General features: G+C 51.5%; 1 protein-coding gene across 1 annotated transcript; it reads left to right on the forward strand.

Annotated features, from left to right (window-relative positions):
- Positions 1–32,387: 32,387 nt before the first annotated feature.
- On the forward strand, positions 32,388–96,629 carry LOC140396501 (galectin-related protein A). The gene is made up of 4 exons (XM_072485185.1): positions 32,388–32,559; positions 33,691–33,779; positions 72,629–72,803; positions 96,172–96,629. Exons 1-4 carry the CDS (start codon positions 32,533–32,535, stop codon positions 96,313–96,315), a joined length of 435 nt encoding a protein of 144 aa, XP_072341286.1. The 5' UTR covers positions 32,388–32,532; the 3' UTR covers positions 96,316–96,629.
- Positions 96,630–136,036: the final 39,407 nt, after the last annotated feature.

Genomic DNA, 136,036 nt, shown 5'->3' on the forward strand with positions numbered 1-136,036 from the left:
TGAGATCCACCATGGAGATGACCTTATAATGCGCGATCCTATTTACCAGGTCGGATATGCGGGGGAGGGGTACTCATCCAGCTGCGTAAACCTGTTGATGGTCTGACTATAGTCAATGACCATCCTATGCTTCTCCCTGGTCTTTGCCACCACTACTTGAGCTCTCCAGGGGCTGTTACTGGATTCAATGACCCCTTTCCTCAGTAGCCTTTGGACCTCTGATCTAATAAAAATCCGGTCCTGGGCACTGTAGCGTCTGCTCCTGGTGGGGACGGGTTTGCAACCCAGGTTCGCAAACAGGGAAGGCGGGTCGACCTTAAGGGTCGCGAGGTCGCAGGCAGTAAAGGGTGGTATAGGGCCGCCGAATTGGAAGGTCAGACTTTGAAGGTTACACTAGAAGTCTAAACCCAGGAGTGTAGCCGTGCAGAGGTGGGGAAGGACGTAGAGATGGAAATTTTTGAACTCCCTTCCCTGGACTGTGAGGTTTGCTGCACAAAACCCCTTTATCTCCACTGAGTGGGAACCGGAGGCCAGTGAGCTTTCTTGATTAACAGGTTGGATGAGGAGGGAACAGCACCTTACCGTGTCGGGGTGTATGAAGCTCTCCATGCTCCCAGAGTCAATTTGGCAGGACGTCTCGTGCCCGTTGATGAACACGGTTGAGAGTGTTCGGGGTCGAGATTGATCCAGAGCCACCGAGGCCAATCGCAGTAGTTGAGAATTCTGTTCAGGCAGTGTGTGGTCGGCCGAGCTGGGGTCCTGGGCGCCCATCCAAGATGGCGTCTCCCATTGGTCGCACCTGCCACAAAAGCGTCCCGGACTAAGAGTTCCGTGTGCTCGCTCGCCAAAACAGTCAGCCGCAGCTTCTGCCCAGCACCAGGGCTGGGTGGTAGAAGTCCTCCAACGATTACCCAGGGGTTTGCCGTCTTGTTGCAAGCAGCTGCCGGGCGTAGACCTGGTTTACCGGGTGAATATAGTGTCCTTTCAGCAGCTCAATTGCTGCATCGAAGTCTTCCGCTTCCTCAATGAGGGTGTAGATCTCTGGGCTCACCCTTGAGTGCAGGACGTGCAGTTTCTGCTCTCCCGTGGGTGCATTTTCTGCCGTCTCGAGGTACCCTTTAAAACATGGCAGCAGGTGCTTAAAGATTGCCGCTGAGTTCGCCGCGAGGGGGCTAAGTTGCAGACACACCGGCTTGATTCGGAGCTCCACCCTTTCTTCTTAAAATCTAGCTTATTAAATTGATGCACGATCAATGACCACTAAAACGAGGTTGTAGTACAACTGAAGGCTTTAATAAGCCAAATGTTTCCCCCAGCAGCTCAGGTACAGAATGAGGGCTGCTGGGACGGCACAGGTTCTTATACCCTGCCTATCAGGGCGGAGCTATTATGCACTCTAGCCAATGGCAAGCATATAGGTTCTACCAATGGTACTTCAGCCTCTCAGGTACCGTTATACCTATAATACCACACTCCTGTTGTGCATTCCATGTGTCACATTGTAAGTCTTGATCTCGCATACATGAAGGTGTGCATCCTGAACTGTTATCCTTTTGTACTTATATGACTTTACCCTTCTTTCGCCCTTAACCTATTATTAACCTGTTATTGGATTAATCCGGCATCAAAACTGGAGGCACTAGTTCCTTGAGTATACTGTTCTGGAGCACAAGTTTATTCAGTACTATTGCAGGAATATTGTCCGAGCCCTTCGCCTTTGTATCCAGTGCCTTCAGCCGTTTCTTGATATCACGTGGAGCAAATCGTATTGGCTGAAGCTTGACATTTTTGATGCTGGGGACCTCCGGAGATGGATTATCCACTCGGCCCTTCTGGCTGAAGATTGTTGCAAATGCCTCAGCCTTGTCTTTTACACATATGTGCTGGGTTCCTCTATCATTGAGGATGGGGATATTTGTGGAGAATCTTCCTCCAGTGAGTTGTTTAATTGTACACCACCATTCATAGATGGATGTGGCAGGACTGCAGAGCTTAGATCTGATGTGTCTGTTGTGGAATCGCTAAGCTCTGTCTGTTACTTGCTGCTTATGCTGCCTGTAGTCCTGTGTTGTAGCTTCACAAGGTTGACACATCATTTTTCAGTATGCCTGCTGTTGCTCCTGGCATGATCTCCTGCACTCTTCATTGAACCAGGGTTGATCCCCTGGCTTGGTGGTAATGGTAGAGTGGGGGATATGCCGGACCATGAGGTTGCAGATTGTGGTTGAATACAATTCTGCTGCTGCTGATGGCCCACGGTGCCTCATGGATGCCCAGTCTTGAGTTGCTCGATCTGTTCGAAGTCTATTGCCACAACACGAGGGTCTCCAATCACCGGCGGCCACCTAATTTGAGTAACATTCACATCTCCAATAAATGCTGCACACATTCTGTGTTCCATGTTTTTATCCTTACCCTTGTCATTGGACTGTACCTAGCAACACCAGTTCCTTTGGCTTCAATGTTCTCCATCTGATAATAATAATCTTTAAAATAACCTTTATTAGTATCACAAGTAGGTTTACATTAACACGGCAATGAAGTTACTGTGAAAATCCCCTTGCCGCCACACAACGGCACCTGTTCGGGTACACAGAGGGAGAATTCAGAATGTCCAACTCACCTGTTGGGGAGTCCTCAAGGTCCCTGCACCCCACCTCTTATGGGCAAGACACCCTGGCCCAATCACCAGCACAGGCAAAATGCCACCTGGGTACCTTGGCACTGCCAGCATGGCAGAACTGGGAGGAGGGGGCACTAGTTGCCAATCCAAACTCATCCTATAGAGTGGCGATGGTGGCCTCCGGCTCCTCCTGGTTCCACCCCTCTGAAGATGCCGCCACTCACAGTCAGCACCCAGTACAGTGCGGCAGGCTTGGCATGTCAGGAAGTGCGCCGGGGCCCTCCGGCCCCAGAGCTCCCAAAGATCACCCGCCAGTGCATCAAAGGCACAGTACGTGGTAAGCAGCTGGCTGCCTCTGATGAGCATCCTGGGGAAACACCTAGACGCAGCGGTAGAGCACGGTGTGTGTTAGTGTGGAGGGGTGGTGGGGAGAGTGGGGCATCCCCATCGGGGGAGTGGGGCAGTGGTGTGCACTTGTTTGAGATATATTACAAAACCTTCACCACAACCAGTATGATGCCTCTGTACTTTCCTCCGCAATGCAGGCCGACCACTAAACTCATGCCCCAACCCCCTAGATGGGGGTTTGGATCCCCCGCTCCCCCGGCACACCGTGGGCAGGTGATGGGTGTGAGCGAGGACTCAGCAGACAGGCAGGGGTCAGCTATGGCGTAGAGATGGCTGTCGAAGAGCAGTTTAGGTGCTGCTCTACCTTGTTAGTGGGGGGCTGGCGATTGTGGTCCTGGCGAATCAGCTAGTGAGCTATGATTTGTGGATTGAAGCCCGTGAGGCTTCCTTAATTAACGTTGGATTGCAGAACCAGCCTCGCCAGGTCGTGCGGTGGGAAGTTTGCGGCAATTCCTGCTCACTACCACACTTAGAAACTTTTTCATTGAATTTTTATTAAATAGGATTTGGATCCAGGTGATACAACAAGCGATTGGGTTGAGTATGAAAACAAGAAATAAATTTACCCATTGCACAGTTTCAACAGGTAGGAACACATACCAGTGTGGTAAACCACTGCATTGTACTGTTGTATTGTTACATGCCTGGGCTTGTCCCTGCTGGCTCTGAACCACTGTACTATATAATATGTGTATTGTGGTAAACTGCCACTGTATTATATGTACTGTGGTAAACCACTGCCTGCTGGCTCCGCCTCCCCTCAGGCTGGGTATAAAAGTGGCTAGTCTCCGCCGCTGCCTCAGTTCGGGATCCGAGGCCAGGAGGCTTTCTGTTTAGTTTATTAAATTGATATGCCATCAATGAACATTCGATGAGTAGTGAACGTAACGGAGGCTTTAAACTGAATATAATTCGCTTTTAAGAGGGCTAGGTTGCCTTTAAGAGGTGCAGGCTAGCTGTGTACATTGCTCAGTCCTGACCTGGTGGCCAACAGAGAACAGTTTTTCCCCGCTGTTTTCTTTCTCTTTTTAAGGTCTAAATCAGTAGGCCTGCAATAGCAATGGAAGTCCTGTGTGTCCAGGTATAAGGGCTGGCACTTGAATTTCAATAGGAATTGACCTGGGCTCTCAATACCCTTGGCAACCAGGTCATTTAGGCTAGTTGCCAGGCTGAACTAGTAGGAGATCACATGTCCATTTCCATTTTACCTTGAATTAAAACGGTTTAAAACATAACTGTCATAATATACACCAGTATATCATGGTGCAGATACACACACACTGATGGACACACAGCGGGACCAATCAACACACACAACACCGCAGCCAATCACCAGTTAGAGCACACGCACTATAAAGACAGGGGGCAGCAGAGTTCCCGCTCATTCGAGCTGCAGCCTCCTAGTAGGACAGAGCTCACAGCCTGCAGCACAGATCTTCACCATGTGCTGAGTGCATAGACTGGTTAGGACAAGGCATAGGTCTTTAGTTCAATTTAATATTGTGTTAACCCACAGTGAAAGTATGTTCAACAGTTTCTGACTTAATAAAATAGTGTTGCACTATTTTAAGTGTTGGTGGCCTGCATGTGTTCCGCAGATCCAGAGCACCCAACACATCATGATACCAGGAGTTGAGGGATATTAGAACTTCTTAGACCTACCTGCAAGAGATCTGCCTTCCACCAGCATACTGTCATCCTGCAAAATGGACAGCGTCTGCCCGCCGCCGCTGTTCCGCATCACCGGTAACCTAGGGACCAACAGGAAGATATTCAAACAACGCTTCCAACTCTACCTTGAAGCCACAGACCGGGAGGATGCCTCGGACACCAGAAAGATCGCTCACTTCCTATCCACGGCCGGGGACCATGCCATCCACATTTTCAGTTCTCTCACCTTTGCGGATGATGAAGATAAAACAAAGTTCAAGACGGTCCTCCTCAAGTTTGACACTCACTGCAACATAGAGGTGAATGAAAGTTTTGAGCGCTATGTATTCCAACAGCGTTTGCAGGGTAAGGATGAACCTTTCCAGTCCTTTCTCACCCACCTCCGCATCCTTGCGCAGTCCTGTCGCTACGGGCCCACCTCCGACTCCATGATACGCGACCAGATCGTTTTCGGTGTTCAGTCGGACCCCCTACGCCAGCAGCTGCTCAAGGTAAAGGAGCTCACGCTAGCGACCGCCGTCGAGATCTGCACGCTGCACGAAAACGCAATGAGTCGGTATTCCCGCATCCAAGCGGCTGAAACGGCGCGGCAAGGTCCCCACGAGGCGGAACGGGTCCAAGCAATCGAGCAGCTCCAGGGCCTCGGCCTGGATGAGGCCGGCCATTTCGCGTGCTTTTCGCGGACTCCCGCGCTTGTACGCACCAAACGAGGGGAAGGCGACGTCGACGAACGTAATGCGCAGGTACGACCGCACCATGCATGCGCGGTGGCGCAGCGAACGTACTGACGCTCCGACGTATGGCTACTGTGGCTCCGCCCATTTAAAGTGGCAATGCCCCGCCAAATCCCGACAATGCCTGAGATGTGGCAAACCTGACCACTATGCTGCTTTATGCAGATCAGCGCGGCCTGCCAACTCACATCGCTTCAGCCAGCCTCGCAGGAATGTCCGGGCCATTCAACCCATGGTCACCGAGTCCGATGCGGATCTACTACCCAACATTGACACCGAGGACCCGAAGGCGGCTTTTCGAGTCGGTATTGTTACAAAAAACAGGGTGTCCCCGAAGCAAAGAATCCAGCCGCTGTCGGTATACAGCATCGATCCGGACGCTGAATGGTGTGCCACCCTTACGGTCAACCGGTCCCAAATACGATTCCGCGTGGACACTGATGGCTCCGCCAATCTCATTGCACGGTCTGACCTCCAAAGCCTTTGCACCAAACCAGCCATCCTTCCATCAGCCTGCCAGCTATTAGATTACAATGGCAATACCATTGATGCGAGCGGCTCGTGCCAACTTGAAGTGACGCACAGGTCACGCAAAGCCATCCGTCCCTTTGAAATCGTGGGCTCCTCGAAAGCCTCCCTGCTTGGTGCGCAGGCATGCAAGCTGTTGAACCTAGTTCAGAGAGTTCACTCTCTCTCTCCTGATGACACGCCTGCCTTTCAGGACACCGACTTCAGGGTGCAACTCGACGCCACTGTCAACCAGTCTTCGAGGGCATGGGCATGCTCCCATACACCTACAAGATCTTATTAAAACTGAATGCCACGCCTGTGGTGCACGCACCTCTCAGGGTCCCAGCACCCCTTAAGGACCGCCTCAAGCAGCAGCTGCAGGACCTCCAGAACCAAGGAATGATTTCCAAAGTCACGGAACCAACCAACTGGGTCAGTTCCATGGTATGTGTAAAAAAGTCTTCCGCCGAATTGAGAATTTGCATTGATCCCAAGGATTTAAAACGAAATATCATGAGGGAGCATTATCCAATTCCCAAGCGCGAAGAGCTCACATGTGAGATGGCTCGCGCCAAGCTCTTCACCAAATTTGACGCCTCGAAAGGATTCTGGCAAATCCAGCTCGACAAATCCAGCAGGAAACTTTGCACATTTCATACCCACTTTGGCAGATATTGTTACAACAGGATGCCGTTTGGGATCATATCTGCTTCAGAAGTGTTCCATAGGATTATGGAACAAATGTTGGAAGGCATTGAAGTTGTTCGCGTCTATGTCGACGACATAATCATTTGGTTCACCACCCCACAGGAGCATGTTAATTGCCTCCAGCGCGTATTCAAACATATACGTGAGCATAGCCTCCGCCTCAACAGGGCCAAATGCTCTTTTGGTCAGACAGAACTCAAGTTCCTCGGGGACCACATCTCCCAGTTGGGTGTGCAGCCGGATGCGGACAAGGTAGCTGCTATCACAGCTATGAAAACACCAGAGGACAAAATGGCGGTCCTCCGATTTCTGGGCATGGTCAATTTTTTAGGGAAGTTCATCCCTAACCTCGCCTACAGCGTATTCTTCTCAGCTCCGGCGATATGACTTCCAGCTGGTATACACCCCAGGCAAAGACCTCATCATTGCTGATGCTCTCTCCAGGGCAGTCAACACCCCATGTGACCCAGCGGGATTTGTCTGCCAGGTTGATGCCCAAGTGGCATTCGCGGCCTCCAATCTACCTGCCACGGATGAACGCCTCGTCCAAATTAACCGCGAGACGGTGGCTGACCCCTTGCTACAGCGTGTCATGCACCACCTAACAGACGGGTGGCTCAAGGGCCAATGCCCTCAGTTCTATAATGTCAGAGATGATCTGGCGGTAGTAGACGGGGTTCTTCTAAAACTGGACCGCATTGTCATCCCACGTAGCATGCGCCAGCTCGTCCTGGAACAACTACACGAAGGCCATCTTGGCGTGGAAAAGTGCCGCTGACGGGCCCGAGAGGCAGTGTACTGGCCCGGCATCAATGACGACATCGCCAACACAGTGCTCAACTGCCCCACTTGTCCGCGCTTCCAGCCGGCCCAACCACGTGAGACCCTGCAGCCCCATGAGTTGGTCACCTCACCATGGACCAAGGTGGGCATCGACCTGTTCCACGCGCTGGGTAGAGACTATGTCCTGATCGTGGACTACGATTTGAATTACCCAGAGGTGATACGGTTGCACGACATCACCTCGTCTGCAGTCATTCGTGCCTGTAAGGAAACCTTTGCTCGACACGGCATCCCGCTCACGGTGATGTCAGACAATGGCCCCTGACTCGCCAGCCAGGAATGGTACAACTTTGTCAGGCGGTACAATTTTGCCCCTGTGACATCCAGTCCCCTGTACCCCCAATCCAACGGCAAAGCAGAGAAGGGAGTACATATAGTCAAACGGCTCCTCTGCAAGGCTGCCGATGCTGGGTCTGATTTCTACCTCGCCTTGCTGGCCTATCACTCCGCGCCGCTGTCCACTGGCCTGTCGCCAGCCCAGTTGCTCATGGGTCGTACCCTGAGGATGACGGTGCTGTCCATTCATGTCCCAGACCTCGACCATGTTCCGGTCCTTCGCCGGATGCAGCTGTCTCGTGCACAGCACAAGGCGGCTCATGAATCCCGTGCAGCTGATCTCCCTGCTCTGGCTCCAGATGACAACGTCCGCATCTATCTTCCGGATGGTGGCTGGTCTGCGACCGCTGTTGTCCTTCGGCAGGTGACCCCGCGCTCGTTCCTGGTTTGTCTATCGGATGGCTCCATTCTGCGCCGCAATCGACACGTCCTTCGTCGCGTTCCACACCCTTCGTCTCATTCCTCCTCTGTCGCCTCGTCCTCCTGCTGACCCTGCCACGGACTATGCAGAAATCCCTGTCACTCTGCATCCCCCTGATTCTGACGCAGTCCAGCCTGCTCCTGAGCCGGCAGCTCTCGACCCACCCTTGAGGAGGTCAACCAGAATTCGTCGCCCACCTCAGAGTGTTAATTTATGAACATTGCGGACTTATAGACTTTCTGAATTGTTTCGTTGCTTTGTTTGATCGGTTACCTGGTTTGTATATAGTGTTAATCTCGTTATTCTTGTTGCATACTGCTTCTCTGCACCAGGCACCTTCCCATGTAAATAGCTTAGTTCTCATGTACATAGTCCTGTAAATACGTCTTTGCACCCCACACGTAATTAGGAACATTGTCACTGTACACTATTTATTGCCACACATATACATTCTTTTATAAAAGGGGGCATGTCATAATATACACCAATATATCATGGTGCAGATACGCACACACTGATGGACACACAACGGGACCAATCAACACACACACCACAGCCAATCACCAGTTAGAGCACACGCACTATAAAGACAGGGGGCATCAGAGTTCCCGCTCATTCGAGCTGCAGCCTCCTAGTAGGACGTGGCTCACAGCCTGCAGCACAGATCTTCACCATGTGCTGAGTGCATAGACTGGTTCGGACAAGGCATAGGTCTTTAGTTCAATCTAATATCGTGTTAACCCACAGTGAAAGTATGTTCAACAGTTTCACTATTTTAAGTGTTGGTGGCCTGTATGTCTTCCACGGCTCCAGAGCACCCAACACATCAATAACCATTTTGGAACATGTCACACTTGTAACAGAAGCCAGAGCAATCTAGAGTCAATGATGAGAAGAGCAATGATGCTAGGTTTGAAAAAGTAGGCAATGCCTGGGGGTAGGAGAGGTTGCAATGGTCGCAAGCTTGAGACTGGAAAGGAAAAGTTGGGTGGTCAGGAACTGGATTAGTCAGGTCGAAAGAGCCTGGCAGCGGGCTGTGTGGAAAAAATTAATTTCCAAAAAGCTGGGGAAATGATGCATCAGTATGTGCAGGGGAGGGAGGTCAGCAGCTCTGAGGATTGGGGTTGGTAAGAGGTGGGGGCGGAAGAGATATAGAAATGACAGTAGCCACAGAACAAATTGACTTATTTGGAGGAAATGTTTAGTATCAGATTACTAAATATAATCCAAAACATCAGTTTCTAGTTTGGCATTGAATAAAGTGCTTCATAGGTGACCATTATAAAGTAATATTTTGTCTAATGTTTCACTCAATGTGTAGTTCAATGTGAGAGGTTTGCAGTGAGTAATGTTCGTGATTGGAGCTAAAAATATATTTTCACACCACACTACAACAAATAAATCACCCATATTAAAATATATGAAATGATTTTAAAAATCTTAAGTTCTAGAAAGCAGAAAGTTTTATGTACATGAAAAATAAATAGTGTATTTCTCTGGTGACTCTGTACAATCATAAGCAATGTTACATTCATTAAGCCATATAACTCAGGGAGGTCTAGGGATTAATTCATGGGTTGACCAATCCCAGATGAGGTCGAAGTAAGGGCCACAATTAGCCTCGGTCACTTTTTCCACTGATGTCTTTTGTTTTAAATTGTATGAAACTATTAAGCTCTTAACATGCTTAAAGTCATTGTTCCATTTTGCACAATCTTCTGGATCATATTTTTGGGAAAATAGATTAATTTTATTGGTTAGAATTACCAATGGCTGCTCTGGCTACCATGTCTAACCCTATGGGCTGAATGTTACATGCTCCCCAGCGGGCATGTCTCCCATGGAGGGGGCACATAGAACACCAATCCAACACCTTCCTGCCCACCCCCAAGCTCACCCTCATAAAATGAAGGGTGGGCGGGTGCCAAAATCAGCAGCCCATCTGCCATATTTAAATAAGTACTTAAGGGTCAATTAGGCTTGTTATCAAGTCAATTGACTGGAATAATACACTTCCCACACCATAAAACAGTTGGTATGAGCAGTTGGACGAGAGCGAGTCACCCAATTTTGTTCCTTGAGATGGTTAAAGGGCAGGAAGGAAGGGGGCTTAGGTGACTGCGCATTTCCCGGCCATGGGGAAGACCCCCACCCACTCCGAAACTCCCTTCCTTCCTATCTGCTCGCTCTCTTAACCCATCTCCTCTCCCCAACCTACCCAACCCCATCCCCCCTGCTCCCCAAAACTCCGGGCTTACCTGTCCCGGTATCTATTTGTATTTCTGTTGCAGTGGCTGGCCATTCCAGAGGGTGGGACTTTATTGCTGTGGGGTGGAGGGTTGCTTCCGGCGTTGCCAGTGGGGTTGGGGGGGGGGGGGGGGCACGTAAGGGGGATGCTTCTAGAAATGCTAATTTGGGACAATATTAACAGTGACTTGGGCAAATGTGAAGTGATGAAAGAAAGCTAACGTGGATTTATTATTGGTAAATCATGTTTAACTAACTTGCTTGAGCAGTTTGATGAGGTAACAGAGAGGGTTGAGGACTACAATGATGTTAATGTGGTGTCCATGGACTTCCAGAAGGTATCTGATAAAGTGCCCCATAACAGGCTTATCAGCAAATTTAGAGCTCACGGAATAAAAGAGACAGAAGCAGCATGGAAATGAAATTGACTGAGTGACAGGAAACAGACAGCAGTTGTGACCAGTTGCTTCTCGGACAGGAGGAAGGAAAGTATACAGCGGGGTTCCCCAGGAGGCAGTGTTAGGATCCCTGCTTTTCCGGATGCATATGTTAATGACCAAGACTTGGGTGTACCAGGTACAATTTCAAAATTTGTGGATAACATAAAACTTGAATGTATTGGGTACTGTTTGTGCAGGATAGTGATTAACTTCAAGAAGAATTAGTGGCTGATGGAATAGGTGGATAAGTATCAGATGAAATTTAATGCAGAGATTGTGGTGATGTGCATCAATGTAAATGCATGTAGGCTAGCTAGACACTAGAGGGAGCACCAGAAACATCACACACACACGCTCAACCAATAGATCAGTTAGATAGGACACGACCAATGGACATTCACGATACACACAGAGGTGACACCACCACAGGAGGGCATTACACCAACCCATATATAAAGGACACCACACACATGATCTGCCTCTTTCCAGTGGAGACAGTCAGTGAGTACAGACACAGGGTTGATTCAATATTACACCCACCACGTGGATTGCAGCAACTGGCTAGTCAGTCTGGGTAGCTATAGTAGGATTAGCAGTAGTGTCGAACCCGAGTAATAGAAGTGTAAATAGTTTAATAAACGTGTTGAAGTTATCTCCACGTCTGAACCTTCCTTTGTCAAGTGCACCACAAGGAAGCCGCTTATGTTACACCTAAAACATAACAAATCAGAGATATAAATAAATAAAATAAATAAGCGCGTATTGTCTGGGCACAGGTCTCTGGTGGGGGTGCCCCTTGGTCCGAGGATGGCAGATAGGGCTGGGGGGGGCGGGTGGGGAGGGGGGGGGGGGGGCGGTTGCGAGGGACCGATTCATCTGGTGTGGTTTGCTCCGGGGCAGGCTTCCTGTTTTTGAAGTGATCCATTGTGCTTTGCACGGGTAGGTTCAAATGCCAGCCTCGTCACCAGTATAAAAGCTCAGGAGGTCAGAGAAGGTAAATCTAAACGAGGTTTAATTTGGCAACAAAAGGAAAGGATGCAATGAGACTTACAGTTCCAAGATCCCAAATGGGACTACCATTTTAGCCGGTCCCAGTCCAGGCTGGCTTTTATTAGGCGATTTCGATGAGCCCAGGTTGATAGTCTCTGCCCAGTAGTGGGGGAACTCGTATTCCACAAATCCCATGGGGAGATCAATTGGGGTGTCCTGTGGGTCTCATGAGGGTTATTACAGGAGGGAGTTCAAGGATTTTAATCCATAGACAATGAAGGAAAAGTGGTATAGGGCTAAGGATGGTAAGTGGCTTGGAAGGGAATTTGCAGGGGGTAGTGTTCCCAAGCATCTGCTGCTCTTGTTCTTCTAGGTGCTGGAGGTCATGGGTTTGGAAAGGGCTGTCGAAGGAGCCTTATTGACTTCCTGCAGTGCTTCTTGTAGATGGTACACACTGCTGCCACTGTGCATTGGTGGTGGAAGGAGTGAGCAGCAATGGAAGGGTCCTTTTCTGATTGGAGGGCTGTGACTAGTGGTGTTCCTCAGGGATCAGTGCTGGGACCTTTGCTGTTCGTAGTATATATAAATGATTTGGAGGAAAATGTAACTGGTCTGATTAGTAAGTTTGTGGACAACACAAAGGTTGGTGGAAATGCGGATAGCGATGAGGGCTGTCAGAGGATACAGCAGGATTAGATCATTTGGAGACTTGGGCGGCGAGATACCAGATGGAGTTTAATCCGAACACATGTGAGGTAATGCATTTTGGAAGATCCAATACAGGTAGGGATTATACAGTGAATGGTAGCTCCCTCAAGAGTATTGACAGTCAGAGTGATCTTGATGTACAGATCCACAGGTCAGTGAAAGGGGCAAAGGTGGAGAAGGTAGTCAAGAAGGCATATGGCATGCTTGCCTTCATTGGCCGGGGCATTGAGTATAAGAATTGGCAAGTCATGTTGCAGCTGTATAGAACCTTAGTTAGGCCACACTTGGAGTATAGTGTTCAATTCTGGTCGCCACACTAACAGAAGGATGTGGAGGCTTTAGAGAGGGTGCAGAAGAGATTTACCAGAATGTTGCCTGGTATGGAGGGCATTAGCTATGAGGAGCGGTTGAATAAACTCGGTTTGTTCTCACTGGAACGACGGAGGTTGAGGGGCGACCTGATAGAGGTCTACAAAATTATGAGGTGCATAGACAGAGTGGATAGTCAGAGATTTTTTCCCAGAGTAGAGGGGTCAATTACTAGGGGGCATAGGTTTAAGGTGCGAGAGGCAAGGTTTAGAGGAGATGTACGAGGTTAACATTTTTACACAGAGGATAGTGTGTGCCTGGAACTCGCTGCCGTAGGAGGTGGTGGAAGCAGGGACGATAGTGACGTTTAAGGGGTATCTTGACAAATACATGAACAGGATGAGAATAGAGGGATACGGACCCCGGAAGCGTAAAAGATTTTAGTTTAGACGGGCAGCATGGTCGGCGCAGGCTTGGAGGGCCAAAGGGCCTGTTCCTGTGCTGTACTTTTCTTTGTTCTTTGTTCACACACATCTTCTACCCCCTCAAAGAGCCGGCTCATCCTTGCCCTTGTGAGGTGTGCTGTATATACCACCTTCAGCTGTATCAGCCCCAAACGCGCGCACGGCGTGGAGGCGTTCACTCTCCGGAGCACCTCACACCAGAACCCCTCCTCCATACCCTCTCCCAACTCTTCCTCCCACTTGCTTTGATCCCCTCTAGTGGTGCCTTCTCTCCTTCCAAAGTAGCCCTGTAAACCGCCAACACAATCCCCTTCTCCAGTCCCCCTGTCGTCAGCACCTCCTCCAGCAATGTGGAGGCCGGCTCAACTGGGAAGGTCTGTATCTCCTTCCTGGCAAAATCTCAAACCTGCATGTATCTAAACACTTCCCCCAGAGCAATTACAATCTTAATAACATTAACAAGGTTATTCCGCAGACAATATTCCTCAGCAATGAGTTCGAAAGAGGTTACCGGTATTTTGACTCCCAACAACAAAATAATTAGCATTTATATAGCAACTTTAACATAATAAAATAAGCCATAGCACTTCATTGAGAGTCACCGAACAATAATTGACACCATTTATTTGGACAGGTAACCAAAACAAACATTCTTGAGTGACAACTTAACAGATTCAAAATTCCCGAATTTATTAAATTCCTTTGGAATATAGGGATTACACGAGGTGTCATGTAACAACCCAACCATTTATGAACATCCTCAAAATATTAACAAGAGCCTCATATATTTTCTCGCTTGTTTCCTTGTGGAATCTCATGGGTATCTCATCTGCTCCTGGTGACCTATAAACATTTAATACTTACAGGCAACTTCTTGCACATGCTTCACTAACCTCTATATATGTGACAGTCCCCAAGACAGTTTGACTGAACCTAGAGTGTTATCTGTACAATTAATTTAACACACCTACCATTTCTTGATACCTCCCTCCCCCCATATTTCTACCCAACTTCTCCCTTCATGCATTCGATATTCCATAGATATAATTAGCCTTTTAAAACTTTCCTTGTTCTTCTAATATGCCTTCTAACTTTTCCTCAACTATGTTTTGGGCTTTGTTCTTGACTTTCCAGTGTTACTGCCAGAAATTTCATGCCACAAGATTTTTTTCAACACAGGATGCAGAGAAAGTGCACGTCAGCCAGAATTAAGCTTCCGATGTCTACAGCCAAGGTGAACAATGTTGCATAGACACCTAGAGATTGATGGTGTAAAACTCGTCACAGTTCATGATCATTACACCACTGTGGCCAATGGAGATTTTCTTTCCTTTCAAAACAATTAGGCTTCAACCAAAAAATAAAACCCCAATTATTTTATACTTTACTATTTATGTTCAGACATTGCACAATTCGAATACAAGAATGCTGAGTATGTCAGTCTACTTAAGGCAAATCTCATTGCCAGACCCATCCTAACTACCTCATTGTTTGCATTCTAATATAGGACTGAAACAGGGAATTAAAAAACAGTAACAATTCCATTTCTGTGCAGGTGATAAGCGGGAGAAAATTGTCACGATTTTAAAAAAGTTCAATGACATTCATTGCAATGCAAATTCGTGGATGCAATAATGGCACATATGACTTATGCATCACTGCTGCACAAATGCAATCACTGCCAAAAGAATGCAAGATGTCATTGTTATATACACAAATTATTATTTATCAGTGGGACAAGGATCCCTAAAGCTGAAGCTGGACTGCACATGTCAGTTTCAGACAGTCAGTCCTCAGCTTAAAAAAATGGAGATCTACTGCTCACTGTACATCCATCTCGATCATACTGGTCCAGAGGTTCCAATAATGATGATCAAACTTGTGGCCTTTGCTGTGATTACGTTCCTGAAAGTGACAGCTGTTTTCCCGCCACATATCTGTTGTCAAACATGGTATTCTAGAAGTTACTGTCAATGATTCCATGCTTTTCCAAAGGATGTGTTTCAAGTTTCATAGATCATAGAATCATAGAATTTACAGTGCAGAAGGAGGCCATTCAGCCTATCGAATCTGCACTGGCTCTTGGAAGGAGTACCCTACTTAAACCCACACCTCCACCCTATCCCCATAACCCAGTAACCTCAGCTAACCTTTTTTTGGACACTAAGGGTAATTTATCATGGCCAATCCACCTAACCTGCGCATCTTTGGACTGTGGGAGGAAACCGGAGTGATGTGTTGGGTGTTCTGGATCACATACAGGTCACCAACACTTGAAACAGTGCAACACTATTTTATTGAATCATTAACTGTTTAAACATACTTAGACTATGGATTAATACGATACTAGCTTTAACTAAAGACCTCTGCCTTGTCCTAACCAGTCGATGCACTCAGCACATGGTGAATGTCTGTGTTGTAGGCTGTGAGCTCGGTCTTCCTAGCTAGCTGCAACTCGAATGAGCGGGAACTCTGATGCTCCCTGTCTTTATAGTGCGTGTGCTCTCACTGGTGATTGGCTGCGGTGTTGTGTACGTTGATTGGTCCCACTGTGTGTCTATCAGTGTGTGTCTGCACCATGATATACTGGTGTATATTATGACATCCCACCTTTTATAAAAAATGTACCTGCGTGGCAATAAATAGTGTATGGTGAATGTTCCTGACTACGTGTGTGCGAAATATTTGCAGGACTATGTACATAAAAACTAAGCTATTTACATGGGAAGGTGCCTGGTGCAGAAAAAAAACAGTGTGTCACAAGAATAACGAGATGAACACTATATACAAACCACTTGAATGATTAAACGGAAGAACAGAACAAATCAGAAAGTCCATAAGTCCTCAAAGTTCACAAATTAAGTCTCTGAGGTGGGCGACGAATTCTGGTTGACCGCTTCAAGGGTGGGTCGGGAGCCGCCGGCTGAGGAGCGGGCTGGACTGCGTCAGAGTGAGGAGGATGCAGAGTGACCGGAATCTCTGCATAGTCCAGGTCAGGAACAACAGGAGGGCGTGGCAATGGTGGAGGATCACGTAGCGAGCGCGGAATGAGACGAAGGGCACGTCGATTGCTGCGCAGAATGGAGCCATCCGGTAGACAAACCAGGAACGAGCGGGGAGCCACCTGCCGAAGAACCACAGCGGTTGCAGACCAGCCACCATCCGGAAGATAGCAATTCAGTAAGTTTTAAAGTACTGGTGGACAAGGATAAGAGTGGTCCGAGGATGAATGTGCTAAATTGGGGGAAGGCTAATTATAACAATATTAGGCGGGAACTGAAGAGCATAGATTGGGGGCGGATGTTTGAGGGCAAATCAACATCTGACATGTGGGAGGCTTTCAAGTGTCAGTTGATAGGAATACAGGACAGGCATGTTCCTGTGAGGAAGAAAGACAAATACGGCAATTTTCGGGAACCTTGGATGACGAATGATATTGTAGGCCTCGTCAAAAAGAAAAAGGAGGCATTTGTCAGGGCTAAAAGGCTGGGAACAGACGAAGCCTGTGTGGCATATAAGGAAAGTAGGAAGGAACTTAAGCAGGGAGTCAGGAGGGCTAGAAGGGGTCATGAAAAGTCATTGGCAAATAGGGTTAAGGAAAATCCCAAGGCTTTTTACACTTACATAAAAAGCAAGAGGGTAGCCAGGGAAAGGGTTGGCCCACTGAAGGATAGGCAAGGGAATCTATGTGTGGAGCCAGAGGAAATGGGCGAGGTACTAAATGAATACTTTGCATCAGTATTCACCAAAGAGAAGGAATTGGTAGATGTTGAGTCTGGAGAAGGGGGTGTAGATAGCCTGGGTCACATTGTGATCCAAAAAGACGAGGTGTTGGGTGTCTTAAAAAATATTAAGGTAGATAAGTCCCCAGGGCCGGATGGGATCTACCCCAGAATACTGAAGGAGGCTGGAGAGGAAATTGCTGAGGCCTTGACAGAAATCTTTGGATCCTCGCTGTCTTCAGGGGATGTCCCGGAGGACTGGAGAATAGCCAATGTTGTTCCTCTGTTTAAGAAGGGTGGCAGGGATAATCCCGGGAACTACAGGCCGGTGAGCCTTACTTCAGTGGTAGGGAAATTACTGGAGAGAATTCTTCGAGACAGGATCTACTCCCATTTGGAAGCAAATGGACGTATTAGTGAGAGGCAGCACGGTTTTGTGAAGGGGAGGTCGTGTCTCACTAACTTGATAGAGTTTTTCGAGGAGGTCACTAAGATGATTGATGCAGGTAGGGCAGTAGATGTTGTCTATATGGACTTCAGTAAGGCCTTTGACAAGGTCCCTCATGGTAGACTAGTACAAAAGGTGAAGTCACACGGGATCAGGGGTGAACTGGCAAGGTGGATACAGAACTGGCTAGGCCATAGAAGGCAGAGGGTAGCAATGGAGGGATGCTTTTCTAATTGGAGGGCTGTGACCAGTGGTGTTCCACAGGGATCAGTGCTGGGACCTTTGCTCTTTGTAGTATATATAAATGATTTGGAGGAAAATGTAACTGGTCTGATTAGTAAGTTTGCAGACGACACAAAGGTTGGTGGAATTGCGGATAGCGATGAGGACTGTCTGAGGATACAGCAGGATTTAGATTGTCTGGAGACTTGGGCGGAGAGATGGCAGATGGAGTTTAACCTGGACAAATGTGAGGTAATGCATTTTGGAAGGGCTAATGCAGGTAGGGAATATACAGTGAATGGTAGAACCCTCAAGAGTATTGAAAGTCAAAGAGATCTAGGAGTACAGGTCCACAGATCACTGAAAGGGGCTACACAGGTGGAGAAGGTAGTCAAGAAGGCATACGGCATGCTTGCCTTCATTGGCCGGGGCATTGAGTATAAGAATTGGCAAGTCATGTTGCAGCTGTATAGAACCTTAGTTAGGCCACACTTGGAGTATAGTGTTCAATTCTGGTCGCCACACTACCAGAAGGATGTGGAGGCTTTAGAGAGGGTGCAGAAGAGATTTACCAGAATGTTGCCTGGTATGGAGGGCATAAGCTATGAGGAGCGATTGAATAAACTCGGTTTGTTCTCACTGGAACGAAGGAGGTTGAGGGGCGACCTGATAGAGGTATACAAAATTATGAGGGGCATAGACAGAGTGGATAGTCAGAGGCTTTTCCCCAGGGTAGAGGGGTCAATTACTAGGGGGCATAGGTTTAAGGTGAGAGGGGCAAAGTTTAGAGTAGATGTACGAGGCAAGTTTTTTACGCAGAGGGTAGTGGGTGCCTGGAACTCACTACCGGAGGAGGTAGTGGAGGCAGGGACGATAGGGACATTTAAGGGGCATCTTGACAAATATATGAATAGGATGGGAATAGAAGGATACGGACCCAGGAAGTGTAGAAGATTGTAGTTTAGTCGGGCAGTATGGTCGGCACGGGCTTGGAGGGCCGAAGGGCCTGATCCTGTGCTGTACATTTCTTTGTTCTTTGTTCTTTGTTGATAGATGCAGATGTTGTCATCTGGAGCCAGAGCAGGGAGATCAGCTGCACGGGATTCATGAGCCGCCTTGTGCTATGCAGGAGACAGTTACATTTGTTGAAGGACCAGAACGTGGTTGAGGTCTGGGACATGAATGGACAGCACCGTCGTCCTCAGGGTGCGACCCATGAGCAGCTGGGCTGGCAACAGGCCAGTGGACAGTGGGGCGGGAGATAGGCCAGCAAGGCGAGGTAGAAGTCGGATCCCACATCGGCAGCCTTGCAGAGGAGCTGTTTGACTATATGTACTCCCTTCTCCGCTTTGCCGTTGGATTGGGGGTACAGGGGACTGGATGTCACATGGGCAAAATTGTACCACCTGGCAAAGCTGGACCATTCCTGGCTGGCGAAGCAGGGGCCATTGTCCGACATAACCATGAGCGGGATGCCGTGTCGAGCAAAGGTTTCCTTACAGGCACGGATGACTGCAGGCGATGTGATGTCGTGCAACCGTATCACCTTCGGGTAGTTTGAAAAGTAGTCTACAATCAGGACATAGTCCCTGCCCAGCGCGTGGAACAGGTCAATGCCGACCTTGGACCAAGGGGACGTGACCAACTCATGGGGCTGTAGGGTCTCACGTGGTTGGGCCGGCTGGAAGCGCTGACAAGTGGGGCAGTTGAGCACTGTGTTGGCGATGTCGTCATTGGTGCCGGGCCAGTACGCTGCCTCTCGGGCCCGTCGGCAGCACTTCTCTACGCTAAGATGGCCCTCGTGTAGCTGTTCCAAGACGAGCTGGCGCATGCTATGCGGGATGACAGTGCGGTCCAGTTTCAGGAGAACACCATCGACTACCGCCAGATCATCTCTGATGTTGTAGAACTGCGGGCATTGGCCCTTGAGCCACCCGTCTGTTAGGTGGCGCATGACACGCTGTAGCAAAGGGTCAGCCACCGTCTCGAGGCAAATTGGGACGAGGTGTTCATCCGTGGCAGGTAGATTGGAGGCCACGAAGGCCACATGGGCGTCAACCTGGCAGACGAATCCCGTTGGGTCACACGGAGTGTTGACTGCCCTGGAGAGAGCGTCGGCAATGATTAGGTCTTTGCCCGGGGTGTATACCAGCTGGAAGTCGTATCGCCGGAGCTGGAGGCGAGGCGTCATGTCGTTCAAGTCTTTCTGTATTATGTTGACCAGCGGGCGATGGTCGGTCTCGACGGTGAATTGGGGAAGGCCGTACACATAATCATGAAACCTGACGACACCGGTCAACAGGCCCAGACACTCCTTTTCTATCTGCGCGTAGCGCTGTTCCGTGGGGGTCATGGCCCGTGACGCATATGCAATGGGGGCCCATGATGAGGCCTCATCGCGTTGCGGGAGCACCGCCCCAATGCCAGATTGGCTGGCATTGGTCGAAATTTTTGTCTCTTTCGCTGGATCAACAAAGGCCAATACCGGGGCCGTGGTGAGTTTGGTTTTTAGTTCTCTCCATTCGCGCTCGTGGGCAGGAAGCCATTGGAAGTCTGTTGTCTTCCTGACCAGGTTCCTGAGAGCCGTGGTATGAGAGACGAGGTTAGGGATGAACTTCCCTAGGAAGTTGACCATGCCCAGAAATCGGAGGACCGCCTTCTTGTCCTCTGGCGTTTTCATGGCTGTGATAGCAGCCACCTTGACCGCATCCGGCCACACACCCAATTGGGAGATGTAGTCCCCTAGGAACTTGAGTTCCGTCTGACCAAAGGAGCATTTGGCTCTGTTGCGGCGTAGGCCCTGCTCACGTATGCGTTTGAATATGCGCTGGAGGCAACTGACATGCTCCTACGGGGTGGTGGACCAAATGATTATGTCGTCGGACTTTCGGGTGCGGCTATGCAGAGCTAGGTCGCATATTCGGCAGCTCCCGCTTGGAACGGACTTTTGGGCTCTTTTACAGGGCCCCCACGGCATTTGTTTGACATTTCCCGGTGTGGGAAAAAGACTGCAGCATTCCCCTGACGGTGTCCCCCAGGAATGTTGTGTCTTTTGGCTGCCAGACCCGGCAGAAACAGTGAAGGATTTGGCTTGATCTGCAGCGATAGACAGAGGCCTCTTCCAGCATGCAGGCGGAGGAAGGGCAAGCTTAAAGCTGCAATCTGACTTGACTCTATCAAAGATGAATTCTAGCAGCAGAGGGAGCAACTGTGAAAGGATCTACCAAGGCCATTGAAGAGGTGGGGTCGAGGCTTCTGGTGGCGGCCATGGAGGAGTAGGTCGCGCATTCGGCAGCTCCCGTCTGGAACCGACTCTCAGACCTTTTTCAGGAGTTTCCATAGACTTTTTGGGGCAGACTGGTGAAGCAAACACTGCCAACTTCTATGAAACGGACCAGAAGTGTAATGGCCAAAGGAGCGGCACTGGAGCAATGGAAGAAGCGAGGGAAAGAAAACAAAATGGGGGCGGCCAGGGACAAAGGGGAGCTGCAGGAGTTCATCAAGCGCTGCTTCAAGGAGCAGCGCGAGGAGATGCGCAAAGAGATGTTGGCGCCTATGCTTTCGGCAATTGAAGGACTTGGGATCACGCAGAAGGCCCACGAAGCTAAGATCCAGGAGGTACAGAAAAGAGTCAGTCAGAACGAGGACGAGCTCGTGGGCCTGGCGGTGAGAGTGGAGCAGAACGAGGCGCTACACAAGAGGTGGGCGGGAAAACTCGAAGACCTGGAGAACAGGTCGAGGAGAAAGAATCTGCGAATCCTGGGTCTCCCTGAGGGAGTGGAGGGGGCTGATGCCGGGGCATACGCGAGCACGATGCTCGAGGCGATGATGGGAACGAAGGCCCCTTCGAGGCCGCTGGAGTTGGACAGGGCACATTGGGTGCTGGCGAAGAAGCCCCAGGCAAATGAGCCGCCAAGGGCGATGGTGGTGAGGCTCCACCGGTTGACGGACAGAGAGTGGGTCCTGAGATGGGCCAAGAAGGAGCGGAGCAGTAAGTGGGACAATGCAGAGATCCGAATATACCCGGACTGGAGCACGGAGGTTGCAAAGCGGAGAGCGGGTTTCAACCGGGCCAAAGTGGCGTTGTACCGGAAAGAAGTGAAATTCGGAATGCTGCAGGCAGCGCGACTGTGGGTCACATATAAGGGCCAACACTATTACTTTGAAACGCCTGAGGAGGCGAGGACCTTTGTACAAGCCGAAAAGTTGGACTCTAACTGAAGGTTTGTGAGGGTGGGGGGGATGTTTTGGGGTTTGATGTGTGATGGTTGTTGTATATAGGGGGTCAATTATGCGCAGGAAATGTTACATGGGCTGGGGGAGAGAGACAAGGCCGCGACAGGAGCTGCGCCAGAGGGGGCGGAGCGGGCTTTGAAAAGCACGGGTTTTTTTCCCGCGCGCGGGAAGAAAGGCGGGAAGGGGAACAAAGGAATGCATATGGATTGGGAGACTCCCACGCGGGGAGGTCAATGGGACGGCGGGGGAAGCCGGGGTCAGCAGGCGTCAGCTGACTTACGGGAGTGACATGGGGGGAGCAAAAAAGCTAGACAGGGGTCTAGCGGGGGGGGGGTTTGCTGCTGCACTGGCCGAAAGGGAATGGGACACAGAAGAGGTGGTCGGGACGGGGGTCCCCCCTCTGGGGGACTGGAGGGTGAGGGAGGCGTGGACACGGGACTGGCCCAGAAAAGGAGATGGCTAGTCGGCGGGGCGTGGGGGGGGGGGTGAGAGCCCCTCCAATCCGGCTGATAACGTGGAATGTGAGGGGCCTGAATGGGCCGGTGAAGAGGGCTCGAGTGTCCGCGCACTTAAAGGGACTGAAGGCGGACGTGGCCATGCTCCAAGAGATACATCTGAAGGTGGCGGACCAGGTCAGGTTAAGAAAGGGATGGGTAGGACAGGTATTCCACTCGGGACTGGACGCGAAGAATAGAGGGGTGGCAATATTGGTGGGAAAGCGGGTGTCATTTGAGGCCAAGACTATTGTAGCGGACAATGGAGGGTGATATGTAATGGTGAGCGGTAGGCTGCAAGGGACGTGGGTGGTGTTGGTAAACGTATACGCCCCGAACTGGGATGATGCTGGATTCATGAAGCGCATATTGGGGCGCATTCCGGACCTGGAGATAGGAGGCCTGATAATGGGAGGGGACTTCAATACAGTGTTGGATCCAGCACTGGACCGCTCCAAATCAAGGACTGGAAAGAGGCCGGCGGCGGCCAAGGTACTTAGGGGGTTTATGGATCAGATGGGGGGAGTGGACCCATGGCGGTTTGCAAGGCCGCAGGCCAGGGAATTTTCTTTCTTCTCCCATGTACACAAAGCCTACTCCCGGATAAATTTCTTTGTTCTGGGTAGGGCGCTCATCCCGAGGGTGGAGGGAACGGAGTATTCGGCTATAGCCGTTTCGGACCATGCCCCGCACTGGGTGGAACTGGAGCTGGGAGAGGAGAGGGACCAACGCCCGTTGTGGCGGCTGGATGTGGGACTGCTGGTGGACGAGGTGGTGTGTGGGAAGGTGAGGGGGTGTATCGAAAGGTACTTGGAGGCCAACGACAACGGGGAGGTGCGGGTGGGGGTGGTATGGGAGGCGTTGAAGGCGGTGATCAGGGGAGAGCTAATTTCCATTAGGGCTCATAGGGAGAAGACAGAGGGTATGGAAAGGGAGAGGTTAGTGGGGGAGATTTTGAGAGTGGACAGGAGATACGCAGAGGCCCCGGAGGAAAGATTACTTGGGGAAAGGCGATGGCTCCAGACGGAGTTTGACCTGTTGACCACAGGGAAGGCGGAGGCACAGTGGAGGAAAGCGCAGGGGGCGACCTACGAGTATGGGGAAAAGGCTAGTCGGATGCTGGCACACCAGGTCCGTAAGAGGATGGCAGCGAGGGAAATAGGGGGAGTCAAAGATGGAAGGGGAGCCACGGTTCGGAGTGCGACGAAAATAAACAAGGTATTCAAGGCCTTTTATGAAGAGCTGTACAGATCCCAGCCCCCAGCGGGGGAAGAGGGAATGAGACGATTCCTAGATCAGCTGAGATTCCCGAGGGTGGAGGAGCAAGAGGTGGCTGGTTTGGGGGCACCAATTGGGTTTGAGGAGCTGAGCAAGGGTTTGGGGAGCATGCAGGCGGGGAAGGCCCCGGGACCGGACGGATTCCCGGTGGAGTTCTACAGGAAGTACGCAGACCTGTTGGCCCCGCTACTGCTGAGGACCTTTAATGAGGCAAGAGAGGAGGGGACCCTGCCCCCGACAATGTCGGAAGCGACAATTTCTTTGATCCTAAAGCGGGACAAGGACCCACTGCAATGTGGATCGTACAGGCCGATCTCGCTCTTCAATGTGGATGCAAAGTTGCTGGCAAAAGTGCTGGCCACGAGGATCGAGGACTGTGTCCCGGGGGTAATCCACGAGGACCAGACGGGATTTGTAAAGGGCAGGCAACTAAACACCAATGTGCGGCGGCTCTTAAACGTGATAATGATGTCATCGGAGGAGGGAGAGGCGGAGATAGTGGCAGCTATGGACGCGGAGAAGGCCTTTGACCGAGTAGAGTGGGAGTACCTCTGGTAGGTGCTGCGTAGGTTTGGGTTCGGGGGAGGGTTTATCAGTTGGGTTAAGCTCCTTTACAGAGCCCCGATGGCGAGTGCAGTGACGAACCGGCGGAGGTCGGAGTACTTTTGACTGTACCGAGGGACGTGGCAGGGGTGCCCCCTGCCCCCCCCCTGTTGTTCGCATTGGCGATCGAACCATTGGCCATGTCATTGAGGGAGTCTAATAAATGGAGGGGGGTGGTCCGAGGGGGAGAAGAGCATTGGGTGTCGCTATATGCGGATGACCTGTTGCTGTACGTGGCGGATCCAATGGAGGGGATGGTGGAGGTCATGCAGACTCTAAGGGAGTTTGGGGAGTTTTCGGGCTATAAGCTCAATGTAGGGAAGAGTGAGCTCTTTGTATTACAGGCGGGGGACCAAGAAAGAGGGATAGGGGACCTACCGCTGAGGAGGGCGGAAGGGAGCTTTCGGTATCTGGGGATCCAGATAGCCAGGAGTTGGGGGACCCTACATAAACTGAATCTGACGAGGTTGGTGGAGCAAATGGAGGAGGATTTCAAAAGATGGGACATGTTACCTCTCTCGCTGGCGGGTAGAGTGCAGTCGGTCAAAATGGTGGTCCTTCCGAGGTTTCTGTTTGTGTTTCAGTGCCTTCCCATCGTGATCACTAAGGCCTTTTTTAAGAGAGTAGGCAGGAGTATTATGGGGTTTGTGTGGGCGAATAAGACCCCGAGAGTAAGGAGAGGGTTCCAGGAACGCAGTAGGGACCGAGGAGGGTTGGCGCTGCCAAGCCTGGGGAGCTACTACTGGGCAGCAAATGTGGCGATGATCCGCAAGTAGGTTATGGAGGGAGAGGGGGCGGCATGGAAGAGGATGGAGATGGCGTCCTGTAAAGGAACGAGCCTGGGGGCGTTGGTGACGGCACCGCTGCCGCTCTCGCCGACAAAGTATACCACGAGCCCGGTGGTGGCGGCAACGCTAAGGATCTGGGGCCAGTGGAGACGGCACCGGGGTGCAATGGGAGCATCGGTGTGGTCCCCGATCAGGGGTAACCACCGGTTTGTCCCGGGGAAGATGGACGGGGGGTTCCAGAGCTGGCATCGGGCGGGGATTGGAAGAATGGGGGGCCTGTTCATCGACGGGACGTTTGCGAGCCTAGGGGCACTGGAGGAGAAGTTCGAGTTACCCCCGGGAAATGCCTTTAGATATATGCAGGTGAGGGCTTTTGTGAGGCGACAGGTGAGGGAATTCCCGTTGCTCCCGGCACAAGAAGTTCAAGATAGGGTGATCTCGGGTGTATGGGTCGGGGAGGGCAAGGTGTCGGAAATACACCAGGAGTTGAAAGAAGAGGGGGAAGCGCTGGTAGAAGAGTTGAAGGGTAAATGGGAGGAGGAGCTGGGGGAGGAGATCGAGGAAGGTCTGTGGGCTGATGCCCTCGGTAGGGTTAATTCCTCCTCCTCATGTGCCAGGCTCAGCCTGATACAATTTAAGGTGGTCCACAGAGCGCACTTGACGGGGGCGAGGTTGAGTAGGTTCTTCGGGGTAGAGGACAGATGTGGAAGGTGCTCAGGGAGCCCGGCGAACCATGTCCATCTGTTTTGATCATGCCCGGCACTGGAGGGGTTCTGGAGAGGAGTGGAGGGAGCAATATCTCAGGTGGTGAAAGTCCGGGTCAAGCCAAGCTGGGGGCTAGCAATATTTGGAGTAGTGGACGAGCCGGGAGTGCAGGAGGCGAAAGAGGCTGGCATTCTGGCCTTTGTGTCCCCAGTAGCCCGGCGAAGGACCTTGCTAATGTGGAAGGAGGCGAAGCCCCCCAGCCTGGAGGCCTGGATAAATGATATGGCTGGGTTCATAAAGTTGGAGAGGATTAAGTTTGCCTTAAGTGGGTCTGCGCAGGGGTTCTACAGGCGGTGGCAACCGTTCCTAGACTATCTCGCGGAGCGTTAGAGGAAGGTCGGTCAGCAGCAGCAGCAACCTTGGGGGGGTGGGGGGGGGGGGGGGGAGGGGGGGTGGGGGGGGGGGGGAGGGGGGTGGAGTGGACGTCCTGGGACGGGGGGGAGGGGGGGTGAAAGGGGGGACTGCCTGGGAGGGTGGATGAGCAAGAGATAACATGAAGGGTTGGGGAAACTGGCACGTACGGGTGAGGGCCAGTGTACAAAGCTGTGTAAATATATCATTTTGCCATGTATATATCTTGCTCTGCGCGATTTCTCGTTTTTTTTTTTGTTACGAGGGTGGGGGGTTATTGTTTGTGAGGGAGAAAAATTGTGTTAAAAAACTTTAATAAATATATATATTTTTTAAATGATTATGTCGTCGACATAGACGCGAACACCTTCAATGTCTTCCATCATTTGTTCCATGATCCTGTGGAACACTTCTGAAGCTGATATGATCCCAAACGGCATCCTGTTGTAACAATATCTGCCAAAGTGAGTGTTAAAGGTACACAGTTTCCTGCTGGATTTGTCAAGCTGGATTTGCCAGAATCCTTTCGAGGCGTCAAGTTTGGTGAAGAGCTTGGCACGAGCCATCTCGCATGTGATCTCTTCGCGCTTGGGAATTGGATAATGCTCCCTCATGCGATTCAGATCCTTCGAATCAATGCAAATTCTCAGCTCGCCGGAAGGCTTTTTTACACACACCATGGAACTGACCCAGTCGGTTGGTTCCGTAACTCTTGAGATCACTTCTTGGTCTTGGAGGTCCTGCAGTTGCTGCTTGAGACGGTCCTGGAGGGGTGCTGGGACTCTGCGAGGAGCATGCTCCATAGGCGTGGCGTTCTGTTAGAGTAGGATCTTGTAAGTATATGGGAGCGTGCCCATGACTTCGAAGACGTCGCAATGCTGGCGCGAGTTGCGCCCTGAAGTCAGCGTCCTGGAAGGCAGGCGTGTCATCAGGAGAGAGAGAGTGAACTCTTTGAACAAGGTTCAACAGCTTGCACGCCTGTGTGCCAAGCAGGGAGTCCTTCGAGGAGCCCACAATCTCGAAAGGAAGGATGGCTTTCTGTGACTTGTGCGTCACTTCAAGTTGGCACGAGCCGGTAGCAGGAATGATGTTGCCATTGTCGTCCAATAGCTGGCAGGCCGATGGAAGGATGGCTGGTTTGACACAAAGGCTTTGGAAAGCAGACCACGCCATGAGATTGGCGGAGGCACCAGTGTCCAGGCGGAATCGTAGTTGGGACCGGTTGACCGCCAGGGTGGCACACCACTCATCGTCTGGATCGATGCTGTATACCGACAGCGGCTGGTGTCTTTGCTTCGGGGACAGCCTGTTTTTCGTTACGACACCGACTCGAAAAGGCGTCTTCGGGTCCTCGGTGTCAATGATGTGAGGGAGGTCCGCATCGGATTCGGTGACCGTGGGTTGAATTGCCCGAACATTCCTGCGAGGCTGGCTGAAGCGATAGGAGTTGGCAGGCTGAGCTGCTCGACAGAAGGCAGCATAGTGGCCATGTCTTCCACAGCGTAGACATTGTCGAGATTTTGCGGGGCATTGCCGCTTTAAATGGGCGGAGCCACAGTTGCCGCACGTCGTGAAGTCAGCACGTCGATGCGCCAACGCGCATGCGCGGTGCGGTCGTGCGTGGTGCGCGCCTGCGCATTACGTTCCTCAACGTCACCGCCCCCTCATTTGGTGCGTACAAGCGCGGGAGTCCGCGAAAAGCGCGCGAAATGGCCGCCCTCATCCAAGCTGAGGACATGGGGGTGCTCAATCGCTTGGACCCGTTCCACCTCGTGGGGACTTTGCCGCGCTGTTTCAGCCACTTGTATATGGGAATACCGACTCGTGGCGTTTTCATGTTAGACACAGGTGTCGATGGTGGTCGCTAGGGTGAGTTGCTTTATTTTTAGGAGCTGTTGACGTAGGGGCTCCGACTGAACACCGAAAACGATCTGGTCGCGTATCATGGAGTCGGAGGTGGGCCCGTAGCTGTAAGATTGAGCAAGGATGCGGAGGTGCGTTAGAAAGGATTGGAAACGTTCATCCTTACCCTGCAAACGCTGCTGGAACACGTAGCGTTCGAAACTTTCATTCTCCTCTACGCTGCAGTGAGTGTCAAACTTGAGGAGTACTGTCTTGAACTTCGTCTTATCTTCATCATCTGCGAAGGTGAGAGAGTTGAAAATGTGGATGGCATGGGCCCCGGCCGTGGAGAGGAGAAGAGCAATCTTTCTAGTGTTTGAGGCACCCTCCCTGTCCGTGGCTTCGAGGAAGAGCTGGAAGCACCGTTTGAAAATCTTCCAGTTGGCCCCGAGGTTGCTGGCGATGCGGAGCGGCAGCGGCGGCGGATGTTGTCCATGTTTCAGGATGACGGATTGCTGGCGGAAGGCAGATCACTTGCAGGTAGGTCTAAGAAGTGCTAATATCCCACTACTCCTGGTATCATAATGTGTTAGGTATTCTGGATCACATGCAGGTGCCAGGCCACCGCACGGGCCAGGCCACCATGGGGGCCAGATCCCCCCGCGACTCTCCAAGAACCCCGGAGCCCGCCCGCACCGCCGGGTCCCGCTGGTAAGGGACCTACTCTAATTTACGCTGGTGGGACTGGCAAAGAACGGGCAGGACTTCGGCCCATCGCGGGCCGGAGAATTCGGTCAGCCCCAGGGCCCATTGAGTCGTGCCGGACCCCGCCATTCTCCGAGGCGGGAGACGTGACTCACGCCGGGGCAATTTGGGGGGCGGCGGGAGAATTAGGAGGACGGCGGGGGCGGGACTCACGCCGACCCCCGGCGATTCTCCCACCCGGCGGGGGGTCGGAGAATCCCGCCCCTGGAGTCTGCACACTCTCTGCTGATGTCACTACAGATCATGTGATGCTTCACCAGTGGGGATGTATTATCTGATATATAACAAATATTCTTGCCATCTTTATGTTCCATAGGGAAGTAAGTCTTTGTACACAAATTAATGCTTCACAGGTTAATAATTTATAAAGCAAGCACATACTGGAGCATCCACAATCCTTTGTGCATAATTTTAAAAGCAGTAGAATGGGCAATCTGGTATTTTTAAAAAGTGGCTTTGCAGTGGAATACAGTTATACCGCAGCCAGTGTGAATTTAAATTGTCCCAGGTGCACATCCTGGCAGGGGCGCCAAACTGTTGGGGCATCGAATGCGTGTCTGGCACATTTGAAACCATTTTGCATTGATACGTAAGTGGCAGCATAATTGCAGCCTAAAGCACAATAAATCTACAATGCAATGAAATGATGGCCATGAAGTAAAACCACAGAAAATGTCCAGTAAACCAAGACAATGTGACATTGTTAGTTGCACAGAGGGTAAAGTATCATAACGAATGCTGATTTCTAACTTTAAAAAGACGGTGATTTGGGGCTGATACAGCTGAAGGTGGTATACAGAGCACACCTCACGAGGGCGAGGATGAGCCGATTCTTTGAAGGAGTAGAAGATGTGTGTTAGCGTTGCGGGGCGGTGGGGGGGGGGGGGGGGGGGGCTAATCACTTTCATATGTTTTGGTCCTGTCCAAAGCTGGAGGATTACTGGAAGGAGGTTTTTAGGATAATTTCTAAAGTGGTGCACGTGAAACTGGACCCGGGCCCTCGGGAGGCCATATTCGGGGTGTCGGACCAGCCAGGGTTGGAAACGGGTGCGGAGGCAGATTTTGTAGCCTTCGACTCATTGATCGCCCAAAGGCGGATCCTGAAGGGTTGGAGAGCAACCTCCCCACACTGTGCCCTGGCGTGGCGGGGGGACCTGTTGGAATTCTTGACTCTTGAGAAGGTTAAGTTTGAACTGAGGGGAAGGATGGAGGAGGTTCATCAATTCATGGGCATTATTCATTATGCACTTTCAAGAACTGGATAACATCGAACATTAGTTGGGGGGGTGGGGATGGGAGGGTTGGGAGGAGGGGGGTGGTGTGTGTTAATGGTGACTATGGATGATTCCTGATTCCTTTTTGTCATTTGTTTATGTGAACATGCGGGCTAATGTTTGGGGTTTGGTGGGAGGATGGGATCATTGTTACTGATATGGCGATATTTGTTACTGATTATTGTTTATTGTTGGTGGGTGTATATTTGGGCGAAAATGTGAAAAAGGAGAATAAAAAATATATTTTTAAAAAGACGGTGATGTTGAACACTCAGTCCATTCTGGTTGGGACTAAGTTTCACCACATTTGCCGAGGATTCAGGACTGAGTGACTTCTTGAAACTTTGGATCAGCAAATACGTAGTTTATTGTAATAAAGCACATAATTAAACTCAGTAGCAAGTGCATGCCCCAGTTAGCTGGAAAGACAGTGAAGCAAGACACTGCATCAGAGTGGCTATATTTGATCAATATGTGTACCAGAGGACATAACCTAGTTACACATACAGCATTAATTACATGGGGCATAAAACACAGAAACAAGCCATTTGGGTCAACCAGCCCATGCTGGCATTTAAGCTCCACTCAAGCCTCCCCCGACCTTTCCTCATCCAAATCTATAATCATAACCCTCTATTTCCTTCTCCCTCATATGCTTGCCTATATTCCTCTTAAATACAATAGAGGGCAGCACGGTGGCACAGTGGTTAGCACTGCTGCCTCACAGTGCCAGGGGCTCGGGTTCAATTTCACCTTTGGGTCCCAGTCTGTGTGGAGTTTGCATGTTCTCCCCATGTCTGTGTGGGTTGCCTCCAGGTGCTCCGGCTTCCTCCCACAGTCCAAAGATGTACAGGTTAGGTGGATTGGCCATGCCAAATTGCCCTTAGCATCCAAAGGTTAGGTGGGGTTATGAGGTTACAGGGATAGGGTGGAAGAATGGGCCTAGGTAGGGTGCTCTTTCAGATCGTTGAGGTACTCAATGGGCCAAATGGCTTCCTTCTGCACTGTAAGGATTCTATGATCTGGGGAGGTGGAGGGTAACAGCAGGGAGAGTGGACGGTAGATTGTCAGATATTTATTTGCTATGTGAATTCCTGTTTGCTCTCTTTTTGGTTGTGGTTGTGTTTGATGTATATATACAAATGCCTTAATAAAAACATTTTTAAAAAGGTTTCTATTATGATCTGTATTTGATTTCAAAACTCACTATGCGGGTGAATTGGTGGCAAAATATTGCAAATTCAATAGTTTCTCATGTTTCAGGACCATTGATAACTCCCCTCCCCCACCCCAACTTGTCTCTGAATCACAATCATAACATTTACAGTGCAGGAGGCCATTCAGCTCATCGAGTCTGCACTGGCTATTGAAGAGAGCACCGTACTTAAACCCATGCCTCCACCGTATCCCAGTAACCTCACCTAACCTTTTGGACACGGAGGTGCAATTTAGCATGGCCGATCCACCTAACCGGCACATCTTTGGACTGTGGGAGGAAACTGGAGCACCCTGAGAAAACACATGCAGACACTGGGAGAAAGTGCAAACTCCACACATCACCTGAGATCTGAATTGAACCCGAATCCCTGGAGCTGTGAGCCAGCAGTGCTCACCACTGTGCCACCGTTTAGCTCTCACTCCAGGGCATGAGTGAAAAAATTAAGGCTGGCACTCCAGTGCAGTACCAAGGGAGTAAGGCAGTCTTTTGGCTTAAATGTTAGACCAAGACGCCATGGGTCTGCTGGATTGAATGTGAACGATCCCGTGGCCTACTTCGAAGAAGAGCAAGGGGGAATTATTCTTGCCGCTCTAGCCAATATTTATCCCTCAATCAATACCACAACTGAACAGATTGTCCGGACATTATCGCAGTGTGGGAGTTTGCTGAGGGTAAATGGGTTGCCAGGTTTCTAACAGTGCAGCTGCGGCCTCACTTCAGGAAGGGCTGTAAAGTGCTCCAATGGCCCTGAACAGCGCTACATAAGGGCAAGTATTTTCCTTCTTTAAAATTTTTTTTTTTTTTTCTTGCAAATCTGCAGCCAACGTGTGGCAGCCAGATTAGTGTTATCAGGCGGAGAAGTTGGGGGAGCCCGGGGTTTCCATGGCAGTGACGCGGGGTGTTTGGAGGCGTGGCATTGGCACGCGGGGCGGGGTTACCATGAGGCGGGGCGGAGTCAGCCCACCCCCGCTGGGGTTACCATGGCAGCGGCGGCTGGCGGGCCTGTACTGAGGGAGATGGAGGCAGGCGCGTCTTCCAAATGGAGATAACCCACTGAAAAAAAAAAACAGCTCCAGTGCAACTGGTGCACTCACAAAAAATAAAACCACAAACATGGCGGATCAGGACAACACATCATCTGTAAGTCTGAATTTTTTTTCTTAAAATTAAAAATATACCAATTCTGAATTTAGTCCATACCAAAAGTGCTGATTTTGACCCCCCCCCCTCCCCGATTTTATTGTATTCACCTTTCCTTTCCCTCCTCAGCACCTAACCATCGGCATTTTGACTATTACTATTCCAGCCACCGTGTAAAAAATATAATTTTGACAAACTTGTTTGACATGTGTGGAGCCTACAACAGCTTTCGCTCCATCCAGCCGGCCACCGCTTTGTCGCTGGATCTAAATTCTCACTTTGCTCTCTTGGACTACTTTGCCGGTCGAATTTGTTTTTGCATGATTACTGCTTTTAAAAAATGTTTCTTCTAATTTTGACACGGTGTAAACTTTTAATAAGCACGTGCTTGCTTGTTGCCTGCGTCGTTGTTGCTGTCTGGAAAACCTGTATTTTTGTGATTAGGGGATGGATGGTGACTTAACTATACAAAGATCACTCCGAGTTTTGGTTTTGTTTCTCTGCGTCTTTGAATAGGTTGTCGCAATAATTCTTATGGGCTAAAAAAAATCTTAAGTGGGGTATCTAAACCAGCTTTCTGTGCTGAAATTGTGTTGGGGCACCTCCGAGTACAACATGCTGTGTGGAGAAAAGTTGAATTCTATTGCAATTTCTGTAATATTCAATTTGAAATGTACTTGTCCAAATTTTTTGAATAAAGTATATTTTATGGTGAGGGGATGGGATGGGGTGCGAGGGGATGGGATGGGGGTGCGAGGGGATGGGATGGTGGGGCTCGGGGCAGGGGTGGGTGCATTAAGCTGACTTGTAATCAACTTTGCACACATTATATGTCCCTTTACAGAAGAGTACAGGAGTAGGAGATAAGAGCCTGTTCCAGCATTCAAATACGATCAGGGCTGATCTTCTACCTCAACATCATTTTCCCACATTACACCCTTCATATTTTTAATGTCTAGAAATCTATTGGTCTCAGATGTCAAATTGTCCCTTCAAGTTACTGCATACTTTATGCGTTATTCCGTTTAATGATCATGTCCAAAGACTAAAGCACTGTTCAAGTGCACTTTAAGAGTGTTGAAATTTGCGCTGCTTCTCAAGTTTACTCTGTGTTTTGGTTGCATTTTACAGGCTCAGCCGTTTGTTGGGGAGATCAAAAGTGGGCTGAAACCCTCCATGAAGATGAGCATCACTGGGATGGTTCATTCACACCCTAACAGGTAGAGTGAGCTCAAACATGTCTTTCAAATGTGACCTTGGACTTGGGTAATTCTCACTTCTGGTGTCCTGCAATTCAGCATTGCTGTATAAACAGTGCACTGTGTGTATCCCATACATTGATTGTCACTCAATCATTCCAGCCCCCAAAAGAGTCTCTTATCACACAGTTCCATGCAAAGGAGTGGACGTGTAATTGGTTTGGTTCCATACAAAGGAGTGGACGTGTAGTTGGTTTGGGTAACAAATGTAAAACTGGTTAAAAATTAAACTGTTTTATAAGTCGGAGCAGTAAAAGGAGCTGAAAACAAAAGTGTTCTTCATAATGAATGGAGCCTGTCATTGTTAGAGAGCAGAAATAATTGCAATGTTGTCACAAAGCCTAAGTCTAAAAATATACTGTGAAATGATGTAAGCAGCAATACATTAAACACAGCCACACACATATAAACAAATTTTGCTCATTGTCCTGTGAATAATTTTAGTTGGCTCTTTAATGGGCTTGATCATTGTTTCCAAGAGTTAATTTATGAGGCTAGTCACATGGAATGCCAGTTCACTGCAAGTCCCAGAGGACCTGGACAGGAAAGTTTTCAGGGCAACAAACATTTTAGGCATGTTGGAGGTCATTATTTAACAAGCACGAACATTTTATTTTTCACAGTTTCTCATGTTGATGTACCCTGGGATTGGATTTTACCATCCCTCTGGAGACGGGCTGACAAGTGGGAGGGGTGGTATCAGGCAGCAGAAGGCATCTGCAGGGCAGCCCAACATCTTCCTGCCTTCTGCCATAGAACATAGAATATTACTAGTGGTGGGAACAACAGTGTGGCTATTCAGGGCTGCCAATTAGAGGCCACTGCCAATGCCCCTTGTTGGCTTTGGAAGGCACGACTGCCACGTGGGGAGTTCAGGTAAACCTTGGCGGCTTCTTGGCAGGGGAAGGTAGCTTGCTTTGCAAAAGCTTCATGGCCCACAGTGGGCTCACCCAGTTTAATAACCGCCCCACAGCTACAGAGGTGCCCCCCTGCCCCTGCCCTCCCTGATCACCAGGGTCCTGGCACGGTAAGGTGAGAAAGGTTACCTTATCTTGAGGGCACTTCGTTGTGGTGGGCCCCTCACCTTCTTCTTGCAGCTTTAGCACTGGCCACCTCTTAAAGGAGCCGCTGCATCCTCAATAGGATGGTGATCACAGCAGTTGTGTCTTAATTTTCCGCTGCCAGTAAATTGTCACTCAGGGTCTCACCGCCCATTCACATGGCCTTGGGTTCCACTGGCAGGGCTACTTACCTTCTGAGACTAACCAGCCCGTTGTTTTACCCTTTTAACAGTTAATGAATGCTGTTATGCTAATGAAAAGAGATTAATATTTTAAATTCCAATCCAGGAACAAAAATAGTAAGTAAGAGCTACAAAAAGGTATTTTAAAAATAAACTTGAAAGAGTATCAATTACAATTACCTTAGGAAAAATACGGTGTTCAGGAGCTAAATAAGCACCTTAAACTTAATTTTTATATGTGCAAATTTTAATAAAATGTTGGACACTATACGTTAAATTATTTTGAATTGGAGGTTACAGTATGGCAGAACACACAAGGACTTTAATATTGATTCAGAGACAGGAACTCATTCTAATTAACACAAGCAAAATAACAGTAATGAAGAAAATAACAGCACTAAGAGTGCCAATCCCAGGACCAGATGGATTCCATCCTAGGATTTTAAAGGAATTCTCGCAATTCAGGAACTGTGTAAGAAACTACAAAGAGTCGTGAACACTGCCCAGTCCATCACACAAACCCGCCTCCCACCCATTGACTCTGTCTACACCTCGGTGCCTTGGGAAAGCAGGCAGCACAATCAAAGACCTCTCCCACCCGGCTTACTCACTCTTCCAACTTCTTCCATCAGGCAGGAGATACAAAAGCCTGAGAACTAACAGGTTCAAAAACAGCTTCTTCCCCGCTGTTACCAGACTTCTAAACGATCCTCTTGTGGACTGATCTGATCTCTTCACACATCTCCTCTACCGAGTAGTACTACACCCGGTGCCTGTGTCTATGTATTTACAGTGTGTATTTTATGTTTGCCTATTATGTATTTTCTTTTAATGTACAGAATTATTTGACTGAGCTGCACGCAGAACAATACTTTACACTGTACCTCGGTACACGTGACAATAAACAAATCCAAGATCAAATAATGGGCTTTATGGATGTTTAAAGGTTGATCTGTCTTGCAGGGACCTTGTTAGAGGGGGGGGGATGGGCTTTGAATTTAGTTCTGCTTTTTGGGTGACTATTTTTCTAAAGTGATTGTTTCTTCACTTTTTTTTCCTGTTGTTTGTTTACTGGGGAATGTGATGCTTTTAAAATGTTTATTCATGTGGGAGGGAGAGAGGAGAGTACAATAGGGAGACAGACTGCTTGGTGCCACGGACGGGAGCTATCGAGTGAGCATGGGTCAGATGACTCAGAAGCGCAGCCGGGGGTGGACAGGTGTTAAGCTGGAGCTTGACTTGGGGGATTGAGTTTTTAGCATTGTTGCTAGGGGGGGAGGGGGGGAGTTGGGAGCTGCTTTGTTGACAGGGGAGGAACTGTTACTAGGGGACAAATGGGAGGTCGGGACCGGCGACATCCCGAGTGGGGACTTGAGGAAGCAGAGGGCGCGAGCTCAAGGCTGGCCTAATAAGGGTGATGGCTAGTCGGGGGGGGTTGGAAGCCCCCCGTCCAGGCTGATCACATGGAACGTGAGAGGACTGAATGGGCCGGTCAAGAGGGCTCGCGTGTTCGCGCATTTGAGGGAACTGAAGGCGGACATGGCAATGCTACAAGAGACACACCTAAAGGTTACAGACCAGACGAGATTGAGGAAGGGGTGGGTTAGCCAAGTGTTCCACTCAGGACTGGACTCAAAGACCAGGGGGGTAGCGATTTTGATCAGCAAACGGGTGGCATTCGAGGCAGGGAGAATCGTGTCAGACAAGGGAGGTAGGTACATAATGGTGAGTGGGAAGCTGGAGGGGGTGCGAGTGGTACTTGTGAACATATATGCTCTGAATTGGGACGATGTGGAATTTATGAGGCGGGTGTTAGGTAAGACTTAGACTTAGAGTCACATAACCTGATCATGAGAGGGGACTTCAACACAGTCATTGATCTGGAATTGGACTGGTCAAAATCCAGGACAGGAAGGAGGCCGGCTGCAGCAAAGGAATTGAAGGGTTTTATGGAACAGATGGGGGGAGTAGACCCATGGAGGTTTGCACGGCCGACGACAAAGGCGTTTTCCTTTGTTGCACATGTCCACAAGGTATACTCTCGCATTGACCTTTTTGTTCTGTGCAGGGCGCTAATACCGAAGGTGGTGGATATTGAGTACTCGGCAATTGCAGTGTCGGATCATGCCCCTCACTGGGTGGATCTACGGGTTAGTGTGGAGAGAGGGCAACGCCCGCTGTGGAGACTGGATGTGGGGTTGCTAGCGGACGAGGCGGTCTGTGGGTGGGTTAACAATTCCATCCAGAACTACTTGGAAACAAATGACACGGGGGAGGTCTCTGCAGCGACGGTCTGGGAAGCTTTGAAGGCAGTAGTCAGAGGAGAATTAATCTCGATACAGGCCCACAGAGAAAAGGCGGAATGGGCTGAGATGGATAGGTTAGTTGAGGAGATACTCCAGGTGGACAGGAGATACTCGGAGGCTTCGGACGTGGGGCTACTGAGGGAGCGGCGGAGGTTACAGATGGAGTTTGGGCTGTTGACCACCGGGAAAGCAGTGGAACAGTTGAGGAAGGCAAGGGGGGCGATCTATGAGTACGGGGAAAAGGCAAGCAGAATGTTGGCGCACCAGTTCAGGAAAAGAGAGGCGGCCAGGGAGATAAGTAAAGTAAAGAGTAGAGGCGGGAATACTGTCCAGAACCCAGCGGGGTTGAACAAGGTGTTTAAGGACTTTTATAGTAAATTACATGAGTCGGAACCCCTGACTGGGGTTGAGGGGATGAGGCAATTTCTGGATCAGTTGAGGTTTCCGAGGGTTGAGGAGGAGCTGGTGAAGGGGCTGGGAGCCCCAATTGAGATTGAGGAAATAATCAAGGGGCTGGAGGGCATGCAGTCGGGCAAGGCCCCGGGGCCTGACGGTTACCCGGTGGAATTCTATAAGAGGTTTTTAGAGATATTGAGCCCACTGCTGGTGAGGGCATTTAACAAAGCAAGAAAGAAGGGAGTCCTCCCCCCAACAATGTTGCAGGCCTCGATTTCATTGATCTTGAAATGGGAGAAGAATCCGGAGCAATGCGGGTCATACAGGCCAATTTCTCTACTAAATGTGGATGCCAAACTGCTGGCTAAGATACTGGCCACAAGGCTAGAGAACTGTGTCCCGGGGATGATAGGGGAAGACCAGACGGGATTTGTTAAGGGCAGGCAACTCAAGGCCAATGTTCGAAGGCTTCTAAATGTTATTATGATGCCCACAGAAGGAGAGGAAGCGGAGGTGGTGGTAGCGATGGATGTGGAGAAGGCTTTTGATCGGGTGGAGTGGAATTACGTGTAGGAGGCGCTGGGAAGATTTGGGTTTGGGGAGGGCTTTATTGACTGGGTGCGGTTGCTCTATCAGGCACCAGTAGAGAGTGTGCGTACAAACCGGCTGAGGTCGGGGTATTTTGAACTACACCGAGGGACAAGGCAAGGGTGCACCCTCTCTCCGTTACGGGGTCATGGCGTTAAGAGCCTCTCGGAACTGGAAAGGGCTGGTTCGGGTGGGGGGGGGGGGGGGAGAGCGGGTCTCGCTTTACGTAGATGACCTGCTCTTGTACATTGCGGACCCGTTGGAGTGGATTGGGGAAGTAATGTGAATCTTGGGGGAATTTGGCAATTTTTCGGGGTATAAATTGAACATGGGGAAAAGCGAGATGTTTGCGATCCAGGCATGAGGGCAGGAGAAGGACTGGGAGAGCTGCCGCTTAGAATGGTAGGGAAGAGCTTTCGATATCTGGGAATCCAGGTGGCCCGGAAATGGGAGGTACTACACAAGTTAACCCTATCCCGGTTGGAAGAACAAATGGAAGGGGACTTTAAGAGATGGGACATGCTCCCGCTTTCACTGGCGGGGAGGGTACAGACCGTGAAAATGACGGTCCTCCCCAGATTTCTGTTTGTCTTTCAGTGCCTCCCCATCTTCATCCCAAAGGCCTTTTTCAAGCGGGTGAATAAGATTATTTTGGGCTTTGTGTGGGAGAGTAATACCCCGCGAGTGAAGAAAGTGTTGCTGGAGCGCAGTCGGGGGGAGGGTGGGTTGGCGCTGCCGAACTTCTGCAATTACTACTGGGCGGCTAATATAGCCATGATTAGGAAATGGTTAGTGGGGGAGGGGTCGGTATGGGAGCGGATGGAGGCGGCGCCATGTAAAGACACCAGTCTGGGAGCATTGGTAACGGCACCTCTGCCGTTCTCGCCGGCCCGATACTCCACTAGTCCGGTGCTAGTGGCGGCTCTGAGGATCTGGTGGCAGTGGAGGAGATATAAGAGAGTGGAGGGAGCATCGATTTGGACCCCGATTTATAACAACCACAGGTTTGTACCGGGTAGGCTAAATGGCGGGTTCCGGAATTGGCAGAGGGCAGGGATTAGAAGGATGGGGGAATCTATTTATAGATGGAAGCTTTCCCAGCTTGAAAGCTTTGGAGGATAAATTTAAATTGCCACCAGGGAATGGTTTTCGGTATTTGCAGGTGCGAGACTTCCTGAGAAAACAGGTGTCGGCCTTTCTGCTGCTGCCGCCATGGGGGATACAGGATAGAGTAGTTTCCAGTACCTGGGTGGGAGAGGGGAAGGTATCGGATATTTACCAGGAGCTTTCGGAGGCGGAGGAAACTCCGGTGGAGGAGCTTAAAGGCAAGTGGGAGGACGAGCTAGGAGGAGAGATAGAGGCGGGTCTATGGGCGGATGCCCTAAGCAGGGTTAATACCACCTCTTCGTGCGCCAGGCTTAGCCTGATACAATTTAAGGTAGTCCACCGGGCACACATGACAGTGACTAGGATGAGCAAATTTTTCGGGGTAGAGGATAGGTGTGCGGGAAGCTCACAAATCATGTCTACATGTTTTGGGCATGCCCGAAGCTTAGAGGGTTTTGCTAAGGCAATGTCCACGGTGCTAAAAACACGGGTGGTGCCGAGTCCGGAGGTGGCGATCTTTGGAGTGTCGGAAGATCCGGGAGTTCGGGGCGAAAGAGGCCGACGTCCTGGCCTTTGCCACCCTGGTAGCCCGGAGACGGATCTTATTAATGTGGAGGGACTCGAAGCCCCCGAATGTAGAGACCTGGGTTAGTGACATGGCTGGGTTTCTCAGTCTTGAGAAAATACAGTGTGCCTTAAAAGGGTCAATGTTAGGGTTCACCCAGAGGTGGCGGCCGTTCGTCGACTTTCTTGGGGAAAATTAAAAATGTCAGCAGATGCCGTATTCCAAGGGCAGGGGGGGCGTGGGGGGAATTTTTTGTATGGTTGAGGTGTGTAAAGATTGGACTGGGGGGGAAATGTTTATTTTACCATGTTGATGTCATTGTTTTTGTGACTGTTATAAAAATTTTCAAATACTTTAATAAAATATATTTTTAAAAACAAATCCAAGATTGTAAAATTTCACGCCACTCCACTATTTATCAAAGGCTGGTGGGGGAAACCAGGGATTGATAAACCTGTTAATTTTTCCTGATAACAGATAAACTAAGGATGGAATGGCTGCACATTGAACATTTTAAACTGATCAGTGAGCCAGTATGAATCATAGATAGAAAAGGTCTGATTAACTTAATTGAACTTTAAAATAAAGATGACTAAAGTAGTGGATGGGGTAATGTTTATGTATGTTATTTAAATAGACACCCAGAAGCTATTTGATAAGGTCCCTCTAAAGAAATCTAATCCAAAGTTGAAATTTGGAATTAAAGTCAAATTATTGACATAGTTACAAAAAAGGCTCATTGGCTGGAGACAGAGCCGGGTTAATTGGCAGGATGTGACTAATTGTGTCCCACTGGGATCCAAGTTGGAGCCTCATTTGTTCACCATATTGATTAATGATAGAGCCACATGTTTACATTTTCGAGTGGCAGAGATAGATGACATTGTAAGCACTTTTGTTGGAAGCATAAAATTATACTGAAAGATGAATGGGTAAAACTGTGGCAAAAGGACTTCAGTTTAGGCTAGTTTGAGCTCATCTTTATATCTAAAGTGAATGGATTTAGAGTACATTTCTAAATGGTGAAAAGAAGAGCCCCAGAGAGACTTGGGCATTCCATGAACAAAATAAAATGTCGCGACAGGTAGGAAAAAAAAAATCAAAACTTCTAAAGGGATGTTGACCGTCATGCCTGGAGGATAAATGTATAGAAGTCATGCTTCAGCTGTACAAAGCCCTGGTTATACCACACCTGGGGTACTGTGAGCAAGCCTGGGCACCACACTTTAGAAAGTCATATTGGCCTTGTAGGGAGTGCAACATAGGTTTACCAAATAACATCTGGACTCCAAGGGTTAAATTCTGAGGAGAAATTATGCAACCTATGTATTTCCTGGATTTTATGGTTAAGCCGATATTTTAAATCCAAGTTTCAGATATTAAGGGAACTGATATGATAGAAAAACAAATTCTGCTGATTGAGGAGTTTAAGGGTTCATATTCTCAAAGATTAGAGCCAACCTTTTCAGGAGTAAAATTAGGAAACATGCAAAGAGAGGATGGTAGAAATTTGGAACTTGCTTCTGCACATAGTTTGTGCTTGATCAATTGTTAATTTTAAAATTAATTTTAAAATGATACGATTTTTGTGAACAAAAGTGTTAAGAAATATGGGACAATGGCAGGTCTACAGAGTTTGGTCACAGATCAGACGTCATGTCATTGGATGGCAGACCAGGCTTGAAGAGCTGCTGATATACTTCTGTTCATAAGTTCTAGAACATAGAACATTGAACATTACAGCGCAGTACAGGCCCTTCAGCCCTCGATGTTGCGCCGACCTGTGAAACCACTCTAAAGCCCATCTACACTATTCCCTTATCGTCCATATGTCTATCCAATGACCATTTGAATGCCCTTCGTGTTGGCGAGTCCACTACTGTTGCAGGCAGGGCATTCCACACCCGTACTACTCTCTGAGTAAAGAACCTACCTCTGACATCTGACTTATATCTATCTCCCCTCAATTTAAAGCTATGTCCCCTCATGCTAGACATCACCATCCGAGGAAAAAGGCTCTCGCTGTCCACCCTATCCAATCCTCTGATCATCTTGTATCCCTCAATTAAGTCACCTCTTAACCTTCTCTCTAACGAAAACAGCCTCAAGTCCCTCAGCCTTTCCTCATAAGATCTTCCCTCCATACCAGGCAACATTCTGGTAAATCTCCTCTGCACCCTTTCCAATGCTTCCACATCCTTCCTATAATACGGCAACCAGAATTGCACGCAATACTCCAAATGCGGCCGCACCAGAGTTTTGTATAGCTGCAACATGACCTGATGGCTCCGAAACTCAATCCCTCTACCAATAAAAACTAACACACTGTACGCCTTCTTAACAACCCTCTCAACCTGGGTGGCAACTTTCAGGGATCTATGCACATGGACACCGGAGATCTCTCTGCTCATCCACACTGCCAAGAATCTTACCATTAGCCCAGTACTCTGTCTTCCTGTTATTCCTTCCACATCGAATCACCTCACACTGTTCTGCATTAAACTCCATTTGCCACCTCTCAGCCCAGCGCTGCTGCTTATCTATGTCCCTCTGTAACTTGTAACATCATTCCGCACTGTCCACAACTCCACCGACTTTAGTGTCATCTGCAAATTTACTCACCCATCCTTCTACGCCCTCCTCCAGGTCATTTATAAAAATGACAAACAGCAGTGGCCCCAAAACAGATCCTTGTGTACCACTAGTAACTGGACTCCAGTCTGAACATTTCCCATCAACCACCACCCTTTGTCTTCTTCCAGCTAGCCAATTTCTGATCCAAACTGCTAAATCACCCTGAATCCCATGCCTCCGTATTTTCTGCAGTAGCCTGTTGATCAAAAGATTGGGCTTTGGGTGAGGAGAGCCATGTCCTCAAAATTACATACATTGTAGTGAGTGATGTGGTGAGGGAAGGTGGTTGAGGGTTTGTTGGATGCACCTTTATGAGATTAGCCCCAGAGAAGCATGACCAACAGGAAAAGCTTTGGGGGATAGGAATGAGACCACTGGGTGAATTGGGGATATATACAAGTCGCTGGGGGAGCAGGGAGGCGAGCGGGTGGTGAAGATCAAGGAGAAATGGGAAGTGGAGTTGGGACGGGAGATCAATGGGGAGCATGGAGTGAGGCACTGCGTAGAGTAAACGGGACGACCTCATGTGCAAGGATGAGCCTGATACAGTTTAAGGTGGTGCACAGGGTGCATATGACTCGGGCGAGAATGAGTGGGTTCTTTCAGGGAGTAGCAGATGAGTGTGAGAGGTGTGGGCGAGGGCCAGCAAATCACGCGCACATGTTTTGGGGTTACAAAAAATTGGGAAGATTCTGCGCGGGAGTGTTCGCTGTCTTAGCCAGGATAGTGGAGGAGGAGGTGGACCCGGACCCTTTGCTGGCGATATTGGTGTCTCGGAGAAGCCGGAGCTCATGGAGAAGAGGAAGGCCGATGTCTTGGCCTTCGCCTCTCTGATTGCACGGCGGGCAATTTTGCTGGAGTGGCGGTTGGCATCGCCACCGGGAGTAGCGGCTTGGTTGGGTGACCTGTACGACTTCCTATGATTAGAGAAGATAAAGTATGAGTTAAGGGGCTCTTCAGGGGGTTTGAGGAAAGGTGGGGGATGTTTGTGACCGTGTTTGAGGGGCTGTTCGTCGCGGTGGAGGGGGGGAAAAGAGGAAAAATCTGTACAGATTGTATAATTGATTTTTGGGAAGCATGTTTCCCTGGGTGTTTGTTCGCTGTAACTTGTTTTGATACATGTTTGTCATAAAATACATTTTTTTTAAAAAAGGGAATGAGACCGCTGGAAAAAAGATCGGTGAACAAGACAGGATTTTCAGATTGCGGCAGAAAGAGAGTGTGAACCAGTCCAGGAGAAAAAGGAGAGCCTAAAGTGGCAAAAGATGGGAGTTTTACAGAGAAGTAATCATGAGTGAGGCTGGTACAATTAGTTAGGCTAGAGAAGGAGCTGATATCAGGTGCTGAGAATCTAGTCCAATCGGATATCCACATACATCCATTTTCAACAAAGGTCACTAGATTGGACTGTGACGAATAGGCAATGAAAAGAAAATCTAAGAGGAGAACAGTGTTTTATATGTGAGATTGGAGTACTTGGCACAGGAAGAATTAGCATTCCCCATTCTTCAGTAAACATGCCTTAGTTTACTTTCTCATGGCTCTGGGGAAGAGGATAGGTCATAGCAAGAAAGCTCAAAATTCCCAAGGCTTGATCACTAACTATTTATGTACTGGTGATTCATCTTTAGTCAAAAATATATGTATCCTATATTTCTCCTCTACAATTATGCTGTTTTATAGCAGCAGCACAAGTTCTCACCAACCACAGATTAAATATGGCAACACATTACAGAAAAGGTGACATTAATACTTGAGCCTTTTCTATATCACATATAAGAAGTGCAGAAATGTTGTCTTGTCAGTCTATAAGTCAGTGGCCTGACTGGTTTACATTGAACAAAAAAAATGATGATGGCAGCATATAGGGGATAATTAAAGACCTTCAAGTCTCTACATTGATAGTTCCCAATTTTGGATTTGTTGTTGAGGAAGAAGGAGTAATACTTTTTGTTGTATTACTTTGCTGTTCCAGCACTTAAACGTAAGAAACATTGCAGTTTGGGGGAAAGATATGTGGGACTGGAAAATTAAATTAAGGCAGTTTATCACTTTCCATGAATATTTTCTCAGAATTTTCCCAATATCCCACTGCCCTTTTGTTGTGACATGATTCCTTAGGTGTCCTCTTGGCACCTGACACCCAATACTTGGTTTTCCAGCAGGGAGTAACTTAATAGTGTTCAATAATGAGAGCCCTGGCTTCTTTTTGTTACTACTATATAGGCTTATTGTGGTGGCGTTGACACCGCCCTGGCTGAGTTCAGCTAACTCAGCATAGTTGAGGCTTTCTGTTTTTGTTTTGCTGGCTGGTGACTGAATTTAAAAAAAATAATAATTTTGAGCCGGGGGGGGGGGGGGGGGGGGGGGTTCTCGCCATCGTCATTAAGAAAATGAAATTAATTTTAGAAATTTATTTCTGGTTTCAAGACTGTTGGTGTCAAGCTGAAGCCAATGTACGGATCCCTGGGTCAAAGCAGTTACACAGAAGAAGAAACAAACTACTAATTATGTTGGGATGAAACTGTAATGTCTCAACATTTTCTGTCCAATCCTCAATCTTCAATTACAACCCTAAACATACTTCCTCTGCTGATTGAACTATTGCGTTCAGTAATGAACTATTTCCCACCAAAAATAGGGACAAACACAGTTTTTGAAAAATGTTTAAAGTGCAGCAGTTCCCAAATAGATCATTTTGTAGAGTAAATTTAGCAGTTACAGAGGAGTCCGGGAAGGAGAGTCAAGCAAATGGTTTATTAACAAAGGTAAAGTATTTACAAATAACAGTCCCAGTCGGGACTACTCTGCAGTTCGGCTCCTTCCTGGGCCGGCTTTGAAGTCCTGAGTTAACTATCCTGCTGACGGGCCTCCAACCCTCAGCGGGGGAGCTCTTACTCCATGAGGCTCATGGACAGATTAATCAGGTCATGCTTGAGGCGGTTATAACAGTAAGCTTGTATGTATTGTTGCTCTTTTTAGCCCTGGTCAAACGGTCATGTGCGTTCGTGCACCTGAGGAGTCTGAAGGCAGAAGTGTCCTTTATACAAGAGATGCACTTAAAGATAGAGGCCCAGACAAGGTTGAGGAAAGAATGGGTAGGGCAGGCAATCAATTCAGGACTGGACATGAAGACCAGGCTGGTGGTGATGCTGGTGAATAAGCGGGTGGCGTTTGAGGCGGAGAACATTGTGTCCGATTTGGGCAGGGGCTTGTGAGGGTGGGTGGGAAGCTGGAGGGACTGCCGGTGGTCCTGGTAAATGTTTATGCCCCTAATTGGGATGATGTGGATCTTACGGGTGGGTGCTGGGGAAGATTCCCTTTTTTAAAATGTTTTTATTCAAAATTTTTCCAATAATTTTTACAAACCACTATGAAAGAAAATATAATGCAAAGAGAACAAAACAATATGCCAACAAAAACAACTTAACCCTCTTGATGCGCAATCAATTACTCTCGAGACAAGGTGAGTCATAACTAATAGGCTTTAATCTGCTAGAACTGTTCCCCAGCAGCTTCGATACAGAAAGTGAAGGCTGCTGGGACGGCATCAGTTCTTTTTTTTAAAAAAATATGTTTTATTGAAATTTTTTCGATCAAAATGTTTTCCCTTTACAGATCAAACATAACAGTAAAGAAAGTTTAACAATAAACAGATGGCTAATCAACATGGTAATCTAATCGTTTAACATAAACTAAAACTTCCACCCCCGCCCCCCCCGGGTTGCTGCTGCTGGTCACCTGTCTTCCCTCTAACGTTCCCCTAGGTAGTCGAGGAATGGCTGCCACCGCCTGGTGAACCCTTGAGCCGATCCTCTCAGGGCAAACTTTATCCGCTCCAGTTTTATGAACCCCGCCATATCGTTTACCCAGGCCTCCAGTCCGGGGGGTTTCGCCTCCTTCCACATGAGTAGAATCCTACGCCGGGCTACTAGGGACGCAAAGGCCACAACGTTGGCCTCTTTCGCCTCCTGCACTCCCGGCTCATCCGCAACTCCAAATAGAGCTAGCCCCCAGCCTGGTTTGACCCGGGCCTTCACCACCTTAGAAATCACTCCCGTCACTCCCTTCCAATACCCCTCCAGTGCCGGGCACGACCAAAACATAGGTGCGTGGTTTGCCGGGCTTCCGCCGCACCTCCCACACTTGTCCTCCACTCCAAAGAACCTGCTCAGTCTTGCTCCCGTTATGTGTGCTCTATGTAGCACCTTGAATTGAATCAGGCTAAGCCTGGCGCACGAGGAAGAGGAATTTACCCTGCTTAGGGCATCAGCCCACATACCCTCCTCTATCTCCTCCCCTAACTCTTCTTTCCACTTTCCTTTTAATTCACCCACCAACTCCTCCCCCTCTTCCCTCATCTCTCGGTATATCTCTGACACCTTGCCCTCTCCGACCCACACCCCCGAAAGCACTCTGTCCTGAATCCCCTGTACCGGGAGCAGCCGAAATTCCCTCTTGTGAACGCCCTCACCTGCATATATCTAAGGAAGTTTCCCCGGGGCAACTTATACTTTTCCTCCAATGCTCCCAAGCTCGCAAACGTCCCATCTATAAATAAATCTCCCACCCTCCTAATTCCCAACTGGTGCCAGCTCTGAAATCCTCCATCCATTCTTCCTGGGGCAAACCTATGGTTGTTCCTGATTGGGGAGCCCACCAGGGCTCCCCGCACACCTCTCTGTCGCCTCCATTGTCCCCAGATATTCAATGTTGCCGCCACCACCGGGTTCGTGGTAAACATTTTTGGTGAGAGCGGTAGCGGCGCCGTCACCAGCGCCTCTAAGCTCGTCCCTTGACAGGACTTTCTCTCCAGTCTTTTCCACGCCGCTCCCTCTCCCTCCATCATCCATTTACGAATCATCGCCACATTGGCGGCCCAATAGTAGTCGCCCAAATTCGGTAGCGCCAATCCTCCTCTGTCCCTGCTACGTTGTAGGAACCCCCTCCTTACCCTCGGGACTTTCCCTGCCCACACGAAGCTCGTGATGCTCCTGTCTATTTTTTAAAAAAAGGTCTGAGTGATTAGTATAGGGAGACATTGAAATACAAATAAGAACCTCGGGAGGACCATCATCTTAATTGCCTGCACTCTGCCCGCCAACGACAGAGGCTGCATGTCCCACCTCTTGCAGTCCTCCTCCATTTGTTCTACCAATCGTGTCAGATTAAGTCTGTGCAAGGTTCCCCAGCTCCTAGCGATCTGAATCCCCAGGTATCGGAAGTTTCTTTCCACTTTCCTTAGAGGCAGGCCTTCTATCTCTCTACTCTGGTCCCCTGGGTGTATCACGAATAGTTCACTCTTCCCCATGTTAAGCCTATATCCCGAGAAATCTCCGAACTCCCTCAACATCCGCACAACCTCTATCATCCCCCCCGCTGGGTCTGACACATACAACAGTAGGTCATCCGCGTATAGCGAGACTCGGTGTTCTTCTCCCCCTCTAATCACCCCTCTCCATTTCCTGGAGTCTCTCAACGCCATGGCCAGAGGTTCAATTGCCAACGCGAACAACAGTGGAGATAGCGGGCATCCCTGTCTTGTTCCCCTATATAATCGGAAATACTCCGATCTTTGCCGACCCGTGACTACACTTGCCGTTGGGGCCCCATAAAGAAGTTTGACCCAGCTAATAAACCCATTCCCGAACCCAAACCTCCTTAACACCTCCCATAAATACTCCCACTCCACCCTATCAAATGCCTTCTCTGCATCCATTGCCGCCACTATCTCTGCCTCCCCCTCCACTGGGGGCATCATTATCACCCCTAATAGTCGTCGCACGTTGACATTCAGTTGTCTCCCCTTTACGAACCCTGTCTGGTCTTCGTGCACCACCCCCGGGACACAGTCCTCTATCCTCGATGCCAGTACCTTTGCCAGCAATTTGGTGTCCACATTCAATAGTGAAATAGGTCTATCGGACCCGCACTGCAACGGATCTTTATCCCTCTTCAGAATTAGCGATATCGTCGCCTCCGACATTGTCGGGGGTAAAGTCCCTCCTTCCCTGGCCTCATTGAACGTCCTCACCAACAACGGGGCCAACAAGTCCACGTATTTTCTATAAAATTCCACCGGGAACCCGTCTGGCCCCGGAGCCTTCCCTGCTTGCATGTTCCCCAGCCCCTTAATAACCTCGTCCACCCCAATCGGTGCCCCCAGGCCTTCCACCTCCTGCTCCTCCACCCTAGGGAACCTCAATTGATCCAGGAACTGCCGCATCACCTCCTCTCCCTCTGGGGGTTGGGACCTATACAGTCCCTCATAAAAGGTCTTGAACACCTTGTTTATCTTCCCTGCTCTTCGCACCGTGGCTCCCTTTTCGTCTCTAATTCCCCCTATCTCCCTCGCCGCTGTCCTCTTTCGCAACTGATGAGCCAGCAGGCGACTAGCCTTTTCCCCATATTCATACCTCCTCCCCTGTGCCTTCCTCCAGAGCACCTCCGCCTTTCTGGTGGTCAGGAGGTCAAACTCCGTCTGGAGTCGTCTCCTCTCCCTGTACAGTCCCTCCTCTGGAGTCTCTGCAAATTCCCTGTCCACCCTTAAAATCTCCCCCAGTAATCTTTCCCTTTCCTTGGCCTCTGTTTTCCCTTTGTGGGCCCCAATGGAGATCAGCTCTCCTCTGACCACCGCTTTTAGTGCTTCCCATACCACTCCCACACGGACCTCCCCGTCGTCATTGACCTCCAGGTATCTCTCAATACACCCCCGCACTCTTCCACACACTCCCTCGTCCGCCATCAATCCCACATCTAATCGCCAGAGTGCTCTCTGCTCCCTTTCCTCTCCTAGTTCCAGGTCCACCCAATGTGGGGCATGGTCCGAAACCGCTATGGCTGAATACTCAGCTTCTTCCACCCTTGAGATCAACGACCTTCCCAGAACAAAAAAATCTATCCGGGAGTACACTTTATGGACATGGGAGAAGAAGGAGAACTCCCTGGCCCTTGGTCTAAGAAATCGCCATGGATCCACTCCCCCCATTTGGTCCATAAACCCCTTGAGCACCTTGGCCGCTGCCGGCCTTCTTCCGGTCTTTGATCTGGATCTATCTAGCCCTGGGTCCAGCACGGTATTGAAGTCCCCTCCCAATATCAAGCTTCCTACCTCCAGGTCCGGTATACGACCCCGCATCCGTCTCATAAATCCCACATCATCCCAATTCGGGGCATATACATTAACCAACACGACCTCCATTCCCTCCAGCCTGCCACTCACCATTACATATCTACCTCTGCTATCTGCTACGATGTTCTTTGCTTCAAATGTTACCCGTTTCCCCACCAATATGGCCACCCCTCTATTCTTTGCATCTAGTCCTGAGTGGAACACCTGTCCCACCCATCCTTTCCTTAACCTAACTTGGTCCGCCACCTTCAGGTGCGTCTCTTGGAGCATAGCCACGTCTGCCCTTAGTCCTTTCAAGTGCGCGAGCACTCGGGCCCTTTTAATTGGTCCGTTCAGGCCTCTCACGTTCCACGTGATCAGCCTCACTAGGGGGCTACCTGCCCCCCTCCCGTGTTGACTAGCCATCACCTTCTCTAGGCCAGTCCCATATCCCGCCTCCACGCTCCCACTCGCTCCCCAGGCGTCGCATTCCATCCCCGTCCACCCACTCTTTAGCCATTTCCTTTTTGATTTCCGCAGCAGCAACCCAGTCCCCCCCCCCCCTTAGATCCCTTTCTAGCGCGATTGCTCCCCCCGCAAGTCAGCTGACTTCAACTGACCCCGGCTACTCCTGCTCACTCCTTGACCCCCCCCCCCCCGTGTAGGGAACTCCCATCCGCCTTGCGCCTGTCTTCCCGCCATAATCTTTCTGGCGCGGGAACATCCCTTTATCTGACCCGCCTCTTGTGGCGCAGCTCCCTTTCCTCTCCCCCTCCCATTCCTCATTCTCCGCCTATGTCCCTTCTTTTCCCCCCTCACCGGCGCCCGCATTTCCTAGTGTCTCCCCCATCCCAATTTACTTCTCTATTTACATCAACCATAACAATAACAATAACATTCCCTACAGTATCAGTCCCTCAGTTCCGATCCAATTTCTCCTCTTTAATAAAGGTCCATGTTTCTTCCGCCGTATCGAAATAATGGTGTCTCTCCTGGTACGTGACCCATAGTGGTGCCGGCTGCAGCATCCCGAACTTCACCTTTTTGTGTAACACCTCCTTGGCTCGGTTAAAACTCGCCCTCCTTCTCGCCACCTCCGCACTCCAATCCTGGTACACCCGTACCACTGCATTCTCCCATCTGCTACTCCGCACCTTTTTAGCCCATCTCAGGACCTCTTCTCTATCTTTAAGGCGGTGAAATCGCACGATTGTCGCCCTAGGTGGTTCTCCCGCTTTTGGTCTTCTCGCCGGGATCCGATGTGCCCACTCCACCTCCAAGGGGCCCGCAGGGGCCTCAGCTCCCATCAATGAGCTTAGCATTGTACTTACATAAGCTCCACAGTCCGCTCCTTCCACTGCCTCAGGGAGACCCAGTATCCGAAGGTTCTTCCTTCGCGCTCTGTTTTCTAGGGCCTCAATCCTTTCAATACACTTTTTATGGAGTGCTTCGTGCGTCTGCGTTTTGACCGCCAGGCCCAGGATCTCGTCCTCATTATCCGTCACCTTCTGCTCCACCACACGGAGCTCTGTCTCCTGGGTCCTTTGTGCCTCCTTGAGCCCCTCAATTGCCTGTAACATCAGGGTCAGCACCTCCCTCTTTAGTAGCTCCACACACCGTCTCAGAAATTCGTCTTGCTCGGGCCCCCATGTCGCCTGGGCTTTCTCCGCCGCCATCTTGTGTCTTCTCCCTTTCTGTCCTTTCGTCGACGATTCCTCACGCTGCAGCCGCCGCCGCCGATATTTTCCTCTTTCGTTGGTGGGGGGGACTCCCTATTCACTCACCCCACACCGGGTTGGGTCGCCCAAAAATTTCCCGTTGGGGCTCTTAAAAGAGCCCGAAGGTCCATTGGAGCTGGAGCTGCCGAAACGTGCGGCTAGCAGGGCATCGCCGCAACCGGAAGTCGGGACGGCATCAGTTCTTATACTCCGCCTCTCAGGGCGGAGCTATGTACATCAGCCAATGGTAGACTCCTGGGTCTAGCCAGTTGTCATCCACTTCCAGGTACCGCAATACCTGGTATTACCACATTCACCCCCTGTTAAAAAAGAACCAGGCGGGATGATGGCCAGCGTTAATGTCGCCTTTCGCATGGTAGGACCAGGTATGGAGATGCCGTGATGTCGAGAGTAATACAAAATGTTCATGGTGCAGCAATCAGTTGATCGGGTGGCCTGGTCGTCCTTCTGGAGCGTCTGGGCTTCGGCAGTGATCCTGATGGGGGCCCCGGCGGTTGCGACTCCGGGAAGGTGGTGTCGTCCTCCCAGGCAGCTTTGTCGCCCCTAGGCGGCGCTGTTGGGGCGAAAAGTGGGCGGGGGGGGGCGCCTTTAGGGGGCGTCGGTGCTTGTTCAGGCCTAGGCCGGGACGGCGGGAGTACTGACCTTCCAGTCAGGTGCTACGGGGAGGGGGGGGGGGGGGGGGGGTGGCGGCACTGGTGTGGGTGCACGTGGGGCTCCGGCGGGCGCCAGGTCCCGAAGGGAGACCGTGTCTTGGCGGGCGCCAGGGAACGTTACATAGGGGTACTGGGGGTTGGCGTGCAGCAGGTGGACCCTCTTGACCAACGGGTCCGACTTGTGCGCCCTCACATGTCTCCGAAGCAGGATGGGTCCGGGTGTCGCTAGCCAGGTTGGGAGCGAGGTCCGGGAGGAGGACTCCCTGGGGAAAACAAGGAGACGTTAATGAGGTGTCTGATTTGTGGTAGTACAGAGCAGCAACCAGATGGAGTGAAGGACCACCGGGAGGACGTCCTGCCAGCGGGAGACTGGGAGATTCCTAGACCGCAGGGCCAGCAGGACGGTCTTCCAGACTGTGCCGTTCTCCCTCTCAACTTGCCCGTTTCCCCGGGGGTTGTAACTGGTCGTCCTGCTCGAGGCGATGCCTTTGCTGAGCAGGAATTGATGCAGTTCATCACTCATAAAGGAGGACCCCCATCACTGTGAATGTATGCGGGGAAACTGAACAGTGTAAAGATACCCTTGAGGGCCTTGATGACGGTGGTTGTGGTCATGTCTGGGCAGGGGATGGCGAATGGGAACCAGGAGTATTCGTCAATCACGTTCAGGAAGTACATGTTGCGGTCGGTGGAGGGGAGGGGGCCTTTAAAATCCATGCTGAGGCGTTCAAAGGGACGGGAAGCCTTTATCAGGTGCGCCCTCTCTGGGCGGTAGTTTGCACTCCGCGCAGATTTGGCAGTCGCTGGTGACTGTCCTGACCTCCTCGATGGAGTAGGGCAGGTTGCGGGTCTTGATAAAATGAAAGAAACGAGTGACCCCCGGGTGGTAGAGGTCCTCGTGGAGGGATCGGAGGCGGTCCACTTGTGCTGTGGCAGGGCATCAGGAGGCTTGTTCAGCTTCCCAGGACGGTACAAGATCTCGTAATTGTAGGTGGAGAGTTCTATCCTCCACCGCAACATCTTGTCGTTCTTAATCTTGCCCCGCTGTGCATTATCGAACATGAAGGCAACCGACCGTTGGTCCGTGAGGAGAGTGAATCTCATGCCGCCCAGGTAATGCCTCCAGTGTCGCACAGCTTCTACTATGGCCTGGGCCTCCTTTTCGACCGAGGAGTGGCGAATCTCGGAAGCATGGAGGGTGCGGGAAAAGAAAGCCACGGGCCTGCCCGCTTGGTTGAGGGTGGCCGCCAGAGCTACGTCGGAAGCATCGCTCTCGACCTGGAAGGGGAGGGACTCGTCGATGGCGCGCATCGTGGCTTTTGCAATGTCTGCTTTGATGCGGTAGAAGGCCTGGCGGGCCTCCGTCGACAGGGGGAAGGTTGTGGACTGGATCAGGGGTCGAGCCTTGTCTGCGTAATTGGGGACCCATTGTGCATAATAGCTGAAGAAGCCGAGGCAGCGCTTTAGGGCCTTGGGGCAGTGAGGGAGGGGGAACTCCATGAGGGGGCGCATGCGCTCAGGGTCAGGGCCTATGACTCCACTTCGCACTGCGTAGCCTAGAATGGCTAGACGGTCGGTGCTAAACACGCATTTATCCTTATTGTAAGTGAGATTAAGGATATTCGCGGTCTGGAGAAATTTTCGGAGGTTGGTGTCGTGGTCCTGCTGGTCATGGCCGCAGATGGTGACGTTATCAAGATACGGGAAAGTTGCACGTAAGCCGTACCGGTCAACCATTCGGTCCAGCTCACGTTGGAAGACCGAGACCCCGTTCGTGACACCGAAGGGAACACTTAAAAAGTGATAGAGCCGCCCATCTGCTTCGAAGGCAATGTACTGGCGGTCACCATTACGGAGGGGTAGCTGGTGGGAGGCAGACTTGAGATCCACCGTGGAGAAAACCTTGTATTGCGCAATCCTGTTCACCAGGTCGGCTATACAGGGGAGAGGGTACGCATCCAGCTGCGTAAACCTGTTGATGGCCTGGCTGTAGTCAATGACCATCCTATGTTTCTCCCCGGTCTTTACCACCACTACTTGAGCCCTCCAGGGGCTGATGCTCGCTTCGATGAACCCTTCCCTCAGCAGCCTTTGGACCTCCGACCTGATAAAGGTCCGGTCCTGGGCACTGTATCGTCTGCTCCTGATGGCGACGGGTTTGCAATCCGGGGTGAGGTTCGCAAACAGGGAAGGCGGGTCGACCTTAAGGGTCGTGAGGCCGCAGACAGTAAGGGGGGGTATAGGGCCGCCAAATTTAAAAGTCAGGCTTTGCAGATGGCACTGGAAATCCAGCCCAAGGAGGGTGGCTGCGCAGAGGTACGGCAGGACGTACAGGCGGAAATTGCGGAATTCCCTGCCTTGGACAGTGAGGTTCGCTAGGCAGAACCCCTTTATCTCCACCGCGTGTGACCCGGTGGCCAGGGAGATCCTTTGGTTTAAGGGATGGGTGACAAGAGAACAGCGCCTTACCGTGTCGGGGTGAACAAAGCTTTCCGTGCTCCCAGATGCGATCAAGCACAGCGTCACGTGGCCGTTGACAGAGATCGTCGTTGTAGCTTTCGCAAGCATCCGGGGCCGACTCTGGTCCAGAGTCACCGGGGCCAGCTGCAGTAATGGAGAGTTCTGGTCGGGCAGCGTGTAGTCGGCTGTGCTGGGGACCTGGGGCCCCATCCAAGGTGGCGTCAGCCATGGGTCGCACATGGAGTCCGGGGATGAAGAAGATGGCGGCGGCGAGGGACAAAATGGCGGCTCCCACCCATCCAGCTCGGTGGCCGGAGGGCAAAATGGCCACACCCGCGGGTCGCACGCGGCCTGAGGATAGGGGGGTGGCGGCGGGCGTTGGATGGACGGGGCCTGAAAAGGGGGCTGCCGATAGTCGCTGGAGACCACGGCCACGGCGCGGGCCTGGCAGACCCCGACACAGTGGCCCTACTTGCCGCACCCTTTGTAGGTGGCGGTACGGGCCGGGCAGCGCGGGCGGGGATGATTCGCCTGCCCGCAGAAGAAACAGCATTGTCCGCCGGCGGTAGCGGGCCGTCTCGCCGCGCAGGCTTGCGGGGTCAGAGGGAAGGTCTGAGGGGCTGCCGCAACGGGGTGCCACGCAGCCCAGGGGGCTGCCGCGCGTCCGGGAGCAAAAGCCAGCGCGTTATACGCAACGTCCATGGACCCCAGAGTAAGTCCCAGAGTGTCCATTTCTAGGAGCCTTCGGCGGATATCGGGGGAAGTCATACCTGCCACGAAAGCATCCCTGATCAAATGTTCCGTGTGCTCGTTACCCGAAACTGGCGGGCAGCCACAGTTTCGGCCCAGCACCAGCAGCGCCCGGTAGACGTCTTCCAACGTTTCTTCGGGGCTTTGCCTCCTAGTCGCCAGCAGGTGACGGGCGTAGACCTGGTTCACAGGGCGGATATAATGTCCTTCTAGCAGCTCGATTGCTGCAGCATAATTCTCCGCCTCCTCGATCAGAGGGTAGATCCCAGGGCTGACCCGCGAGCGTAGAAGGTGCATCTTTTGTCTTTCCGTGGGGGTGTCGGCGGCCGTGTCGAGGTAGCCCTTAAAACACGCCAGCCAATGTTTGAAGATAGCAGCAGAGTTGTCTGCGTGGGGGCTGAGCTGAAGGCACTCCGGTTTGATACGGAGATCCATCCTTTCAACTGAAGTTGTAGCAGATTAAATTGATGCACAATCAATTACTCTCGAGACAAGGTGAGTCATAACTAATAGGCTTTAATCTGCTAGAACTGTTCCCTCGCAGCTTCGATACAGAAAGTGAAGGCTGCTGGGACGGCATTGGTTCTTATACTCCGCCTCTCAGGGCGGAGCTATGTACATCAGCCAATGGTAGACTCCTGGGTCCAGCCAATGGTCATCCACCTCTCAGGTACCGCAATACCTGGTATTACCACACCTCTAACCAATTAACAATTCAACAAACAAAACAAGGTGGTGCATTTGCCCCTTACAAATTAAATTAAATCAACCCCCCCCCCCCCCCCTGGTTTGCTGCTGCTGCTGACCTCCACCTAACGCTCCGCGAGAAAGTCAAGGAACGGTTGCCACCGCCTGGAGAACCCCTGCAAGGACCTTCGCAAAGCAAACTTCATCTTCTCCAACCTGAGAAACCCCGCCATGTCACTGATCCAAGCCTCTACGCTTGGGGATTTTGTGTCCCTCCACATTAACAAGAGCCTTCCCCGGGCTACCAAGGAGGCAAAGGCTAGAACTCCGGCCTCTTTCGACTCCTGCACTCCCGGATCATCCGATACCCCAAATATCGCTATCCCCAGCTCGGTTTTACCCGAGTGTCCAAGACCTTGGACATAGCCTTTGCAAAGCCTTTCCAAAATTCCGTAAGTGCCAGGCATGTCCAAAACATATGGGCATGGTTCACTGGGCTCCCTGAACATCTCACACACTTGTCCTCTACCCCAAAGAACTTACTCATTCTCGTCCCTGTCATATGCGCCCGGTGCACCACTTTAAACTGAGTCAGGCTCAGCCTGGCGCAGGATGAGGAGGAATTGACCCTGCCCAGGACGTCAGCCCACAGGCCCTCATCCAGCTCCTCACCCAGCTCCTCTTCCCACTTGCCCTTCAGCTCTTCCACCGAGGCCTCCTCTGCCTCCTGCAGCTCCTGGTATATGTCCGATACTTTGCCATCCCCCACCCACATGCCCGAGACCACCCTGTCCTCTATCCTCCGTGCCGGTAGCAGCGGGAATTCCCCCACCTACTTTTTCACAAACGCCCAAACCTGCATGTACCTAAAAGTGTTCCCCGGGGCAACCCAAATTTCTTCTCTAGCGCCCTCAGACTGGCAAAAGTCCCATTGATAAACAAGTTCTCTATCGTTTTGATTCCCGCCCTGTGCCAGCTTAGGAACCTGCCGTCTATCCTACCTGGAATGAACAAACAGTCTCTTAACCCGTGAGGTCTTATTTGCCCACACAAATCCTGTAATGCTCCTATTTACCCGCTTGAAAAAGGACTTGGGGATGAGAATGGGCAGGCACCGGAAGACGAACAAGAACTTGGAGAGGACCGTCATCTTTACGGACTGCACCCTGCCCGCCAGGGAGAGTGGCAGCATGTCCAACATCCTAAAGTCCCCCTCCATCTGATCCACCAGCCGCGCTAAATTGAGCTTGTGCAAGACCCCCCCAGCTCTTGGCCACCTGGATGGCCAAGTACCGAAAGCTCCTCTCCACCATCTTGAGCGGTAGCTCTGCCAACCTCTTTTCCTGGCCCCTCGCATGCACCACAAAAAGCTCGCTTTTTTCTACATTTAGCTTATATCCCGAGAAGTCTCCAAAATCCCTAAGTATCTGCATGACCTCCCCCATCCCCTCCACCGGATCCGCAATGTAGAGAAGCAGGTCATCCGCATACAGTGAAACACGGTGCTCCTCCTCCCCCCCACCCCCGAACCAACCCCCTCCAGTTTCTGGACTCCCTCAACGCCATGGCCAGCGGCTCAATCGCCAGGGCAAACATGCCCATATGTTTTGGACATGCCCTGCCTCGTTCCACGATATAGTCTAAAGTACCCCAACCGCTGCAGGTTCGTCGAAACACTCGCTACCGGGGCCTGATACAACAATTTGACCCACCCTATGAATTCCTCCCCAAACCCAAATCAGCCTAACACCTCCCACAAGTACTCCCACTCCACCCGGCCAAAGGCTTTCTCTGCGTCCATTGCCGCTATCACTTCTGCATCCCCACCCTCCGAGGCATCATGATCACATTCAGAAGCCTCCGCACATTCGTATTCAGCTGCCTGCCCTTCACAAACCCTGTCTGATCCTCATGAATCACTCCCGGGACACAGTCCTCAATCCTAGTGGCCAAGATCTTGGCCAACAGCTTGGCATCCACATTAAGGAGCGAAATTGGCCTATAGGAGCCACATTGCAGCGGGTCCTTATCACGCTTGAGGAAAAGCGAGATCAGAGCCTGCGACATCGTCGGGGGAAGGATTCCCTTTTCCTTAGCCTCGTTAAAAGTTCTCAACAGCAACGGGCCCAACAGCTCCGAGAATTTCCTATAGAACTCTACGGGAAACCCATCCGGCCCCGGGGCCTTGCCCGCCTGCATGCTCCCCAACTCCTTAATTAGTTCCTCCATCTCAATCGGGGCCCCCAATCCCTCTACCCGCCCTTCCTCCACCTTTGGAAACCTCAGTTGGTCCAGGAACTGCCTCATACCCTCCCCTCCCTCCGGGGGTTCTGACTCGTATAATTTACCATAAAAGTCCTTAAAGACCTCGTTTATCCAAAGAGGTTTTGCACAAAACGAAGGTGAAGTTTGGGATGCTGCAGCCGGCAAGACTATGGGTCACGTATCAGGAGAGACACTATTACTTCGAGACAGCGGAGGAAGCATGGTCCTTCATCAAAGAAGAGAAACTGGACCGGAACTGAGGGACTGATGCTGCAGGGAATTGTTATTGTTATTGTTCTTGTTACTGTTATGGTGAAAGTTACTCGAGAAGTAAACAGGGAAGGGGGGGGACACTGGGGAAATGTGGGCGCCGGTGAGGGGGGAAAGACGGGACATAGTCGAAGAATGGGGAGGGGGAGGGGAAAGGGAGCTGCGCCATAAGAGGCGGGTTAGGTATAGGGATGTTCCCGCGCCAGAAAGAATAAGGCGGGAAAACAGGCGCAAGGGAGTTCCCTCACACCGGGGGGGTCGAGGAGTGAGCAGGAGTAGCCGGGGTCAGTTGAAGTCAGCTGACTTACGGAAGTGATATGGGGGGAGCAATCAAGCTAGATAGGGATCTAGCGGGGGGGGGGGGGGGGGGGGGGGACGACACAACTGGGTTGCTGCTGCGGAATTCCAAAAGGGAATGGCTAAAAAGTGGGTGGTCGGGGACGGTGTGCGACGCTGGGGGAGCGAGCGGGAGCGCGGAGGCGGGATATGGGACTGGCCTAGAGAAGGTAATGGCTAGTCGACACGGGAGGGGGGCAGGTAGCCCCCTAGTGAGGCTGATCACGTGGAACGTGAGAGGCCTGAATCGACCGATAAAAAGGGCCCGAGCGCTCGCGCATTTGAAAGGACTAAGGGCAGACGTGGCTATGCTCCAAGAGACGCACCTGAAGGTGGCAGACCAAGTTAGGCTAAAGAAAGGATTGGTGGGACAGGTGTTCCACTCAGGACTGGACGCAAAGAACAGAGGGGTGGCCATTTTGGTGGGGAAACGGGTAGCATTTGAAGCAAAGAACATCGTAGCAGATAGCGGAGGTAGATATGTAATGGTGAGTGGTAGGCTGGAGGGAATGGAGGTCGTGTTGGTTAATGTGTATGCCCCAAATTGGGACGATGCGGGATTCATGAGACGGATGCTGGGGCGTATACCGGACCTGGAGGCAGGAAATTTGATTTTAGGAGGGGACTTCAATACAGTGCTGGACCCGGGGCTAGATAGATCCAGCTCAAGGACCGGAAGAAGGCCGGCAGCGGCCAAGGTACTTAAGGGGTTTATGGACCAAATGGGGGGAGTGGATCCATGGTGATTTCTTAGACCTAGGGCTAGGGAGTATTCCTTCTTCTCCCATGTCCATAAAGTGTACTCCCGGATAGATTTTTTTGTTTTAGGAAGGTTGTTGATCTCTAGGGTGGAAGAAGCTGAATACTCAGCCATAGCGGTTTCGGATCATGCCCCACATTGGGTGGACCTGGAAGTAGGAGAGGACAGGGAGCAGAGAACACTCTGGCGATTAGATGTGGGACTGATGGCGGATGAGGGAGTGTGTGCAAGAGTGAGGGGATGTATTGAGAGATACCTGGAGGTCAATGACAACGGCGAGGTCCCTGTGGGAGTGGTCTGGGAAGCACTAAAAGCGGTGGTCAGAGGAGAGCTGATCTCCATTGGGGCCCACAAAAGGAAAACAGAGGCCAAGGAAAGGGATAGATTACTGGGGGAAATTTTAAGGGTGGACAGGGAATTTGCAGAGACCCCGGAGGAGGAGCTGTACAGGGAGAGGAGGCGACTCCAGACCGAGTTTGACCTTCTGACCACCAGAAAGGTGGAGGTACTGTGGAGGAAGGCACAGGGGAGGAGGTACGAATATGGGAAAAGGCTAGTCGCCTGTTGGCGCACCAACTGCGAAAGAGGGCAGCAGCGAGGGAGATAGGAGGAATTAGGGATGAAAGGGGAGACACTGTGCGAAGGCCAGGAAAGATAAATGAGGTGTTTAAGACCTTTTATGAGGAACTGTATAGGTCTCAGCCCCCAGAGGGAGAGGAGGGGATGCGGCAGTTCCTGGACCAATGGAGGTTCCCGAAAGTGGAGGAGCAGGAGGTGGCAGGCCTGGGGGCGCCGATTGAGGTGAACAAAGTTATAAAGGGACTGGGAAGCATGCAAGCAGGGAAGGCTCCGGGGCCGGATGGGTTCCCGGTGGAATACTACAGAAAATATGTGGACTTGTTGGCCCCGTTGATGGCGAGGACGTTCAATGAGGCCAGGGAAGGGGGGACTTTTGAGGAGGTTCGGGGAATTCTCGGGGTATAGGCAAAATATGGGGAAGAGTGAACTATTTGTGATACATCCAGGGGACCAGAGTAGAGAGATAGAAGGCTTACCGTTAAGGAAAGTGGAAAGAAACTTCCGATACCTGGGGATTCAGATCGCTAGGAGCTGGGGAACCTTGCACAGACTTAATTTGACACGGCTGGTAGAACAAATGGAGGAGGACTTCAAGAGGTGAGACATGCAGCCTTTATCGCTGGCGGGCAGGGTGCAAGCAATTAAGATGATGGTCCTCCCGAGGTTCTTATTTGTATTTCAATGTCTCCCTGTATTAATCACCAGGACCTTTTTTAATAAAATAGATAGGAGCATCACGAGCTTTGTGTGGGCAGGGAAAGTTCCGAGAGTAAGGAGGGGGTTCCTTCAGCGTAGTAGAGATAGAGGAGGACTGGCACTACCGAACTTGGGAGATTACTATTGGGCCGCCAATGTGGCAATGATACGTAGATGGATGATGGAGGGGGAGGGAGCGGCGTGGAAAAGACTGGAGAGAAAGTCCTGTAAAGGGGCGGGTTTAGAGGCGCTGGTGACGGCACCGCTACCGCTCTCACCTAAAAAGTATACCACGAACCCGGTGGTGGCGGCAACACTGAACATATGGGGACAGTGGAGGAGACAGAGAGGGGTGCAGGGAGCCCTGGTGGGGTCCCCTATCAGGAACAACCATAAGTTCGCCCCAGGAAGAATGGATGGAGGATTTCAGAGCTGGTACCAGTTGGGAATTAGGAAGGTGGGAGATTTATTTATAGATGGGACTTTTGCGAGCTTGGGAGCATTGGAGGAAAAGTATAAGTTACCCCGGGGAAATTTCTTGAGATATATGCAGGTGAGGGCGTTTACTAGACAACAGGTGAGGGAATTTCCGTTGCCCCGACACAGGGGATACAGGACAGGGTGCTTTCAGGGGTGTGGGTCGGAGAGGGCAAGGTGTCAGAGATGTACAGAGAGATGAGGGAAGAGGGGGAGGAGTCGGTGGGAGAACTAAAGGGAAAGTGGGAAGAAGAATTAGGGGAGGAGATAGAAGAGGGTATGTGGGCTGATGCCCTAAGCAGGGTAAATTCCTCCTCATGCGCCAGGCTTAGCCTGATTCAATTTAAGGTGCTACATAGAGCACACATAACGGGGGCAAGATTGAGCAGGTTCTTTGGAGTGGAGAACAGATGTGGGAGGTGTGGCGGGAGCCCGGCAAACCACGCACATATGTTTTGGGCGTGCCCGGCACTGGAAGGATATTGGAAGGGAGTGATCTCGCAGGTGGTGAATGCCTGGGTCAAACCAAGCTGGGGGTTAGCTCTATTTGGAGTTGCGGATGAGCCGGGAGTGCAGGAGGCGAAAGAGGCCGATGTCGTGGCCTTTGCATCCCTAGTAGTCCGGCGCAGGATCCTACTTATGTGGAAAGAGGCAAAACCCCCTGGACTGGAGGCCTGGGTAAACGATATGGCGGGGTTTATTAAACTGGAGCAGATAAAGTTTGCCCTGAGAGGATCGGCTCAAGGGTTCACCAGGCGGTGGCAGCCATTTCTCGACTACCTAAGGGAATGTTAGAGGGAAGACAGATGACCAGCAGCAGCAACCCAGGGGGAGGGGGGGGTTTAGTTTAGTATAGGTCAATAGATAACGGGGTTTTGTTACTTGTGTATTGTTAAAAATTTCTATTTTTGTTATCGTTTCGTTTGGTTTGTAAGAGGGAAAAATGTTGTTTAGAAACAATTTTCAATAAAATATATTTTTTTTAAAAAGACCTCGTTTATCTTAGCCGAGCTCAGCACCATGTTCCCCCCCCTATCTCTAATTCCCCCAATCTCCCTAGCCGCCTCCCTCTTCCGCAGCTGATGCCTTCTCCCCATACTCATACACTGCTCCCTGTACCTTCCTCAACTGGGCCTCAGCCTTCCCCGTGGTTATCAAGTCAAACTCCGTTTGAATGGTCCTGGAGCTCCTTCAACAACCCCTCCTCGGGGGATTCCGCATACCTCCTATCCACCCTCAGTATCTCCCCCACCAACCTCTCCCTCTCCATCCTCTCCCTCTTCTCCCTGTGGGCCCTGACTGAAATTAGCTCCTCCCTGACCACTGCCTTCTGCGCCTCCAGACCACACTCACCGAAACCTCCCGATTATCATTGGCCTCCACATATCTTTGGATGCACCTCCGGACCCGCCCACAGACCTCCACGTCCGCCAGTAGTCCCACGTCCATTCGCCATGGTGGGCGTTGGCCTCTCTCCTCCTCCATCCCCAGTTCCACCCAGTGCGGGGCATGGTCCGAGATCTCAGTGGCCGAGTACTCCGCCCCCGCCACTCTCGGAATTAGCGCCCTGCTTACCACAAAAAAATCTATCCGTGAGTAAGCCTTGTGTACATGGGAGAAGAAGGAAAACTCCTTCGCCCTTGGCCTGGCAAATCTCCACGGATCCACTCCCCCCATCTGGTCCAAGATCCCCCTCAGGACCTTGGCTGCTGCCGGCCTCTTACCCGACCTCGACCTAGACCGATCCAATGTCGGGTCCAGGACAGTACTAAAGTCCCCCCCCCCCATTACCAAACTACATGACTCCAGATCCGGAATCCAGCTCAGCATCCGCAGATAATCCGCAGATTAACATAATGACCCCCCCTTATCTGCCACAATACCCACCGCCCCAAATGCCACCCGCTTACTCACCAAGATTGCGACCCCCCCCTGTTCTTCGCATCCAGCCCTGAGTGAAAAACCTGTCCCACCCATCCCTTCCTCAGCCTGGTCTGATCCGCGATCTTCAGGTGTGTCTCCTGTAACATGGCTACGTCTGCCTTTAGCCCCTTTAAGTGCGAAAACACCCGGGCCCTCTTGACCGGCCCATTCAGGCCTCTCACGTTCCACGTGATCAGCCGGATCGGGGGGCTCCCCCCCCCCCTGCCCCCGCCAACTAGCTATCTCCTTTTTTTAGGCCAGCCATGGGCCCACACCTCCCGCACCCTCCAGCCCCCCAGGCGGAGGCTCCCCGCGCCGACTCCCTCTTACCATCAATTCCCCCTCAGTCAGCACAGCAGCAACCCAGTCTCCCCCCCCCCCCAAACCTCCCCTCCCCCGGCCAAGCAACTGCTTAACCCCCTCTGCCCCCCGCATTGAACTCCCGTAAGTCAGCTGACCCCAGCCGCTCCCGCCTCTACCTCCAATCCCCCTGTGGATTCCCCATCCAAATCTCCAGCCCCCCCCCCCCCCCCCCCCACCTAAGGGGTGGAGAAAGTCCCCCCCCCCCCAACACCCCGTATGAACCACTGCGGACATCGAACACAGTACCGTCCCCCGCTTCAGGTACCGTCCCCACCATTTCGCGGGAAAAACCGCGCTCCTTGCCTGGGCCGACCCCACCCCCTGTGACACAGCTCCTCTCAACTGCGACCTCACCAAATCCCCGAGGGCCCTGGGCCACAAAGACACAAGAAAACGCGGGGAAAACACCGCCCCATCCCCCACACCAACAACCCCCATAACATACTGCAATCCACTCGAGTCCAACTTCTCATTCTTGATGAAAGTCCACGCCTCATCCGACGCATCAAAATAATGGTGTCACTCCTGGGGCGCGATTCTCCGACCCCCCACCGGGTCGGAGAATCGCCGGCGGCTGGCCTGAATCCCACCCCCGCCGTGTCCCGAATTCTCCACCACCAGAGATTCAGCGGGGGCGGGAATCACGCCGCGCCGGTCGGCGGGAACCCCCGGCGATTCTCCGGCCCGCGATGGGCCGAAGTCCCGCCACTGTCAACCCTCGCCAGCCGGCGTGGATTAGACCTCCGTTTGAACGGCGGGACAAGGCGACGCAGGCAGGCTCCGGTGTCCTGCGAGGCGATCTGGCCCCGGGAGGTGCCCCCACGGTGGCCTGGCCCGCGATCGGGGCCTACCGATCCGCGGGCGGGCCTGTGCCATGGGGGGCACTCTTTTTCTTCCGCCTTCGCCATGGTCTTCACTATGGCGGAGGCGGAAGAGTTCCCCTCCCCTGCGCATGCGCGGGGATGCCGTGTGCGGCCGCTGACAATCCCGCGCATGCGTCGCCCGGCGAAGTCCTTTCGGCGCCAGCTGGCGTGGCGCCAAAGGCCTTTCCCGCCAGCCGGCGGAGCGGAAACCGCTCCGACGCGGGCCTAGCCCCTCAAGGTGAGGGCTTGGCCCCTAAAGGTGCGGAGAATTCCGTACCTTTGGGGCGGCCCGACGCCGGACTGATCCGCGCCGTTTTTGGCGCCGGGTAGCGGACATCACGCCGTTTGCGGAGAATCCCGCCCCTGGTATGTGACCCACAGCCTCGCCAGCTGTAGCAGCCCGAACTTCACCCCCTTCCCGTGGAGGACCGCCTTGGCTCTGCACGCTTCTTGGCCAGATCTGCACTCCAGTCCTGATAAATCCGGATCTCGGTGTTCTCCCACCTGCTGCTCCGCTCCCTTCTTCATCCATCGTAGGACACACTCCCTGTCGGTGAAGCAGTGGAACCTTACCACCATAGCCCTCAGCGGCACGTTCGCCCTCGGCCTCCTTGCCAGGACTCTGTGTGCCCCATCCAGCTACAGGGGCCTCGGGAAGGCCCCCGCACCCATCAGCGTACCCAGCATCGTAGTCACATACGCCACAGCATCCGAACCCTCCACGCCTTCAGGGAGACCCAGAATCCGCAGGTTCTGCCTCCTTGGCCTATTCTCCAGGACCTCCAGCTTCTCCTGTCATTTTTTGTGCAGCGCCTCGTGCGCTTCCACTCTGACCGCCAGGCCCAGAATCTCGTCCTCATTATCAGAGGCCTTCTGCTGCACCTCCTTGATCGCTGTCCCCAGGACCTCTGGGCCTCCACCAGCCTTTCAATCGACGCCTTCAGAGGGGCCAACATCTCCGCCTTCAAGTCTGCAAAGCAGCTTCTTAAAAACTCCTGCTGCTCCCGGGACCACTGCGCCCACGCTGCCTGATCCCCGCCAGCCACCATCTTGTTTTTTCGCACCCGTTCTCCTCTCTTCTCTAAAGCCACTTTTTTGACCGCTCCACTCCTGGTCCACTCCATACAGCACTGGGGGACCCTCACTGTTTCCTTCCCACACCCGGAATCGTCATCCAAATGCCGCTGGACCTCCTTAAAAGGGCCCAAAAGTCTGTTATCGGCGGGAGCTGCCGACCGTGTGACCTACCTAGGCATAGCTGCAACCGGAAGTTGGGGAAGATTCCTGACCTGGACTCTCACCGGTTGATCATGGGAGGGGGGGGGGGGGGGGGGATTTTAACCCAGTCATTGAGCCAAGTTTGACCGGTCGAGCCCGAGTTCGGGGAAGGTGTCGGCAGTAATGAAGGAGCTGAAGGGGTTTTTGGAGCTTCTGGGAGGCTTGTACCCGTGGAGCTTTGGGACTTTTTTGTGGTGGGTAAGACATTGTTGGCGGGGGTGGTCGACTCGGGAGTGTTCAGCAATTGTGTTCTCCGACCACGCGCCGCATGGGGTGTATTAGTGAGGGGGAGGTGTGCCAGCGCCCGGAGTGGAGGCTGGATGTGGGGCTGTTGGCATATGAGGAGTGTGCGAGCAGGTGAGAACCACCATCCATGGATATGTGGAGCTCAATGACACGGGGGAGATTATGGCCGCCATGCTGTAGGAGGCACTCAAGGCGGTGGATCGGGGTTGGTTGGGGGGTTATTTCAATTCGGGCACATAGGGAGAAGGTGGAACGGGCAGAGATGGCAAGGCTGGCGGAAGAGATTCCGAGGATGGATAGGAGGAATTCAGAGGCCCCAGAAGCAGAGTTATTGAGGGAGAGGCAGAGGCTCCAGATGGAGTTTGGATTGGTGTCCATGTGGAAGGCGGTGGACAGTTGCGGAGGGCCGGGGGCAATATATGAATATGGGGAGAAGACGAGCAGGATGTTGGCCCTCGTTGTGTGCGTGGCTCAGCCTCATTCAGTTTAAAGTACTTCACAGGACACAGATGACTTTAGCACGGACGAGTAGGTTTTTTGAGGGGGTAGAAGATTGGTGTGGGCGGAGCGCGGGCAGGTCCACAAATCCATTCCACATATATTGGGCATGTCCGAAGCTAAAGGGGTTCCGGCAGGGGTTTGCGGACGTAAAGTCCGAAGTGTTGGGGGTAAAGGTGGCCCCGGGTCCAGAGGTAGCGATATTTGGAGCGTTGAAAGATCTGGGAGTCCAGGGGGCGAGAGAGGCCGATGTTTTGGCCTTTGCCTCCCTAGAACATAGAACATAGAACAATACAGCGCAGTACAGGCCCTTCGGCCCACGATGTTGCACCGAAACAAAAGCCATCCAACCTACACTATGCCATTATCATCCATATGTTTATCCAATAAACTTTTAAATGCCCTCAATGTTGGCGAGTTCACCACTGTAGCAGGTAGGGCATTCCACGGCCTCACTACTCTTTGCGTAAAGAACCTACCTCTGACCTCTGTCCTATATCTATTACCCCTCAGTTTAAAGTTATGTCCCCTCGTGCCAGCCATATCCATCCGCGGGAGAAGGCTCTCACTGTCCACCCTATCCAACCCCCTGATCATTTTGTATGCCTCTATTAAGTCTCCTCTTAACCTTCTTCTCTCCAACGAAAACAACCTCAAGTCCATCAGCCTTTCCTCATAAGATTTTCCCTCCATACCAGGCAACATCCTGGTAAATCTCCTCTGCACCCGCTCCAAAGCCTCCACGTCCTTCCTATAATGCGGTGACCAGAACTGTACGCAATACTCCAAATGCGGCCGTACCAGAGTTCTGTACAGCTGCAACATGACCTCCCGACTCCGGAACTCAATCCCTCTACCAATAAAGGCCAACACTCCATAGGCCTTCTTCACAACCCTATCAACCTGGGTGGCAACTTTCAGGGATCTATGTACATGGACACCTAGATCCCTCTGCTCATCCACACTTTCAAGAACTTTACCATTAGCCAAATATTCCGCATTCCTGTTATTCCTAATAACCCAGATATAATAATCCCTGATAGCCCAGAGACGGATCCTACTTGGATGCAGGAACTCGGAGCCGCCGAAAGTGGGGGTGTGGGTGAGCGACCTGGCAGAAGTTCTGAGACTGGAGAAGGTTAAGTTCGTCCTGAGGGGGTCGGTTGATAGGTTCGCTCGGAGGTGGAAGCCATTCATTTACTTCTTTAAAGAGGATTGAGGTGTCAGCAGAAGGCGAAGGCGGGGTAGGGGTGGAAGGGGGTTAAAATGGGGAAGGCTGGACGTGAGGAGGGGGTACAGCAAGGGATGAATCGGTGTTTGATTATTTATTACGCTGTATAATTTTACATCTGCATTCATTTGTTGTTTGTTTATGCAAATTCCTGAATAAATAATGTATTGCCTGTCCCCAATTCCCTTTGAGCATTGATTAGCTGCCTTCCTGAACTGCTGCTGTCCATGTGGTATACGTACACCTATTGTGCTATTAGGGAGAGAGTTCCAGGATTTTGACCCAGCAACAGTGAAGGAGCAGCAATATGAATTCAAGACAGGATGTGTGACTTAAAGGGGAGCTTGAATGTGGTGATAGAACCATAGAATTCCTACTGTGCAGAGCGAGCCCATTCAGTGTATCGAGTCTGCACCGACCCTCTGAATGAGCACCTTGTCTAGGCCCACTCGCCTACCCTATACCCATAACCCCACCTTACCTGCACATCTTTGGACACTAAGATCAATTTAGCATGGCCAATCCTCCTAAACTGCACTTATTTGGACAATGGCAGGAAACCGGAGCACCCGGAGGAAACCCACACAGACACGGGGAAAAATTGCAAACTCCTCACAGACAGTGACCCCAGGCCGGAATTGAACCCGGGTCCCTGGCGCTGTGAGGCAGAAGTACTAACCACTGTGCTGCCCCATGATGTTCCCTTACATTTTCTGTCCTTGTACTTGCAGGTGTTATAGATCTTGGGTTTGGAAGGTGCTGTCGAAGGAGCCTTGTTGAATAATTGCAGTGAATCTTGGTAGAATGCACACACTGCTGCCATTGTGCATCAGTGGTGGAGGCGGTGACTGTTTGTGGTCGTGGATAGGGTGCGAATCAAATGGCTGCTTTGTCATGGATGGTGTGAGCGTCCAAAGTATTGTTGCAGCTGCGTTCATGCAGGCAAATGGAGAGGATGCTATCACACTGGTGACTCAATTTTGGAGCATTGTACTTTATTCGAATGGGGATTTCTCCCAACTCCCTTATGTAAAACCCCCAAGCTCCCTTCTGACTAACCCTTTTTATTTCATTCCACGTGATTTTTAAAATAAAGGAGCCTGTGACTTTGTAATTCCCTCCACCCATTTCTTCCACCCATAAAATCTTTCCAAATGAGACTGGGTGAAGCATTTAGTGCTAGAAGGTGGAACTAGCATTGGGCAATTTACAGTTGAAATATCCAAATACTAATACTCGACCCATTCTCAAAATGCCTCAACTTCTGAAATAGTAGTGAGAAGGCAGATATGTGACTCTTCATCTAAAAATCGACACTGAGTGATTCAACAAAGTGGGATTATCTTGGTATAGCATGGTGCTAATTGTTCCATCATGTAGCAATCCTTTTGGGGCACTACGTTTGTTTGTAATGAAGACTCTTGCCAACTCCCTTATGGATCACCCTAATGGCTCTTTTTTTGTTCACCTCCCTGCTTCTATGTGATTTTTTAAAAAGTTAGGTCACCTGGACCCAATAATGTCTTATTTTTTCAGCTGGAACTATCTCCTTCAGAGCTGACCTGAACAGCCCAGTCACAGTAGTTTCTGAATGTTCAGCATAACTATTCGGGGAGTGGATTATAGAAGTTAAGCATTCATTTTTTAACTGCTGGTGGAGATACAGATGAGGGTCACTTAAGACCTGTCTACCAGTTGAGATGAATGCAAAAGAGCAGGGGAAACATTCCAGTTTCCTGGCCAATATTTATTGGCTAATGACACCAAAACAGATTAGTGGATTATTTATCTAATTTCTTCTTGTGTGATCTTGCACTGCTCAAATTGGCTGTTTGCCAGCATAAAAGTGATTCAATTAGTTATAAAGTACCTTTGTGTATTGTGAGCATGTGAAAACATGTTTTTTTCTTTGTACTACATGTGAATTAGGTTTTGGTATTCAGTATATATTTTTAGATGAGTATGCTTTTTTTTGTATGAAAGGAAGCCCATATAAAGGGCTGGATTCTCTGCCGCGCCACATTTCTGTATCAGCGCACTGGCGGATGCTCCGTTATGCTGGCTGGTCAATGGAGTTTCCCATTGTGGGGCAGCCCCACGCCGTCGGGAAACCCCCAGGCTGCCGGCAAAATGGAGCATCCCGCCGGGGGAGAATCCAGCCACACATCACTACCCATGTCAGAGGGTCAGGTGAATATTGAAATCAGCCCCCTTCCCTCTATTGCCATTTTCAATTGAGGCATGGAAGATTTGTAGACTGGCATCTGTATAAATTTTACCATTGATTGTGTTAAAATCATAGATCTTCTCATCTGCACAGCACTAAGCTTCCATCTGTAGCTACTTATAGTGTGCAAAAAGAGAACAACAGTAAAAAAGGGTGAGTGCCCACACCATGTCCTGCACCAGGAGCTACTCGCCACTTTTCTGACCGTATTAACCTACATTCCGCACGCGTCAGCATTGAATCCAAAATTCTTAATCTATTTATTTCTCCAAATGTTTCCTGAAAACCTCATTCTTCAACCTGGCCTTTTGCCATTTCCCTTCACTCTCATTGGCAGTTCATTTCTTTCTCTGAAGCACCTTAGGAAGTTTTATCTATTTAAAAAGTGCTGTTTAAATGTTTGTTATTGTTGCTATTGATGGCCTGAATGACAGAGTAATCTATTGCGTGCCTAATGGTAGAGAACAAGTGTGTTCAAAGTGTCTTGCACTTTATCAAGCGTTGGTGAGACCTCAGCTGAGGTATTGAGTTCTGGGCTATACAACTGAAAGGATGTCAAAATCGTAGCGAGAGTGCAGAGAGATTGGTAAGAATGTGTTGAGGAACACCAAATGAGCACTTTACTGACGGTCATTCACCCCCGCTTTTTCCCCATAAAGCTGCACATCCTTTTCAGATATAATCCAATTCCCTCTTGAATACTTCGATGGAACCTGTCTTCATTATACTCTCTGACAACACATTCCAAATCTGAACCACTTGCAGTGTGGAAACATTCCTCCTCGTGTCTCCATTGCTTCTTTTGCCAATTACCTTGAATCTGTGCCCTCTTATTCTTGATTCTTCTAGTAGTGGGAACAATTTATCTATATCTTCTCTGTCTGGACCCCTTATGATTTTAAATATACAAATATCCTCTCAACCGTCTTTTCTCCAATGAAAACAATCCCAACCCCTCCAATCTATATAACAGAATATTTCCTAATCCCTGGAAATATTTTCATGAATCTTTTCTGCACTCTCTCATGTCTTTCCAAAATTGTGACACCCAGAACTGGACTCGATACTCCAGTTGAGGCGAAACAAGTGTTTTCTATTATGCAGGTTTTTTTTAAGGGTTCTTACAGAGACTCTTACTGCTTAGTGGCAAGAATTACACCCAGCTTTATCCACATATCTACATTCATTGCCGAGACCCTTCCCCTCGTTTGCAGATCGTCTTCGTTTTGCTGGTGCAGGGGAAGTCCTGTTTCCCACCTTGAGTTTTTGAGGGCGGATAGGTCAGTCCGTTTCCTGGTTTGGCCCATGTAGAAGGGGATTGTGTTTCCTCCAAAGGGTGGCCCTCCTCCCCGTCCCTTCTCTGATGTTTGCGCGCTCCCTTTCATCCAGGCGACGTTCCTTGTCCCCTGCTTTCTACACCCCCACCCCCCCTTAGTTAGCTGCTGGTTATGAACAGGTCTGTGAAAGAGGCTTGTGAACTTTTTCCATGTGTTGTGGAATATCTCCTCAGACCCCCTTATCGCAAAAAAAATGTTTTCCAGTCTCTGGATCGCAGCCGAGTCAGAGAGCCATTCCGAGTCCCTGGTGGCGCTGCCACTTCCAAACTAGCAGAAGTCTCCGCCTGGCGATCAGCGAGGAGAAGGCCAGGGCATCCACCCCCTTTCCTGTCCAAAGCTCTGGATGCTCTGACACCCCAAAGACCGTCACAGATGGGCACGGCTCCATCTCGACCCTTACCAGCCTTGAACTCCCTGAGTCTGGGGCAGGACCATGGGTGTGGTTGGCTGGGCCCCCCGACACCGCTTGCACTTACCTTCCACCTCCAGGAAGAACCCATTCATGCGTGTCTTGGTGAGGTGCGCTCTGTGAGCCACCTTGAGCTGCATCAGGCTTAGCCCGGTGCAGGAGAAGGTGGAATTGATCCTGTACAGTGCCTCGATCCAGAGTCCTCCCTCTATCTCCATGCCTATCTCCTCTCCCCATTTCCGTCTGGTCTCGACCAGTGTGGTCCTGACCTTTTCTATGAGTCGACTGCAGGAAACAAGTATTCTCTACAAATTTAATATAACCTCCTTGCTCTTGCTCCTATTAATAAAGCCTTTGACACTGTGCTTTCCCAGCTGCCTTTATCCCACACTAAAGAAAACAACCAAGAAATGCCCCAAGTTCCAGCTATGTGCAAGGTTGCCTACTCACAGGGAATTGCTATAATTAGCTCACTGTCCCAGTTAGAGAAAGAAACATTTGGTCAGAATTTTCACTGTCAGCAATAATGGGCAAAATTGTACCTGCCCGATGAGGTCAGGATCAAGTTTTGTTGTGGTACATCACAGCTGAATCCCTGCTGTCGTCACTGTCAATAATTGCATAGATAATGGTTGCTTAGGAGAGATACCTGAGAATTGATTCCATTTGTGGGCCAGTAATCCAACATAATGTGCTGCTTAGATCAGGAATATAAGGAGAAAATGAGTTGGAAGTCAAGGACCAACTTTTCAAGTGTGACCCTTTTTTCCTGATCACATGTGGTTAATGCTTACACTTGCGATTATACAACAGCTTTGTACTAAGTCTCATCAGCAACCCTTTGGAACCAGAGACAGATGTAGGCCTCGAAGTGACCATTAACTTCCAGGATCGCTCGGTTGTACGGAATGCCAAACTTTCAGGCAAATGGGGAAAAGAAGAGAAAATTATACCCTATTTCCCTTTCACACCTCTGCAGCACTTCAAGGTGAGTGCCAAGTAATACTACATAAAGCTTGTGCCATCTTTCTGTATTATCCTAAATGAAAGATAAGACAGTGTGGATATGCTAATTGTTTTGAAGTGAATGGGTAGAAACTCAAGCTGGCAAGAGCATTAATGGAAATCTTATTGTATCAGTTTGTATCTGGCCAAATGATAATTTAAAACAAGAATTGTAACATTTTCTTTCTACCAACTCTGCATAATTATTGAATGTGGTTATGCTCAAAATCAATGATCCCCGTGATTTGGGCTGTTCAATAAGTTCATGCAGTGAGACACTGACACATGTTCAGGCTTGACCTCTCATCTGTGCGAAGTACACATGTCTGAATAGCAATGGGAGCACAATTAACGTCCGTGCCCTTGAGTTCATCAAGTGGATAAAAGCAAAATGATCACATCTGATTGTTAATTGTATGCAGACTCGATGGACCGCAGGACTGAATTCTGCTCCTATATCATATGGTCTTAATTAACAATCTATTCCGGGCAGCATCGTGGTGCAGTGGTTAACACTGCTGCCTCATGGCGCCGAGGACCGGGGTTCAATCCCTTTTCCAGGTCACTATCTTTGTGGAGTTTGCACATTCTCCACCTGTCTGCGTGGGTCTCACCCTCACAACCCAAGGATGTGCAGGGTATGTGAATTGGCCACACTAAATTGCCCCTTAATTGGAAAAAAAAGAATTGGGTACTCTAAATTTTTTTAAAATTATCAATCTGTTCTGGCAGTTGGTTGATGCTATAGGTTAGACACTATCCTTTAACTCTCAGACCTGGATTCAAATCCAGTCCAGACTGATGGGGATGAAAGTCTGTGTTTGGGAAAAGAGCAGGGAAGTGGGATGAATTGGTTAATTCTATCAAAGCGTCAGCATAGGCACAATGAACTGACTGGCCTCTTTCTGTATAAGAGTCTATGAAGTGCATGTGAGAGTAAATGATAGATGTGACTGACACTGATTAGATTACAATGTGAGTACTGTGTGCACTTAAGAATATAAACATTATTGTTACTCTATAAACGTTTTGAGGTACTTGGTGGCACAGTGGTTAGCACTACTGCCTCACAGAGGGACCCTGGTTCGATCACGGCCTTGGGTGACTGTATGGAGTTTACACATTCTCCCTGTTTCTACGTGGGTTTTCTCTGGGTGCTCAGGCTTCCACCCACAGACCCAAGATGTGCAGGTTAGGTGGATTGGCCATGATCAAGGCGCCGGGTTATGGGGATAGCGTAAGGGAGTGGGCCTGGGTAGAATGCTCTTTTGGAGATTGTAGCGCACAATGACTTACGAGAGAGACGAGAAGTGATGAAGTCGATTCAGGCTTTATTAAGCGAGACTTGTCCCCAGCAGCTCAGCAACAGAATGAAGCGGCGGGGAGAAGCTCGGGTTCTTATACTCCGCCTTCAGGGCGGAGCCAGGAGTCGGCAGCCAACCAGGACCCGGGATCTGTCAGCCAATGGCATCACTGCTTCACAGTCCCACATGACCCATAATACATACCACCACATTCACCCCTTGTTAAAAAGGAACCCGGCGGGGTGGTGGTTCGCATGGTGGTAGGGGTTTACAAGGCTGGCCCTGGAAGGAAAATTTCGGACATGTTACTACAGTTTTAGCCCTACACTGGGCTATGTACAAGTTTGTGAAAACTATTTACAATATTAGCAAAAACATTTTTTTGTTACAACAACATTCTTGGTGTCACGCGGATTCCATGAGTCGAGTGGGTGGTCTGGTCTTCCTCGTCGATCGCCTCAGCCCCGGTGGTGGTGCAGGTGCTTGTTCAGGCGTTGTCGTCTCCGGGAGCGTTTCGGTGTTTGTTCCTGTTTTACTCCTGGGCGGGCACGGGAGGAGGACCGATCCCCCCGGGAAGGGGGCGGTCGCGGGGTGCGCCGGTGGCAGGGAGGGGATGATCGGGGGGGGGGGGGGTGTTGACGGCGGGCACCAGGTCCCGCAGGGAGACCGTGTCCTGTCGGCCGTCGGGGTACGCCACGTAGGCGTACTGCGGGTTCGCGTGGAGAAGGTGAACCCTCTCGACCAACGGGTCTGATTTGTGCGCCCGCACATGTTTCCGGAGCAAGATGGGTCCTGGAGCCGCCAGCCAGGTCGGCAGCGACGTTCCGGAGGAGGACTTCCTGGGGAAGACAAGGAGGCGCTCATGAGGCGTTTGGTTAGTGGTGGTACACAGCAGCGGCCGGATGTAGCGGAGAGCATACGGGAGGACCTCCTGCCACCTGGAAACTGGGAGATCCCTGGACTGTAGGGCCAGTAGGACGGTCTTCCAGACCGTGCCGTTCTCCCTCTCTACTTGCCCGTTCCCCCGGGGGCTGTAGCTCGAGGCTATGCCCTTGCTGAGCAGGAACTGGCGCAGCTCGTCACTCATGAAGGAGGACCCCCTGTCGCTATGGATATACGCGGGGCAACCGAACAGTGTGAATATGGTGCCAAGGGCTTTAATGACTGTGGCCGCTGTCATGTCGGGGCAGGGGATGGCGAAGGGGAAACGAGAGTACTCGTCCACCACGTTCAGGAAGTATGTGTTGCAGTCAGTGGAGGGGAGGGGCCCTTTGAAATCCAAACTGAGGCGTTCAAAGGGGCGGGAAGCCTTGATCAGGTGCGCTCTATCCGGCCTGATAAAATGCGGTTTGCACTCTGCGCAGATGTGGCAGTTCCTGGTGACTGTACGGACCTCCTCCACAGAGTAGGGGAGGTTGCGGGACTTTACGAAATGGTAGAATCGAGTGACCCCCAGGTGGCAGAGGTCCTCGTGGAGGGCTTGGAGGCGGTCTATTTGTGCGTTGGCACATGTGCCGCGGGATAGGGCACCGGACGGCTCGTTCAGCTTTCCGGGACGGTACAAGATCTCATAGTTGAAGGTGGAGAGCTCGATCCTCCACCTTAAGATCTTGTCATTTTTTATTTTGCCCCGCTGTGCATTATCGAACATGAAGGCTACCGACCGTTGGTCGGTGAGGAGAGTGGATCTCCTGCCGACCAGGTAATGCCTCCAATGTCGCACAGCTTCCACTATGGCTTGGGCTTCCTTTTCCACTGAGGAGTGGCGGATTTCTGAGGCGTGGAGGGTCCGGGAGAAAAGGCCACGGGTCTGCCCGCTTGGTTGAGGGTGGCCGCCAGAGCTACGTCGGATGCGTCGCTCTCGACCTGGAAGGGGAGGGACTCGTCGATGGCGCGCATCGTGGCCTTTGCGATATCCGCTTTGATGCGGCTGAAGCCCTGGCGAGCCTCTGTCGACAGGGGGAAGGTAGTGGACTGTATTAGCGGGCGGGCCTTGTCTGCATACTGGGGGACCCACTGGGCGTAATATGAAAAGAAACCCAGGCAACGTTTCAGGGCTTTGGAGCAGTGGGGGAGGGGAAATTCCATAAGGGGGCGCATGCGTTCGGGATCGGGGCCTATTATCCCATTGCGCACTACGTATCCCAGGATGGCCAACCGGTTTGTGCTAAAGACGCACTTTTCCTCGTTGTATGTGAGGTTCAGGGCGGTAGCGGTCTGGAGGAACTTTTTGAGGTTGGCGTCGTGGTCCTGCTGATCGTGGCCGCAGATGGTTACGATGTCGAGATACGGGAACATGGCCTGCAACCCGTGCTGGTCAACCATTCGGTCCATCTCCCGTTGGAAGACCGAGACCCCGTTTGTGACACCAAATGGGACCCTTAGGAAGTGGTATAGACGTCCGTCTGCCTCGATGGCTGTGTACTTGCGGTCACCTGGGCGGATGGGGAGCTGGTGGTAGGCGGACTTGAGGTCCACGGTGGAGAAGACCTTATACTGGGCAATCCGATTGACCATGTCGGATATGCGGGGGAGAGGGTACGCATCTAGCTGCGTGTACCTGTTGATGGTCTGACTATAGTCTACGACCATCCTTTGCTTCTCCCCGGTCTTTACTACTACCACCTGGGCTCTCCAGGGACTATTGCTGGCCTGGATTATGCCTTCCTTCAGCAACCGCTGGACTTCAGACCAAATAAATATTCGGTCCTGGGCGCTGTACCGTCTGCTCCTAGTGGCGACGGGTTTGCAATCCGGGGTGAGGTTTGCAAACAAGGACGGCGGTTCAACCTTGAGAGTTGCGAGGCCGCAGATAGTGAGTGGGGATATTGGGCCGCCGAATTGGAATGTTAGACTCTGCAGGTTACACTGGAAATCTAATCCCAGTAATGTGGGCGCGCAGAGTTGGGGAAGGACGTAGAGCCTGTAATTCTTAAACTCCCTCCCTTGCACCGTTAGGTTCGCGATGCAAAACCCTTTGATCTCTACGGAGTGGGATCCTGCAGCTAGGGAAATCTTATGCGTGCTTGGATGGATGGTCAGAAAACAGCGTCTTACCGTGTCTGGGTGAATAAAACTTTCAGTGCTCCCGGAGTCGATCAGGCATGGTGTCTCGTATCCGTTGATCAGCACCGTTGTTATCGTCGTCTGGAGCGTCCGGGGCCGCGATTGATCCAGTGTCACCGAAGCCAGTCGTGGTAGTAGTGTCGCGGCGTCTTCTTCGGACCCCGTGGAGCCGTCGATGCTGGGGTCCTTTGTTGTCAACCAAGATGGTGGCGTCCATGAATCGCATGCGGCCGGGGGTGGACAAAATGGCCGCCCCCATGGATCGCACGTGGTCGGGGTTGGACAAAATGGCCACCCCCATGAATCGCATGTGGCTGGGGGGTCACAAGATGGCGGCGCCCATCCTCCCCTTGTGGTGCCCGGGTCCCAAAATGGCGGCACCCGCGGGTCGCACATGGGGCGCTGGGGGGGTTGGGGAGCGTTTGGGATGTGCTGGGCTCGTTCTTCTCCGGGGATTGCGGCGACCCCCCGGGACCGGCACACTGCCGCGTAATGGCCCTTCTTGCCGCAGCTTTTACAAATAGCTGCGCGGACCGGGCAGCGCTGCCGGGGGTGTTTCGCTTGTCCGCAGCAATAACAGCGGGCCCCCCCGGGATGGTCTGCGCTTTAACCGCGCAAGCTTGCGAGGGGAGGGGTTGTCGCGACGGGGGTCCACGGAGCACAAGGGGCTGCCGCGCGGTCGGGGCCGTAGGTGCGGGCGTTTTGCGAGGCCACATCTAGGGAAGCTGCAAGGGCCCGTGCCTCAGAGTCCTAGCGACTCTCTTTCTAAAAGTCTTTAGCATGTCCGTGTGTTCGATCGCGTTCACCGGCGGGCAGCTGCAGCCCCGTCCCAAAATTAGCAGCGCGGCGTAGAATTCTTCTAGCGATTCTCCGGGACTTTGCCGTCTCGTCGCGAGTTGGTGGCGCGCGTAGACCTGGTTAACGGGCCGAACGTAGATGCCCTTCAGCAATGTGAGCGCCGTCGGGAAATCCTCTGCGTCTTCTATGAGAGGGTAAATTTCCGGGCTTACCCTCGAATGCAGGACCTGCATTTTCTGGTCTTCTGTGATCCGGCCGGGGGCCGTTCGGAGGTAGCCTTCAAAACATGCTTGCCAGTGTTTAAATACTGCTGCCGAGTTCGCAGCGTGGGGGCTGATCCGCAGGCATTCCGGGGCGATCTGGAGCTCCATAGTCTTTTAAGCTCGCTTAATAGATTGTAGCGCACAATGACTTACGAGAGACGAGAAGTGATTAAGTCGATTCAGGCTTTATTAAGCGAGACTTGTCCCCAGCAGCTCAGCAACAGAATGAAGCTGCGGGGAGAAGCTCGGGTTCTTATACTCCGCCTTCAGGGCGGAGCCAGGAGTTGGCAGCCAACCAGGACCCGGGATCTGTCAGCCAATAGCATCACGGCTTCACAGTCCCACATGACCCCTAATACATACCACCACAGAGGGTCAGTGCAGATTCAATGGGCTGAATGGCCTCCTTCTGCACTGTAGGGGATTCCGTGGAATATGGTTGAATAGAAATATTTTGGATGATACGGCAGAGACGTGTACCATGAGATATGGCTGCTTGGCCTTTATGCTAATCAGATTAGTCCATGCTAACTACATACTATTCGGTATGTGGTTAGTATAAAGTAATCCTGCCACTTCACCGTATTGGATTCAGTTCATGTTCTGGTAATATGTGGTAAGTAACCTTGGCAAGGACAAACCAGTCACAGAGCCTGTCATTAGCCAGGTGCTGGAATTTGGCGACTAGGGGCTTTTCACAGTAACTTCATTTGAAGCCTACTTGTGACAATAAGCGATTTTCATTTCATTTCATTTTTTTTCAGAATGAATGCCCCAGTCCACCTCATTGCCCTTCCACCAGCATCTCACCAGGAAACCATTTTCAGAAAGTGGTGAAGGGGAAAAGCATACGTTTGAATGATTGTTCAGTGCACAATTGTAAATCGCTGGCAGTGCCCTGAGAGCTACAACTCGAGCTTTGGTCTCCAACACTTTGATAAACACAAGTGAATGTTTTACTTTGTGACTTGATGCCAGATAGCAACGATTTTATACAATGCACATTATTGATAGCAGACCATTTCAATGCTTTGATTTTATTCACTGAACCAAGACATTTGCTCAATGGCACTCATGCCCAGAACCAAAGATTGTTTAGTTACATATTGGAAGGGAAAGCGACACAAACAAAATGGTACTGTTTTAAAGATGGTGCAGGAACAAAGTGATCTGCAGGATTCACATACACGTGTCTGCATAGGTTTTCTCCGGGTGCTCCCACATTCCAAAGATGTGCAGGTTAGGTGGATTGGCCATGATAAATTGCCCCTTAGTGTTGAAAGATCTGCAGTTTATGTGCGTTTATGGGGTTACAGGATAGAGCAGAGGAATGGGCCCAGGTAGGGTGCTCTTTCAGAGGGTCTGTGCAGATCTTTTTTTCTATAAATTTAGAGTACCCAATTTATTTTTTCCAATTTGGCCAATCCACCAACCCTGCACATCTTTTGTGTTGTGGGGACGGACAGTGACCCAGAGCTGGGATCGAACCTTGGAACTCGGGCGCCGTGGGACTGCAGTGCTAACCACTGCACCACCGTGCTGACAGGGTCAGTGCAGACTTGATGGGCCAAATGGCCTCCTGCACTGTAGGAATTCTACAAACCGTTGAAGTTGGCAGGCAATGGTGTAGTGGTATTGTCACAACTAGTAATCCAGAGACCCAGGGTAATGCTCTGGGGACATGGGTTTGAATCCCGTCAGGGCAGATGGTGGAATTTGAATTCAATAAAAATCTGGAATTAAAGTCCAATGATGATCATGAAACCATTGTCGATTGTGGTAAAGACCCATCTGGTTTTTTTTTTTATCAGTAACGAATGTAATGTCAATCCCCATATCAATAAAACGATCCCATCCTCCCACCAAACCCCCAAACATTCGCCCACATGTTAACATAAACAAATGACAAAAAGGAATCAGGAATCACCCATAGTCACCATTAACACATACAGTCCTTCTCTCCCCCAACCCTCCCAGCCCCCAACCCCTCTAATGTTCGATGTGATCCAATTCTTGAAAGTGCATAATGAATGACGCCCATGAATTGTAAAACCGCTCCATCCTTCCCCTCAGTTCAAATTTGACTTTTTCAAGCGTCAAGAATTCCAGCAGGTTCCCCCACCACGCCAGGGCACAGGTTGGTGAGGTTGATATCCACCCTTACAGGATCCGCATTCGGGCGATCAACGAGCGAAGGCTAGAACATCTGCCTCCGCGCCCGTTTCCAACCCCGCTGGTCCGACACCCCGAATATGGCCTCCCGAGGGCCCGGGTCCAGTTTCACGTGCACCACTTTAGAGATTACTCTAAACATCTCCTTCCAGTAATCCTCCAGTTTTGGACAGGACCAAAACATATGAACATGGTTTGCGGGGACCCCCCCCCCCCCCCCCCCCCCCCCGCAACATTCACATACGTCTTCTACCCCCTCAAAGAGCTGGCTCATCCTCGCCCTTGTAAGGTGCGCTCTATACACCACTTTCAGCTGTATCAGCCCCAATCTCGCACACAAGGTGGAGGCGCTCGCCCTCTGGAGCACCTCACACCAGAACCCCTCCTCCATACCCTCTCCCAACTCTTCCTCCCACTTTGCCTTGATCCCTTCTAGCGGCGCCTTCTCCTCCTCCAAAATAGCCCCGTAAACCACCAATACTACCCCCTTCTCCAGTCCCCCTGTCGTCAGCAGCTCCTTCAGCAATGTGGCAGCCGGCTCTACTGGGAAGCTCTGTATCTCCTGTTGCTCGTTTTAGCCTTAGTTTACTTTATTCTTATTTTGTTACCTTTGCTCCTGAGTCGCCAGGTATCTTTCTGATACTGCCACGTGGTTCAAGTCCAAGTAATGATTAATAATGCAACACACCGCTTAGTAAGAGTTAAATCAACGCTCATTTATTATATACAGCAATTAATACTTATACAATAATCCTACTTCTAGACTACTACCTACCACTAAAGGCCAATACTTAACTTTGGAAATGGCCCACCAGGTCAGGGAAACGAATGGTCTTTCGAATTGATTCTGAGCCTGCGGTATTCAAAGGCTGGTACAAGTCGATAGTCAGGAGCGCCTATCTGGTAGCGATCGCTGGAGTAACACTTACGGTTTTCTTTGTCGAAGGGTCTCGAAGGTTGCGAGCAGGAGAAGAAGGGCCGAGTTGAACTTGGCCCCTATTCTTATAGTCCCCAGGGGCTTCCCGCCTCTCGGGGCGGACCTCGTACCTGGTTCCAAGTGATTGGACTTGGTCCCAATCACTTGGTTCGATATGCTCCAATAATGGGGCGATTCCTTGATCGGGGGGTGGTCGTTTACATTCCTTTGTGTCAGCCCCTGCTGGCGCCGAAAGGTCTGGGTCGGCTTTCAATTGCTAATTTGTAGCAATTGTTCCGGGGATGGCTGCTTACTATGCAGACAGCTGGGTTGTTGTGATGTTGATGGCTGCAGGTATCGGTCTGGGCTGACTTCCCCAGAGGCGAATACACTGATTTACCCGCAGCTGTCCATTTGAGTCCTGTTGGCTGATTTTCCAATCAGCCTCTTTCGTTCGCCATTTTAAATTGGGGTTTTGACCATTCTAATCGGGAAGCAGCCATTTTACGTGGCTACACGCCCTCCTTGTGATCCTAACGCGAAGCGTGAAGGATCACATCACTTTGTTCCTTTCCATTCCCTGACCGGGGGACACACCTCCTACATGGCCTCTGCTCTGACCCTAGCTATGCACAAAAAACTTTACCTAACAATTCTAATGGCGCTATGTCAGACAGGGACATGCATTACAAAATAACAAACTTGGAACCTCTAATTTTATCCTTATTACACTATACTCGCTAAACATTGCATTATCCTATCTTCCTAAACATACAACAAAATCACATTATTCCATAGTCTTTCCTGGCTTGGCAGTCAAGCTCACGATCATATAGTGTTTTTCATGAAAAATTTGTACATTTCTTTATTCACAGTAATAACGCAAGTGAATGCTCTTTATTATTTTGTTATGGATCGCGGGGGTCGGGGGTCTGGTCGTAACCGAATATAGGGGATCTGATCCGATATACCGGGGTTCGAGCGCGGTACGCTCTCCTTCTCCATTTACGGAGGCGCATAGTCTGCACTACACAGCAGAGTATCTCCAACGCTAACAGTGCTTCGATCACGTAGGACAGGGAGTACCAGGTTATGAACCTGGCACACCAGGAAGATGCAGTGTCGCTGGTGACTGGGCTCTGGGTACTGCGGGACAGTGAAACATTAACGGCTGGGAGGTTTGAAGTAATGGGGTTCGCGTTCCCGCGCAACCAAATGTCCACAAAAATCATGTTGCGCACGATGAAGGGAGTCCTCATGGCTGTCCTCTTTCCTTTTCTTTCTTTTATTCTTTGTTTTCTCCGGTCCTGGAGCTTCTGGAGTTCTGTAAAAACAAGCATAGTATCTGTAACTACCTCTGTTTAATATCCGGTATGCTAGTGTGTCTGTCCTTTGGGGCCAATTATTCCCTTATAATTGGTCACTATGTGTGACTCCCTTATTTTTTTTTCAAAAACAAATTTTAGGACACGGCACACTTCCCAATGACGGACCAGTGCTGATTTACCATCCAAATGTTCCAGGATGTAAATAGCAGATGGCAGCAACCTAAAGGTCGCCTAAACAAATAAAACTTTTTGAAATGAAAGAATGTCAAATGAGGTGCGTATGGGCCGCGACGGGTAAGATTTGGATGGAGTCCCCGGGTAGGACGGCTACCAATGCCGTATCTCCCCTACCCGAGCGTGTTTGACCAACGGGGGGTCCCCTGGCAGGGCGGATCTCACGCCGTTTCTCCACTGCCTGAGCAACCGACAAGATCGGGCAAAAATGTAGTCATCGTGGTGGGGCTGCCATAGTGATTCTATCCCTTGAATCAGAAGAGCAGTTACGATCGGGCGTCTGATACCCGAACAAGTATCAGCTGAAGTGTCTAAAGACAAGCTAGTTCCGTTGAACAAGCGTGTGGTCTGTTGACCAGGTATCTGCAGATCAGTTGGTACCGCTGAACAAGCGGCTGGAAAATAAATTCTCCTGTCGGACGAACAACATAACATAAAACATCCTGCAGGTTCCACCAGGAAGGACAACACTTTTCCCAAGCGTTTCCTTTAAACATCATATGGACACCTCAGTTCTCGGTTGTGAACAGAGTCGCAAAGGGGTTGGCGGCTTGGGAGTCGGACTCAAGGTCGTCACCTTCTCCTGGGTGCCAAACCCTGGAGTGAATTAGGGCTGAAAGGGCTGCTTGGTGTGAGTTGGGGTCGCTCTCGTCGTTGGGGACGAGTCTGTAGGAGTTGTCGCGGTGCCAATGAGTTGTGTCGAGTTGTGTGGGGACAAAGTTGGGGTCGTCCGTGTGGTTCGGTGGTCGGTGGTGGGATTCATTTAGAAAAGTGATCAGGAAGGGATCACTGGGATCGTAGTCGGAGTCGCTGGGTTGGGTCCGGTTGCATGGGGATAGTAGGGAGGCGTGCTGTGGCTATCGTCCGAGTCACAGTCAGTCGCTGTCTCTGCTGCTGCAGTCTGTGGGCGTTCCGTGGGGGAATGTATATTTTGGGGGTGGAGTCGAGGTCGAGTCTGTGGCTGGGCTGGACGTGGTGGGGGTTGGTCGGGTTGCGTTGGCTGTGGGCGGGGTGTGGTCTGCTGTGTCAAGCATGACGTGGTGTGTGCGGTTCGACTGTGTTCCATAAACCTTCAACTGGTTTATATGAAACCACACAGTCTTACCATTCGGGTACTTTATTTTGTAAACGGATGGGCTTACTTTATCCGCAATGGAATACGGACCCGAGTATTTTGGAGACAGGAATGTGCTGGGGTTATATACAGACAACATCACTTGCTGTCCTATATCATACTCCGTTGCATGCACTGCCTTATCGAAACAGGCCTTGCTCTGTTTTTGGTGCCCAATCTAACTGCGGTTGCTAACTGAGCCGTTTTGACATTAGCAACTAATTGCTCCACGGCTTTCTCGTGGGTGAGGGCCGTTACTTCGGGGCTGGTCAGGTCTAAACCTAACAAGTATTCTGTCCCTTTCATGGGGCGTCCGGTCATAAGAGTGTGAGGGGTGTAACCTGTGGAGGTGGAAACAGTGTTACGCAACAACATCAGTGCAAAAGGGAGGACTGAGTCCCAAGTGGTGTTGTTCTGCTGGACCATTTTTCTGAGGGTGGTTTTTAGGGTCCGATTCATGCGCTCCACTATACCACTCGACTGTGGGTGGTACGCAATGTGGAATTTTTGGGTGATGCCAAATATCGTGAGGACGTTCTGCATGACACGTCCCGTAAAGTGAGAACCTTGGTCCGATTCAATACTGCGGGTGAGTCCCCATCTTGTAAAGATATGGTGGGTTAGGATCTTGGCTGTGGTTTTTGCGGTGTTGGTGTGGGCTGGAAATGCTTCCACCCACTTTGTAAAAGTGTCTATGACCACCAGGACATATTTACAGCCATTCCTGCAAGGGGGCAATGGACCTATAAAATCAATCTGGAGGTTAGTCCAGGGGCCGTTAACGGGTCGGGTGTGGCTGAGTTGGGCCTTTATGGTAGATCTATCGGGGTTGTTCTGCGCACAGATAAGGCAATTCTCAATGTAATGGCTTACATCTTCCTTGAGATTTGGCCACCAACAAAGCTGTTTGAGGTGGGCTGTGGTGGGATCGATTCCCTGGTGTCCATGACCATCAAGGAATAAACAAACCAATTGGTTCCTATCCTGCTCAGGAACTACATAAAGGGTGTCCTTTAACACCACACCATCATGTGTGGTTAGTGTATTTCTGAACCTCTCGTAGGAGGCTGGAAACTTCCCTTTCACAATCTCAGTGAGAGTGCTATCCTGCTTCTGGGCCTCTACTAGATCCTCGATGCTAGTCTGTGTGACCTGAACTGCACTCACTGGCGCACTCACTGGCGCGCTTTCGGGGGGTTTCCAAAAATACCCATGCCTGGAACCTGCCTTAGCCAGTGCGTCGGCTTTCACATTTCCAGGGGGGGAGGAACGATGGTGGCTGCGGACATTTATGATGCCAAAAGTCCTGTTCTGGGCTTTATCTAAAATATGGCGGAGTAATGGGGCTGAGGGGAGGGGTTTCCCGTCCGCGGAAACAAATCCTCTTGTTTCCCACAGGGGCAGAAATTCTGTAAGGCTGTTACAGACTTAGAGGCTGTCTGAGTATATGTCTGCTGGGCTGGGGAAGGAATCTGGGTGGTCTACTATGTACGCGATGGCCGCAAGCTCTGCTGCCTGCGCGCCTAAGTGTCCGGGTAGTTTTAAAGCTATTTCCTCGAGGGCGCGTCCCTGCGCGTCCTCAACATAGATCCCGCAACCTGTTATGCATTGCCCATCTAAGACTGTGGAAGATCCGTCCACATAAATCTTAATGGGTTCACACGTGTCCGTGTGCGGGGGCTCTGAGTAGAACTTCCTAACTTTCTGGGGGGTGTTTTTGCTATAAAGGGGCCTGTGTTATGATGTGGAGAGATGATCTCACATTCGTGGGGGGTTCCGGGGTACTGCAAATTGTCCGCTATGTATGTGTGTGTCTTTGTCCGTTTTACTGTGATGTCCCGTCCCTGCAAGAGAAAGGTCCATCTCGCTGCGCGAATTTGGCTGACGGTACCGTCCTTGAGTCGTCCGTCCAGTAAAAGTTGGGTGGGGGTGTGTTCAGTCCGGTAATGTAGGAAAAGTACTGGACTGCCCAAGAAACTGCGAGCAGGTGCCTCTCACAGGCTGAAAATCCCTGCTCCACAGCATCTAAAAGTCGGGAGGCGTTAGCTACGGGTCTTAACTAGTCGTGCCGTTTCTGCAGGAGCACGGCTGAAAGGGTGCGGTCTGTGGTCGCTACCTCTATTGCGTAAGGGGAAAGCGGGTCTGGAACTTGTTGTACGGGGGCGGCTATGGGTGCCTGTTTTAACGAGTCCACAGCATCCGTATGCTGCGGAAGCCATTCCCAGGGGGCTCCTTTCTTTAGGATGTCTGAGAGGGGCACTGCCTTGCTGGCGAAACCGTCGATGTGATTTCGGCAGTAGCCAACCAGTCCTAAAAACGACCGGACGGCTGAAACGTTCTGGGGAAGGGGCAATTTAGCGATCGAGTCAATTCTTTTATGCTCGATCTCGCGTTTACCATGCGTGATAATTGTTCCCAAATGTACCACTTTTTCTTCCAAAATCTGGGCCATTTTGGGGTTGACCTTACAACCAATGGAATGTAACAATTCCAGGAGTTCGGACAGAAGCTCAATGTGCTCTTCCTTGGTGTCTGTCTGCAGTAATAGATCATCTACATACTGTACCAGACATTCGGGGCGAGAAAATTTCGCTAGTCCATTTGCCAGCTGTCGGTGGAAAATAGAGGGGGAGTTGTGGAAGCCTTGTGGCAGGCATGTCCACGTGTACTGCTGCGCTTTAAAAGTAAAGGCAAATTTGTACTGGCACACCTTTGCCAATGGAATGGACCAGAATCCATTACTGATGTCCAAAACCGTGAAATAACGGGAATTGAGTCCCTGCTTGAGCATGGTCTCGGGACCTGTTGCTACGGTGGGGGCTGCTGCGGGGGTGACTTTATTGAGTTCCCGATAATCAATGATCAGGCGCCATGATCCGTCGGGCTTTCTTACTGGCCAAATCAGGGCATTATTAGTAGAGGCTACTGATCTTAGTACGCCCTGCTCTAATAAGCTTTCTGTAACTTTTAGGATTTCTCCCTCTGCTTCTAGGGGGAATCCGTACTGTTTCTGGGGTCTAGGGTCAGGTCCTGTTACTTGTACGGAGCCAGTCATCCGTCCACAGTCGTGCTTGTGGGTCGCGAATGCTGCCCTGTTCTTTTGCAGGACTGCCCTAACCTGCTTGTCCGTGCTAAGCGTGGTGGGGTTGAACCAAAACTCGCCTACTGCGCTAATTTTGTTCATATAGTCCCCTATGTTCAGCGTTGCGGGGGCTCTAGCGGATTTCACCATCTTCCAGACACACTGGTTGACTGGATCGAAGGATTGGTGGTGGGAATTCATAAAATCAATCCCCAGGATGTGTTCTGCTGTGTGGGGCAGGTCTACTAAAACTACGGGGTGTTTTGTGGTTATGGTTCCGATTTGAATGGATACAGGGGCTGTGATGTGTCCCTGCTGCGAGTGGCCTGTAAAGCCGCTGAGGGTGATAGTGGCTGTAGTGGAAAAAAGGGTGGAGGAATTTATGGTGGTGCGGGACCCTCCTGTGTCCCAAAGAAACTCGATAGGCTGTCCCCGAATTTTCGCTGCGACTACGGGTCGTCCTGACCTATCCCAAAGGGTGTCACAGACCCAACTGGGGGAGCCCGTACACCGTCAGTCTGTTTCGGTCAAGTCTGTCTGATCCTATCGGGCGCTAACGCTATGGATGGGCTCTGCCTTTTTCTTACTCAGAGTGCCTGTTTGTTGGGCTCTCGGTGGCTTTTTGGGGCCATTGCACTCTTTTGCAAAATGTCCCAACTGTCCCCAGTTGTAACATTCTTGTGATTTGGGTGGGGGGCTGTTCTTCCCCTCATTTACCCAGGCGGGGTTGTGATGGGTTGGTTTTACTGCCTGCATGTCTGCGGCGGCTTGCTTTTCCTCGGTGGTTTTAGCGGCGGGTTTATTGTGAACAGACTGCTCCCAAACGCAGGACAATCTTTTAACCACCCACTTCTCGTTATGGGCCTCTTCTGAGGGATCATAACTATTACAGGCATTCTGTCCTGCATCTGTGGCATGGGAGATAAGGGTGCGGGTCCATTTTGCCATATTGTCTGGGGACAAATGGGCACGGTCTACGTCTCCAAAAACGGCTTCGAAGTGAATCCACAGGCGTCCTGCAAACGCTGTGGGGTGCTCAGACTTCTTCTGCCTACACTTATTGAGGCCATCTACGGGGTCACCCCGGTTATACCCGATCGCATCCAAGATCGTGGTATGCATTTCTGCAAGGGTGCCTCCTACGTTCTGTGGGTCGGGAAGGGCTGCTGCTACCGATGGATCCAAACTTAGAACCATGAGCTTTACATGCTCTCTCTCATCCAGGCCGTACATGGTCACCTGATGTTTGGCGGTGGCAAAGAAATGGTGGGGGTCTGCGGCGTGGAGGAACGGTGTGATTTTTGCACACGCGTCCCGTAATTGGGTCACTGTTAGGGGGGTGGAATATAGGAATTCCGCCTCGTCCGATGTGGCTGTGCGTTGGGTTGTTACAGGGTTCATTGGAGCCTGAACTACCTGCTGTGTGGGGGGTGGGGGTGTTTTTCCCCTTTGGGGCTTTCCCTGCGCACATGTTCCCTGAACATATCTCTGCTCTGTTTCCTGTAATTCTTCCCAATCAGGGCCATCTTCTTGGTCTAACTTTTCCCCAAAGGTTTCCTGAAATCCTTTCTGGACAGAAAGCAGTGATTGCAGCTCTGCAATTTGCTTCCGGCACTTTGCATGGTCTATGGTGCTCTGTCTTTGTTCTGTGGTGGCAGTGTGGAGCGCTCTCAAGGCTGCCTTGAGATCACTACATTGTTTCTGTAGCGTCTCCACCTGCTTCTCTGTTCTTTCCTTACCAGGACTGCACGCTGCGTGTCCTGATAGGCCTTTTCATACTGGGATTGGAAACTACTCAAATGCGCCAGACAAGACTGGTGACCCCGTTTGGCGTCAGCCACCTCTTCATCCTTGGCTGCTAATTTCCTCCTTAATTCCAGATTCTCTTTCTCAACCTCGCATACATCTACTTTACTCATACGATGTATGCGCTCTACATCTTTGCGGAGCGTCTTGACGACCTCCTCTGTGCCTTGCAATTGTGCCAGACACGACACAATTGCCATCGGCTTGCGAGCTTTCGCTAAGCTCTTTTTATGTATTTCGCTCAGGCTCTCCCACCAAGTATGCCTTTTACCTCCGGGACCTGATTCTTCATTATCGCAGAAATCATTCCACATGGGCCATCCCTTGCCCTTGAGATATTTCCGGATTTCCTCTTCCCAAATGGGACACTGTCCCACTCTACTGCTGCTGGTCGCTGCGACCGCAAATTCCTCAGGGTTCATGAGGCGCTGCATTGCTTGCATGGCCATCTTTCCTATCTGCTTGCTTCATTTAGATTTGGAACAGGGGGCTAAGGTGGTGTTGTAGATGCGGGTACGGCTTGCGCTAATTTCCGAAAATACAGACTTCCGACAGTTTTGACGCAACAAAAATCTATCAGTTTTACCTTATAGTCCTGTTAGTTACGCATGCATACACACACTTCCGAATTATGACTATTAATCAGAACTGCTTGAACACTTGTGGTTTTTTGTTTCCAATTGGATTCTAATTCAAAATTTCTTGGGTTCTCCCGGAGTGGTTTTCCACTTCTAGATCAGGTCCCGTCAGGATGTCGCCAAAACGTTGCTCGTTTTAGCCTTAGTTTACTTTATTCTTATTCTGTCACCTTTGCTCATGAGTCACCAGGTATCTTTCTGATACCGCCACGTGGTTCAAGTCCAAGTAATGATTAATAATGCAACACACCGCTTAGTAAGAGTTAAATCAACGCTCATTTATTATATACAGCAATTAATACTTATACAATAATCCTACTTCTAGACTACTACCTACCACTAAAGGCCAATACTTAACTTTGGAAATGGCCCACGAGGTCAGGGAAACGAATGGTCTTTCGAATTGGTTCTGAGCCTGCGGTATTCAAAGGCTGGTACAAGTCGATAGTCAGGAGCGCCTATTTGGTAGCGATCGCTGGAGTAACATAGAACATAGAACAATACAGCGCAGTACAGGCCCTTCGGCCCACGATGTTCCACCGAAACAAAAGCCATCTAACCTACACTATGCCATTATCATCCATATGTTTATCCAATAAACTTTTAAATGCCCTCAATGTTGGCGAGTTCACTACTGTAGCAGGTAGGGCATTCCACGGCCTCACGACTCTTTGCGTAAAGAACCTACCTCTGACCTCTGTCCTATATCTATTACCCCTCAGTTTAAAGTTATGTCCCCTCGTGCCAGCCATATCCATCCGCGGGAGAAGGCTCTCACTGTCCACCCTATCCAACCCCCTGATCATTTTGTATGCCTCTATTAAGTCTCCTCTTAACCTTCTTCTCTCCAACGAAAACAACCTCAAGTCCATCAGCCTTTCCTCATAAGATTTTCCCTCCATACCAGGCAACATCCTGGTAAATCTCCTCTGCACCCGCTCCAAAGCCTCCACGTCCTTCCTATAATGCGGTGACCAGAACTGTACGCAATACTCCAAATGCGGCCGTACCAGAGTTCTGTACAGCTGCAACATGACCTCCCGACTCCGGAACTCAATCCCTCTACCAATAAAGGCCAACACTCCATAGGCCTTCTTCACAACCCTATCAACCTGGGTGGCAACTTTCAGGGATCTATGTACATGGACACCTAGATCCCTCTGCTCATCCACACTTTCAAGAACTTTACCATTAGCCAAATATTCCGCATTCCTGTTATTCCTTCCAAAGTGAATCACCTCACACTTCTCTACATTAAACTCCATTTGCCACCTCTCAGCCCAGCTCTGCAGCTTATCTATATCCCTCTGTAACCTGCTACATCCTTCCACACTATCGACAACACCACCGACTTTAATATCGTCTGCAAATTTACTCACCCACCCTTCTGCGCCTTCCTCTAGGTCATTGATAAAAATGACAAACAGCAACGGCCCCAGAACAGATCCTTGTGGTACTTCACTTGTGACTGTACTCCATTCTGAACATTTCCCATCAACCACCACCCTCTGTCTTCTTTCAGCTAGCCAATTTCTGATCCACATCTCTAAATCACCCTCAATCCCCAGCCTCCGTATTTTTTGCAATAGCCTACCGTGGGGAACCTTATCAAACGCTTTGCTGAAATCCATATACACCACATCAACTGCTCTACCCTCGTCTACCTGTTCAGTCACCTTCTCAAAGAACTCAATAAGGTTTGTGAGGCATGACCTACCCTTCACAAAGCCATGCTGACTATCCCTGATCATATTATTCCTATCTAGATGATTATAAATCTTGTCTCTTATAATCCCCTCCAAGACTTTACCCACTACAGACGTGAGGCTCACCGTTCTATAGTTGCCGGGGTTGTCTCTGCTCCCCTTTTTGAACAAAGGGACCACATTTGCTGTCCTCCAGTCCTCTGGCACTATTCCTGTAGCCAATGATGACATAAAAATCAAAGCCAAAGGTCCAGCAATCTCTTCCCTGGCCTCCCAGAGAATCCTAGGATAAATCCCATCAGGTCCCGGGGACGTATCTATTTTCAGCCTGTCCAGAATTGCCAACACCTCTTCCCTACGTACCTCAATGCCATCTATTCTATTAGCCTGGGGCTCAGCATTCTCCTCCACAACATTATCTTTTTCCTGAGTGAATACTGACGAAAAATATTCATTTAGTATCTCGCCTATCTCTTCAGACTCCACACACAATTTCCCATCCCTGTCCTTGACTGGTCCTACTCTTTCCCTAGTCATTCGCTTATTCCTGACATACCTATAGAAAGCTTTTGGGTTTTCCTTGATCCTTCCTGCCAAATACTTCTCATGTCCCCTCCTTGCTCGTCTTAGCTCTCTCTTTAGATCCTTCCTCGCTACCTTGTAACTATCCATCGCCCCAACCGAAACTTCACACTTCATCTTCACATAGGCCTCCTTCTTCCTCTTAACAAGAGATTCCACTTCCTTGGTAAACCACGGTTCCCTCGCTCGACGCCTTCCTCCCTGTCTGACCGGTACATACTTATCAAGAACACGCAGTAGCTGATCCTTGAACAAGCCCCACTTATCCAGTGTGCCCAACACTTGCAGCCTACTTCTCCACCTTATCCCCCCCAAGTCACGTCTAATGGCATCATAATTGCCCTTCCCCCAGCTATAACTCTTGCCCTGCGGTGTATACTTATCCCTTTCCATCATTAACGTAAACGTCACCGAATTGTGGTCACTGTCCCCAAAGTGCTCTTCTACCTCCAAATCCAACACCTGGCCTGGTTCATTACCCAAAACCAAATCCAACGTGGCCTCGCCTCTTGTTGGCCTGTCAACATATTGTTTCAGGAAACCCTCCTGCACACACTGTACAAAAAACGACCCATCTATTGTACTCGAACTATATCTTTTCCAGTCAATATTTGGAAAGTTAAAGTCTCCCATAATAACTACCCTGTTACTTTCGCTCATATCCAGAATCATCTTCGCCATCCTTTCCTCTACATCCCTAGAACTATTAGGAGGCCTATAAAAAACTCCCAGCAGGGTGACCTCTCCTTTCCTGTTTCTAACTTCAGCCCATACTACCTCGGAAGAAGAGTCCCCATCTAGCATCCTCTCCGCCACCGTAATACTGCTCTTGACTAGCAGCGCCACACCTCCCCCTCTTTTGCCTCCTTCTCTGAGCTTACTAAAACACCTAAACCCCGGAACCTGCAACATCCATTCCTGTCCCTGCTCTATCCATGTCTCCGAAATGGCCACAACATCGAAGTCCCAGGTACCAACCCATGCTGCCAGTTCCCCTACCTTGTTTCGTATACTCCTGGCATTGAAGTAGACACACTTCAAACCACCTACCTGAACACTGGCCCCCTCCTGCGACTTCAAATCTGTGCTCCTGACCTCTATACTCTCATTCTCCCTTACCCTAAAACTACAATCCAGGTTCCCATGCCCCTGCTGCATTAGTTTAAACCCCCCCAAAGAGCACTAACAAATCTCCCCCCCAGGATATTTGTGCCCCTCAGGTTCAGATGTAGACCATCCTGTCTGTAGAGGTCCGACCTTCCCCAGAAAGAGCCCCAGTTATCCAAAAATCTGAATCCCTCCCGCCTGCACCATCCCTGTAGCCACGTGTTTAAATGCTCTCTCTCCCTATTCCTCATCTCACTATCACGTGGCACGGGCAACAACCCAGAGATAACAACTCTGTTTGTTCTAGTTCTGAGCTTCCATCCTAGCTCCCTGAAAGCCTGCCTGACATCCTTGTCCCCTTTCCTACCTATGTCGTTAGTGCCAATGTGGACCACGACTTGGGGCTACTCCCCCTCCCCCCTAAGGACCCGGAAAACACGATCCGAGACATCACGTACCCTTGCACCTGGGAGGCAACATACCAAACGTGAGTCTCTCACGCTCCCACAAAATCTCCTATCTGTGCCCCTGACTATAGAGTCCCCAATTACTAATGCTCTGCTCCTCTCCCCCCTTCCCTTCTGAGGAACAGGGACAGACTCCGTGCCAGAGGCCCGTACCCCATGGCTTACCCCTGGTAAGTCCCCCCCCCCACAAGTATCCAAAGCGGTATACTTGTTTCTCAGGGGAACGACCGCAGGGGATCCCTGCACTGACTGCTTTTTCCCAGTCCCTCTTACAGTTACCCACCTATCTCCAATCTTTGGTGTAACTAATTCCCTGAAGCTGCTATCTATGATCCCTTCTGCCTCCCGAATGATCCGAAGTTCTTCCAACTCCAGCTCCAGTTCCCTAACTAGGTCTTGGAGGAGCTGGAGATGGCAGCACTTCCTGCAGGTAAAATCAGCAGGGACACTAACTGCATCCCTCACCTCAAACATCCTGCAGGAGGAACATTGCACTCCCTTCCCTGCCATTCCTCTAACTTTCTACCAAGATCTGGCTTTTAATAAAATTAAATTTTTATAAAAAATAATAATAATATAATAAAATATGGTACTTACCTCAGACCAATGGGTTTTATTATTAGGTTAGAGGAGGAGGGTGGGTGGGAGACACTACACGTGCAGTGTCTCGGGTTTCCTCTCCACCAGAATTTATTGGTGAGGGTCTTCCCAGACGTCCGCGGGTCGACTTCCTGTTCCCGCCTAAAAAACTAATTTTAAAAAAAAGAAAAATTCTCAGCTCCTGCTGAAATTGACTAACCAGCCAGCTCCACTCCCACCGAAATCGACTGGCCTGCCCCTGCAAAGACAAGTGCTTTTAAAGGTTGACTTACCTCCCAGCAACCTCCTTCCGCAATGCTCCCGCTGAAACTGACTCACCAGCTGTTCTCCCGCCGAAATCGACTGGCCTGCCCCTGCAAAGACAAGTGCTTTTAAAGGTTGACTTACCTCCCAGCAACCTCCTTCCGCAATGCTCCCGCTGAAACTGACTCACCAGCTGTTCTCCCGCCGAAATCGACTGGCCTGCCCCTGCAAAGACAAGTGCTTTTAAAGGTTGACTTACCTCCCAGCAACCTCCTTCCGCAATGCTCCCGCTGAAACTGACTCACCAGCTGTTCTCCCGCCGAAATCGACTGGCCTGCCCCTGCAAAGACAAGTGCTTTTAAAGGTTGACTTACCTCCCAGCAACCTCCTTCCGCAATGCTCCCGGTTTTCTTTGTCAAAGGGTCTCGAAGGTTGCGAGCAGGAGAAGAAGGGCCGAGTTGAACTTGGCCCCTATTCTTATAGTCCCCAGGGGCTTCCCGCCTCTCGGGGCGGACCTCGTACCTGGTTCCAAGTGATTGGACTTGGTCCCAATCACTTGGTTCGATATGCTCCAATAATGGGGCGATTCCTTGATCGGGGGGTGGTCGTTTACATTCCTTTGTGTCAGCCCCTGCTGGCGCCGAAAGGTCTGGGTCGGCTTTCAATTGCTAATTTGTAGCAATTGTTCCCGGGGATGGCTGCTTACTATGCAGATGGCTGGGTTGTTGTGATGTTGATGGCTGCAGGTCTGGACTGACTTCCCCAGAGGCGAATACACTGTTTTACCTGCAGCTGTCCGTTTGAGTCCTGTTGCCTGATTTTCCCATCAGCCTCTTTCGTTCGCCATTTTAAATTGGGGTTTTGACCATTCTAATCGGGAAGCAGCCATTTTACGTGGCTCCACTCCTTTCTGGCAAAGTCTCAAACCTGCATGTATCTAAATATTTCCCCCTGCTCCAGCCCACACTTCGCTCCCTGCTCCTTCAATCCCGCAAAACGACTCCCATGAAACAAATCTTTTAGCGTCCTAATTTCTTTCTCCTCCCATCTCTGAAAATTTACATCCCACTTCCCTGGCTCAAATCTATGGTTCCCCCCGAATCGGCATTTTTCTGGACCGTGCCCCCAACCGGAAGTGCTGTCAAAACTACCTGACCCATCTGGTTCATTAATGTCCTTTAGGGAAGGAAATCTGCTGTCCTTACCTCAGTTTGGCCGACATGTGACTCCAGACCACAGCATTGTGGTTGACTCTTAAATGCCCTCCGGGATGGGCAACAAAATGCTGCCACAGCCAGCGACGCCCACATCCCATGAACATAAAGCTGTTTATTAAAAAAAAGAGAACCTATGGCTTTATTAATAGAGGCATGGAGTTCAAAAGCAAAGAATTCATACTAAACCTTTATTAACCATTGATTAAACCTTAGCTGGAGTATTGTATCTAATTTTGGGCACCATGTTTCAGGAAGCCTTAGGGTGTAAAGGAGAGTTACGTCAAGGATACAGGGTTGAGGAAATATAAAATGAGTCTGGTGAAGCTGGGATTACTTTCCTTGGGGTGCAGATGGTGAAGATTTAATAGTGTTCAAAATCACAAGGGGTTTTGATAGAGCAATTGAGGAAAAACTGGCAGCTGGGTTGGTAACCAGAGGATGCAGATATGGGGACAGAAGAACCACAGCGAAGGTGAGGGGACATTTTATGATGACTGAATGCACTGCCTGAAAAGGTAGTAAAAGCAGATTTAGAAGTAAATTTTAAAATATTTACTTGGAAAGAAAATATTTGTATGACTGGAGAAAGAGCAGGTGAATGAGATTAATTGGATAACTATCAAAGAGTACGGTCATGATATTCTGAATGGATTCCTTCTGTGTTGTGTGATTGTATAGTGTGACATTTTAAAATATTTTTGATTTCAGATGGAAATTCTATGTGAACACCAGCAATTCCGGGTCCAGGTGGATGGACAGCGGCTATTTGATTTTGCATATCGTGTTCAACAACTACAAAAACTAACTGCTTTAAAAATAACAGGTGATGTTCGACTGACAAAAGTAGTTTGATTTTTGTAACAATAGTTCTCAAGAAAAGGCAACTTAAGAAGCAGGTGGTTTTCCCAGCTTTTACAGCTCTGTTAGGTATTTTAAAATCTGCAGACTCTCTGATCCTGCACCAACTGGTCTTCCGGGCAGCAGCATAAAGTTTTGCAAACATTGGAAAAGTGTGCTTTTAAAAAAAGGTTAGCAGCATTTGTTCAAGACAGTTCTGTGCACTGAGGTTTTTCAACAATTGAATTTGAATTTTAAAGTGCAGCAGCAAATTGGACCTAGTTAAGAGCTTTCTCCTTTCTGTAATTAAATATTTTGGATGTTCTGAAGTTTGTCTGCATTTGCTTTTTGTTTACATCACACTGCGAACAGTCAGCCTTCCCATTGCTTTAATATTGGCTTAATGTGTCTAATTATTTGGAGTATGCCAAATAATATTTGCATGTGCAATAAAGGACACAGTCCCCAACACTTGTCTTACCCCATCAGTGTTTATCCCAAACAGCTACCTATAATTCGGACAAATGGCACTGAACATTTGTCATCATCATCATCTTAGGCACCGCTTAGACATTATAAAGTCAGCCAGCCATCTCAACAGCTCAAGCAACTGTTAGTAACTTCCAATTAGCTGCCATTAAGCCTAACCTCCCTCCAGCCCTCAGTTGCCTTCTGAATGCCCACTTACTGCAAGTTCTTCTTACCGGCCTGCTGAGCAGGACACATTTTAAACTTTGGAAGTGTATTTTTTCCCCTCATTGGGGTTAAATATAATTCAACTTAAAAACAATGAATGGAGGTGACATATTCCAGCTCCTTTATAGGATGAGAGAGTACATCCCGCCACTTCATTCTACCATCCTACAAAAGTCTGATGGCTACAGAACTTTAATCTCAATAAGGCTAATCATCTGTTTTCAGCTCATAATTCTGAGTCACGCTTTTGCACTTCCACTATTTTTCCAAAAATATACTCTACAACATTTATAAAAGTATATTACATAACAGTTCAAATTCGATCTTTACATAAAGGGCTAGTTTAGCACACTGGGCTAAATAGCTGATTTTTAAAGCAGACCAAGGCAGGCCAGCAACACGGTTCAATTCCCGTACCAGCCTCCCCGAACAGGCGCCGGAATGTGGTGACTAGGGGCTTTTCACAGTAACTTCATTTGAAGCCTACTTGTGACAATAAGCGATTTTCATTTCAAGTGCAATACAGATCAGTTTATTTCAGTACAAAGCATAAGGTACTTCAATACACTTGCAGGTCATATTTCCAATATGCATTTACATTTCACATCAAACATTCTGTGGTGCATACAGCCAAAGGGATTTGAAACGGTTTCCAGCCCCTTGGTATATTGTGGCAGGAGGAAATTAGACAGTAGCCTTTCTCCATTGAGCCTTTGTGGCATCAGCCTCAAGCTTTAGTGTATCCCTCAGCATGTAGTCCTGGACTAGAAATATGCCAGTCTGAAATGTTCGGTAATCCTGAGCTCTTGTCCCTGGAAGACCAGCAAGGTTCAGGCTGACCAAAAAAGCATCTTTCACAGAGTTGATGCACCCCTGAGAGCAGTCCGTACAGTGCAGAGTCCTACATTCTGGAGCTGCTCAGAATATATCTAAACATAATTACATCTTTTTCCATACCTTCTTTGCAAAGGCACTGTGGTGAATGTATTACTGCTACCATTCACCATTGTATTACATTACATTACATTGTATTCTGTTGATGCCCTTGTGGGCTCCGCCCCCTCGGGGTGGTATATAGATCTGCAGCCTGTAGGTGGCACTCAGTACAGAGCAGTCGCAGGCAGGCACGGTTCTAGCTGATTAAAACCAGTTCACTTCAACTCTCCGTCTCATGTGAATTGATGGTCGCATCAATTTAATCAGCTACAATATCACTATGGAAGCATATGGATTCAAACCTGATCCACTGGAACTTGACCCTCAGGCAGCAGAAGCCAAAGGAATTTCTTTGTACTGGCTCCGCTGTTTACAGGCCTACCTCGCCACCTCCTCCTCGCCCACTGTCACCGAGGAACAGAAACTGAGTCTCCTCCACGCCTGGGTGAGCCACAGAATCTCCGTGCAGATCGAGGAAGCGACCACATACGCAGACGCGGTCGCGATCCTGAAAAGGCAGTACGTGAACAAATGTTCGCGCGGCATCTCTTCACCACTCGTCAGCGCCCCGGGGAATCGCTGGAGGAATACCTACGCGACCTGAAGGTACTCGCTCAAAACTGCAATTATAAGAACGTCAAGGCCTCGCAGCATATGGAACTCGCCATCCGGGACACCTATGTGGCTGGAATCCGGTCAAACTACGTCAGGCAGCGCTTGCTCGAAAAGGGCGCCCTCGACCTAGAAGAGACGGTAAAACTATCCACCTCCTTAGAAGTAGCGTTTCAGAGCCTCAGTGCTTTCCCCTCTGACCATGTGATCCCCTCGTGGACACCTGACCAGAGGGTGCCCCAGGCCTGTGCCGCGCGGCTGCCCGCCCAACCCGGGGGGCTGCCCTGCTATTTCTGCGGCCAGAACCAGCACCTCAGGCAGCATTGCCCGGCTCGGAACGCGACCTGTAGCGACTGCGGCAAGAAAGGACACTTTGCCAAAGTCTGCCTGGCCAGATCCAAATCTTCTAAGTCACAGGCCCGACTTTCAGACTCACAGGCCCGCAGACCCCGCAGCGTGGCGGCGTGCCTGCCGGCACCGCCCCCTTTGGACGCGTCATCAGCCTCGTGCTGTCCATGGGGGCAGCCATCTTTAACCTTACCCAACACGTGCGGCTCATGGGGGCCGCCATCTTGGCCGGCATCTTCAACGCCGCCCGACACGTGCGACCGACGGGGGCCGCAATCTTGGCCGCCATCGCCACCGCCGCCCGACACGTGCGACCGACGGGGGCAGCCATCTTGGGACCACCCCACCACCTCCGACCATGCCGGCTACCCGCAGCTTGGGGCTGTCACCCTCGACCAGTCACGGCCCAAGCACCTCAGGAACTCGATGATGACCGTCCAGCCTCGTGCTGTCCATGGGGGCAGCCATCTTTAACCTTACCCAACACGTGCGGCTCATGGGGGCCGCCATCTTGAACGCCGCCCGACACGTGCGACCGACGGGGGCCGCCATCTTGGCCGCCATCGCCATCGCCGCCGACACGTGCGACCGACGGGGGCAGCCATCTTGGGACCACCCCACCACCTCCGACCATGCCGGCTACCCGCAGCTTGGGGCTGTCACCCTCGACCAGTCACGGCCCAAGCACCTCAGGAACTCGATGATGACCGTCCAGCCTCGTGCTGTCCATGGGGACAGCCATCTTTAACCTTACCCAACACGTGCGGCTCATGGGGGCCGCCATCTTGGCCGCCATCTTCAACGCCGCCCGACACGTGCGACCGACGGGGGCCGCCATCTTGGCCGCCATCTTCAACGCCGCCCGACACGTGCGACCGACGGGGGCCGCCATCTTGGCCGCCATCGCCAACGCCGCCCGACACGTGCGACCGACGGGGGCAGCCATCTTGGGACCACCCCACCACCTCCGACCACGCCGGCTACCCACGGCTTGGGGCTGTCACCCTCGACCAGTCACGGCCCAAGCACCTCAGGAACTCGATGATGACCGTCCAGGTCATTGGGCACAAAACGCCCTGCTTCTTTGACTCTGGGAGCACGGAGAGCTTTGTACATCCAGACACGGCAAGGCACCGTTCTCTCCAAATTCCCCCGCATTTCAAACAATCTCCCTCGCTTCCGGATCGCATTCAGTGCAGATCCGGGGGTATTGTGCCGCGAACTCTGCGATACAGGGCTCCGAGTACGCCAATTTCAAACTATATGTCCTCCCCGACCTCTGCGCTCCTCTCCTGGTGGGACTGGACTTCCAGTGCAACCGTAGGAGCCTGACCCTGAAGTTCGGCGGGCCCCTCCCCCCTCTCACCGTATGTAGCCTCGCGACTCTTAAGGTCGCTCCTCCCCCGCTCTTCGCGAACCTCACCGTCGATTGTAAACCCGTTGCCACCAGGAGCTGGTGGTACAGTGCCCAGGACAGGACTTTTATCAAGTCAGAGGTCCAGAGGCTCTTGAGGGAGGGGGCAATCGAGGCCAGTAATAGCCCCTGGAGAGCTCAAGTGGTGGTCGTCAGGACCGGGGAAAAGAACCAGATGGTTGTAGACTACAGCCAAACCATAAACCGGTACAGGCAACTCGATGCGTACCCACTTCCCTGGATAGCGGACATGGTGAATCAGATTGCACACTACCGGCTGTTCTCCACGGTAGATCTGAAGTCCACATACCACCAGCTTCCGATCCGCCCGGAAGATCGCCACTACACGGCCTTTGAGGCAGACGGCCGCCTCTTTCATTTCCTCCGGGTCCCCTTCGGCTTCACCAACTGGGTCTCAGTCTTCCAAAGAACGATGGACCGAATGGTGGACCAGTACGGGCTGCGGGCCACATTTCCGTACTTGGACAACTTCACCATCTGTGGCCATGATCAGCAGGACCACAACGCCAACCTTCAGAATTTCTCCAAACCGCCCAAGCTCTCAATCTCACCTATAACCAGGAGAAATGCGTTTTCCGCACAACCTGACTGGCCATCCTCGGCTATGTCGTGGAAAACGGAGTCCTAGGGCCCGACCCCGACCGCATGTCTCCTCCTGCAACTCCCCCTCCCCCACTGCCCCAAGGCCCTGAAAAGATGCCTCGGGGTCTTTTCATATTATGCCCAGTGGGTCCCCAACTATGCGGACAATGCCCGCCCACTTATCATAGCCACCATCTTTCCCTGACGAGGCCCGCCAGGCCTTCAGCCGCATCAAGGCAGATATTACCAAAGCCGCGATGCGCGCAGTGGACGAGTCCATTCCCTTTCAGGTGGAAAGCGACGCGTCAAGCGGTCTCCCTCGCCGCTACCCTTAACCAGGCAGGCAGGCCCGTAGCCTTTTTTCCCATACCCTCAACACCTCCGGGATTCGACGACTCAGTCGAAAAAGAAGCTCAAGCCATTGTGGAAGCTGTGCGGCATTGGAGGCACTACCTGGCCGGTAGGAGGTTCACCCTCGTCACCGACCAACGGTCGGGAGCCTTCATGTTCAACAATACACAGCGGGGCAAGATCAAGAATGATAAAATCTTGAGGTGGTGGATCGAACTCTCCACCTATAACTACGACATTGTATATCATCCAGGGAAGCTCAACGAGCCCCCAGATGCCCTGTCCCGTGGCACATGCGCCAGCGCGCAAGATGACCGACTCCGGGCCATCCACAATGGCCTCTGTCACCCGGGGGTCACCCGGCTTCTCCACTTCCTCAAGGCCCGCAACCTGCCTCCTCCACCGAGGAGGTCAGGGCCATGACCACGGACTGCCAAATCTGCGCTGAGTGTAAGCCGCACTTCTATCGACCAGATAAGGCCCACCTGGTGAAGGCATCCCGGACATTTGAGCGCTTCAGCATCAATTTCAAAGGCCCCCTCCTCTCCATTTACCGCAACGCGTATTTTCTTAACGTTGTTGACGAGTACTCCTGTTTCCCCTTTGCAATCCCATGCCCCGACATGACCGCGGCCACTGTCATTAAGGCCCTGCATAGTATCTTCACCCTGTTCGGTTTCCCCACTTACGTCCACAGTGTTCGGGGCTCCTCATTTATGAGCGACGAACTGCATCAGTACCTGCTTGGTAAGGGCATCGCCTCGAGCAGGATTACCAGTTACAACCCCCGGAGAAGTGGACAGGTGGAGAGGGAGAACGCGACAGTATGGAAGGCCATCCTCCTGGCCCTACGGTCTCGCAGTTTCCCGCTGGCAGGAGGTCTTCCCCGACGCGCTCCACTCCATTAGGTCACTCCTTTGCACAGCCAGGAACGAGACCCCTCCTGACCGCCTATTTGTTTTCCCCAGGAAATCCACCTCCGGGGTCTTGCTTCCGTCTTGGCTTGATGACACCGGGCCTGTCCTCCTCCGAAAGCACGCGAGGAGCCATAAGTCCGACCCCCTGGTCGAGAGTGTCCAGCTCCTTCACGCCAACCCCCAGTATGCCTACGTGGCGCACCACGACGGCCGACAAGATACAGTCTCCCTCCGGGACCTGGTTCCCCTGTGACCATCACCTACCCCCCCACCACCGAACACCGCCCGTGCCCCTACATGGCCTACACCCCCCCCCACCCCACCCCCCCCAATCGCCGATCTACAGGGATGAAGCTTCAGAAGACACGCTCCCGGAATCAACATCCGTGCCTGCAGCGACGAGTTCAACACCCGTGCCCGCAGCGAAACCAGAGCTCAGGCGATCGCAGCGAACAATCAAGGCACCGGACAGACTCAACCTATGAGCCCACTTCACCCCCGCTGGACTTCAGTTTTTAACAGGGAGTGAATGTATTACTGCTACCATTCACCATTGTATTGCATTACATTACATTGTATTATGTTGATGCCCTTGTGGGCTCCGTCTGTGGCCCACCATTGTATTACATTACATTACATTGTATTATGTTGGTGCCCTTGTGGGCTCCGCCTATGGCTCCGCCCCCTTGGGGGAGGTATATAGATCTGCAGCCTGTAGGCGGCACTCAGTACAGAGCAGTCGCAGGCAAGCACTGTTCTAGCTGATTAAAACCACTGTTCACTTCAACTCTCCGTCTCGTGTGAATTGATGGTCGCATCAGGCACATTCCAGAAGATGGTGGATGACAGCCCCTACCCCACTGCACCCTTGACAGCAGCGCGCAGACACTGTGCAACATCCAGCATGCAGGAATAAGCTGATGGGGAGGATCCTCCTCCCCATCAGCCAAGCTAAACCTTGATGCTTGTTCAAAAGTTCTGACAATGATGAATTCTGACAAATGACTTTGACAGTCTGCTCAGGAAACCATCCAATAGGATCCACTATCTCCTTTTCCCGCAGAGCCTCTATGACGTTATGTGCGGAGTGCTGCCTGATGGACTTGTGGTCAAAGGTGTTTTTCTGCACAAACTTTTCCACAAAGGATAGGTGGTATAGCACGGGTGTTACGACCAGTGAGGACACCTGTCAGCACGCATGCCTTTCTTTCTCACTCATCGATTGTTCATAACACGGTTTTTTGTAATTTATAAGGATGAAAGAACTAATTTATAAGGATGAAAGTGCTAAACCATTTGCATGCTAATTGAAGAACCCAGTATGACAGACTTTCTTGGAATTACGTACAAATGGGTCAGTTTTTATTGACCTAAAAATCCACCCGGATACAGATAAAAATATATTTAGAAAGGTAAACCCATATCTTGACCTTCACAACAACGCACACACACAACCATGCAAGATAGCAAGCTATACAATGTGAGATTTACCATTGAGGCACATTTTTCCCATGGTGGTCTTGAAATTCCGGAATCACAGAATCTTCACAGTACAGAAGGAAACCATTCGGCCCATCATGTCTGCACTGGCTCTCTGAAAGGGAATTCTACTCAATCCCACTCCGCTGCCTTATCCCCGTAACCTTACATATTATTTATTTTCAGATAGCAATCCAATTCCAGCGATCAAACCTGCCTCAGGAACCACCCTTTCAGGAAGTTCTTTTGAGACTGGATGAAAGTTATATTCCTCACATCACTTCTACTCCTTAAGCCCATTATTTTAATTTGGTGCCCTCTAGTTCTAGATGTACCCTTGAGAGGGAACAGTTTCTTACTATTTACGCTGTTCATACTCCTCAGGATCTTGAATAGCTCTATCAAGTCCCCTCTCAAACTTATTTTCTCCAAGAAAAACAGACCCACCTATGCTCATAGCTACAGTCATTTATCTTTGAATCATTCTCAAGAATTAGATTATTAATTGATTATTAATAGAAGAGTCCCTTTATTAAATAGAGTGACAAGAGCATTCAACAGTAAATTATTGTTAGAAGTCATGGGCACAGTTCACTGGAAACAACACAAAGTGCAGTTTGGGGCACATTTGGCGGTGTGTTTAGGAATGATGCAATGCTGAAATTGAGACCATTATTCAACAGCATTTAGCCATTTCTTTGGACCTCGGGGAGTTTATCCCTGTTGCGGCCACACTTTGTATGTTTTCCGGCAAAGAGGTGGCATGGGAATGGGAGCAGTTACATAAGTTAAATTTGGCCCGGTTAGTTGTGTTATGGGCCAGCGTTTCAAGAACCCCAAAGTGTATCATGGAGTTCACCTGACCCACAACTTTTAATAGATAGTGGTTATGGGGAGCACACGGGCCTACTTTACAGGTGTGATGCAAACCGAACGAAAGTACTTTTAAATTAAAACAATGTTTATTTATGAAACCAGTGAACACTTTATAAACCCACAGTAAACATCTTAACAACTATCAACACCAATCATCCCCACAGATACAATATTCTATAAGTAACCCTTAATCTTTTCTTGCAACATCCATAAGACAAAAGACCCTTTTTAACACAGAGATCAGGTTTAAATTCTCTACTGAGAGCAGTTATCACTTTGAAATCAACCAAATGATCTGGAGACAGTCTTTAGATTGCAGAGAGATCCTTATACAGCTGTTTGCTTTTCCTGCAGCTATCCAGCTCTCAAAACGAAACGAAACTCACTGTTGCTGCCTGCTCAAAAACAAAAGTGAAAGACAGACAGCCCAGCACCACCCACTCTCTGACATCACTGCAGCTACCTGACAAACACCTATTTCTTAAAGATACACCCATTTCTTAAAGATACACCCATTTCTTAAAGGTACTCGCACATGACAGTTCAACAAAGGAGGACTTTCGGAGGTGGGACATGCTCCCGTTGTCACTGGCGGGGAGGGTACAGACCGTAGAAATGACGGTTCTACCGAGATTTCTGTTTGTTTCCCAGTGCCCCCTTATTTTTATAAGGAAGGCTGTTTTTAAGCTGGTGAATACGGTGATCTCTGGGTTTGTGAGGGCGTTAAAACTCCGTGGGTAAAGAATGTGCTGTTGGAGCAGAGCCGAAGCCGGTTGGGTGGGGGGGGCGCTGGCACTGCCGAACTTTAGGAACTTCTACTGGGCGGCAAATATAGCCATGATTAGGAAGTGGGTAGTGGGGGAGGGGTCGGCATGGGAGCGGGTGGAGGTGGCCTCATGTAAAGGCACAAGTTTGGGGGCATTGGTAACAGTTCCTCTGCCATTCTCACCGGCCCGACACTCCACAAGACCAGTGGTAGTGGCGATCCTGAGAGTTTGGGGGCAGTGGCGGAAGCATATGGGAGTGGAGGGAGCATCGGTGTGGGCTCCAATTTGTGGTAATCACCGGTTTGTACCGGGGAGGATGGATGGGGGTTTTGGAGATGGCAGAGAGCAGGGATTGAGATGCTGGGGGACCTGTTTATTGATGAGAGCTTTTCCTGTTTGGATGATCTGGAAGTGGAGTTTGAATTGCCCGGAGGGGATGGGTTTCGGTATCTGCAGATAAGGGATTTTATGCAAAGGCAGGTTTCGACCTTTCCGCTTCTATCGCCGCAGGGGATACAGGACAAGGTAGTTTCGAAAACGGGGGTGAGAGAGGGGAAGGTATCGGAAATCTATAAAGAACTTATGGAGTGGGAGGAAACCCAGATAGGTGAGCTAAAGCGTAAATGGGAGGATGAGTTGGGAAAGGAGTTAGAGGCGGGTCAGTGGGAGGATGCCCCGAGCAGAGTCAACGCGACCTCATCATGTACCAGGTTCAGCCTGATACAATTCAAGGTGGTTCACCGGGTACACATGATGGTGGCCTGGATGAGCAGGTTTTTTGGGGTGGAGGACAGGTGTGTGAGGTGTGCAGGTGGGCCCGCAAATCATGTCCACATATTTTGGGCATGTCCGAAGCTCAGGGGATTCTGGCAGGAATTTGTGGATGTCATGTCCACGGTACTAAAAACGAGGGTGGCGCCGAGTCCAGAGGTGGCGATTTTTGGAGCGTCGGAAGACCCTGGGGTCCAGGGTGCGAGAGAGGCTGACGTTTTGGCCTTTGCTTCCTCGATAGCCCGGAGACGGATCTTACTAGTGTGGAGGGACTCGAAGTCCCCGCAATCAGGGGTATGGGTTAGCGACACGGCTGGGTTCCTCAGGCTTGAGAAGATTAAGTTCGCCCTGAGAGGATCAACGTTAGGGTTTGTTCGGAGGTGGCAGCCATTTATCGACTTCCTTGGGGAAAACTAAACTGTTAGCAGATTCAATAAAGGGGGTGTGGTAGTCACCACTAGTAGTATATTACATGTATTACGGCACTGCCCGTAGGCAGTGGCACAAGGGTAAATTCCTGCCTGCCTCGATTGTTCCACTATTCTCGTCTTTGTGGTAATTGATAGTGCATCAATTTATTGCGCAAGATTTTTTTAAACGATGGAGCTCCGCATCAAGCCTGATCGACTGCAGCTGATCCCCCAAGCAGCCAATGCTACGTCCACCTTTGACCACTGGCTAGCCTGCTTCAAAAGCTACCTCAGCCGCTGAAGAACCCTCGGACTCGCAAAAGCTCCAAGTCCTCTATTCACGGGTGAGCCCTGTAATTTTTCCTCTCATCCGGGATGCGCCCACCTACTCCGAAGCGATGGAGCTCCTGAAGGGACAGTACGTTCGACCAGTCAATCAAGTATACGCCAGGCACCTCCTGGCCACGAGACAGTAACTCCCCGGGGAGTCTCTGGACGATTTCTGGCATGCCCTGCATATCCTAGGTAGGAACTGTGACTGCCAGGCAATTTAGGCAGTCCAGTACACAGAACGTTTAATGAGAGACGCTTACGTCACGGGCATGAAGTCTTCGTACGTCTGCCAGCGGCTACTGGAAGGAGGTACGCTTGATCTTGAGGGAACTATTCAGCTCGCTAACTCGTTAGAAGTGGGCTCCCATGGGACTTCCGGGTGCGGCGATGACCAGCTAAGTCGCACGTTTCGGCACCTCCCGTTTTAACGGACCTTTGGGCTCTTATCGGGAGCCCCAACGGCAATTTTCGAAGGCTAAACCCACTGTGAGGCGACATAGAAGGGAGTCCCCCCGGATGTGAATGGACAGAAGAGATAATAGTGGCCAGATTGCGGAGGATCCTCTGGAGCAGCGACAAAGAAGGGAAGTGAGAAGCAAGATGGCGGCGGAGGGAGGCCAGTTGGTATGGGGCCTGGAACAGCAGGAGTTCCTCCGGCGATGTGTGGAGGAGCTCAAGAACGAGGTGCTGGCGCCAATGCTGCAGGCGATTGAGGGGTTAAAAGAAGCGCAGAAGACCCAAGAGGTGGAGCTCCGTGGAGTGCAGGCAAAAGCTGCCGAAAATGAGGACGAGATACAGGGCTTGGTGGTGAAGACGGAGACGCACGAGGCACTGCATAAGAGGTGTATGGAGAAACTGGAAGCCCTGGAAAATAGCTCGAGGAGGAAGAACTTAAGAATCTTGGGTCTTCCCGAAGGGGCAGAGGGAGCGGACGTTGGGGCGTATGTGAGCACGATGCTCCATACCTTAATGGGAGCTGAGGCCCCGACGGGCCTCCTGGAAGTGGAGGGAGCGTATCGAGTCCTCGTGAGAAGACCAAAGGCTGGAGAAATACCTCGAGCAATAGTGGTGAGGTTCCACCGCTAAAATGACAGGGAGATGGTCCTGAGATGGGCGAAAAAGACACGGAGCAGCAGGTGGGAGAACGCGGTGATCCGTGTGTATCAGGATTGGAGTGCGGAGGTGGCGAGAAGGAGGGCGAGTTTCAATCGGGCCAAGGCGGTGCTCCACAAGAGGAAAGTGAAGTTCGGAATGTTGCAGCTGGCAAGATTGTCGGTTACACACCAGGGTAAACACCACTACTTCGAGACGGCAGAAGAGGCGTGGACATTTATTGAAGAGGAGAGGTTGGACTAGATTGGAGAAAGAGTGTTTGAAATGAAGTAGTGAGGTGGCGGCTAGGGACTGTGAATCAGATGGGGGAAAATTTTCTTTCCCCTCGAAGGGGGGGGGGCACGAAGAAATGTGGGCGCCGGTGGGGAAGGGGAGGGGGAAGGAGAGAGGGAGCTGCGCCATCAGGGGCGGGGCTGAGAGGGAAGCGCGGCCTTTGTTCCCGCGCAATGGAAATTGTGGCGGGAAAAGGGGGCGCAGGAAGGAGGGGGCCTCACATGATGGGAGGCTCAGGTAAACGGGGGAAGCCGAGGTCAGCCAGAGTTTGCTGACTTCCGGAAGCAATATGGGGGGACCAACTAAGCTAGAGAGGGATCTAACGGGGGGGGGGGGGGGGGGGTTAACTGGGTTGCTGCTGCTAAGGGGAAGGGGGAGCTGTTACGGGATGGGATGGTCGTGATGGGAGGGCGCCGTTGGGGCGATAAGCGGGTGCGTGGGAACCGGGTGAGGAGCTGGTCTAAAAAAGGGGATGGCTAGTCGATGAAGGGGGGGGGGGGGGGTAAAGAGCCCCCCCGACCCGGTTGATCACGTGGAACGTGAGAGGGTTGAATGGGCCGATTAAGAGGGCAAGGGTACTTGCGCACCTAAAGAAGCTAAAGGCAGACGTGGTCATGCTTCAGGAGACGCACCTGAAACTGGCGGATCAGGTCAGATTAAGAAAAGGATGGGTGGGACAGGTATTCCACTCGGGCTTGGATGCGAAAAATAGAGGGGTGGCAATACTGGTGGGGAAACGGGTATTGTTTGAGGTGAAGACCATAGTGGCGGACAGTGGGGGTAGATACGTGATGGTGAGTGGCAGATTGCAAGGTGAGGCGGTGGTGCTGGTGAATGTATATGCCCCGAACTGGGATGACGCAAACTTTATGAAGCGTATGTTGGGGCGCATCCCGGACCTGGAGATGGGAAAGTTGGTAATGGGGGGGGGGACTTCAACACAGTGCTGGACCCAGGGCTGGACCGGTCCAGATCTAGGACCAGGAGGAGGCCGGCAGCGGCCAAGGTGCTTAAGGGCTTTCTGGAGCAGATGGGAGGAGTGGATTCCTGGAGATTTACTAGGCCAAGGAGTAAAGAGTTTTCCTTCTTCTCCCATGTCCACAAAGTGTACTCCCGGATAGACTTCTTTGTCCTGGGAAGGGCGCTGATCCCGAAGGTGGCAGGAACGGAGTATTCGGCTATAGCCATTTCAGATCATGCCCCACATTGGGTAGATCTGGAAGTAGGAGAGGAAAAGTAACAGCGCCCACTCTGGAGATTAGATATGGGACTGTTGGCGGACGAGGGGGTATGTGTAAGGGTGAGGGGATGTATTGAAAGGTACCTAGAGATTAATGAAGACGGAGAGGTCCAGGTGGGAGTGATCTGGGAGGCGCTAAAGGCGGTGGTTAGAGGGGAGCTGATCTCCATACGGGCCCATAAGGGGAAACAAGAGGGTAAAGAAAGGGAGAGATTGTTGAGGGAGATTTTGAGGGTGGATAGGCAATATGCGGAGGCTCCAGATGAAGGGCTATACAGGGAAAGACGGAGATAGCACACGGACTTTGACTTGACCACGGGTAAGGCGGAGGCACAATGGAGGAAGGCACAGGGAGTGCAGTATGAATATGGAGAGAAGGCGAGCCGGCTGCTGGCCCAACAACTTAGGAAGAGGGGGGCGGCGAGAGAGATCAGAGGGGTTAGAGACGAGGAGGGAAAGATGGAACGGGGAGCGGAGAGGGTGAACGGGGTGTTTAAGGTATTTTACGAGAGGCTATATAAGGCTCAACCCCCAGAAGGGAAAGAGGGAATGATGCGTTTCCTAGACCAGCTGGAGTTCCCGAAGGTTGAGGAACAGGAGATGACAGTACTGGGAGCGCAGATTGAGGTGGAGGAGGTGGTAAAAGGAATTGGGAACATGCAGGCAGCGAAGGCCCCGGGACCGGATGGGTTCCCGGTGGAGTTCTATAGGAAATACGTGGACCTGCTGGCCCCACTTCTGACGAGAACCTTTAAAGAGGCTAGGGAAAGGGGGACACTACCCCCGACGATGTCGGAGGCGACGATATCGCTGATCCTGAAAAGAGACAAAGACCCGCTGCAGTGCGGGTCATACAGGCCTATTTCCCTCTTGAACGTAGATGCCAAGCCTTTGGCCAAGGTGATGGCGACGAGGATAGAGGACTGTGTCCCTGGGGTGGTGCATGATGATCAAACGGGGTTTGTTAAAGGGAGGCAATTGAATGCTAATATACGGAGGCTGCTGGGGGTGATGATGCCCCCACCGGAGGGGGAGGCGGAGATAGTGGTGGCGATGGATGCAGAGAAAGCATTTGATAGAGTGGAGTGGGATTACCTGTGGGAAGTACTTAGGAGATTTGGATTTGGAGAGGGGTTCATTAGATGGGTTCAGCTCCTGTACAGGGCCCCGGTGGCAAGTGTGATTACAAATAGGCAACGATCTGACCACTTCCGACTATATAGGGGTACAAGACAGGGATGTCCCCTGTCCCCGTTACTGTGTGCGTTGGCAATTGAGCCCTAGGAAGTGGAGGGGGGTACTTAGAGGAGGAGAAGAGCATTGGGTGTCATTATACGCGGATGATTTGCTGTTGTATGTCGCGGACCCAGTGGAGGGGATGCCTGAGATAATGCAGACACTCAGGGAGTTTGGAGAATTTTCAGGATATAAATTGAATATGGGGAAGAGTGAACTGTTTGTGATGCACCCCGGGGAACAGGGCAGGGGAATAGACGATTTACCATTGAGGAGGGTAACAAGGGATTTCCGGTATTTAGGGATCCAGGTGGCCAGGAACTGGGGAACCTTGCATGAGCTTAACTTGGCACGACTGGTAGAGCAGATGGAAGAGGACTTTAGGAGGTGGGACATGGCGCCCCTGTCATTGGCGGGCAGGGTGCAGGCGGTTAAAATGGTGGTCCTTCCGAGGTTTCTTTTTGTGTTCCAGTGCCTCCCTGTACTGATTACAAAGGCCTTTTTTAAGAAGGTGGACAAGAGTATTATGAGCTTTGTGTGGGCTGGAAAGACCCCAAGAGTAAAGAGGGGGTTCCTGCAGCGCAGTAGGGACAGAGGGGGACTGGCACTGCCGAGTCTAAGTGATTATTATTGGGCCGTCAACGTGTCAATGATATGTAAGTGGATGAGGGAAGGGGAAGGAGCGGCGTGGAAAAGACTGGAGATGGCGTCCTGTAGGGGAACTAGCCTAAAAGCACTGGCGACGGCGCCGTTGCCGTTCTCCCCGAAAAAATACACCACAAACCCAGTGGTGGTGGCAACTCTGAAAATTTGGGGGCAGTGGAGAGGACATAAGGGAGTGACGGGTGCCTCAGTGTGGTCCCCTATAAGGAACAACCATAGGTTCGTCCCGGGAAGGATAGATGGGGGATTTAAATCTTGGCAGCGAGCAGGAATTGCGAAATTGAAGGACTTGTTCTTAGACGGGACGTTCACAAGTCTGGGAGCACTGACAGAAAAATATGGGTTGCCACCTGGGAATGCATTTCGCTATATGCAAGTGAGGGCATTTGTGAGGCAACAGGTGAGGGAATTTCCGCAGCTCCCGGCGCAAGAGATCCAGGACAGAGTGATTTCGGGGGCATGGGTGGGTGATGGTAGGGTGTCAGATATATATAGGGAAATGAGAGACGAGGGGGAGACGATGGTAGAGGAGCTGAAGGGAAAATGGGAGGAGGAGCTGGGGGAAGAGATTGAGGAGGGGCTGTGGGCAGATGCCCTAAGTAGGGTAAACTCTTCGTCCTCGTGTGCCAGGCTCAGCCTGATACAATTCAAGGTTCTACACAGGGCGCATATGACTGGAGCAAGGCTGAGTAGATTTTGTGGTGTGGAGGATAGGTGCGGGAGATGCGCGGGAAGCCCGGCGAACCACACCCAGATGTTTTGGTCATGTCCGGTATTGCATGGGTTCTGGGTGGGTGTGGCAAAAGTGATTTCAAAGGTGGTGGGGGTCCAGGTCGAACCAGGCTGGGGGGTTGGCTATATTTGGGGTTGCAGATGATCTGGGAGTGCAGGAGGCGAGAGAGGCCGATGTTTTGGCCTTTGCGCCCCTAGTAGCCCGGCGAAGGATTCTACTTATGTGGAAAGAAGCTAAACCCCCGGGCGTGGAGGCCTGGATAAACGACATGGCAGGGTTCATAAAATTGGAGCGGATAAAGTCCGCACTAAGAAGTTCGACTCAAGGGTTCACCAGGCGGTGGCAACCGTTCCTCGACTATCTCGCAGAGCGATAAGGGAAAATAGGAAAGGTAGCAGCAGCAACCCGGGGCGGGGGGGGGGGGGGAGGACTCATTTGAGTCCTCGGGGGTTTTTATGTGTGTGTTTATATATTAGTTATTTATATTACATTTTACGAAGTTACTATTTTAGTTACTATTTCTGTTGTTTCTTATTTTGTTGTTGCCAGTTGCCGTTAGTTAGCATATTATTAGGACTTCCGGGTGCGGCGATGACCAGCTAAGTCGCACGTTTCGGCAGCTCCCGGTGGAACGGACTTTTGGGCTCTTAATAAGAGCCCCAACGGCAATTTTAACGGCTAAAAGCACTGTGCGGTAAACCAGAAGGGAATCCCCCCTGGATACGGATGGAAAAAGGAGAGGAAAGTGGCCAGATTGCGGTGGATCCTTTAGAGCAGCGGCAAGGAAGGCAAGCAAAAACCAAGATGGCGTCGGAAGGTGGCAGTTTAATATGGGGCCCTGAACAACACGAGTTTTTGAAACGCTGCGTGGAAGCGCTTAAAAAGGAGATGAAGAAGGAGCTGTTGGCCCCGATATTACAGGCGATTGAAGGGCTAAAAGATGAGCAAAAGACCCAGGAGCGGGAGCTTCGGGTCGTGAAGGCAAAGGCTGCTGAGAACGAGGACGATATACAGGGCCTGGTGGTGAAGTCGGAGATGCACGAGGCACACCATAAACGATGTGTGGAAAGGCTGGAGGTGCTGGAGAATAATGCGAGGAGGAAGAATTTAAGGATTCTTGGTCTTCCTGAAGGTGCAGAAGGGACGGACGTCGGGGCATATGTGAGCACGATGCTGCACTCGTTGATGGGATCGGAGGCCCTGACGGGTCCGCTGGAGGTGGAGGGACCCTATCGAGTTATGGCGCGAAGACCGAGGGCTGGAGATATCCTCGAGCCATAGTGGTGAGATTCCTCCGTTTTAAGGACAGAGAAATGGTCCTAAGATGGGCAAAGAAAACTCAGAGCAGTAGATGGGAGAACGCGGTGATCCGCGTATATCAAGACTGGAGTGCGGAGGTGGCGAGAAGGAGGGTGAGCTTTAATCGGGCCAAGGCGGTGCTTCATAAAAAGAAGATCAAATTTGGAATGCTGCAGCCGGCAAGACTGTGGGTCACATATCAAGGGAAGCACCACTACTTTGAAACGGCGGATGAGGTGTGGACATTTATTGTTGAAGAGAAATTGGAATGAGTGGGTTATTAAAAAAGAACGTTTGAGACAAAGTGGTGGGGCGAATATGGGGGGCAAAGAGGGGGAAAAAAGGGGGGGAGAGATGATTTTTATGTTGTTAATCCTGCGACCCGGTAACCTTTCTCTCTTCCACAGGTTGTGGGGGAGGGAGGAAGGGAGGTGGAGGAGTTGGGGGGCATTGGCCATTGGGGGCGGGGCCAAAAGGGAAGCGCGGGCTTTGTTCCCGCGCTATGATAATTATGGCGGGAATAGGGAAGCAGGAAGGAGGGGGCGTCGCACGGTGCGAGCCGAGGTCACGGGGGGAAGCCGAGGTCGGCCAGAGTTTGCTGACTTCTGGGAGCAACATGGGGGGTGTAACTAAGCTAGTGGGGGATCTAGCGGGGGGGGGGGGGGTGGGAGGGGGGGGATTTACTGGGTTGCTGCTGCTGGGGAGAAAGGGGAGCTGGTATGGGGTGGGGTGGGCAGGGCGGGGGGGCACCGCCTGGGGGGGACACAGCTGCGTGGGAACCGGGTGAGGAGCTGGGTAAAAGGGGATGGCTAATCGACAAGGGGGGGGGTGGTAAAGAGCCCCCCAACCCGGCTGATCACGTGGAATGTGAGAGGGCTGAACGGGCCGATAAAGAGGGCACGGGTACTCGCACACCTAAAGAAACTTAAGGCAGATGTGGTTATGTTACAGGAGACGCATTTGAAACTGATAGACCAGGTTAGACTACGCAAAGGATGGGTGGGGCAGGTGTTTCATTCGGGGCTAGATGCGAAGAACAGGGGGGTGGCTATATTAGTGGGGAAGTGGGTAATGTTTGAGGCAAAGACCATAGTGGCGGATAGTGGGGACAGATACGTGATGGTGAGTGGCAAATTACAGGGGGAGGCGGTGATCTTAGTGAACGTATATGCCCCGAACTGGGATGATGCCAACTTTATGAGGCGCATGTTAGGACGTATCCCGGACCTAGAGGTGGGGAAGTTGGTAATGGGTGGAGATTTTAACACGGTGCTGGAACCAGGGCTGGACAGATCGAGGTCCAGGACTGGAAGGAGGCCGGCAGCAGCCAAGGTGCTTAAAGACTTTATGGAGCAGATGGGAGGAGTAGACCCATGGAGATTTAGTAGACCTAGGAGTAAGGAGTTTTCGTTTTTCTCCTATGTCCACAAAGTTTATTCGCGAATAGACTTTTTTGTTTTGGGAAGGGCGTTGATCCCGAAGGTGAGGGGGACGGAGTATACGGCTATAGCTATTTCGGATCACGCTCCACATTGGGTGGACTTGGAGATAGGGGAGGAAAAAGAACGGCGTCCACCCTGGAGAATGGACATGGGACTAATGTCGGATGAGGGGGTGTGTCTAAGGGTGAGGGGGTGTATTGAAAAGTACTTGGAACTCAATGATAATGGGGAGGTCCAGGTGGTAGTGGTCTGGGAGGCGCTGAAGGCAGTGGCTAGAGGGGAGCTGATATCAATCAGGGCACATAAAGGAAAGCAGGAGAGTAGGGAACGGGAGCGGTTGCTGCAAGAACTCCTGAGGATGGACAGGCAATATGCGGAGGCACCGGAGGAGGGACTGTACAGGGAAAGGCAAAGGCTACACGTAGAATTTGATTTGCTGACTACAGGTACTGCAGAGGCACAGTGGAGGAAGGCACAGGGTGTACAATACGAGTATGGGGAGAAGGCGAGCAGGTTGCCTACCCACCAATTGAGGAAAAGGGGAGCAGCGAGGGAAATAGGGGGCGTGAGGGATGAGGAGGGAGAGATGGAGCGGGGAGCGGAGAGAGTGAATGGAGTGTGCAAGGCATTCTATGAAAGATTATATGAAGCTCAGCCCCCGGATGGGAAGGAGAGAATGATGTGTTTTCTGGACCAGCTGGAATTTCCTAAGGTGGAGGAGCAGGAGAGGGTGGGACTGGGAGCACAGATCGAAATGGAGGAAGTAGTGAAAGGAATTAGGAGCATGCAGGCGGGGAAGGCTCCGGGACCAGATGGATTCCCAGTTGAATTTTACAGGAAATATGTGGACTTGCTCGCCCCGCTACTGATGAGAACCTTTAATGAGGCGAGGGAAAGGGGACAGCTACCCCCGACTATGTCAGAGGCAACGATATCGCTTCTCCTAAAGAAAGAAAAAGACCCGCTGCAATGCGGGTCCTATAGGCCTATTTCCTCCTGAATGTAGACGCTAAGATTCTGGCCAAGGTAATGGCAATGAGGGTAGAGGATTGTGTCCCGGGGTGGTCCATGAGGACCAAACTGGGTTTGTGAAGGGGAGACAGCTGAATACGAATATACGGAGGCTGCTAGGGGTAATGATGATGCCCCCACCAGAGGGGGAAGCGGAGATAGTGGTGGCGATGGATGCCGAGAAAGCATTTGATAGAGTGGAGTTGGATTATTTGTGGGAGGTGTTGAGGAGATTTGGCTTTGGAGATGAGTATATTAGATGGGTACAGCTGCTGTATAGGGCCCCGATGGCGAGCGTGGTCACGAATGGACGGGGGTCTGCATATTTCCGGCTCCATAGAGGGACGAGGCAGGGATGTCCTCTGTCCCCATTATTGTTTGCACTGGCGATTGAGCCCCTGACAATAGCATTGAGGGGTTCCAGGAAGTGGAGGGGAGTACTCAGGGGAGGAGAAGAACACCGGGTATCTCTGTATGCCGACGATTTGTTGTTGTATGTGGCGGACCCGGTGGAGGGGATGCCAGAAATAATGCGGATACTTGGGGAGTTTGGAGAATTTTCAGGATATAAACTGAACATGGGGAAAAGTGAGTTGTTTGTGGTGCATCCAGGGGGGCAGAGCAGAGAAATAGAGGACTTACCGCTGAGGAAGGTAACAAGGGACTTTCGCTACTTGGGGATCCAGATAGCCAAGAATTGGGGTACATTGCATAGGTTAAATTTAACGCGGCTGGTGGAACAGATGGAGGAGGACTTCAAGAGATGGGACATGGTATACCTGTCACTGGCAGGGAGGGTGCAGGCGGTTAAAATGGTGGTCCTCCCGAGATTCCTTTTTGTGTTTCAGTGCCTCCCGGTGGTGATCACGAAGGTTTTTTTCAAAAGGATTGAGAAGAATATCATGAGTTTTGTGTGGGCCGGGAAGACCCCGAGAGTGAGGAGGGGATTTTTGCAGCGTAGTAGTGATAGGGGGGAGGCTGGCACTACCGAGCCTAAGTGAGTACTACTGGGCTGCCAATATCTCAATGGTATGCAAGTGGATGGGAGAAGAGGAGGGAGCGGCATGGAAGAGATTGGAGAGGGCGTCTTGCAGGGGGACTAGCCTACAAGCTATGGTGACGGCGCCATTGCCGTTCTCACCGAAGAAATACACCACAAGCCCGGTGGTGGTGGCTACTCTGAAAATCTGGGGGCAGTGGAGACGGCATAGGGGTAAGAAGGGAGCCTCGGCGTGGTCCCCGATAAGAAATAATCATAGGTTTGCTCCGGGGAGAATGGATGGGGGATTTGGAACATGGCAAAGAGCAGGAGTAACACAATTGAGAGATCTGTTTGTAGATGGGACGTTTGCAAGTCTGGGAGCGCTGACCGAAAAATATGGGTTGCCCCAAGGGAATGCATTCCGGTATATGCAACTGAGGGCTTTTGCGAGGCAACAGGTGAGGGAATTCCCGCAGCTCCCGACGCAGGAGGTGCAGGACAGAGTGATCTCAAAGACATGGGTGGGGGACGGTAAGGTATCAGACATATATAGGGAAATGAGGGACGAGGGGGAGATTATGGTAGATGAGCTGAAAGGGAAATGGGAAGAGGAGCTGGGGGAGGAGATTGAGGAGGGGCTGTGGGCTGATGCCCTAAGTAGGGTAAACTCATCGTCCTCGTGTGCCAGGCTAAGCCTGATACAATTTAAGGTGTTACACAGGGCGCATATGACTGGAGCACGGCTCAGTAAATTTTTTGGAGTAGAGGATAGGTGTGCGAGATGCTCGAGAAGCCCAGCGAATCACACCCACATGTTCTGGTCATGTCCGGCACTACAGGGGTTTTGGGTGGGGGTGACAAAGGTGCTTTCGAAGGTGGTGGGGGTCCAGGTCGAACCAAGCTGGGGGTTGGCTATATTCGGGGTTGCAGAGGAGCCGGGAGTGCAGGAGGCGAAAGAGGCTGATGTTTTTGCCTTTGCGTCCCTAGTAGCCCGGCGCAGGATACTGTTGATGTGGAAGGAAGCCAAGCCCCCGGGTGTGGAGACCTGGATAAATGACATGGCAGGGTTTATAAAGTTGGAACGGATTAAGTTCGTCCTAAGGGGATCGGCTCAAGGGTTCACCAGGCGGTGGCAACCGTTCGTCGAATACCTCACAGAAAGATAGAGGGAATGGAAAAGAAGAAGACAGCAGCAGCAACCCAGGGGGGGGGGGGGGGGGGCGGGGGGCGGAGGAACCAGAAGGACTCTCAGGGATGTTAGTGTATATGTATAATATGTATAGGTTGTTGTTATAGGTAATTGTATATTGGACTGCTGAATTGTATTTTTGGAGAGTATTTATTTGGGACAAGGCAGTTGCCATTTAGTTTTGTTTTTTAAGTTTGATGTTTATATATTATTTATTTCTTGCTTAAAACTGGCCATTGTTATTTATATTGTTATATTACTGTGTAAAGGATACACAATGTACTGTCATGGTTGGCCAAAAACTTTGAATAAAATATATATTTTTTAAAAAAAGTTACCATATTATTTATTTCAAAAACGATCAATGTATATATTATTACAAAGTTGTAAAATGGGAAATTTTTATTTTTGTTTGATCGAAAAACTTTAATAAAATATATTTTTAAAAAAAGAAGTTGCCTCCCATAACGTTCAGTCCTACGCCCCGACCAAGCGGCACCCTCGCGGGCATCGTGGGCCCCACCAGCTGCCGACTCAAGCTCACCGCAAGCCTGCGCCACGCGGCAGCCAGTTAACTGGGGGCACAAGTGTTATTTTTGCGGGCAAAACATTGCCCGGCGTGGAGCGCGACCTACAACGGATGTGGGAAGGAAGGACACTTCGCTTCTGTTTGCCAGGCCCGGTCGGTCGCCGCTGTTTCCAGGCCCGGCGTTTCTACACTCCCCCCACATGCGACCCAGGGGCGCCGCCATTTTCCCCTTCGCAAGGCACGTGCGGCCCGTGGGCGTCGCCATCTTTGATGCCGCCGCCATGTACGCCCCGTGGGCGCCACCATCTTCGGCGCCATTTTGGACGGCGCCTCAGGACCCCTGCTCGTCTAGCCGTTCATCGGCTGCCGCTACCTCCGCCACCGCTGACCAGCCCGGGACCTCCCAGCATCTGCCGCAGCTCGCCTATTTCACCCTGGATCAGTCTGGGCCCCGCAATCTCGCGACCGGGATGACGACGGTGAAGATCGATTAGCAAGAGACGACCTGCTTTTTTGACTCCGGTAACACAGAGACTTCATCCACCCCACTATGGTAAGGCGCTACTCCCTCCCAGTACACCCCGTCACCTAGAAAATATCCCTGGCCTCCAGATCCCATTCTGTGGAAATCCGGGGGTACTGCATCGCGACCCTCACCCTCCAAGGCGTAGAGTTCAGCAATTTCCGGCTCTACGTTTTCCCCCGCCTCTGCGCTGCCCTGTTACTCGGCCTGGATTTTTAGTGCCATCTCCAAAGCCTAACTTTAAAATTTGGCGCACCCCTACCCCCCCTCACCGCCTGCGGCCTCACGACCCTTAAGGTCGACCCACCTTCCCTGTTTGCGAACCTCACCCGGATTGCAAACCCGTCACCACCAGGAGCAGATGGTACAGTGCCCAGGACAGGACCTTCACCAGGTCGGAGGTCCAACGGCTCCTGCGGGAAGGTGTAATTGAGACCAGCAACAGCCCCTGGAGAGCTCAAGTGGTGGTAGTGAAGACTGGGGAGAAGCACAGGATAGTCATTGACTACAGTCAGACCATCAATCGGTACACGCAGCTCGACGCATACCCCCGCCCGCGCATATCTGACATGGTCAATCAGATTGCGCAGTATCAAATCTTTTCCACAGTGGACTTGAAGTCCGCCTACCACCAGCTCCCCATCCTCCTGGAGGACTGCCAATACACTGCGTTCGAAGCAGATGGCCGCCTCTATCACTTCCTTCGGGTTCCCTGCGGCGTCACTAATGGGATCTCGGTCTTCCAGCGAGAGATGGACCGAATGGTTGACGGGGACGGACTGCAGGCCACCTTCCCGTACCTAGATAACATCACCATCTGCGGCCACGATCAGCAGGACCATGACGCAAACCTCCAAAAATTCCTCCAGACCGCCAAACTCCTTAATCACACATACAATAAGGAGAAATGCATGTTCCGCACCAACCGCTTAGCCATCCTTGGCTATGTCGTGGAAAATGGAGTCCTAGGGCCCGACCCCGACCGCATGCGCCCCCTCCTGGAACTTCCTCTCCCCCACTGCCCCAAGGCCCTGAAACAATGCCTGGGGGTTTTCTCCTATTATGCTCAGTGGGTCCCTAATTATGCGGACAAGGCCCGCCCACTCATTCAGTCCACAGTTTTCCCCCTGGCGGCTGAGGGCCGCCAGGCCTTCAACCACATCAAGGCAGACATCACCAAGGCCACGATGCACACGGTCGACGAGTCCCTCCCGTTTCAGCTGGAGGGCGATGCATCGGACGTAGCTCTGGCCGCCATCCTCAACCAGGCGGGCAGGTCCGTGGCCTTCTTTTCCCACACCCTCCATGCCTCCGAAATTCGGCACTCCTCTGTCGAAAAGGAGGTCCAAGCCATTGTGGAAGCTGTGCGACATTGGAGGCATTACCTGGCCGGCAGGAGATTCACTCTCCTCACTGACCAACGGTCGGTTGCCTTTGTGTTTAATAATACACAGTAGACTTCCGGTTGCGGCGATGCGGAGCTAAGCCGCATGTTTCGGCAGCTCCCGCTACAACGGACTTTCGGGCTCTCTAGAGGAGCCCCAACGGAACTTTTTTCGATTTAATCCCGTGTGGGAAGGTGCAGTGAGGTCCCCCCTCACAATATATGGCAGAGATCAGCGGTGGAACGACGAGGAAAGAGGCCCTGGAGCAGAGACCGAAACGAGGGGAAAAAGGCAAGATGGCGGAGGGCGGAGAGCGAGCAGCGTGGGGGCCAGACCAGCAGGAGTTCCTCAAGCGATGTGTGGAGGAGCTGAAAAAGGAGGTGCTGGCGCCAATGCTGTTGGCGATTGAGGGGCTGATGGAGACCCAGAAGACCCAGGCGGTGGAGCTTTGTGAGGTGAATGATAAAGTGAATACCAACGAGGACGAGATCCTGGGCCTGGCGGTAAAAATGGAGGCGCACGAGGTGGTGCACAGGAGGTGGGTCGAGAGAATTGAGGTCCTGGAGAACAGGTCGAGGAGGAACAACCTCCAGATTCTGGGTCTTCCCGAAGGAGTGGAGGGAGCTGATGCCGGGGCGTACGCGAGTACGATGCTCCATTCGCTGATGGGTGCGGAGGCCTCTCCGACCCCCCCGGAGCTGGAAGGGGCTCACCGGGTCCTGGCGAGGAGACCCAAGGCTGATGAGCCGCCAAGGGCGACAGTGGCAAGGTTCCATCGCTTCGCGGACAAAGAAAGTGTGCTGAGATGGGCCAAGAAGGTGCGGAGCAGTAGATGGGAGAACGCGGTGATCCGAGTATACCAGGATTGGAGCGCGGAGGTGGCAAAGAGGAGAGCTGGCTTCAACCGGGCCTAGGCGGTGCTGCATAAAAAAAGAGTCAGGTTTGGCATGCTGCAGCCTGCGCGACTGTGGGTCACTTATCAGGACCGACACCAATATTTTGAAACGCCAGAAGAGGCTTGGACCTTTATTCAGATGGAAAAACTGGTCTCGAACTGAGGGGATGTGGTTGTATATGGGGTTGTAAATATGGGTAAAGAATATTTCATGGGTGGGATGATGGATGGGGATGTGGGTAGAGTTCTGGTTAAAATTCCTAAAATTTCCTTTTTTCTTTTCTGTAGACAAGATGATGATGATGGGGAATGTGGGCGTCGGTGCTGGAGGGAGGTGAGACTCGGGAATGAGGGAACTGGGATAATGGCCGCAACAGGAGCTGCGCCATAGGGGGCGGGGCTGGTTCAGGAAAGCGCGGGCTTTTTCCCGTGCCAAAAGGGGGGGGGGGGGATGGAGGAAGGTAAGGAGGAGGAGAGACTCCCACACGGGGGAGATCAACTGGAAGGCGGGGGAAGCCGGGGTCAGCAGAAGTCAGCTGACTCAGGTAAGTAATATGGGGGGAGCAAAAGAGCTAGATGTGGATCGAGAGGGGGGGGATTCTAGGGTTGCTGCTGCACTGTCCGAAGGGGAACTGAAAATGGAAGAGGTGGTCGGGGCGGATGTTCCCCGCCTGGGGGACTGGAGGGTGCGGGAGACGCGAGCACGGGACTAGCCTAAGATAGTGAGATGGCTAGTCGGTGGTGGTGGGGGGTTAGGTAGCCCCCCAATCCGGCTGATCACGTGGAATGTGAGAGGCCTAAATGGGCCGATTAAGGGGGCCCGAGTGTTCGCGCACCTAAAGGGACATGGTCATGCTTCAGAAGACACATTTGAAGGTGGCAGATCAGGTCAGGTTAAGGAAGGGATGGGTGGGACAGGTGTTCCATTCGGGGCTGGATGTGAAGAATAGAGGGGCGGCAATACTGGTGGGAAATGGGGTGTCGTTTGAGGCCAAGAACATAGTAGCGGACAAGGGAGGCCCATACGTGATGCGTAGTGGTAGGTTGCAGGGGACGGAGGTGGTACTGGTGAATGTATATGCCCCAAACTGGGACGATGCTGGATTAATGAAACGGATGTTGGGGCGTATTCCGGACCTGGAGGTAGGGAATTTGATAATGGGTGGGGATTTTAACACGGTGCTGGACCCAGCATTAAATCGTTCCAGATCTAGGACGGGGAAGAGGTCAGCTGCGGCCAAGGTGCTTAGGGGGTTTATGGATCAGATGGGGGAGTAGATCCGTGGAGATTTGTCAGGCCTTTGGCCAGAGAATTTTCCTTTTTCTCCCACGTACATAAGGCCTACTCCCGGATAGATTTTTTGTTCTGGGCAGGGCATTGATCCCGAAAGTGGAGGGAACGGAGTATTCGGCCATTGCCATTTCAGACCATGCCCCGCATTGGGTGGAGTTAGAGTTGGGGGAGCAGAGGGACCAATGCCCGTTGTGGAGGTTGGATGTGGGACTGCTGGCAGACGAGGAAGTGTGTGGGAGGGTGCGGGGGTGTATTGAAAGGTATCTGGAGGCTAACAACAACGGGGAGGTGCAGGTGGGAGTAGTATGGGAGGCGCTGAAGGCGGTGGTCAGGGGAGAGTTCATCTCCATCAGGGCTCACAGGGTGAAGAGAGAGGGCAGGGAAAGGGAGAGGTTGGTGGGGGAGATTTTAAGGGTGGACAGGAGCTATGCAGAGGCTCCTGATGAGGGACTACTCAGAGAGAGACAAAGTCTCCAGACGGAGTTCGACCTGTTGACCACAGGGAAAGCAGAGGCACAGTGGAGGAAGGCGCAGGGGACGATATATGAATATGGGGAGAAGGCGAGCCGGATGCTGGCACACCAGCTCCGTAAGAGGATGGCAGCGAGGGAAATAGGTGGAGTCAAAGATGGCAGGGGAACTACAGTGCGGAGTGCAGGGAATGAGGCTTTTAAGGCCTTTTACGAGGAACTGTATAGGTCCCAGCCTCCAGGGGGAAAACAGGGGATGCGGCGATTCTTGGATCAGTTGAGGTTCCCAAGGGTGGAAATGCAGGACGTGGCTGGTTTGGGGGCGCCAATTGGGGTGGAGGAGCTGGTTAAAGGACTGGGGAGCATGCAGGCAGGGAAGGCGCCGGGGCCGGATGGGTTCCCGGTGGAGTTCTACAGGAAGTATGTAGACCTGTTAGCCCCATTGCTGGTAAGGACCTTCAATGAATCAAGGGAGGGGGGGACCCTGCCCCCGACAATGTCGGAGGCGACGATCTCTTTGATCTTGAAGCGGGCTAAGGACCCACTGCAATGTGGGTCGTATAGACCGATCTCGCTCCTTAATGTAGATGCTAAGTTGCTGGCAAAAATGTTGGCTATGAGGATTGAGGACTGTGTCCCGGGGGTGATTCACGAGGACCAGACGGGATTCGTAAAGGGTAGGCAGTTAAATACTAATGTGCGAAGGCTCCTAAATGTGATAATGATGCCATCGGTGGAGGGAGAAACGGAGATAGTGACAGCCATGGGCGCGGAGAAGGCCTTCGATCGGGTAGAGTGGGAGTACCTCTGGGAAGTGTTGAGGAGGTTTGGGTTCGGGGGAGGGTTTATCAGTTGGGTTAAGCTCCTGTATAAAGCCCCGGTGGCGAGTGTGGTCACGAACCGGCGGAGGTCGGAGTATTTCTGGTGCCCCCTGTCCCCTCTGCTGTTCGCATTAGCAATTGAACCGTTGGCCATGGCGTTAAGAGAGTCGGGGAAATGGAAGGGGGTGGTTCGAGGGGGAGAGGAACATCGAGTGTCGCTGTACGCAGACGACCTGTTGCTGTATGTGACGGATCCAGTGGAGGGGATGGTTGAGGTAATGCAGATCCTACGGGAGTTTGGAGACTTTTCGGGCTATAAGCTCAATGTGGGAAAGAGTGAGCCCTTTGTGGTACATCCGGGGGATCAGGGAAGAGGGATAGACGACCTACCGTTGAGGAGGGCGGAAAGGAGCTTTCGATACTTGGGGATTCAGGTAGCTAGGAGCTGGGGGGCACTGCACAAACTTAATTTGTCGCGGTTGGTGGAACAGATGGAGGAGGATTTTAAAAGGTGGGACGTGTTGCCACTCTCACTGGCGGGTAGGGTACAATCGGTTAAAATGGTGGTCCTCCCGAGATTTCTTTTTGTATTCCAATGCCTCCCAATTGTGATCACTAAGGCCTTTTTTAAGAGGGTAAGCAGGGGCATTACGGGATTTTTGTGGGCGAGCAAGACCCCGCGGGTAAGGAGGGGGTTCTTGGAGCGTAGCAGAGATAGAGGAAGGTTGGCGTTGCCAAATTTGGGTAGTTATTATTGGGCAGGCAACATGGCAATGATCCGTAAGTGGGTGATGGAGGGAGAGGGGGCGGCGTGGAAGAGGTTGGAGATGGCGTCCTGCAAAGGAACGAGCCTGTGGGCACTGGTGACGGCACCGCTGCCGCTCTCGCCGACAAGGTATGCCACGAGCCCGGTGGTGGCGGCAACGCTAAAGATCTGGGGGCAGTGGAGACGGCACAGGGGTGCGACGGGAGCCTCAGTGTGGTCCCCGATCAGAGACAACCATCGATTTGTCCCAGGAAGGATGGACGGGGGATTTCAGAGCTGGCATCGGGTAGGGTTTAGAAGAATGGGGGACCTGTTCATTGACGGGACGTTTGCGAGCTTAGAGGCGCTGGAGGAGATGTTTGGGCTACCCCCGGGAAACGCTTTCAGGTACATGCAAGTGAGGGCGTTTGTGAGGCGGCAGGTGAGGGAATTCCCACTGCTTCAGGCACAGGGGATTCAAGATAGGGTGATTTCGGACGTATGGGTCGGGGAGGGCAAGGTGTCGGCGATATACCAGGAGATGAAAGAAGAGGGGGAGGCTTTGGTAGAGGAGCTGAAGGGTAAATGGGAGGAGGAGTTGGGGGAGGAGATTGAGGAGCGGCTATGGGCTGACACCCTAAGTAGGGTTAATTCCTCTTCCTCGTGTGCCAGGCTTAGCCTGATACAATTTAAGGTGGTTCATAGAGCGCATATGACGGGGGCGAGGCTGAGCAGGTTCTTTGGGGTGGAGGACAGATGTGGGAGGTGCTCAGGAAGCCCGGCGAACCATGTCCATATGTTTTGGTCATGTCCGGCACTGGAGGGGTTCTATGGGGGAGTGGCGGGAACAGTATCTAAGGTGGTGAAAGTCCGGGTCAAGCCAAGCTGGGGGCTAGCAATATTTGGAGCAGTGGACGAGCCGGGAGTGCAGGAGGCGAAAGAGGCCGGCATTCTGGCCTTTACGTCCCTAGTAGCCCGGCGAAGGATCTTGCTAATGTGGAAGGAGGCAAAGCCCCCCAGCGTGGAGGCCTGGATAAATGATATGGCAGGGTTTATCAAGTTGAAAAGGATAAAGTTTGCCTCGAGAGGGTCTGCGCAGGGGTTCTACAGGCGGTGGCAACCGTTCCTAGACCATCTCGCGGAGCGTTAGATGAAGGTCGGACAGCAGCAGCAGCAACCCAGGGGGGGACATCGTTAATGGGGGGGGGAAGGGGGGGTTTCTCTGGGGGGCATTTGAGCAAGAAAACACATGAATGATCCGGAAACTGACATGTACGGGAAGAATCCAATGTACAAAGTTTTGTATCTTATTGACTTGCCATGTTCATGTCTTGCCACGCGAGTTCTTTTTCTTTTCTTTGTTACGGGGGGGGGGGGGGGGGGATTTGTTTGTAAGGTGGAAAATATTGTTATTGAAAAATTATTAATAAAAACATATTTAAAAAAAATAATAATACACAGTGGGGCAAGATCAAAAATGACAAGATCTTGAGGTGGAGGATCGAGCTCTCCACCTGTAATTATGAGATCTTGTATCGCCCGGGTAAGCTCTACGAGCCCCCTGATGCCCTATCCCGCGGTACACGTGCTAGCGCACAGGTGAACTGACTCCGGGCTCTCCACTATGACCTCTGCCACCCGGGGATCATCCGGTTCTTCGATTTCATCAAGGCCCGCAACCTGCCCTACTCCATTGAGGAGGTCAGGACCGTCACCAGAGACTGCCAAGACTGCGCAGAGTGCAAGCTGCACTTGTACCGGCCGGATCGAGCGTACCTGGTGAAGGGCTCTCGCCCCTTTGAATGCCTCAGCGTGGACCTCAAAGGACCCCTTCCCTCCACCGACTGCAACATGTACTTTCTGAACATGATTGATGAGTACTCCCAGTTCCCTTTCGCCATCCCATGCCCCGATATGACTTCTGCCACAGTAATTAAAGCCCTGCACAGCATCTTCACCCTGTTCGATTTTCCCACCTACATCCACAGCGATCGGGGATCCTCTTTTATGAGCGATGACCTGCGTCAGTTCCTGGTCAGCAAGGGCATCGCCTCGTGCAGGACGACCAGCTCGGGGAAACGGGCAGGTGGAGAGGGAGAACAGGACGATCTGGAAGGCAGTCCTGCTGGCCCTGCGGTCTATCTCCCGGTCTCCCACTGGCAAGAGGTCCTCCCCGACGCGCTCCACTCCATCCGATTGCTCCTCTACACCGCGACTAACGAGACCCCTCGCGAACACATGTTTGCCTTCCCCAGGAAGTCCACCTCTGGGTCTCGCTCCCAACATGGCTGACAGTTCCTGGACCCGTCCTCCTTCGGAAGCATGTGCGGACCCATAAGTCGGACCCCTTGGTCGAAAAAGTTCACCTCCTACATGCAAACCCGCAGTACGCCTACGTGGCACACCCCAACGGGCGCCAGGACACAGTCTCCCTCCGGGACCTGGCACCCGCTGGGTCCCCACCCCCGACCTGACACCGCTCCCCCCCCCCAGTTGCCTCATTCACCCCTGCGCCACTCACCCTCCCTCCAGCGAACCTCACTGCAGCCCCTGCCCCAGTAGGATCAGTCCTCCCACTGGTTCCACTCAGGGGTGACGAAGACGAGGACAACACGCTCCCGGAGTCGCAGGTGACCAAGTCGGCGCCCACATCACCAGCAGGACTGGGGCGATCGCAGAGGAGGGTCAAGGCCCCCGACAGAGACTTCCGGTTGCGGCTATGCGGAGCTAAGCCGCACGATTCGGCAGCTCCCGCTATTACGGACTTTCGGGCTCATTGGAGGAACCTCAACGGACAACCCGTGTGGAAGTGAAGAGAGAGGTCCCCCTCCAACTTTTATGGACCGGATCAGAAGTGCAATGGCCAAAAAAGCGGCATTGGAGCAGTGGGAGAAGCGAGGGAAAAAAATCAAAATGGCGGTGGCCGGGGACAAAGCAGAGTGCGGGCCGGAGCTGCAAGAATTCATCAAGCGCTGCTTCGAGGAGCTGCGCAAGGAGATGCTGGCGGTAATTGAAGGACTAGGGATAACCCAGAAGGCCCACGAGGTGAAGATCCAGGAGGTACAGAAAAGAGTCAGTGAGAATGAGGACGAGATCTTGGGCCAGGCGGTGAGAGTGGAGGAGCACGAGGCGCTACACAAGAGGTGGGTGGGAAGACTCGAAGACCTGGAGAACAGGTCGAGGAGAAAGAATCTGCGGATCCTGGGTCTCCCAGGAGTGGAGGGGGCCGATGCCGTGGCATACGCGGGCACGATGATCGGGGCGATGATGGGCGCGGAGGCCCCTTCGAGGTCGCTGGAGCTGGACGGGGCACACCGGGTGATGGCGAGGAAGCCCAAGGCAAATGATCCGCCAAGGGCGATGGTGGTGAGATTTCACCGGTTCACAGACGGAGAGAGGGTCCTGAAATGGGCCAAGAAGGAGCGGAGCAGCAAGTGGGACACTGCAGAGATCCGAATATACCCGAACTGGAGCACGGAGGTTGCAAAGAGGAGAGTGGGTTTCAACCGGGCCAAAGCGGTGCTGCACCGGAAAGGAGTGAAATTTGGAATGCTGCAGCCAGCCCGACTGTGGGTCACATACAAGGGCCAACACTATTACTTCGAAACGCCTGAAGAGGCGTGGACCTTCATACAAACCGAAAAGTTGGACGCTAACTGAGGGTTTGTGAGGGTGGGGGGGATGTTTGAGGGTTGATGTTGATGGTTGTTGTATACAGGGGGTCAATCACACGCAGGAAATGTTACATGGGCTGGGGGAGAGAGACAAGGCCGCGACAGGAGCTGCGCCAGACGGGGCGGGGCAGGCTTTGGAAAGCGCGGGTTTTTTCCCGCACGCGGGAAGAAAGGCGTGAAGGGAAACGAAGGAACGCATATTGATTGGGAGACTCCCACACGGGGAGGTCAAAGGGACGGCGGGGGAGGCCGGAGTCAGCAGGTGTCAGCTGACGAGCGGGAGTGATATGGGGGAGCAAAAAAGCTAGACAGGGGTCTAGCCGGGGGGGGGGGGGAGGGGGGGTGAAGGTTGCTGCTGCACTGGCTGAAAGGGAATGGGACACAGAAGAGGTGGTCGGAACGGGGGTCCCCCAGCTGGAGGGTGAGGGAGACGCGGACACGGGACTGGCCCAGAAAAGGAGATGGCTAGTCGGGGGGGGGGGGGGGGGGGGGTGAGCCTTTCCAATACGGCTGATAACGTGGAACGTGAGGGGCCTGAATGGGCCGGTGAAGAGGGCTTGAGTGTTCTCGCACTTGAAGGGACTGAAGGCAGACGTGGCCATGCTCCAAGAGACACATCTGAAGGTGGCGGACCAGGTCAGGTTAAGAAAGGGATGGGTAGGACAGGTATTCCACTCGGGACTGGACGCAAAGAATAGAGGGGTGGCAATATTGGTGGGAAAGCATGGTCATTTGAGGCCAAGACTATCGTAGTGGATAATGGAGGAAGATATGTGATGGTGAGCGGTAGGTTGCAAGGGACGTGGGTGGTGTTGGTAAATGTATACGCCCCGAACTGGGATGATGCTGGATTCATGAAGCGCATGTTGGGGCGCATCCCGGACCTGGAGGTAGGAGGCCTGATAATGGGAGGGGACTTCAATACAGTGTTGGACCCAGCACTGGACCGCTCCAGATCAAGGACTGGAAAGAGGCCGGCGGCGGCCAAGATGCTTAGGGGGTTTATGGGTCAGATGGGGGGAGTGGACCCATGGAGGTTTGCAAGACCGCAGGCCAGGCAATTTTCTTTCTTCTCCCACGTGCACAAAGCCTACTCCCGGATAGATTTTTTTGTTCTGGGCAGGGCGCTCATCCCGAGGGTGGAGGGGACGGAGTATTCGGCCATAGCAGTTTTGGACCATGCCCCGCACTGGGTGGAACTGGAGCTGGGAGACGAGAGGGACCAACGCCCGCTGTGGCGGCTGGATGTGTGACTGCTGACAGATGAGGTGGTGTGTGGGAAGGTGAGGGGGTGTATCGAAAGGTACTTGGAGGCCAACGACAACGGGGAGGTGCGGGTGGGGGTGGTATGGGAGGCGTTGAAGGCGGTGATCAGGGGAGAGCTAATCTCCCACCAGGGCTCATAGGGAGAAGACAGAGGGCATGGAAAGGGAGAGGCTAGTGGGGGAGATTTTGAGAGTGGACAGGAGATACGCAGAGGCCCCGGAGGAAAGATTACTTGGGGAAAGACGACGGCTCCAGGCGGAGTTTGACTTGTTGACCACAGGGAAGGTGGAGGCACAGTGGAGGAAGGCGCAGGGGACGACCTACGAGTATGGGGAAAAGGCTAGTCGGATGCTGGCACACCAGCTCCGTAAGAGGACGGCAGCGAGGGAAATAGAGGGAATTAAAGATGGAAGGGGAGCCACAGTTCGGAGTGCGACGAAAATAAATGAGGTATTCAAGGCCTTCTATCAGGAGCTGTACAGATCCCAGCCCCCAGCGGGGGAAGAGGGGATGAGACGATTCTTAGACCAACTGAGATTCCCGAGGGTGGAGGAGCAAGAGGTGGCTGGTTTGGGGGCACCAATTGGGTTGGAGGAGCTGAGCAAGGGTTTGGGGAGTATGCAGGCAGGGAAGGCCCCAGGGCCGGACAGGTTCCCAGTGGAGTTCTACAGAAAGTACGTAGACCTGTTGGCCTCGCTACTAGTGAGGACCTTTAATGAGGCAAGAGAGGAGGGGACCCTGCCCCCAACAATGTCGGAAGCGACAATTTCTTTGATCCTAAAGCGGGACAAGGACCGACTGCAATGTGGATCGTACAGGCCGATCTCGCTCCTCAATGTGGATGCTAAGTTGTTGGCAAAAGTGCTGGCCACGAGGATTGAAGACTGTGTCCCGGTGGTGATCCACGAGGACCAGACGGGATTCGTAAAGGGCAGGCAATTAAACACTAATGTGCGGCGGCTCTTAAACGTGATAATGATGCCATCGGAGGAGGGAGAGGCGGAGATAGTGGCAGCTATGGACGCGGAAAAGGCCTTTGACCGAGTAGAGTGGGAGTACCTCTGGTAGGTGCTGCGTAGGTTTGGGTTCGGGGGAGGGTTTATCAGTTGGGTTAAGCTCCTTTACAGAGCCCCGGTGGCGAGTGTAGTGACGAACCGGCGGAGGTCGGAGTACTTTCGGCTGTACCGAGGAACGAGGCAGGGGTGCCCCCTGTCCCCCCTGTTGTTTGCATTGGCGATCGAACCCTTGGCCATGTCATTGAGGGAGTCTAATAAATGGAGGGGGGTGGTCCGAGGGGGAGAAGAGCATCGGGTGTCGCTATATGCAGATGACCTGTTGTACGTGGCGGATCCAATGGAGGGGATGGTGGAGGTCATGCAAACTTTAAGGGAGTTTGGGGAGTTTTCGGGCTATAAGCTCAATGTAGGGAAGAGGGAGCTCTTTGTATTACAGGCAGGGGACCTACCGCTGAGGAGGGCGGCGGGGAGTTTTCGGTATTTGGGGATCCAGATAGACAGGAGTTGGGGGGCCCTACATAAACTGAATTTGACAAGGTTGGTGGAGCAAATGGAGGAGGACTTCAAAAGATGGGACATGTTACCGCTCTCGCTGGCGGGTAGAATGCAGTAGGTCAAAATGGTGGACCTTCCGAGGTTTCTGTTTGTGTTTCAGTGCCTTCCCATCGTGATCACCAAGGGCTTTTTTAAGAGAGTAGGTAGGAGTATTATGGGGTTTGTGTGGGCAAATAAGACCCCGAGGGTAAGGAGAGGGTTCCTGGAACGCAGTAGGGACCGAGGAGGGTTGGTGCTGCCAAACCTGGGGAGCTACTACTGGGCAGCAAATGTGGCGATGATCCGCAAGTAGGTTATGAGAGGGGGCGGCATGGAAGAGATGGAGATGGCGTCCTGTAAAGGAACGAGCCTGGGGGCGTTGGTGACGGCACCGCTGCCGTTCTCGCCGTCAAAGTATACCACGAGCCCGGTGGTGGCGGCAACGCTAAGGATCTGGGGCCAGTGGAAACGGCACAGGGGTGCAGTGGGAGCCTCGGTGTGGTCCCTGATCAGGGGTAACCACCGGTTTGTCCCGGGGAAGATGGACGGGGGGTTCCAGAGCTGGCATCGGGCAGGGATTAGAAGAATGGGGGACCTGTTCATTGACGGGACGTTTGCGAGCCTAGGGGCACTGGAGGAGAATTTTGAGTTACACCCGGGAAATGCCTTTAGGTATATGCAGGTGAGGGCGTTTGTGAGGCGACAGGTGAGGGAATTCCCGTTGCTCCCGGCACAAGAAATTCAAGACAGGGTGATCTCGGGTGTATGGGTCGGAGAGGGCAAGGTGTCGGCAATACACCAGGAGATGAAAGAAGAGGGGGAAGCGCTGGTAGAAGAGCTGAAGTATAAATGGGAGGAGGAGCTGGGGGAGGAGATCGAGGAAGGTCTGTGGGCTGATGCCCTGGGTAGGGTTAATTCCTCTCCTCGTGTGCCAGGCTCAGCCTGATACAATTTAAGGTGGTTCACAGAGCTCACTTGACGGGGGCGAGGTTGAGCAGATTCTTTGGGGTAGAGGACAGATGTGGAAGGTGCTCAGGGAGCCCGGCGAACCATGTCCATATGTTTTGGTCATGCCCGGCACTGGAGGGGTTCTGGAGAGGAGTGGAGGGAGCAATATCTCAGGTGGTGAAAGTCCGGGTCAAACCAAGCTGGGGGCTAGCAATATTTGGAGTAGTGGACGAGCCGGGAGTGCAGGAGGCAAAACAGGCCGGCATTCTGGCCTTTGCATCCCTAGTAGCCCGGCGAAGGATCTTGCTAATGTGGAAGGAGGCGAAGCCCCCTAGCGTGGAGGCCTGGATAAACGACATGGCTGGGTTCATAAAGCTGGTGGGGATTAAGTTTGCCTTGAGAGGTTCTGCGCAGGGGTTCTACAGGCGGTGGCAACCGTTCCTAGACTATCTCGCGGAGCGTTAGAGGAAGGTCGGTCAGCAGCAGCAGCAACCCGGGGGGTGGGGGGGGGGGATTGCTTGGGGGGATGGATGAGCAAGAGATAACATGAAGGGTGGGGGAAACTGGCACGTGCGGGAGAGAGCCAGTGTATAAAGGTATGTAAATATACCATTTTGCCATGTATATATCTTGCTCAGTGCGATTTCTTGTTATTTTGTTACGGGTGGGGGTATTGTTTGTAAGGGAGAAAAATTGTGTTGTTAAAAAACTTTAATAAATATATATTTTTTTTTAAAAAGGCCCCCGACAGACTTAACTTGCAATGTTTTCCATCACCCCCGCCAGACTTTTTTTAACAGGGGGTGAATGTGGTAGTATATTACACTAGTAGTATATTACATGTATTACGGCACTGCCCGTATATTAGAGGTACAAGAGTAAATCCCTGCCTGCTGGCTCCGCCCAGTAGGCGGCGTATAAATGTGTGTGCTCTCCTGTGCTGCAGCCATTCTGGTTCCAGCTACAGGAGGCACAACATCTTGTTCAATAAAGCCTCGATTTTTCCACTATTCTCACCTTTGTGGTAATTGATAGTGCATCAGGAGGGGAGGGGGCTTACGGATTAAGGAGGAGTAGGGGGAGTTAGGCTATTTTTGTCCAGCTTAGGCAGGAACAGTGGGAGATGAAGGGGTGTATTACGTACTGAATTATGTTTACATTTGTATTTGTATCTTGTTATAAAACCATAAATGCCTTAATAAATTTTGTTAAATATTCCACTCAGGGCTGGACTCAAAGATCAAGGGGGTAATGATCTTGATCAATAAACGAGTGGCATTCGAGGCAGGGAGAATCATGTCAGACATGGGGGTAGGTACATAATCGTGAGTGGGAAGCTGGAGGGGGTGCAGGTGGTACTCGTGAACGTATATGCTCCGAATTGTGACAATGTGGAATTTATGAGGCGGGTGTGAGGTAAGATCCCAGACTTGGAGTCACATAACTTGATCATGGGGGGAGATTTTAATACAGTCATTGATCTGGAATTGGACCAGTCAAAATCCAGGACGGGGGATGCCAGCGGCAGCAAAGGAATTGAAGGAGTTTATGGAACAGATGGAGGGAGTAGACCCATGGACGTTTGCACAGCCAAGGGCGAAGGAGTTTTGCTTTTTCTCCCATGTCCACAAGGTATACTCTTGCATCGACTTTTTTGTTCTGAGCAGGACGCTAATACCGGAGGTGGTGGATGATGAGTACTCGGCAATCGCAGTGTCGGATCATGCCCCACATTGGGTGGATCTACGGGTTAGTTTGGAGACGGACAACGCCCGCTATGGAGGCTGGATGTGGGGTTGTCAGCAGACAAAGCGATCTGTGGGCAGGTGAACAATTCCATCCAAACCTACCTGGAAACAAATGATATGGGGGAGGTCTCTGCAGCAACGGTTTGGGAAGCTCTGAAGGCAGTGGTCAGAGTGGAATTGATCTCGATACGGGCCCACAGAAAAAAGGCGGAACAGGCTGAGAGGGATAGGTTAGTTGAGGAGATACTCCAGGTGGACAGGAGATACTCGGAGGCCCCGGACGCGGGGCTACTGAGGGAGCGGCGGAGGTTACAGGCGGAGTTTGGGCTGTTGATCACAGGGAAAGCGGTGGAACAGCTGAGGAAGGCAAGGGGGGCGATTTATGAGTATGGGGAAAAGCCTAGCAGAATGTTAGCGCACCAGCTCAAAAAAAGGGAGGCGGCCAGGGAGATAGGGAGAGTAAAGAGTAGAAGTGGGAATACAGTCCTGGACCCAGTGGGGGTGAATGAGGTGTTTAAGGACTTTTACAGCAAATTATATGATTCGGAAACCCCGGCTGGGATGGAGGGGATGAGGCAGTTGGGTCAGTTGAGGTTCCCGAGGGTGGATGAGGATCTGGTGGAAGGGCTGGAAGGCCCAATTGAAATTGAGGAAATAATTGAGGGGCTGGAGGGCATGCAGTTGGGCAAGGCCCTGGGGCCGGATGGCTAAGACGTTTTCAGAGATATTGAGCCCACTGCTGGTGAGGACATTTAATGAAGCAAGAGAGAAGGGAGTCCTCCCTCCAACAATGTTGCACGTCTTGATTTCATTGATCCTGAAACGGGAGAAGGGTCCAGAGCAATGTGGTTCATACAGGCCAATTTCTCTACTGAATGTGGACGCCAAACTGCTGGCTAAGATACTGGCCACAAGGAAAGAGGATTGTGTCCCGGGGCTGATAGGGGAAGACCAGACGGGATTTGTAAAGGGCAGGCAACTCACGGCTAACGTTCGAAGGCTTTTAAATGTCATTGTGATGCCCTCAGAAGGAGGGGAGATGGAGGTGGTGGTAGCGATTGATGCGGAGAAGGCTTTTGATCGGATGGAGTGGGATTACTTGTGGGAGGCGCTGGGAAGGTTTGGGTTTGGTGAGGGCTTCATTGACTGGGTGCGGTTGCTCTATCAGGCACCAGTAGCGAGTGTACGTACGAACTGGCTGAGGTCACTTTACGCAGATGACCTGCTCTTGTATATTTCAGACCCGTTGGAGGGGATGGGGGAAGTTATGCGGATCCTCGGGGAATTTGGTTATTTTTCGGGGTATAAATTGAACATGGGGAAAAGCGTGATGTTTGCGATCCAGGCAAGAGGGCAGGAGAAGAGACTGGGAGAGCTGCCATTTAGAATGGTAGGAAGGAACTTTCGATATCTGGGAATCTAGGCGGCCCGGGAATGGGAGGCATTGCACAAGTTTAACCTTTCCCGGCTCGTAGAACAAATGAAAGAGGACTTCAAGAGATGGGACTTGCTCCCGCTATCCCTGGCGGGAAGGGTACAGACTGTGAAAATGACGGTCCTCCCCAATCACTACTGGGCGGCTAATATAGCCATGATTAGGAAGTGGGTAGTGGGGGAGGGGTCGGTATGGGAGCGGATGGAGGCGGCGTCATGCAAAGACACCAGTTTGGGAGCACTGATATCGGCACCTCTTCCGTTCTCACTGGCCCGATACTCCACAAGTCCAGTGGTGGTTGCGGCTCTGAGAATCTGGGGGCAGTGGAGGAGATATGAGAGAGTGGAGGGAGCATCGGTTTGGACCCTGATTTATAATAATCATCGGTTTGTACCGGGCAGGCTGGATGGTGGGTTCCGGAGATGGCAAAGGGCAGGAATTAGAAGGATGGGGGATCTATTTATAGACGGGAGCTTTCCCAGCTTAAAAGCCTTGGAGGATAAATTTGAATTGCCAGCAGGTAATGGGTTTAGGTATTTGCAGGTGCGAGCCTTCTTGGGAAGGCAGGTTCCGGCCTTCCCACTGCTGACACCACGGGGAATACAGGACAGAGTAGTCTCCAGTACCTGGGTGGGAGAGGGGAAGGTATGAGATATTTACCAGGAACTTTTGGATGCGAAGGAAACTCCAGTGGAGGTGCTTACGGGCAAGTGGGAAGACGAGCTAGGGGGAGAGATAGAGGCGGGTCTGTGGGCGGAT

This window comes from Scyliorhinus torazame, chromosome 2 (genome assembly GCF_047496885.1).
Source record: "Scyliorhinus torazame isolate Kashiwa2021f chromosome 2, sScyTor2.1, whole genome shotgun sequence".
Classification (NCBI taxonomy): domain Eukaryota; kingdom Metazoa; phylum Chordata; class Chondrichthyes; order Carcharhiniformes; family Scyliorhinidae; genus Scyliorhinus; species Scyliorhinus torazame.

Excerpts from the sequence above, each read along its gene's own strand:
- LOC140396501 (XM_072485185.1), top strand. The coding sequence starts at position 32,533 with ATGGCGGATCAGGACAACACATCATCT. Across the intron at positions 32,560-33,690 it reads ATCAGGACAACACATCATCT|GCTCAGCCGTTTGTTGGGGA; the intron begins GTAAGTCTGAAT and ends TGCATTTTACAG. Across the intron at positions 72,804-96,171 it reads CACCTCTGCAGCACTTCAAG|ATGGAAATTCTATGTGAACA; the intron begins GTGAGTGCCAAG and ends TTTTGATTTCAG.